We start from the raw sequence: 144,179 nt of genomic DNA on the forward strand, positions 1-144,179 counted from the left end.
TGTAGGGTGCCGGTCCACCTGTAAGGCATGGAAGGGAGAAATGTGCTCAATGTCTGTGCACTGTACAACAATTCCAAAGACAAATACTATGTGTAAGAGTACATCAGAAAGTAAAGGCTCTCAGACATGATGATACTGTATCCTACATAGCACGGCTAACATGTGCATACCCTGAGTCTCCAGTGAGTGATACACACATATCTGCACACATGCATGGCCCTAACTATCATGTGTTGGCAAACATGCTCCTTCATTAGTGAGCAGACAAAATCATGGAGTGTATTGGTCTTATCATGTGTATCCATGAGAGACATCCAAAGCCACTTTCCGTGAGGACTGCATTACCAGTCAACCAGCCATTGTGACTATGACAAATTTATGACACACAGGTACAATGTACAAAAGGCCAGGGACAGTTGTTAGCCCTCATTTTGTTACAGTTTCTTCATTTGATGTGGCACAGCTATGATGAATTGCACCAACCATATAGATATGAACCCATGTGCATACCTTTGGCCAGCCATCCCTAATCGAAATGTGGCACTACAAACTCCAAATACCAGTCTAAGATGTTAGCTGAGCGCAGATAGAACTTGTTACCTAAATGTCCAAATCCAGATCAGACATGTATCGAAATGAAGGAGGGGCTCAATAATCCCTAAGATTTTTGGAATTTCCATGATCAGTTTCCTTACACACTCACCAGATACACATGAGACATATGCTCAGGCCACATTGCTATCATCAATTGACTTGAAGCCTGCATTCATTTTCAGCCTCATGTTATGTTTAGAAAGTCAGTCTAGCTGTTGCGTCAACAAATGATGGTAATGATTTAGAAATTTCTATACCTCACAGTCAACTGTGGCCTATATCTATACATAATTGGATCCTGATTTGTGTTGCTGTTTGACACAAAGGCGGCACTAACTTACATAATGTAAATGTATTCAGTATGTTTGCGGAGCTCTTGCTTCCTAACAGCTAGCAATTGTGGTCCTTAAACAAAGTAGATATGTGACCCTGTATGTTTCAGTAGCATTCCACACACTTAACAACATTGCCGGCAGATATTTTAAAAATCAGCTGTTGTCACAACAGAGCATTTAAATGTGCACATTAACATGATTTGTACTCACCAACAGGGCCACCAATCACAATCCCCAGGTGGTCCAGCAGATCTTGCTCCCTGGAGACAAGGTCAGCCCAGTGGTGCTTCAGCTGGTGCTCGTTTCTGGGTGTCTTATAAATCCGTTGCAGATGATGCAACACCTTTGCCCACCGGAGCCTCCGTGCCTCAGTGTGATACCCCTGTATCACACGCCCACCTGTCTCAATGATTAGGGGTAGGAAATGGCACACCAGCCATATGAATCCACCCAGCTCCTCCTCTCCCATCCTGCCAAGATGAGGCCTTCCCAAAATATTTGTAGCAAAAGAGAAATAGGGGATAAATGGGAACAAAGGAGAATAGGGGGAAAGTAGAACAGGAAAAATTCAAATAAACAACTAACACAGCCCGACTATACCCAAACTTACACTACCCACAACAGACTCCCAACAAAACAAAAATAATACTTTACAACACAAATGAGCACAAAAAACACAGGAGACAAATTCACTAAATATACAGAGACAAATTGAGACACAGCCACACAGTCAGGAAATATAACAGACTGCAAAGTGAAAGTGAAAGTACACCCACTGTACATATTCTGTAAACAGGATATCCTATTACATCACTTCCTGCCTAAAATGGCAGGAGTTTTTATCGTCATGCGTCAAAATATTTTGTCACATAGTCTGTGCATCATTTTTTTCGATGCACAGGAGTAGATTTGAGCCCACATCCATATGTTTGGAAATAGTTTTACACTTAACCAATTTTGTGATGTACAGTGTGGAAAATACAGCTCAGGGGCATTGGTTATTTCAGGGCATTATGCATCGTTTTTCAGCCATAAGCGTCATTTTTTTACGCATGTGTGTAATTTTTTGACGCGTATGCGGCAAAATTTCAGCAATTAAGTGGGTTTGGGTCATTTTACCATTTTAATGTAATATTACAGTTGTGACAATACTGAGATAGGCTGATTGCACCCACTTTGGTCATGACGGTGTATGGGCACATGTGACACATCATACTACTGCGGACCATGATCTGCTACTTCATGTACAGGATTTTCACTCTTGACTGACGCAATAGCTGGCCAAGCGTGTGGCCTACATATATGTATTGCACAAATTGGGCATGTTTGGCGTCAGGAGAGGATAGCAAGGTGACGCACATAAGTACAATATCTCAATGCCTATGGCTCAATGTGTGTGCATTGGCTACTAATATTGTTGTTGACCCACTGTGTGAGCATCACAAGATGCATTATTGCAAATATGCTTGCATGAATGTGGAGTCAATGTGTCCAACCCTCAGATGCAAGTCAGTGTGGAAATGAGAGAGATCATGTGTTAGTCATACATCTAGCAACAACTGCTGTGTGCACTTTCTAGTTTTGGGGTAACGTAAACACCACAAATGGCAAAGCATGCACCGGATAGATAGCAGACGCTTGTTCATGTCAATGGTCCAAAACTTGGCCATCACGTGTTTTGGAATTTTGGATACTGCTTCCTAGGCACTTGTTGGTGAACCCACCATGAGTCAGGCACATGTACAGACTAAGTGGGAACCATGTTATTGACACAGAGAGCCAAAGGTGAACCACATTTGTAATATCACGCCACAGTTGTGGTCATATGACAGAGCCACAACTCTCCTGTGGCAGTGGCGGACCAAATGACCAAGCAGCACGTGGCCACATATTTCCAGTGATCAATTGCACAGAGGTGTCTGGTTCATATATGTGGGCCAATGTTAATCCTGTATATTTTTAGGGATCTATGTTGTCACAGTTACATCCAGGTCTAGTCATGAGTCAGTGGTGGCTATTCCTATATCTACTGAGTATCCTTCTATCAATGGAAGTAAAGCCAATGAGGATTTGAGAACCCACATGGGGATGGTCCCACCCTGTCACTGCAGACGTGTTATGAGACTGTCAACAGGGCAACCTTGGTGTGCTGAGTAAGATTATATCTCAGGAGTCTTGTCCTGTCATTACAACATTTGTACACAGGTTGGCATGTAAAGTTCCCACTGCATCCAGGAACATCATAGCCTCTGTGTTGATTCATCTCGCAGCTATTCACCATGCACGGCCCATCAATATGTTGTGAGCAATGTGAATCAGCGTGTGAACTGTCAGGGTCCTAACATGTGTGGACTTTTCATGCACATTATCTGACATTGCTGGTTCTGCTGGAGGCACGATACCCAATCCCTGCATACGGCCATGGTGCACTGTCACACTTTGTCGCTCATGCATAGATGAGACCCAGACAATGGATATTTGGAGACAAGTTCTCAATTATGGTGTGATAAATAAGCAGATTATGCTATATAACTTTTTTGAGTATGCATTGAAGAACCACCTGACAAAATACCCCCGGAGGAATGTGAGGGTTGGGAAAGCAAGTATGATACATATGTAGCCACAAGGAACCGTTAGGGTAACGCAAAGACATGTGCCAGTCAGGCTTACAGGATGCAGGGTCAATCATGATCCAGCAATTTCAAAAGGTACATACTCAGTGGTCTAACTAAGACTGGTCGGAGGAAGAACAAGACAGTTGACATGGAAAACTGTGTTTGTCCTGTGTTTTGGAAGGTGACACATAAACCCAAGGGCTGTGTTACACAGCTTATTTTTCTGGCAATGCATAACAGTGTAATCGAAAAAATTGTAGCTTCTATGCTGTTCCAAGCATCTGCAAGGGCAGTGCATGTTCAAATGGCTGGTCTGCATGGAGGTGCTCACAGGTGTGTGCTGCATCAGTTTCTCACAAGTCCTGTAGGTGAGATTTGAGTTCAAATGCCCAACAGTACCTTTCACATGGGAAGCAAACTACAGGTGAGAACTGGGTTTAGAGTCTACAAGCCGGTGCATTATTTAACCTGACGTCCATGCAGACAGATGTACAATGACTATGGCATACCATACTAAAGGGTGAAGCAAACTAATATTGTTAGTCTGTGTGTTTGTAGAGGAGGGAATATCTGGGTAATTCCAGGGACCTCTTAAGACGGGTGGGGTGAGACCGGGAACATGGGTGTGTCAGGACTTAGGACATGGGCTGGCATGTACATGGAATGTCATGTGCGCAATGCTTGTGATAGGTGTGGCACTTGTGCTCTCTGTGTTCTGCTTATTTGGAATTCTAGTCACACATGGTCCTTGCAAAGATAGGTGATGTAACAGTTCCTGCTGTCAAGGGTGTGGCCATACATTAATGTTACTGTTGCAATTGCACATCCCCTGCCTCATGTATGATGCATTTTGCTCCTTCATTGACTGATGGTGTCCTAGTTGTGTGCCATATGCTGCAATGAATCATGTTGCCAACATGTATGTGTGAAATAGGTGTGGCCCTCTGCGATTGCCCTTCAAAGGTGAAATATACAGGATATGTGTCATTTACAGTGTGTGTGAATGTGACTGTTGAATAATACGCATCACAATTGCTTTGGAAATTTCTGTGTCCTGATCGGTAGATCAGCAATGCTCCATGAGGCTACACTATTATTCTGATAGTTAGAGATATAGGTGAGCAAACATGATTTACCAGACCATGACGTGGTGATTATTATAGTTGTTTATTTACATATGTTGATACAGTGGTAATGGTGAGTTGATTCAAAAGAAATTGTTGACAATATGTTGGCACCTACGCAATCCTGCAGCTGGGTTTGGTTGGTCCCCCTCATGTTGATGGCCAGCATCCTCCTCTTCCTCCTCTTCAGGCATTTGTGGCTCTGGTTCTAATAGGGGAAAGTTCCTTTGTACACAAATGTTGTGCATGATGGTACAGGTTAAAATGATCTTGCAGACCATTTCTGGTGAGTATAGGAGACTGCCACCAGTGATGTTGAGGCACCTGAATCTCAACTTCAGGATGCCAAAGGTCCTCTCGACTATGGTGTGTGTCCTCCTATGTGCCTCATTGTATGCCCGCTCTGCTGCAGTGCTAGGGTTGCCAAATGGTGTCATAATTCATGGTTGGCTCCCATACCCCTGATCAGCTGAAAGATAAAATGACTGAGATCATGTTGATGTAGCTGGCCCCATTAATATCACCTTGCATGGCAGTAGTTGTCTTGTGTTTTCTGTGACTCTTTTGTGTTATTGTGTTGATTCCTAGGCTTCTAGGATGTACCATCAGCATTGGGTTATTTCCTTGGCTGAACGAGTGTTTGGCTGCTGACCAGTTGTCAGCAGTATATTTTGGGAGTTGCAGTACATTGTGTACTCCTTAGCATTGTGACTTGTGATACAGGTGTCCCTGTGTCTTAACTGTGGGTGAGATGATAGTTCCATACACAGAATCAATTTCACAGTGGTGGTAACACTTTTGAATCTGTGTACCCTGGACATCCAATACCTTTACACATATGCAATGGATTAATTTAAACATAAGTGAGACACTTACATTTTGCAAGGGGACAATTAGCCAAACTTCTCCATACGTTGTGATGATTGATGTCTTAACATTTGACTGTACACTAATTTCACATGTGTGACAAGTTCACTGCAGACCTATTTCTCTGCCCTTGGGAAGTTGACTCAGGTTGTAACGATTAACTAGACTACTGTGCATGGCCTAGTTCAGCTGGCTAACTTGGTTGTGAGGTTGTCGGTTTGAGTTTCAGAAGGTCCGTATGGCAGTACGTCTGTTGTGTGTGTGTTAATTTGTCACAATACGTATGTCTAGGAATGTGCACCTTCCATATAGTAGCATCAAGATGTGTTGTTCGCACAGTCCACTTGCCTCTTGGTAGTGGGCAACGTGAGAGCAGGAGTGATGTGAGATATTGGATTGGCCTCAATGATTGCATGTGACCTTTATTGTAGTCATCATAATGCTATGTGAGTCACGGTGTTTGACCTGCAGCATATTACATTCCACATCCCTTACACAGAACGTATTGGCTGGAAGGGTGTTTGTTTGGGTGTTATTGATGTGTTATTGGAGTTTTATCTTCACAGATGTCATGCCAGCTGGCACCATGTGTTTGTCATTGTGTTGTCTTACATTTTCCCCTTGTGCCTGTGGAGTGGCATCAATTGTTATTTGGAACGGTACTTTGTCCCTAGGTGTGTCTCCCATTGGGTCAGGATATCAAACATGCCTAGCAGTGTCACAACCTCAGTGTGTTCCTTTTCACATGTCGCTGTTGTGGTGTATGTGTTGTTTGCCCTAGAGGGTTGCTGTGCAGTGTGTATGTAAGTAAGTTTCCTTACTTACCAACAAGAAGTCCATTGCCATATCGTCCATCCTGGAAGTGTTGATTGATGGTACAGTGACGGAAGATGAATGAATCATGTACACTCCCAGGATACTTTGCCACGATGTTGGTGATCAATCACTGGTGATCCACAATGGCCTGCACATTGATAGAGTGTATGTGCTTCCTGTTGCGGTATAGATGTTCAGTTGCAGCAGGTGGCACAAGGCGTACATGTGTGCAGTCAATGGCACCAAGGACGTGTGGAAATCCATTAATGAGGTAAAACCCCTGTTTGGTCTCCTGCTGCTTCTGCTGTGTGTTTGGGAAGCAGATGTGGCGGGGTGTGAGTGTGATGATGGCATCGAGTACCTTGGGCAGGAAGGCGGAGAATGATGGCTGTGAGATCCAAGCAACCAGGGCGCCAGTGGCTTGAAAGGAGCCACTTGCAAACATGTGTAGTAGCTAGCAGCCTGGTTTCTGGTGGGATGGTGCAGGGTGTCTGCAAGCTGGGTGCCAACTGTGGCTCAATGTTGCGCAGCAGCTGCTGAATGGCTTGCCAGTTCAACCTGTACCTCTGGATGATGTCATGTTCCCTGAGACCATGAAGGGTTGTCCTGGTGCGGAATATCCTCTCCTGCCTTCTGCGTTGCCTTTGGGGTCCCTGCTGGTGTTGTGGAAGCTGCTGTTGTTGTTGCTGTGCTCTGCATCTGCGTGCACGCTGGATGAGAAGCACCTCCATGTCTTCCTTTTGCTGCTCTGCTGTTGCTTCTGTGTGGTTTCATTAAATACAGGTGTGTTTGCCCCATTTTAACGCCTGCCCTGACCGAGGCATTATTTTTTTATGCAAATCAGGCTGTGCGTCATTTTACGACTCCGCCACCCGGCCGTGTGGGATTTTTGCATGGTAGCATAAATACGGCGCACAGGTGTTTGTGTCATTTTTTGGATGGGAACTCCTACCTTGCATATCATTAAAGCAAGGCGGTTTCCCGCATCCAGAAAATGACGCACACAGCGGGATTTTGACATCCGCGGGCGTCAAAGTTCATATATGGGGCAAGGTTTGCGCCGAATGTGCGTCAAAATTTTTGCCGCACATTCGGTGCAGGCGGAGTATAAATATGCCCCTAAGTGCACAGTGTGATAACATTCCAGCTATCATGGTATCGGCGTGGAGGGGTCAGGCTCACCTGCAACTTTAGGAACACCTTTTACCATGCATAGGATAGTGAAAACATGAAGCACCGTCTTGAGGTAAATTTTTATTGTTGTTATTGGTACTGTTGAATAGCTTCTGTGTAGTGCCCATTCTGCCATTAGCAAGGCATCACAGTGCCTTTTGTTAGTCTAGGGTATAACTTTACAACTATTTCAATTGCTGGCTGTTTCGTGATTCAGTTTTGTCAAGATGTGAGGTCAGGATAATGACTGTCATTTTTAACGAGTTGTACATTTTTAGGTTGAGCGCGCAAGCGCTTTGACCTGTTTCAAGTATTGTGGGCTTTTAACTATGCCCATTACACGCCCATCCCTTTCACTCGTCCGTGGGCTTTCCTTTTAAAAATCACTTGATGTCATTGGTAAATGCTTTACGTTTGTCTCGCATTGAGGCTATTTTTGTCACGCCTTGCAGACTTACCCCTGTTACATGGATTATTGCACAATTGCTGAATTACTTCAGCGTGGGCAAACTATTTTTTTCTTTTGTCTCTCCCCTTCGTGCTGCATGGTCGCCATGGGTCTCACCGCGCAAACAGGCACAACAGCATGAACTCAATCGGCGGTATTAGGGCGCAGCTCACATTGTTCACAATTGTAAAAGTCATTTCTTGTGACGCTCCCCTTAAAACACTTGAAACTGGTAAATGCTTTATGTAAAACAGAAATCCTCAAAGCGAAAGCGGCTCTCCCAGCACAGCGGGAGAGCCGATACTACAATATTCATTGCACTTCGGAATCTCACCACATGATGCTGTGCAGGGCATTACTTTTACAAAATAGTTTTGGTCAAAACTCAGCCTGTGGTGTTCCTAAGGCACTGGGACCACCATCAAAACGTTCAGCATGACACTGAGAGAGCGTAGTATAAATATCATATATTATAGACGTGAAACACTTACATTTGGCAAAGCAATATCAATAAATAATAATTAAAATGCATTAATAAACGTGAAGATTTACTCATTTATGAACACTAATGTTGAATAATAATAATAATCTTTCAGTTATACGCATTATTACAATCAAAACTGTATTCATTAAAACGTGTATGTCTTAAGTTAGCATGAGTTGCGAACTAGTCGTGTAACTCTCATTTAAAGCTTATTTTTCCTGCTTTTTCTGTGTGCGGACTCGCAAATGACTATGACCCAGCTATTGTTCTTTCTGTATTAATTTGAAACATGAAGAAATCTTCCCATCCGCATGCTAGCAGTTTTTTGTATAAAAAATATGTGCTTCGAAACAGTAATGGACACTCTCAAGGACGATGAGATGAGGGGAAAAGAACTTCTGACCCGAGACGTGTGCCAAGATGGTGAAGTAACCTCCGACGTACCACCTACGAAAAATGCTGATTATGAAGACCAATTGAAAGACAATTCAATATCAAGAAATAACAAATGCATTACTTAATGAATAATTTGATTGGTTACCAATGATGGGGTGTAGTTAATAACCAATAGAATTTTAGGGGAATGTATTATGGAAAAAGGGATAAAAACTCATGACACAAGAGACGAAGTTCAGTTAGGAAGGGATGACATCAATTGCATCCAGAAACTCTGTCACTTTATTTGGTGATTTGAGACTTAGACAAAATTATCATAGCCCATAACCCGCCCTATTATACTTTCCTCCATATGAGGAGAGTGTCCCTTGATTCCATTTAGATAGATTGACGGTGAACCATCTGATGTCCTGAAGACGAAGACTGATCTTGAATGCTGACTTAACTCGAGGAGGGTAATTATAAATGCTAACAGAATCTATATGCCTTTCTTTCTAGGTACCAACTGCTGTATGTTTAATTAGGTATCTTAGTTAGATGTTTTCCAAATTGATGTTCTAAATTGTTTTGCATGAAGCCCAACATGCTAATGCTAATCTGAGGTTAGATGAGGTATTCAATTGACGGACGGAACTGACGTGACTGACATGTAGCTATGCTGAACTGATATTCTGTTGTTTATTATGCACTATGTTCTATTCTCTTCTAACATATCTATTCTATGATTCTGATCATCGCATTGTTAAAAGTTCATCATGATTGCCACTTTGTGATTATGCTTTTATGCTTCTTGGTTTTAAGAATAATCCGTTTATTATTAGATTGTAATCAATAGGGAATAAATTCACAAATTCTTCTTCCGAGGTGTGGTTATTTGAGTCAGAAAACAAATGAATGCGTTGAAGATTCTTTAATGGTTTTTGTGAAATATATGTTGATGGTTGGTAATTTCGTCTTACGGAGACTCACCACTGGGTCAAAAGGTTCATCGACCTAAAACGAGTCCTGATGTGTATAATTTAACATAGACGGACGCGTTAGCAGTTCTGGTAGCAGAGCGACGGTTTGGCCCTTGGGGGCCCTAGGACGGAGTTTTCATTGTTAATTTTGTTTTCTGTGATAATGAAATTTGGCAAAACGATGAGTGGCTAGGTTCACCATGGGCTTTCCTGGGATCTCGGAGCCTGCCTAAGATGAGTTGGGAATGTTCTCGGCGCCATAGTATGTGTGGTTAGGGTTTTTGCGCTTGCTCAAAGCTTTTGCCTCTTGCAGGAGATTGTGAAGAGTGTGTGTATTTAGGCTGAAATAAGTGTCGTTTAGCAGGAGTGGACGTACTCCACAGTATGAGAGTAGGGAAGTCGGCGAACTTCATGTGAATACAGCGCTTATTGTTCAAAATTATCCACGTGGTTGGTAAAGGTATAGGCCTGTTGAGGTCTAAGACTCCGGAGTAGGATGAAAAATATGGTTTATGTTGTAATCTGTACGATTTAATAGGTCAATCGGGTGTGGTTGACAAGTCAAGTTTGAGTCACAACGTATGTATGAAACCTTCGATGGAGATTTGACAAGTTCTAAAGTGCACTAGAAGGAGTCATTGACAAGTTGAGAGTAGGATTTGCGGTTCGAATTCTGCTTGCGTATGAGGGAATTGAGAAGGAGAGAGTAGCGGCCGAGGCTTCAAGTGAAATCTCTGTAAAGTTCTGAAGCAAATGTGTTACCCTTCCTGTAGTAAATTGGCAGATTTGTATTGTCATTTAAGGTGTCTGTAATAAATCGCATTAGTTTGTATGAGTTATAAGAAGTTAGTGAGGTATGGAGAACCCGCAAGACTTTGTCAGCTGCAGTGTGTATGAGTGTGACGTCAGTGGTGCCGCGCTGGGATAGGTCAGATGTTGAGAGGGGTCGCGCACGGATTGGCTGCCGTTCGTGAGAGGCAATAGGGTGAGCAAAGGGCAGGTGAAGAGTGTCCTGGGAACTAAGCCGTTTCCTGATTAAATCTAAAATAAAATGAATTTTGTTAAGGCATTCAAAAGCGCTTTGAGGGGAGATGTGTACATCGTTGCAACAGATGGGGAATCTACACCACCCGAGGGTACTCCAGCTTATACAGTTATGGAGGAAAAAGGTGTTGCACCTTGTTTGTGGTTAAAACAATGGCGCAAGTTGACAGAAAAAGAAGGGTGTCTAGCGTTTCCGGAACATGGGACGTTCAATTAAAAGGTATTAGAAAACTTTAGGTGGATGTTAAGTACACAGAAACCACCTCCGAGACCGGCTCAATACGAGGCTCTAGCGATCTGGGATCTGATGGCTCTTAAACATAGGCAGGAAAGGTTTCACAGGAGATTGACAAGAGCAGAGAAATCGTATGCAGAAGCAAGATGGGATAACGAGAATAAGATGTGGAGACGGGGAATCGTAGATGGGTTAAAGCTGTTTCCAGCAATAACACAGGGAGAAGAGACACACGGAAAGAAAGCTTCTTGCAAAACTAACAAAGACTCAGACAAAGTTAAAGAACAAAAAAGGACCTGGGAAGAAGAGGATGATTCAGAGGATGAGGAGTTTATGGATAGGTTACTGCATGACCGACCACCACCTTATGCGGTGAGTGACAATGTTCCGAGCACTAGCTTGGATCCTGGGAACCAGACACAGGAGAAGGGAGTTACTGATACGGTACAGACTAGCGATACAGCTTTGATACAGAATGGTGACAGTGTACCTACTGCACCAGACGTACCGATACAGTTACAGCCTCCACCACAGATAAAAAGAATTTATCCCGATGTTCCAGTACTCGAGACTACTACGAACTTGGTGGTGCTGCCAGACCCGATATACACAAAACCAAGATTGGTTCAGATCGAGTCAACCCCACAGTTAGTGTCACAACCACCACAACTGATACCGGGGTATAACCCAGTAGTGGGTCCTTTGAAAGAACCTGCACCAGGATTATTAGAGCAGACCTATGGTGTTGAAGCTCGTAGAAGCCTGGGATCAGGTCAGACACCTGCCGCAATATCACTACCTATCACTGTTGGTCCCCAGTACCGTTATATGCCCAAGAGAGAACAAGGACATGTGAACAGGGAGTCATGACCCATGAAGCCATAAGAGGAGGGTCTATTAGAACTCCACAAATAATGGCCCAGGGAGGTCAGGTTTCTGAGCGATCAAGACCCTTAATGGACCTCAGTCCAATAGGGGCACCTCTTGAGGCAATGCGACAAGCAGGTCTGGGAGTCTTGACTCCTCAAACCATGAGTACAAACACCTCATCTACTCCAATGATACATACAGGGAACATTTCACTGCAGGGTTTTACAGTACAACAGTTAAATGAGTGGTTAGAGAAAACTTGTACATCACAAAAGGCTACAGCAACTACAGTAACCGAAGTCAATTCTGAAAAAGAAAAACAAGATGAATACCTGAATCTGGTACGGCTAAGTGCAGAAGCTGCTGAGTTGGTGGAAGGAACAATGGGGGTGAACAGGTTAGAATCTTACACTGAGGCAGAACTGTGATACTTATGCCCCAAGATTACCAAAGAAGTGGGAAAAATACACCAGAGATTAACGAATCTGGCAGACAAATACAACATCGATATTGGGAACACGAAACATTTGAAACGAAGCTACAGATTAAACTTCGACACAAAAGATTTTGAACACATGAGATCCGCAGGCATGAAGACACACCTAAAAGAATTGCTGCAGAGTGCGCAAATCTGGGGAGCATTAGAGAAATGGGAAAACCGATGGGCAAAGAAAAAAGACAAAGGGAAGAGGGATAGCCCAGGGTCTATTGAAACAGCGACCACACCCAATCTGGATTCAGTAAAAATCCTGCCCATGAGAGAAACAGCTGGTGGTGTTTTAGTCCATGTGCCATGGTCCAGGGGAGATATTTTGTCCTTTACAAACGATTACCCGAGGTTGAGAGAAAAACCGATTGAGTGGTATCAGCAGACAGATAGATTTGTGAAGCTCGCAAAATGTCTTTGGGAGGACTTGAATACTTTATTTGAGATTATTGTTCCACCAGATTTGTGGCTTGAGTGCAAAAGAGGGGTGGATTGGCCCACAAAGGAACCGGCAAGGGATAAGGCGACAGGAGCACCTTCTGAAGAGGTGATGAAATATTATCATAAAGTGATTGAGTTTTTGAAACAAAAGGTGTCACCAAAGGTGACCGATTGGCAGAAAATCGACCGGACTTCGCAAGAGGTTAAGGAGTCAATACATGCCTATTATGAGAGATTGTTAAAAGCATTTAAACATTACAGTGGTACTGAAACGATCGAGCCGAAGGACATGAATCATCTTGTGTTCAGATTTGTTGAAGGGCTGAGACCAGAGGTTGGTCAGATGATTAAGAACCATTTGATTTGTTGGCAAGCTAAACCGATTGACGAGGTGTTGCAGTATGCGAAATACTGTAGTGATGAAATTGAGTTAAAACAGAAAAAGCTGAAAGAAAAGGTGATGGTGATGCAGATAAGAGCTGCACAGGCTGGAATTCAGGGAAATGGTGTTCAGCAAATGATGCATCAGCAACCGCAAATGAACAGTGGGTTTCAGGTACAGCCGAGAGGTAGAGGTCGAGGCTTTGTGAATCGTAATTTAGACATGAATAATGTTGCCATTCAAAATGATGGGCAAGTAGTGAAGAGGATGTCACCATGTCACGCGTGCGGGGGCATGGGACATTGGAAGCGGGATTGTCCAAATATGGTGCATGATGGTACAGTTCAGCAGAGCATGAATGTTGGGGCACAACAGAATCCACGAGGTCTAAGAATGAGACAACAAAATCAGAATTATCAAAATAATTTGACGCAGATGTCAGGGGTACAACCCATGCAGCAAATGCAGACGCCACGGTTCCAAACTGTGTCAATACAACCAATGCAACAGCAGATTCCTATGGTGCCTAGACAGCAAATGCAGCTACCTCTAGCCCCGATGGGTCAGCAACAGGTGATGCTTCCTCAGCAGGTCACAGGTCAGGTGTCGAGTCAAAACAACACTGTACAGCAATTCCCATTGCGAGGTGAAAATGAGACGAATGACGAATGGTCAGATGACAGTTCAGACAGTGAAGAGTGTAGGCTCGCAGCCTCATTAGAAGTAGATCAGAGAGGCCCATATGTAGAAGGAAAAGTAATGGGCTATAAGGTTTCATTCTTGGTTGACACTGGAGCTACACGCTCTACAGTCCGCAGTGTGGAAGTACCAAGGTTACCTTTATCAGGACGCACAATACGAGTGGTTGATGTGGCTAATCAGTATTTGACAAATCCAATTACCGATCCAGTACAGGTTGAAATTGGAAATTTCCAAGGCCTGCATAGGTTTGTCATATGCGACTCAAGTCCAGTATCCCTGCTGGGAAGGGACTTACTATGTAAAACTAAATGTTCAATTACCTGTTCCAACGATGGAATAGAAGTTCAGACAAACAGTGATGATGAAGGTGATGAGGACCAGCTCATAGGAGGAGGAGAGACGAGCGAAGATTACCCTCTAATTACCTTATTCCCAGTGTTCACACTAATCGACTTACCTGCTGACCTACAAGGGTCCGTAACAGAGAGAGTGTGGGATTTGACAGGAAAGGAGGTTGGATTAATTAAAGGAGTTAAACCAGTCAAGGTGCAGATAAAACCAAATGCAGAATTCCCACAAGTACCACAATATCACATGACTCAAGACGTACTCATCGAAGTGACACAGATTATTGCAGATTTTCTCAGGCAAGGAGTTTTGAAAGAAGTTTTGAGCAGTCCATGTAACTCACCTATTATGGGTTTGAAAAAGCCCTGTGGGAAAATTCGGATTGTGCAGGATTTGAGAAAAATAAATGAAATTGTGATAAAATGCTGCCCTGTGGTTCCTAACCCAGCGGTAATAATGTTCCAAGTTTCTTGCGATGCTGAATGGTTTACCGTAGTAGACCTATCACAAGCATTTTTCTCAATACCACTGCATGAGGAAAGCCAATTTTTGTTCAGTTTCAAATTCCTAGATAAGGTGTACAGTTGGTGCAGAATCCCTCAAGGGTTTTCTGAATCGCCATCTATCTTTAATCAGATCTTAAAGAAGGATTTGGAACCTCTTGTACTACCTTTTAATTCAACTCTTGTGCAGTACATTGATGACTTGTTGATTGCATCCAAAACCAGAGACAGTTGCAAATATGATACCATTGCATTATTGAACCATTTGGGAAGAAACGGGCATAAAGTGTCACCTAAGAAGCTGCAGTACTGTCAGAAAGAAGTAAAATATTTGGGGCATCTAATTGAGAAAGGATCCCGAAGAATATCAAAGGAGAGAATAACAGCTGTCATACAAATGAATCCCCCAACAACAAAAAGAGATGTCAGGATGTTTTTGGGAATGGTGGGTTATTGCCGCCAATGGATACCCAATTTCTCAATCATTGCAAAACCTGCTGACCTACAAGGGTCCGTAACAGAGAGAGTGCGGGATTTGACAGGAAAGGAGGTTGGATTAATTAAAGGAGTTAAACCAGTCAAGGTGCAGATAAAACCAAATGCAGAATTCCCACAAGTACCACAATATCACATGACTCAAGACGTACTGATCGAAGTGACACAGATTATTGCAGATTTTCTCAGGCAAGGAGTTTTGAAAGAAGTTTTGAGCAGTCCATGTAACTCACCTATTATGGGTTTGAAAAAGCCCTGTGGGAAAATTCGGATTGTGCAGGATTTGAGAAAAATAAATGAAATTGTGATAAAATGCTGCCCTGTGGTTCCTAACCCAGCGGTAATAATGTTCCAAGTTCCTTGCGATGCTGAATGGTTTACCGTAGTAGACCTATCACAAGCATTTTTCTCAATACCACTGCATGAGGAAAGCCAATTTTTGTTCAGTTTCAAATTCCTAGATAAGGTGCAGAATCCCTCAAGGGTTTTCTGAATCGCCATCTATCTTTAATCAGATCGTAAAGAAGGATTTGGAACCTCTTGTACTACCTTTTAATTCCCCTCTTGTGCAGTACATTGATGACTTGTTGATTGCATCCAAAACCAGAGACAGTTGCAAATATGATACCATTGCATTATTGAACCATTTGGGAAGAAACAGGCATAAAGTGTCACCTAAGAAGCTGCAGTACTGTCAGAAAGAAGTAAAATATTTGGGGCATCTAATTGAGAAAGGATCCCGAAGAATATCAAAGGAGAGAATAACAGCTGTCATACAAATGAATCCCCCAACAACAAAAAGAGATGTCAGGATGTTTTTGGGAATGGTGGGTTATTGCCGCCAATGGATACCCAATTTCTCAATCATTGCAAAACCCTTAATAAAACTGACAGGAAAAGATGTCAAAGATGAGCCATATACAATCACTTTGACAAAAGAAGAACTTGAGTCATTCCTTGAGCTGAAAGAATGCATGTGCAGGGCCCCAGTATTAGGGATGCCTGATTATGAAAAACCTTTTCTGTTGTTTTGTCATGAACGTGATGCTTGTTCTTTGTCTGTTTTAACACAGGTCCACGGAGATGCAAACCGCCCTGTAGCATATTTTTCAGCTACTTTGGACCCTGTCGCAGCAGCCCTACCGGGTTGTTTGCAAGCAGTTGCAGCAGTTGGTCAAAGCCTTTCCCAATGTGGGGGCATAGTAATGGGATACCCTTTGACAGTTTTGGTTCCACATTCTGTTGAAATCTTGTTGACAAGAACGAAAACACAGCACATGACAAATGCACGACTTACCAAATATGAGACGATTATTTTGGGATCACCAAATGTTACACTGAAAAGATGCACAGTACTGAACCCGGCAACTCTGCTTCCCAATGAAAATACAGAAATCAAAGAGGGGGAAGAATTTGAGCATGATTGTCTCGAGGTGACTGACCTCTGTACCAAACCTCGCCCTGACATACAGGACACCCAATTAAAAGAAAATGATTGCATTATGTTCGTGGATGGGTCCTGTTTAAGAGATTCAACTGGAACATTAAGAGCTGGCTATGCAGTGTGTACAATGTCTGGCATAGTCGAAGCCTCCTGGCTTGAAAAGGTATTTTCAGCACAAGTGGCAGAATTAATAGCTCTTACAAAGGCCTGCCATGCTGCTGTAAATTTGAAAGTTACAATTTATACTGACAGTAGGTATGGATTTGGAATTGTACATGATTTTGGTCAGATCTGGTCACAAAGGGGTTTCATGACCTCTTCCGGATCACCTGTGAAAAATGGAGAACAGATAAGAGATTTGTTACATGCAATTCAGTTACCTCTTGAAGTTGGCGTGGTAAAGTGCAGTGCTCACACCAGATCACAAGACTTTGTGTCAATGGGGAATGATTATGCAGATCAGGTAGCAAGATTTTGTGCATTCAATTGTATATCATTCAAAGAACAGTGGGAATTGCTACCTCAGCCTGAAAATGACACAACTTTGAATCTAGCATTACAAGTGGTTGATACTTTAGATGAGTTAAAGACACTACAAAACCGTGCTAACAAAGAAGAAAAACGCTCCTGGCAGAAAATGCAATGTACACAAAGAGCAGATGATATATGGGTCTCAGATGATGGAAAATTGGTCTTACCTAATAGTCTACTGTCACAATTTGCCCGAATATATCATGGGCAAGCACATTTAGGAAGAGACGCCATGATCAGATCTTTTAAAGTTGATTGGTTTAATCCAAAATTCAGACATGCCGCAGAAATTACTTGTCACAGGTGCATTATCTGTCAACAGATGAATGCTGGAAAAGGAACAGTGGTAAATTTGAGCCACATTGGAAGAGCTGGAGGTCCATTTAATAGAATACAAATGGATTTCATTGAAATGCCTGTTTGTGGAGGATTGAAGTACGTGTTGGTGATTGTGTGTGTTTTCAGTCATTGGATTGAGGCATATCCTACACGTAGAAATGACAGTCTCACAGTTGCAAAACTATTACTGAGGGAATTAATAACACGATTCGGGTTCCCGGTTTCTATAGAATCAGATAGGGGAAGACACTTCGACAATGAGGTGATCAAGCTTCTGTGTGCAGCACTCAACATCGAGCAGAAGTTACACTGTAGCTATCGCCCTGAAGCATCAGGACTAGTTGAACAGATGAATGGTACCTTAAAATCAAGAATAGCGAAAATGTGTGCAGCAACAAACATGAAGTGGCCAGATGCATTACCGCTAGTACTGATGTCCATGAGAAACACACCAGATAAGGAAACAGGATTGTCCCCCCATGAAATCCTCATGGGTAGAGCAATGAGGCTACCAGTGGTACCTGCAAATGCACTAGTGAATATTACAGATGATATGGTGTTGGACTACTGCAAAAATTTAGCTGACGTGATACGCTCTTTCTCTCACCAGGTAGAAGCTAACACGTTACCATCAATCGGCGAACCAGGACACTCTCTGCAAGCTGGAGATTGGGTGGTTGTCAAGAAACACGTAAGAAAATCGTGTCTTGAGCCGCGTTGGAAAGGGCCATATCAAGTGATATTGACAACCACTACTGCTGTGAAGTGTGCCGGGGTTCCCAACTGGATACATGCCAGCCACACAAAGAAGGTAACGTGTCCTGTTGAAGAGGAACTTGAAAATTCCGGTACAGCAACTTCGAGAGAAGAAGTCTCAGAATCAGAGATCAGTCAAGAAAGATCTGAGACTACAGGAGAGCCCGCTGAGAACAGCCGCGTCCCTCACACTATCAGAGAGTTCGAGAGAGGTGACGGAGTGCCAATCTCAGTGGAGGCAGCAGGAGAACAAAGACAAGGAGCGGTTCTCCCAGAAGCAGACAAATACAATTCAGAACCAGAATACAATATTGGACAAGAAGGAGAGAGAGACGGAATAGTGACAAATCCAAATCAAAACGAATCAGACTCTTCTGATCGAATTCCAAGCCTATCGAGAGAAAACACCATATCACAAGAGGAGGGTGCTGTCCAACGTCCTGAAGGAAATCACCGAAACAAGACACATAGAGGTGATACATGGCCAGAAAAGTCGCCTTTTAGAATAAGAAAATTAACGAACGAGACAATAATAGAAGAAAGCGATACCTCACAGGTGGATGATCTGAGTGAAGGGGAACAGCAAGGTGAACGAAGATTAAAAAGAAAGAGAATAGCAAACCGAAGGTACACAGGTCCTGAATGGGCATATGCTACAACCTCTGAATGGCAACAAGAATTCTTGTCATTCTGTTTTGATCGAGAAGTACCTGGCCAAAACTACGGTACCTGAAGGAAAACAACAGGAAAACTCTGCAGAAAATATATCAAAAGAAAAGAGACTTTATAAACCTACCGGAAAGAGACAATTAAACCTGGATTTGACTTATAAGAAACCTGATTACGACAAGCTGCTAACCTGAATTGACAGAAAGGGTCCTGGAGTGAGAGAAGACGCTGTAAATACGCAGAAAGAGTTTGCCATCTTAAGTTGATTGTTGATCTGCTATTCTGATTCTATACAAACATGGCTTATAGCAACAAGGGAAGTAAAGTGTGTGGTTGGTTAGGACTTATGATAGGTGTTGTATGTGCAATAATGATTGTAGGAGTGATTGTGGGAATGCCGTGGAGAGAGAGTGAAACTATTAATGCAATTTCAAAACCTGAGACTACCACTATAACTAATAAATTATCACCGTGGGAGAAATTCGAACAAGATACTAAACATCTTCATGAGGGAACTAATACGAAGAGGGAACTTTCTACTAATGTCTTCTATCGCTTATTAAATGAGTATGTGGAAACTATGGATACGAGAGATTGTTATGTGTGTACTAAAATTCCTTCATCTGTGCAGGAGGGGGTTACTTATCAAAGTCTCCCTCTTATTTATGGAATTAGCTGCAGCCTGTTACTAACGAGATTCTATAATCAAGAGCATGTACAATACTTCTATTCGAATCTGGATGTTGTGTTTTCTTTTGTGCCTGTAATTGAATTCCTAAATAAGCTAGCTAAAGAGCATGATATAAAAATAGTCAGAGGATTCTTTGAGCCAACACTAACATTTGGAACTGCTTATGCACACCGCAACAATTTAACATGCTTACTGTCTCCTGTAGAGAAGAGCTTTTTAGATCACACAGATGATAGACGCAAAGCACTAAAAGAGAAATTAGAAAAAGGTTTAGAAAAACGTACTTATGCAAATGATTATGCTTTCACTGCCATTAAAACACAAGGCAAGTTAGCTATAGATGCATTACACGTAGGTAGGCTATGTATATACAGACCAAAATCTGATCAAGACAATTTGTTTGTGGGTACGAGTGAATGTAGGCATGTGTTTTTGTTTCAGAGTAAATGGACCTTCATGTTAAATGGACAAGACCCAGCGATTCCTGGAATCTATTACATCTGTGGGTTAAATGCATATTATCGTCTCCCAAAGGGATGGTATGGGACATGTTATTTGGGAATAGTTTTCCCAAAGATATACCAGATTGATGACTTAAAACAGATACCTAAATCTTCTGAAATACAACATTCTAGACAAAAACGAGAATCAGTGGCTGCTGTCATTGGTGACATATTTGGAGCAATATTCCCATCAGTTGGGGTTATCTTAAATTCTATGAAAATTCAAAAGTTGTCTACTATTGTGGATAACATGCTGACAAACTTTACAGGAGCAATATTATTAATGGATACTGAACTCGCTGCAGAAAGAGCTATGACTCTTCAAAATCGGCTTGCTTTAGACATTCTTTTAGCAAAGAATGGAGGTGTGTGCCAAATGCTTAATGAACGTCACTGCTGCTCTTACATACCTGATAATAGTAAGAAAATTAGAAACATGCTTACTAACCTGACTAGAGATAGTACAGATTTGAAGGAACTGAAAGAACCTGGAGTTTGGGAAAAGTTTGGAAAAGGAATTGCCCGGGTAGGAAACTGGTTTACCAATATTTGGAATGGTATTCTTGCAAAAATTATGTTGGGCCTACTAATTGTTTTAATTTGTCTATTAGGATTATGGGGAGCATGCAAAATTAACGACAAAATTAGAATAAACTTGTCAAAAAGAGTCAAACAGAATGAAGAAAATGAAAGAGAGAAAATGTTCAATGAAATATGGGAAAGTTCACATAAAGGGCAAGATGTTGAAATGCGCATTATGCGCAAGGGGAAAAACTGAAAATCAAGAATTGTGTGATGACGTGCGTCATCAGAGGAGGGACTGAGAGAGCGTAGTATAAATATCATGTATTATAAACGTGAAACACTTACATTTGGCAAAGCAATATCAATAAATAATAATTAAAATGCATTAATAAACGTGAAGATTTACTCATTTATGAACACTAATGTTGAATAATAATAATAATCTTTCAGTTATACGCATTATTACAATCAAAACTGTATTCATTAAAACGTGTATGTCTTAAGTTAGCATGAGTTGCGAACTAGTCGTGTAACTCTCATTTAAAGCTTATTTTTCCTGCTTTTTCTGTGTGCGGACTCGCAAATGACTATGACCCAGCTATTGTTCTTTCTGTATTAATTTGAAACATGAAGAAATCTTCCCATCCGCATGCTAGCAGTTTTTTGTATAAAAAATATGTGCTTCGAAACAGTAATGGACACTCTCAAGGACGATGAGACGAGGGGAAAAGAACTTCTGACCCGAGACGTGTGCCAAGATGGTGAAGTAACCTCCGACGTACCACCTACGAAAAATGCTGATTATGAAGACCAATTGAAAGACAATTCAATATCAAGAAATAACAAATGCATTACTTAATGAATAATTTGATTGGTTACCAATGATGGGGTGTAGTTAATAACCAATAGAATTTTAGGGGAATGTATTATGGAAAAAGGGATAAAAACTCATGACACAAGAGACGAAGTTCAGTTAGGAAGGGATGACATCAATTGCATCCAGAAACTCTGTCACTTTATTTGGTGATTTGAGACTTAGACAAAATTATCATAGCCCATAACCCGCCCTATTATACTTTCCTCCATATGAGGAGAGTGTCCCTTGATTCCATTTAGATAGATTGACGGTGAACCATCTGATGTCCTGAAGATGAAGACTGATCTTGAATGCTGACTTAACTCGAGGAGGGTAATTATAAATGCTAACAGAATCTATATGCCTTTCTTTCTAGGTACCAACTGCTGTATGTTTAATTAGGTATCTTAGTTAGATGTTTTCCAAATTGATGTTCTAAATTGTTTTGCATGAAGCCCAACATGCTAATGCTAATCTGAGGTTAGATGAGGTATTCAATTGACGGACGGAACTGACGTGACTGACATGTAGCTATGCTGAACTGATATTCTGTTGTTTATTATGCACTATGGTCTATTCTCTTCTAACATATCTATTCTATGATTCTGATCATCGCATTGTTAAAAGTTCATCATGATTGCCACTTTGTGATTATGCTTTTATGCTTCTTGGTTTTAAGAATAATCCGTTTATTATTAGATTGTAATCAATAGGGAATAAATTCACAAATTCTTCTTCTGAGGTGTGGTTATTTGAGTCAGAAAACAAATGAATGCGTTGAAGATTCTTTAATGGTTTTTGTGAAATATATGTTGATGGTTGGTAATTTCGTTTTACGGAGACTCACCACTGGGTCAAAAGCTTCTTTGACCTAAAACGAGTCCTGATGTGTATAATTTAACATAGACGGACGCGTTAACAACACACTCTTTCTGTCTAGGTCATCTCTGGGTTCCCACAGTAGGTTAATGAGTAGCCCAAAAAATAACCTCTCCCACCAGTCAGTGTCTTTTTAAGTTCTCATGCCTGGAACTTTTATTTTATATCTGGGAATAGCTTGTGTTTTAAGGGCCTTGTTTGTAATATCATTACAGTAGGCCTGCTACTCCTGCAAATGTATAATGTACTAGGTCCTTTACAAACTAAATATATAGTTACAGTGCATTACTTTCTGTCATTGTCTTTTTGTGTGGTTCTGCTCTTTAGGGGCTAACTATATAGTTACATGACCATGTTTCTTTCAAATTTTATTTTCATTGTGGTGTCCTCTAGGGGCTTGTTCTAAGCATTACAGTAATAGCAACATACTAAAATATTTGTGGAACGGAAACTTGCCCAAAAATGCTTTGCATGGCATTACTTTTACAAAACATGTTTGCTCCTACCTCAGCCTGTGGTGCTCCTAGGACAATAGGACCACCTTCAAAACATTGACCACAATGTGATCTTTCTGTCTACATCATCTCTGTGTCCCCACACTATGTTAGTGGGAACTCTAAACAATAACACTTACCACCATTTGTTATCTTTTTAAATTCTCTAGTGGCTGGAACTTTTGTTTTATAGCTGGGAGAAGTTCTGTTTTATGGGTCTTGTTTGTGATATCATTGTAATAGGCCTGCTATCCTTGAACACGTGTAATGCACTATGCTCTTTAGAGACTACATATATGGTAACATTGCATTACTTTCTCCTATTCTTCTTTAATGTGGTTATGCTCCTTGAGGGCTGTTTGTATGGTTACATGACCATGTTTCTTCCAAATGTTGTTTTTATTGTGGTGTTCTCTAGGGGCTGTTCTGGGCATTGTAGTCAACATACTATAATATTTGCGGCACAAAAACTTGCTCCATAATCCTTTGCAGAGCATTACTTTTATAAAACATCTTTGCTCATAACTCATCCTATGGTGATCCTGGGGCAATGGGACCACCTTCAACACCCTCTTTCTGTCTACATCATCTCTGGGTCCCCAAACTAGGTTAGTGAGGACCTGAAAATAATAACCCTCTCCCATAATTCAGTGTCTTTAAAGCTTTCTCGTGGCTAAAACTTTTGTTTTGCTGCTGGCAGAAGTTTTGTTTTAAAGGCCTTGTTTGTAATATCATTGCAACAGGTTTGCTAGCCCTAAAATGCCCTCTTGGGGTCAAGTATATGTTTACTCTACATTACTTTCTCCTGCTTTTTCCATGGGGTTATGTCCTTTAGGGGCTAACAACATGGTTACATGACCATGTTTATGACAAATTATATTTTTGTTATGGTTCCCTCTAAGGGCTGTTTTGAGCATTACAGTCTAATGCCAAAACTATTTCTGATAAGTTTTATTTGATAATTGTATATGTTTTAATAATATTTCCTTATTACGGTTATGACCATGATTCAGATCAACTTAACGTCCTTAATACACTATGACTGTATTAACACCTTTGATATGTTTGGGTGCCCATTCTAGTTCATTTCTCCTCTGTGGCTGTTTTATGTCTTTTTTTTGGGGGGGGGGGATTATTTTAGCCAGCCAGCAACTCTGATGGTGGAGTGGTCAAAGTGGTATTCTTTTGGAATTAGCTTGGCAGATTTAAATTAGGATACTAAATGGCAACATTTTAGTAAATGGAAGTACTTTATTTATATGCTGGGCTACTGGAATTATGTGGCAGGGAAAGACTAAATTATGAGGCAAGGTTGACCAATTTATGTGGCAAGAAAAGTCCACTTATGAATTTACAATGCCAATAGCTCTAACTCAATCAAATGCGAGTACTGGTGCATTGCAAATGCTTGTTTTTATTGGAAGAGTTCACACACCGTACAAATGATAAAATCATTTTAAAAAGGCATAGAAAAAGCTAACAGCATCATAACATTAAACAATATACTTTCAACTGACACAAATATTGCACACAGCCGTCAGTCTCAGATAATATACAGTTCTACCACCTAAGGTCATTAATAATCTGCCAATATATTCCCTAACTCAGAGTTTCCCATAAACCATAAAATTCCGTAAGAGATCCTGATCTAAGTGCATAGTGATGCTCTAATTCTTGAATTTTTAAGATTTTAGATCACAATTGTGAAAATGTTGGAACCAGTCCAGATCACGAATTTTGGAGAATTATCGATCTGGCTACAAGTGCACACAGAAACAGTCTTTTTTGCAACAAAGGTGTGATATTAATATCAGGAGAGTGCCCCACAGCTGCTATCTAACCCTAAAGTGTGTGAACAGTGCATCTGAATCCCTGCCCAAAAGGAGGTTATTTGAGGGCATCCCCAAATATGAGTCCAATTGGCTTCTCCATCTGCTGAGCACCTAAAACACATATCAGGGACCTGGCGATTGATTCTGTGCACAAAGGTCGGAGTTATGTAAAGTAACCACCTTCTATAAAACTGCATTCTGCAAAAATGTCCTCCTTTTATTAAAGAGAAATTAATCATATTTATTCTGTTCTAAATCTCTTCTGTAATTAGGAGACCTTCCTTAGACTGCCACATATGCCGAGCCTTCACGTGTAACATATTGTCCTTCTGCTATCGAAGGATACCAGCCCTACTGCTAATAGAACTTCGATTAGCGGATCCTATCCAATCTTCAACCAAATCTAGGCTACCCAAATTCAACTGACATTTAAGCTGCTTAGTACTGTTTTATACAAACAAAGGACCCTGGCATCATTATCTTAAAGCACCAAATAGAGTGCTTTATTTCAGACCAGTTCTTCCAATTGGTTAAATTTTAAAAAAATCAGAGACCTCACTATATCCATTAGATGCCCATCTGGCAATGATGCTCTTGTCAAATAATGGACGATTCCCAAAGTGAATATCTGCCAGGCTGGTTGCGCCATTAATGACTGCAATATTATACTGTTTGTACAGTTGTTCTTTGCATTTAAGAAATCATCGTAACATTTCATATCTGACTTTTTTTTGTTTTTGTTTTTGTGAGGCACAGAAAATCAGCAATCTCGTACTTGTAGAAAATCAAATTAATAAAGAAATTATCGACACTCATCCGACCTGAAACATTTTTTTAGAAAACGATTGTGAGCTGTGTGCAAAACTAGCAAAGTAATATAATTTTAAATCAGGTGGAGCGAGGCCCCCTCCTTTTACTGGCCTATAATCAATGCATCAAGTGCATCAATGGCCAGTCTAGGTGTCTTATTTGCCTATATGAAAGTAGAAAAGATGCACTTCAAAAAACTTCATTTGAAGAGTACACGGGATAGTTGAAAATAAAAAGTACACAAAGGTAAGACTGAATTCTAATCAAAGCAACGTGGCCCATTATTGAGAGAGGTAAATTGGTTCACTTAGCGAAAAGTGCCTTCATTTTACGGACCAGAGGAGATTAATTCAGTGCAAATAGGTCACCCACGTTTTCCATAATATATATCTCTAAACATCTTCTAGGTTGGGGGTTGACTAAGGGGTGGAATTCTGTAGGTAAAGTGTTCAATGCACAATTATTTAATAACATTTCTATTTTCAAGTTGTTGATCTTATACCCGCCCAGCGCTTGAAATTCTTGTAAAATTTAAGATTATGGGATGTGGTTTTAAAGATAGCGCTCTATTATCAGCATATAATTTGATGCAAATCATACTGTTTATGGGGGGCAAAATGTTCATATCTCTGGGTATTTCTATTACTAAGGGCTCTAATAATAGCGCAAAAGAATAAGCGACGGGCCATTCTTGCCACGTGCTTCAAGCAATGGGACAAGTCCTAATATTGTGGAGTTCATAGCTATTTGAGCTGTGGCCCCTCGATACAAATGTGATATACTCTGAATTAAATCTCTGGGAACCAGAACTCTCACAAAATGAAAAAAAACTGGCCCAGGATACAAAATCAAAGACCTTCTCTGCATTGAATAAAAGACCTTGGGCTGGGATTCAGTTTTGTGAAAAATAGTTTAAATACTACTTGTGGGCCTGCTGCGCATATTGCACCACCCACAGAAGTAGTCTTTCAAACCTGTCTCAGGGCTGCCACTGCAGTGCCTTTATGCACAGTTTACTGCCACATTGACTTGGCATTGCAAACTACTTGTCAAGGCCTAAACTCCCCTTTTAGAACACCTAAATCACCCCTAAGGTAGGCCCTAGGGAGCCCATTGGGCAGGGTGCTGTGTATGTAAAAGGTGGGGCATGTACTCATATGTTTTAAAGGTCCTAGAATGGAATGTTAGTGAGAAATCCTACTTGTTGATGTAGTTGAATTTTATATTACTTCTAGAAAGTGGCCATTTCTCTGTGTTCATAACTCTAGTGTTTTGCAGTCTGACTCCAATCCATGTCTAGGGCAGAATGACAGCTACACTTTGTGAATATATTCCAGACAACCACGCCATAGGGGCTGCCAGTGACAAGAATGGCATCTGCACCCATCTGCATACTGATAATCTTCCTGGGCTGGGAGAGAGAGAGGCAGGGCACCCTTTCAATTGTATAGGCTGTGCCCTGCCCTCACACAAAGGGCTGATTCACCCGCTACTGATGTCTGGAGCCAGGGCTGTCAGGAGTCGGGTTCTTTGGTGCTGTCTTGTCTTGTTTTCTTCCAGATGAATCACATTTTTTGGTCTAGGGGAGCCCACTAACTGCTGAATTTTGTGGGCATTTCAGGGGGAACCTGGTAGAGTTCAATGGGGACTGCTACCCTTGTGTGGCTACACCCACTACAGTGACCACCTCCTGTGGGAAGGATCACTTCCCTAAAACTCATTAGCTAGTTTCTTACCATCCAACATGAAGGAAAATTAAATGGAGGGTCTACTTTGCCTCACGCCTCTAGGGGTGGTGCAGGCTCATGGAGGCCACTCCTCCCTCCTTTTATTTAGTTTCCTGCCTTTGCTCCCACCAAAAGTGGGGTTTTGCAAAGGAGGAAGCCATCTGCTGCTAGTAGCAGGCCTGGAGGCTCGAGATTCCTTTGAGGTCACCCTTCCTTTTGGAGTATATGTACAGGGGCTCTGACGTCACGTTATAGAGCACTGTTAGAACAGGGACTGAACCACTGTCAGAAGGACTGTTGCACTGCATTGAGGACTCATCTGGACTTCTCTTCTGTTTTTTCCATGCTACCTACTATTTGCTGGATGGCATAAAAGATTCACTGGATTGCTTTTCTGCTTGTTGTCCTGCTAACAGCTGCTCCCTGACTATGTTCTCCAAGGACAATGATGCACAGCCTGGAGTGACCACCATCAGGACTGCTGGACAGGTTGTGCTGGTCTACCTGCCTACTGCTGCCTTCATTGTGCTTCCCCCACCCAATGTTTTTCCAAGAAGCCCAGTGTGTGGTGGATGCTGGTTGTGCTCATGGTCCCTACAAGTACAGCGCCTGAAGAGTGTTTCAGTTTCCCCTACTTTGACACCCAGCCAAGGAGAGCACCTAATTTTTCCTTTCTGGCCCACAGTGCATGGTGAGCACATTGCATTTTCCGTGGTGCATGAGGAGTAGTTAATTTGCTTCTAGTGCATGTGGAGTATTTTCTCTGTAACAACCCTTGTTTTCTGGCTTTTGGGGGAAATCAGCACATGGCCTGAGGAGTTACACAGACCAACGCGCTAATTTTGACCAAGCGGCCAGTTGGGGGGAAGAATGAAGGCTGCTCCCATCATCAACGCTCTCCTGGTGGTTCCCTGTCTTGTGAATCGCCGGCACAGTGTGTAGACTCTGAGACACGGTGCCCTACAACGAAGAGGTCCATGCTGAAGTCAGTGTGGTTACATCCTCCTACCAAGGAGTTGCCTGCACTTTCTGAGGCGGGGCCCATTCTGGAAGCTGCTGACGTTTTCAGGAACCGAAAGTAGTATTGCCCCATGTGGCCGCTGGACTCCCTGCTCTACAGGCCACAAAAATGCTGACCTCAGACCCACGCGGTCCCACTGAACCCGTCCCGCCTTCCTTAGCGGGAGGCCCTGTTCCCACTCGGAGTTACACAGCCTCCTCATTGTTGAGGTATGATGGACACAGCCTTTTGGAGTCTTGCCTCCATCGCACTCTGGAGGGAGACCTTCTTAGAGACATGAGACTGTTCCATAAGACATGCTATAACTATAAGGAAATCTTATTGTTTCAGTGTGCACCACATAGGATCATACAATGCCTAATAGGGACACAGGTGCTCCTGCGTCTTTCCTGGGATCCTTAATTTACCGTACAATACACAATAGAAGCACATGTGTGCTACACCCTAAGGTCGTATAGGGCCATTTTTTTATTCCTGCATTTATGGTGACGTGTTGTTTTCAGCCTATGTCACTTTGTTTAATGTGGTATATGTATAATACCCAAGAGTATTTTTTTAATAATCCTGTGTGGATTATCTTTTGTGGTGTATTTATTGTGTCACCTAGTCTGTGGCGCAAATGCTTTACACATGCTCTCCGGGGATAAGCCTGACTGCTCTGCACCAGGCTACAAGAGGGTGAGCACAGATTATACTTGGTGTGTGATTTATTTGCCCTGATCAGAGTGGCGGGTCCTGCCTGATTTAGGTGCATGCCCTAGTCAACCAGAACCCCCATTTCTAACACACCTTTATCGCTTTACCATTAATTACTCTACCTGTAAGCTTGTACCTTTAAGCCTATTTATACCTCATTGAGCTTTCCCTTCCTACACAGACACTTCTTCCCCTGACTTAAACTGAGTACCTCTACAATAACCTACCGTCTCGTACCACTACCCTTATATATGTCCTAGTACTTTAATGCCTATCTTTATCTTATTAGCGTTTCGCTTTCCCATTTCCAGTAGTTGCACCACTTTTTCCCCTTACTTGTGTCATTTTCATGCCCTTCCCTTTCATCTTTCTTTTGTTGAATGGCTTCCAATTGTTTAAGCAACTAGGTGTTCCTTATTTTCCATATTCATTAAAATGGAGTTGCATCACTATGAGGTAGGTGAGCTTCTGTTTCTTTGTTTTAGACTACATAGAAATGATGTATAGCTGAGAAGACATCTAGGCCCAGATTTACTAACATTTGACATTAAAGGTGTGCTACTTCTTTTGGTCCATTACCTTGTGTTACTTTACATCGAGGTGGCATTATGTGGGTGCATTCCTGTGCATCCACTCGTATATTTTGAGGCAAACCCAGATTTCTGTAAAGCTGGGTCTGCGCCAAAATTGTGCACCTACCCGAGGCTAGTGTAATGAAGATAAATCTCTTTATTTTTCCTTGTTACTTCCTATTTGCTTATGCACTACATTCAACACAAATACAAAGAAAAATAACCATATAACAATAATTTGTGTGCAGGAAGTGATTCCTCTACAGACAAAAATTATTCTGGCCACAACAAAGGCACCCTTTCATCATTGCGCAAGAGTGCTTGTGTTGGTGCTAGAGTCCCACAAGTATGCCAGCACAAGGTGAGTGCAGAAGTGCACCATATCTTAGTAAATATCATGAATTTCTGCTTTCTCCCTTTCATGCAATGCAGCAAGTCTCATTGCTTTAGTCCGTTTCATGAAAGTTTAGTAAATGTAGGCCCTGGTTTAGCTACGATATGCCTGTAAAGCATCAACCAAAGCCGTTTTATGAAGACAACCGTCTCTTGGACCACGGCACATGATATGTCTTCTAAATTTCTCTGCATGAAAGCTTCTTTATTACATAACTGATTTAGGCAGAACAATTCTTGTTAAGATGGCTGAGATTTTCAATCACTTTACAAATTAACAGATCAGGTTGATGTGATGGGAGGACAATTTCATCCATTTTCCCACAAGTTGTTGTCATATTGCCACGTTGTCAGGAAACACCCACATCATAATAATCATTCACTGCTTTGACTATGCATGCACTTTCATTACTATCACCCATGGCAACATAGTAAAATAAAAAAAGTTGGAACATCATACAAATTCAAAACCCACGCTGTGTATGGAGAAGACTTCCCTTTATTTCGCTTTTCTCTTTCAGTGGGTGTTCATACGACGAGTTCTTTCATAAAAATGAAAAATAATTTTGGGACTTAATAGGCATATATATGTAAGCTGTAATGAGTGTTCATATGGTACAAGGTACACACGCCAACTCGCTGATGATAGCACGCAGAAGATAATTTTACCATTTGCACGTGAAAAATGTGACAGCAAATAACAGCACATGCAAGTGCACATGCTTAGGTTTGTGCTCTCTCCTCCCCACGTCCTGTTTTGTTTTTATCGTTTTGTTTGTAACGCGTTTGCTGTTTTAAGATTCTCTGTTCTATGCTGATTACTGGCTCTTATTTCCTCCGTTGCATACCGAACTTAGCTGTCAAGTGATACTCTTTTCGTCCTGGTGGAAACTCATGGGAAGATTTTTCAATTTTTTCCATCCACTCACTCCTGTTGTTGGACTATTTACATTATTACTGTTTTGTAATATTTTATTCCTGAGCTCCGGACGATACCTCACTTTGTCATTTTATGCTTTTGTCCATAATTTATGTTGGTAAAAAAAATTCAATAAAATCGTTGGAACAAAAACATGTAACTGGTTTTAAAAGTCTTGCTTTGTGCACTGGCAGAAACGGACTACATTTGTTTCAATTAGTTTTTGTGCTCATATACTAGCTTGATAAGGTTTGTTAGAAAACATCTACAAGCTTAACATTTTTTTTGCATCAGTTAAATGTATTTAACTTCAATGGAATGTTGCTTTTAGATTACTAATACTGCTAACATGAGCTTTGTGGGTTGTCATATTACCTGCCTAAACGTTATCATTAAGCAAAAACATCTAATCCATTTCCCTAGTGGAACTCCTTGGGTCAGAGACGGTCTGCGAAATAATAATTAGGAGTGTGTGAAATTACGCCTCAGACATTTAAGATGCCTACATGGGTCGTGCAAAATGTGTAATGTCAACTTCACTGGTGACATTTTGCACTTAAACTGACTAAACAAAACATGCAATTTTCTTCAGGTGAATCTGCGTTCTGCATTACCGGCTGCCCTGGAACATCCAGTAAGGCCTCATTTCAAACTTCAAGACCTGTCAGAACTCCAGGAGACTGGGTACATTATCATTAATGCCCCTCTCATCACTCAATGTGAATGGATTACAAGAATGAGGAGCTCCAATTGGCCCTAAATCAGAATGCCCCCTCCTCCATCCTGTGCGTTAGTCATTGATGCTTGTTTCAGGTTCAGGGAGAACCTGGCTTGGCAGTTCGGGCTGGACTGTTCCCATGGGGAACAGGGTCAAGAGTGATTTGCATATGGCTGGGTCCAAACTGGAATGGCATGGCAATAAAAAAACTGATGGATTAAACCCGATCTGTGACTGGGGGTGAATGCTTGATTTTCTATGCATTTCGTCCATCATCTGTTGTTTTTTGCATTTGTTGCCCCAAGTGGGAAGGGTATGCCCGGACGTGGGTCCTGTGCTTGCTATACCACCAGATTAAAGCTAGCCTGGTTAATGAAGGGTAATACTCTGAAACTGGTCCTGGAATGCTTGTTTCTGGTTCAGGGAGAATCTGGCCTGGCAGTTCAGGCTGGTCTGTTCCCATGGGGAACAAGGTCAAGACTGATTTATATATGGCTGGGTGCAAACTGGAATGGCATGGCAAGCAAAAAACTGATGGATTAAACCCCGATTGGTGACTGAGGCTGAATGTTTGATTTGCTCTGCATTCCATCCATCATCTGTTGTTTTTGCATTTGTTGACTCAAGTAGGAAGGGTATGCCCAGATGTGGGTCCCGTGCTTGCTATGCTACCAGATTCAAGCTTGCCTGGCTGATGAAGGATGATTCCCTGAAACCAGTCCCAGGATGCCTGTTTCTGGTCCAGGGAGGACCTGGCCTGGCAGTTCGGTCTGGACTTTTCCCATAGGGAACAGGGTCAAGACTGATTTGCATATGGCTGGGTCTAAACTGGAATGGCAAGGCAAGCAAAAAAACTGATGGATTAAACCCAGATCTGTGATTGGGGGTGAATGTTTGATTTGCTCTGCATTCCGTCCATCATCTGTTGTTTTTGCATTTGTTGCCCCAAGTGGTAAGGATATGCCCCGACGTGGGTCCTGTGCTTGCTATGCCACCAGATTCAAGCTAGTTTGGCTAATGAAGGATGATACCCTGAACTGGTCCCAGGATGCTAGTTTCTGGTCCAGGGAGGACCTGGCCTGGCATTTCAAGCTGGACTGTTCCCATGGGGAACAGGGTCAAGACTGATTTGCATATGGCTGGGTGCAAACTGGAATGGCATGGCAAGCAAAAAACGGATGGATTAAACCCAGATTGGTGACTGGGGGTGAATGTTTGTTTTGCTCTGCATTCAGTCCATCATCTGTTGTTTTTGCATTGGGAACCTGGTTAGCAGAGGCCCGGGGCACTACTAACTTCTAGGACACATCAACATCAAGAAAAAAGTGAGGACTAACCATGCAAAAAGAGGCCTCCTCCCACAAAGCACAGATGACCGAGCTGCCCTGTAAGTCACAATGAGGGCTCATTTGATTGTTCAAGCCCAGCCATGACTCTAAGAGGCCAGATATGTTTTCTCAAATGTCACCCTCTGTCACTTGGTGTGCACGGATTACAAGAAAGGCAGGTAGCCTTCCTCGAGATTACTAGAAACAAAGTACTAGGGACTTGTTGTCAGGTTGTTTTCTCAGAGTGGTGAGAGGGGCCAGGTCCAACCTGCCTTCCAGCCTTTTCCAATGCATCTTTCCCAAGAGCCTGCCTTCCTGGAGGGCAAGCAGAGTTGTGAAGCTGCCATCCCCATGCAGGCAGGCTTGCTCATTGACAGCCCAGCATGCACCATACGCTGATGGATTTTCCATAGTTGGTCCATTTAAGGCAGTGGTGTACTGCAAAATGGGAGGTCTCCCTTCAGAATATGATAAAGTTCCCCAAGTATCTCTTATTGCACAAACATGCTTTGGCCTGAGGCTGAGTGGGACCCCCTTGAAGATTTAGGGGACCACTGAAGGGTTGGAGGTGCCTCTGCACCTCAGGCGCTGCAGGGGCCTGTATTGCACCCTTGATTTAGGGATGAATTGCTTGGGAAGCTTTGGCTGTTGTTTCAAGCAAAGAGCTTCCACTCTGCCTGAGACCATCTGACTCAAGATTCTGCTCACCCAGCATAGCAAAGCTTACGCACCCTGTCAGCTTGCTCCTCCTAGTGGTCTGACCAGCTTTATAGGTTTGTGTGGCGCTGGGTACAAATGCTGTCTAGTTGCTCTTGCAAGTCACGCTATCACCTTTCTCCACCTTGTGCATTTCTGCAACAGCTCTTTCCCCGTCAATTAGCACAGCAAGGTGACTTACTGCACTGAATGACTTCTTCATAATGAGGCCCTGTTAGTTCACAAACGTACTTCTGGTGTGAGAGGGTTGTAAAAATTACATAGGTATTTATTTGGCAAGGATGTGAAATATAAAATATGTGGAGCTTGCTATGGTAGACTTGCTATTTGTTAACTTTATTTTCTAAATGTTGCATTCATGTTCTGCGCTATTAAACATTGTGCATAATTAAACAAAACAATTTAAAAAACTAGTTTTGATTTTGTGGGGTTTTACATTCAGAAGACTAAAACTGCCACATATGTGTTCATACTATACTACATATAGGATAGCACCACTAATTCATGTGTTTCGTGACTAGGAGGTGTCTTAAGGATGGTTAAGTATACAAAAACAGAACTCATAATCAGGAGTCTTGGGAGCTTAATTGGTCTTAGAATCTTATACTTCACTTATCTTGTCAGAGCTGCTATGCAGTACACAAATTATTTAAAATTAATTGAACTATGGATATGAAGACGCCACTTTGAAAGAATGAGAAATTGAACACCGGGGGCAGGCATTTCAAGAGGAGGCCATTGGCAGAACCAGATCAAGGGACATAAAAGATGTATGGCGATATTCCCAACTCAAATGCTGCATAAAATCAGTCTTGGAGAGTTTCCCATGACACCTTCTTATCCCCAATTAAGATGTTCATGGATATGGAGCGTTTTTCTGCATTCAATGGAACAATAATAGGTCCACTGTTCTAAATGCCTACATGGCACATCTTTGACACTATTGGCTGGGGACAATGGAGCATGAATACATGGAAAAACAATGGGATACCCTAAAAGACATGGGCAATAACTGAGAGGAGCCAGAATGAAGTTCAGTATTTTATAGCAACATGCGGACAGCTCTGGACCATGCAGCGTATGCATTAGGTTAATTTGTGCCTCATATCTACCTGCTTAAGGTGTTGTAGAAGAAAAGTGCATTTGACAAATTCTGTGGGCTTGCCCACAAATAGCACAATACTGAGTTAGTTAAAATTGGAAATAGAAATAGTTTAGAGTAGAGTCTTCCCATACTGGCACACATGGTTAGCCTGCATGATACGTGTAGTGTACATGATCCTGGATGAAGTATACACTGTAATAAATGAGTGGTAAAAAATATTACCAGAGCCAGAAAGTTTAATTTGCAAGATCATTTAATGGAAAAGGACCCACAACTGCATCAGTAATCAATCCAGTCCAGAGCAGGCAGGCAGGCAACTGACAACAGCCCAAAGCTCTAGAACTTGGCCGGTATCTTATGTCAGTATGTTTCCAAAGAGAAACACTGGAAACAGACACCAGACAAAAGTGAAACAAATATGATATTAATATGAGAAGTTGACATATTACATCATCTCCTTTTCTTAAATACCAAAGCAGCTTTTATATATGCTTTTATAAACGCTTAACAGAGTTTTAACTCTGTTAAGTATATATTAAAGCTATATGTTTAACAGAGTTAAAACGGTACATGAACCTTGTGGAAAACAAAAATTAATGAGATAAGGACAAAATTTAATCCTCAAATGTCGCAGGTAATTTGACAGTGAGACTACTGAATGTGCACAGTGGTTCCATACTGACTTGTCTATGACAAACTCATCTGAGACACAATCATCAACATTATGATCAATATATGACTACCAGAAGGCCTGGAAATCAATCTACCCTCCTTGTCATCAACCACATGGTCCGTGGAATCCAATTAGTTTCTGTCATAGGTTCCACATACAGTAAGACTGTGTGAAACATTGTTTATTGATTTGATCATCATTTCTATCAATCACATCCTAAGATAGCATTGTGCTAGCATAAGGACCAACATCCTTTCAGGGTATACACTACTGAAGATGTCAGCTTGTAAGGGAGAAGTTGGAAGAACACTGTTCCAGTTCCACCACCCTTTCTCTTCCAACAACACAGAAGCTTTGGTAGCTATTAACACTTTCATAGTCATCAAAAATGTGGATTTTCTTTTGAAACTCTACATGGTTTCTTAATCAACACCAAATATTGGACCTGTATGTCCTTAACATGTTTTCTGCTGTCATAGTTGATTGTTTGTGATAGTTGTTTCTCTAATGCTACCTGGTGTAAAGCTGTCATATCAGTATAAAGATGTATCTTAGGTTTCAATGCTAAGATGTGAGATATCCACAATGGTATAAGTTTGGTCCTGCCATCTCTACCCCTTAGAACTGTAGATGGAGATACCTCAGTAGTAGAATGAGGTGAAGTAAAATATGCCCATATTTCCTCTTGAAGGAAAAGGGAAACATATTTGTTAACTGCTATCGCAGTTTAAATACCATCCTTTAGTATGTGTTTGGCACTTTCCACCAAACCATTGGATGCAGGGCTATACAAAGCTACTTGATAATGTTCAATATCACATTTTCTCACAAAATCAGTCATTGTCTTAGACACAAAATGTACTTCATTGTCAGAGACAATATTAGAAGAGGAACCTTCTCTTTGGAACAGATTCTCAAGGAAAGATGTTACAGAGTCAGAGTTGGCACTTTCAACAAATGATTAATATATCCATTTGGTAAAACAGTCTATTGTGACTATCCAATACCTTTTGTCCCAAACCTTGTCTGAGAAAGGAATAGTGCACAAACCTTTTGTGGCTGCCCTTCAATGTTTGTCAGAAACTATGCAACGTAAACATTTTTCTACACAGGCAGAAACTTGTTTGTCTAAACCACGGCAGCCATAAATTTGGTTTATTTTGCAAGTGACAGAAAGCCCATGTATCCTTCATCTACAATCTTAATGATTGTGTGTCTTAGCTCAGCAGGTAGAACAAAAACCCCTACTCTCATGCAAATGTCATTTTCACATGACAATTCCATAGCTATTTACCTGAAGCTTCTAAGATCTTCTGTGAGATTTTTCACAAAAGGCCAACCAGTCTTATTCAATTGAAACACTTGCAATAAAACTTCAACTTTAGTCATGGCTACTCTCCAGTCATCCTCAGTGATGATGCCTTCACAAACCAAAATGTAAGTGCCACATGTACAAAGCTTTTTTCTCGTCGAATCGAGCCGTTGGCGACCAGAAAAAATCATTTTGCAATGCACAAACCCAATTTTGAGATTTAGTAATCTCTTTAACGAATCGCAAAAAGGGTTTGCGAGTTGCAATAAGGAAGGGGCGTTCCCTTCCTAATTGCGAGTCGCAGTGCGATGTATGACTGTGAATGTGGTCACAAAACAATTGCAGTTAGCACCAATTTCAAATTGATGCTAACTAATTTGCAAACAGGATGGGGTCCCCATGAGACCCCGTCCCCTTTGTGAATGGATAAGAACATATTTTTTCAGAGCAGGCAGTGGCCCCACAGACCACTGCCTGCTCTGAAAAAATGAAGAGAAAACTTTTTTTTTTTTTTAAATGCATCCCATTTTCCTTTAAAAAACACTGTTTCACTTAAAAGCAGTCACAGACATGTTGGTCTGCTGTCCCCAGCAGGCCACCATCCCTGTGATTGCAGCCATTCCCAATGGGGTCGCAAATTGCAACCTACCTCATGAATATTTATGAGGTAGGTCATTTTCGACCCCATTGGGAATCTCAAACAGGGTCATTGACACTGTTGTACATCAGGTTTTGCGACTTGCAGGATTCTTCTCCTAGCCTCCTCTCCTCTGATGACCTCAACATGGATTGGGCCCCGGCTGAGTCCAAGGCACACATGAGAGACGAGGAAATAGGAAAGTTCCTGAAAGCCTTTGAATTATGGAAGGAAAGGAAGAGGCTGAGCCTGTCATTTTCATGGAAGTTGGCTCAGAAGACACCAACATTACCCTTCCTATTCAACCTGCTCTAAGGGATGTGGCACTGGTACCACCACCACTACCGCTAGCCTCCATATTTGTAAGACCCCGCTAAGACATGCATCCACCACTACCTCAGTCAAAGCATGCACTGCAGAGAGGCAATCTTTGACACACAGTGGCACCAGTTTACTGCTAAAATGTTTTCCTCTCCAGTTTGATACTTCTTTACAATTAGAAACCAGGAGGATAACATTGCAATATACTCCATCTGCCACACAAGTGTTTGTCAAGGTAATCCTGGCTCACACTGTGGTACTGTAGGCCAAAAGACCCATATGAAAAAACATCACACAATCCGAAGGGTGTAGCACAATGTGCTGCAATTGGTCAGACAAGTTTTTGCAGCAGAGTACTGTTCACTATTATTCACTTGACAACATACATGTGGACCAGTTGTTAAATTACTGAGTACATGTGTATCACTGGACACTGATCTCTTTTGCGGGGTTAGGCAACAGCTATCTACAGGTCTCAGAGCTGAAGAAACTTTAAGGGCGTTCAGGGGTATATAACAGTAGTTATACTTGCTTTGAGGAAATCCCATACATCTGCAAACATCTTAGAAAACTTTAAAAGCAAAGAGATTGAATGGCTGTAATCCAATGGTTTTACGATTGGAATTATTGTCATGTAGAATGGCAGTAATATAACTAAGGCTATGGCAGATGATGGTTATGTGAGGGTCCAGTGCTTGGTGCATTGCATCAACCTGGTTGTGCAGGACTTTCTCAAAGAAGAAGACATAGGTGGTCTTTACGAGTGTGGTGGTCATGGTCCCACCGCCAACAGGCTGGCGGTGCGACCGCCACATTATGAGCGTGATGTCGGACCACCCACACCGCCAGTCTGCTACAAGCCTGCAGCCTGGTGGTCCCAGTGGTTTCACGTCCTCCAGGGCAGCGCTGCTCGCAGCGCTGCCCTGGGGATTAGGAGTCCTCATCAGACAGCCTTTCCATGGCAGTTCACAATGCCATGTAAAGGCTGGCAGAATGGAAGACTCAGGGGGCCCCATGCACAGTCCCATCGTGCATTCCACTGCCGAATTATGGGCAGTAGAATGCGCGATGAGTTCTGCTGCACCCACTGCACTGCCACATTCGAGCCAGCTCCATTTTGAGACTGTGTCAATGTTAAGGCCCTGTTCACCGCAGGGCAGGTGGGCGGAAACACAATTTCCACCCGCCAGCCCTGCGGTGAAGTCATATTAGGTCCGGCGGGGTTCAGGTCACACAAGCGGTCTGAGGGCAGGAAGAGTTTGGCGGGCGGCCTCCACCACCCGCCAAACTCTTAATGAGGGCCATAGTCAGCAACATACTGACTATCTGCACTCATTTCAATCCAGAAAGCAGTTGAGGATCATTCAGTGTGCTACTAGAGTGCCATTTATAGCCCACTTGCAGGAGTGCTATACATGTTGGACCTTGACCTATTACATAACGTAACATCTGTTTGAGCAGTACAGACCACTCAATGACTATGTAATTCAAAGAGGAGAGGATGCAACTGAGAAAACCATGACGGTGTATGAGGGCAAATGGGGCCTAGTCAAACAGATGCCACGTCTTTTTAAGGTTTTCACAAGAAAGTCAACAAGGATGACAGTATGATGACCCAAGCTACCCCTTAGTTGCATCTGCTACAGGACCAGCTAAAGGCTTTAGCAAAGGTTCTGCAGTGTGAAGAGCAACCAAGAAGCACATGAGTTGGTTGAGAGCATAATCCTTTGCTTGGTTGATAATCCAAGGCTACAATGAGAGATTGTGTCCTCCAAAGAGTACATCCATGCCACAATACTGATCCACAGTACAAGGAAATACTGGCCAATTTCATTCCTTTTTCAGATGGGGATGTTTCACTATACAAGACGTGGATTGTTGAGAAAGTGAGAGAACTGGAAGAAGAACGTCTGTAAGTTAGAGGACCAAGCAATAGTTCTTGCATGCAGCCTTCAACCTCCAGAGAGGGCAGTTCTGTTGTCTCATAGCAGCCAATACCAGCAAAAAGAACACTGACAACAACAGGAATGGAAGAATTGGACCAAACCTCTGTAATTACTTTGTTTCAAGTGGCAGGGCTTAAGTCAAGTGCAGAGGTGAAAGTAAAAGGGGATGAGCAAGTGGCAGCAGTAATGACCATTCAGAGGATGTTCCAGGTTTATCTAGATGACCCAAAAGAGATGTACGTGGATCAAACCCCATTGGTCTATTGAAATGGAAAGATGTGCCAATGGCCAGAGCTCAGCATGCTGGCAACAAAGTATCTGGCTGCCAGTATGTCTGCTGAGGATGTTTTCAATGCAGCTGGGGCAATTGTCACCATCAAAGGGACAAGTCTCTCACCTCAAAACCTAGGGAGAATGACCATGATTAAAATGAACCAGTCCTTCATTCCACACATTTCCCCTGTTCCTTAAACACCATAGTAGGAGGAGGAAGCTGAGAATGGTCAATCCGACACAAGTGTGTTACCTGTCCCACTTCTGGGTAAACCCCCTGAGTCTGATGATAACCTCTACTTCCCTAAGAAGACCACCATAGAACTTTCAGAATACCGACTAAGAAGGCCACCATAGAACTTTCAGAATACCATTGAACTGGTTTGCACAATAAATGCATATAGTTAGAAGAGCCAGATATATTTTGCTTGTGTCTGACTTATGCAGGACCATCATTTTAAGGCACATGTATGGCCAGATTGAAGTTGGACCATTGTGCAGGGAAGAAGCCTCCCCATTTCCTTTAAGGACACTGGAGGCAATGTCTGCCTCTACCCCATGTCTATCCTTCTTTTTTCAAACCATAGCAGGGCTGCCCCAATAAAGATAATTTGATTTACAAGACTGTCAAATTCCAATGTGTTGCTTGTTTGCATCAAAGTGGAGCTACAATGATGTATCTCCGTGCATGAATTGGAACAGGTAAGTATTGCAAAAGCAATGAGTAACAAATTATTGAGTGATTGTAAGTAATGATTGATGATTCATGCCAGTGCAGACAGTGAGCGTGGGTGTTCAACTCATTTGTGAACTTGATTTTGATGATTTGCAATGCTTTGCGCTTGAAGAGTGATCATTTTTCCTGAAGGTGATTGGCCCTTTCACATTTTGTGAGATCTACTTTCAGAGTCTACTCCTTTTTTCTGGTTCTTCAGAGACCAGGCACCCTGAAATCTTTCTCAACAGACCCTCAACCACGTATTCTACCCTCAACAGTGAATGTTACCACTGTGGGTGATTTCCTGGGTAGCATCATCATGGGGGACTCCATTCACTTCAGTATCGTGTTATCCACATGAACTGAAGTATATCTCAGTGAGAAGGTTAGTGAAAGAATGTGAGTTAAAATGACCTCATATCCTAAATTCCTATTTATTAGTGTCCATAAAAAGGATAAGGTTAAGATTAGGAACAGTGAAGTTGTGAGAATCAGCAATGAATCCATTACAACTAAAGTTAAGGTCGACCCAGTTCCCCTAACACCAATGTTACAATGTTTAGGGGAGAAGTACATGCACTTTAGCACTGGTTAGAGGTGGTAATGGAATTAGAGTCCTAAGGCCAACAAGAAGATACCGCGAAAAACAGGAGATGAAAGGCAACAATTCTGGGTTAAGACCACCATAAGGATGCCAGATCTAACAGGGACACTTGCCCAGAGCCCCAAAACCAACAAAGCAAGATCAGAAAATGAGGAGGAGGAAGCAAAAGATTGTGGAATGACCCTGAAGAAAGGGCAATTTCCAACACAACCCCCTCTAGCCTAAACTAGGGTAGACTAATTAATACTGTGATGGCTTTCCCTGCTTAGGACGATAAAACATGGACAATAGCCCACTACTGCAGAGGCACTTATCCGTTCTATGCCTCTCTGAACCCATTTGGATCCCTCTGTCTATACTTTCATGGCTCATTGAACTACCCATAGGGAAGCCATTTCCTCATCCGTGGACCCCATCTGAGCAGCACCTAACCTCAGCTTGCTCTCAGATGCATCCCAGTAGACAGACAGTTCCACCATGGCTAATAAAGTGATGTGGCTCATTCCACCCCTTGGGTCTGATATCTGTCCCCATCCCAGGGAAATCTCTGTCCACAAGGACAACAACCAACAGAGGCCATTAACAGCCAATAATATCAACAGCCAGGCCCCAGGCCATCCAGGAGTCTCTGACCTCTGTGGTTCTCTCAGATTGGAGGTCAGTTGACCCAGGTGCCTTGCATCCCTCTTCTAGTCTACCTTTCACCAGTTCAGGGGTGGTATCGTAAAACTGGCCACCCAGCCTAGGGTCTGTACTCTGAGGCTGAACAGAAGATGGGGATGGGCTTTCCCACTCTCTGCACCTCCCTCCGTGATTCTGTACCTTCCACTTCGGAATGGTACCCTCAGAAAAATGATCTGTTAGGGTGATTGTGGCAGCCGCCACACCCAGTTCCCCTGACAGCGGGGACAACTCATTTCCCACCAAGCACCCTATGGGCATCTGTGGACTCACGATGACCTTGTTCTGGGTCACCTCCCCTCCCCGCTCTAGGGATACCAGGGCCATAGGGAGGAATAAGTCCTGCCCATGGGCTGGTGTCACTCTGTACACCCAGCCAGTGTATTGCTTTGGGGAAACTAGCATTTTCACTAAAATAGTCTGGCTAGCCCTGCTGTCGCTCAGAGCAGTGACTGGGACCTGTTCACTTTCACCTGGTGGAAGTGATGACTATTAACCATCAGGGATCACCAACTCACCCTCTGAGTCCCCCTCCCTACTAAGGAAGATCACTTCATGGTCTATGGCCTGCCCTTAGGACAACTTACCTACTTCTAGTTCTCTGAATTCACCTGTGTCAGTGGCACCAGAAAAGAAAAAAATGCAGGCTACTATTACAGGCATGTTTAGACAGGAGGGGCCCTACAAATGCAACCAACCAACAGTACATTTGCACAGTTGGAAGTTTGCTAAAATGTTATTTCTGGACCTCCTCCTTTTTTGTTTAGTGGAAGGAGTGGGAGTTTTAGAAATTGTGGCAGGCACTTTGACTGAAATGTAAGGTTGCCAGTTAGACCTATTTGCCAGAGTTGCTGGTTCCAGCGCTCCATCACAATATGCTGCAATTGGTTGGACAAGCTTTGCAGCAGAGTGATGTTCACATGATCCACCTGACAACAGCCATGTGGACCAGTTGTCAAACAACTGATTACATGTGCTTCCCTGTACACTGAATCTCTTTTGCGGGGGTTAAGCAACCGTTATCTACAGGAGTGCAGAAGAAACTTTTAAGGGCATTCGGCGACAATCAACAGTAGCTATGTTCGCATTGGAGAATTCCCATACATCTGCAAGCACCTTGGAATATTTTAACAGCAAGTTGTTCTACTGGCTGTAACCCAGAAGTCTTACAATTGGATTTGTTGCCACATACAATGACAGCAATATAGGTAAGGCCATGGCAGAAGGTGGTTATATTAGGGTCCTGTGCTGGGCGCATTGCATCAGCCTGGTTGTGTAGGAGTTTCTCAAAAAAGAACACATAACAACATACTGACCATCTGCACTAATTTCAGCCATTCTCTTAAAGCCCAGAAGCAGTTGAGGATCATTCAGCGTGCTAATAGAGTGAAAGTTAAAGCCCTCCTACAGGAGGTGCCAAATATAGGAACTTGACCTAATACATATTTTAACACCTGTTTGAGCAGTACACACCAATCAATGACTATGCTGTTCAAAGAAGAGGGGATACAACTGGGAAAAGCATGACCATGGATGAGGAAAAATAGGTCCTAGTCGTGTACCTGAATCAGATGCTACTGCCTTTTGAGATTTTCCCACAGGAACAAGGAAGACAGTATGATGAGCCAAGCTATCCCGCTGTTGCATCTGCTACAGGACCAGTTAAGATAGGTGCTGCAAAAGTTCTCCAGTGTGTGAGAGGCAGCCAATGAGTTGTTTGAGAGCCTAATTCTTCACTTGGCTGATAATCCAAGGCTGCAAAAAGAGATTGTGTCCTCCAAAGAGTACATATGACACAATACTTAATCTGCAGTACAAAGAAATACCTGCCACTTTCATTCCTTTTTGCAGAATGGAATGCTTCACTATATGACATGGATTGCTGAGCATGCAAGAGACCTGAAAGAAGAACGGCTGGAAGTGAAAGGCCTGGGCAGAAGTTATTGCATGTCACTTTCAAACTCCACAGAAGGCAGTGTTGTTGTCTCACAGCAGCCAATACCAGCAGCAAGAACACTGCCAATAAGAACACTGCCAACAAGAACACTACCAACAACAGGAACAGAAGAAGTGAACCCAACCTCTGCAATGGTTTAGTTTCAAGTGGCACAGCTTAAGTCAAGTGCAGAAGTGAAGACAAAAAAGGGTGAGTACGTGGCAGCACCGATGACCATCCAGAGGATGTTACAGGAATATCTAGATGACCCAAAAGAGGTCTATGTTGATCAGACCCATTGGTCTATTAGTATAGAAAGATGCACCAATATCCAGAGCTCAGCAGGCTGGCATCAAAGTATCTGGCTTGTCCAGTAGCCAGTGTGTCTGTTGAGTATATTTTCAATGCAGCTGGGGCAGTTGTCATTGTCAGAAGAACAGTCTCTCACCTCAAAATGTAGAGAGATTGGCCATGATTAAAATGAGGCAACACTTCATACCATGCTATTACCCAGTTCCGGAACACCACAGAATGAGGAAGATGAGGGTGGATCGTCAGACACAAGTGGGTAAATCTGTTATGGAAGCCATGAAATATATGTACATAAATGACGTGGCAAGAAAAATGTGGCCCATGCCATTTCTTTTTCTTTTTTTTTTTGGTAGGATGGGAGAGAACTTAGGAAAGAGTAAACATGCCATGTACTAGGAGGTGACAGAATGGGCAATGGGAGGGAAACACACCTTGATTTTTAGTGTGCAATCTTTGAAAACTTTGTAAATGCTGCATTAACTGAAGCAGACGCACATTTCACTGCCAACACTGCAGTGCCCAATTGCACCATACTGCAGTTGGGTCATGGGTGGTGAAGTGCCATGGACAGGAGGTGATGAATAATGATGGGTGGGATGCACATCTGCCTTACTTAACAAATACAATGACTATATACTAATACGTTTTGTCAATGAGCAGGTAATGTGACCTACCACCCCCATGCCTGCCATCACTGGTAATCCCCCTTCAACCGCCTCTGCTGCCGCATCTGCTGCACTGGCACTGGCACTGCCACTGGCCTCATCACTGGTGGTCTGTGCAGGTAGAAAAAAAACACATTTTAGATGCCAGATACACGTCCTCCTTATTATTTTTAACGAAATACAACTGCAGTACATCACTACAGTTTGGCTAACAGTATCTTATGTCAAGAATATCACTTTGGGCATTTGTTGGGTAACAATTTTTAAAAAGCCAGGTAGTCTACCCAACCAAGAGCTTTTTGTTATGGAGGCACAGAGTTAATGACTGTGAGTCATTGAAGCGCAATGAAGGGGTGAAATAAATTGGTCAATGAATGACATGGTCTTGGTTGACAAATGCAATGGGATCTCATACTATGTTCCTGTCATGCTACACTCTCATGGAAACTGCCAGTATGAAACCAATGATAACACAACACAACATGGGGGAGGGCTCCATCATGACCAGGGCCACTTTAATTTTACTGTTTGAGCCTAAGCAAGAAAACAAAAGCGTTCTTAACAGACATGCATAAGGAAAAATAGCTTACTGGGCCTGCAATCTTTATAGTAGAGTACCTAAAATCTGTTTTCTTACAGTACCAGTTAACAAGATATTTAGTGAAGAGGGGAAGCTTAGCAATCAAGTAGAAGAAAGCTACAGACTAGCACAGACAGGAGGAAGTCAGTTACTGAAATATAGAAAAAAGGCATAATGCAGGGAAAACATGAATTTAACAAACATTGGATAGAAGAGGAGATGAAAAAAAGGACAGTTAAAAAAAACAAGGCAAAATTATTCTACAAGGGGAGATAAAAGTTAGGGAAATGAATAATAACAGGACTTACTGGGGTCAGCAAATTCATTGGTCGTGGCTGCAGTGCTAATAGCGGTTGTGGAGCTTCCACCCACCATGGCACTGGTGGTAACAGCCCCTTCCCCCTGACTACCTTTGATGGTGCCCTCTTCTTGCTCTTTAGTAATGATGTAAGTAGTAAAGAAGATTACAAAACTAGATTAGTGGTACAGCCAGTCTCCCAAAAATATTTTGACAGGCAAAAACAAACGCAGTAAAATTGTACTTTTCCAAATCAGATCACCTATTGCTCCATAATTGAGTTGGTTTATTCCCCTAATTTCCTACACCTTAGCCCTATTCCTAATTTCCTAAATCAAAACTACATTTGAAACTACTAATGCATTGCAACAAATGATCTTTTCATCTTACCCCTTTCAAGGGACATACCAATCTCCCTTTTCAATGTAAAGATGCATACTACGTATCACTGGGAGATTGGGACTGTGTGAGCTACATAAAGAAAGGCACAGAAAACTATATAACTCAATCATACCACTTACTCCCACTATCTTAGTGACAGAAGGACAGAGGACGGATAACTGCTTAACTACTCAGCCCTAACAAGCACTGATGAGTTTGATTAGGTAATACTCAGCACCTGGCTAGCACAAGCTGGATCTCATAATATTTGTAACGTCATTCAAACGTAACTCACCTCTGAGTGTGAGCAGATTGCTATTTGAAAAATATATATTGGGGTTTTAGAAAACAAACAATAAATAATTACTCACCAAGTCCCACAATATTGATGCCTAGCAAATCTAGCAGCTCCTGTTCTTGATCGAGTATGGCGCCCAGAAGTGCATCAGCTGGTGCAGAGTACGCAGAACCCCAGTGCTGGCACACACAATGGTGTACTCTCCCCCACAGCGGCTGACTCTCCCACAGGGTGTACCCCTCCAAGGCTTGTCACCTGCTGACAGAAAGGAGGGGAGGTGGCACTGCACATAAAAAAATACTTGCAGCCATCTCCTCTTCTGAAAAAACTGGGGCAGGGTTTTTGGCCTTGTGGGCACCAGCGACCGCAAGGTGTGCGGCTAACAGCCACACTGATGCCACCACTTCCTGCCTGGTGCTGCTCCTCTAGAAAAAGAAGTACTGTCATGGAAAAAGAACAAAGAGAAAAAACGAAAATAACACAAACACACAGACGCACACTGATAAAAAAAGTTGAGTGAGAGTTGGATGACAATGCTATGGGGAGGGTTGAAATGGGATCCAAAAATCAGGCCCAGCACCATGCAGGATATAGGCATGTAAATCAAAATGGCCGCACCCATGAGGACTACATGATGCCATTTGTGCAAATTTTTCAGCTTGGAATCGCGGACCACACTACTTCCCTGCAGAAAAGCAGCACAAATGGGCAGATGAGCACTTCTGCCCACTCGCAAAGTTCCACACAGTCCTGGTCTCCGCAGTCAAGTGGAATCTTTCCAATGAGAGTTCTCATTGCAGGGATTCAGTCCGAGTGCGGAGACTCCCCCGTGACTGCAGGGCCTCTGCCACTAGTGCTGCGGACCTTTGTGAATCAGGTCCAGAGATTTTACTTTTTAGTAACACAGAAACAATTGTCCCTTCTGGTTTGAATTTAAAGTGTAACCAGGATCTTAATTAAGATGTTTCCGTATTTGGGGATAAATGGTTCTTAACTTTAAGATGAGTTAAACTATCCTCATTTATTAAATAATATTAATGATAAGCTGACAATATGCACTTAACAATAATAGGCCAAACTGTCCTTAACAAAATGTTCACATTACTGTTGTTTTGGTCAGTTTTTAATACAATTGAAGGTGGTTTTATCAGTTTAATTTGGGAAAATTGACTCCCCAGATTGTGTGACTGCCAGGATTATGGGTCTCATTGGAAGTGTGGGAATCCAAGAACCACCACACGTTCATTGACGGTGTGACCGCTGCACTCCGGGCAGTCAGACCGCCCAAATACGACTGTCCCCCTATTGGGATCTGTGATCCTGGTGGGCGTATGGCACCACTCAGCACCACCTGGCTGATTACAAACCCACTTTCTACCAGCCTTTTCATGGCAGGGACCCTGGCATGAGCAGTGCAGTGGCCCACCTGCCCTGCACCATCAGAATGTGCACATTCAGAGGGTGCTGGAGTGCTAGGATATTGACCTTGAATCTCTTAAAGGAGCCAAGGCTAACATTCTAGCACTGTTCCTGCCAGTCAGCACAGTAGAGCACGTATTGTAATGTTCACACTGGTCAGGCCAGCGGGTACATTGTAATATGCGTGAAGGGATGCCACAGCCATCGCACTGGTGTCCTCGCTGAGGCTTTAGCAGGCCCTAAGTTTATATAGACTTAAAAAGCTAACTTTAGAGACAAGTGTGGGATTTCTCAATCTAGAAATACAGCACGTTCTCTTTCTTGCTGCATTTTCCACAGTTTATGAACCCTGGTAGCTAACTTCTAAGTGATTTGATAACAAACTAGTTAAGGAAATTATAAAACAACTTTCAGTTCCAAATCATTCTTGTTTTATTTGAATTCAAACATCCCCAATCACAGTATGATCAATGTTTGATAAATGCAACTAAGCAATGTTGGATTCACACCTAGGGCACTGATATAATTTTCACAATATCTCTCTAAAAAGTATAATCAAATTTGGAAAGTGTTAGACCTGACATGCCTTAGGGTGGTCACTCCTAACTTTTTGCCTGCCTCCCTCCACTTTCTGGACTCTGTTTGTGCTGGCTTCTAGACTCTGCACACTTTACCACAGCTTTCTTTTACCCTTCTTCCTGTCTGGGACATTTCTATACCGCCATTTTGTTAGGTTGACGGTATAGTCTTTTTCTCTCCCCTAAGCTGGCTCAGGCTGCCTCTGGTCAGTATTTAATGACAGAGGGTAGCCGTCCGCGCCCGTCCGCGCCCTGGAGCGTCCTGAGCATTCTGAGCCCAGAGATGCTGTTCTTTTTTCCCCAATGAGGTTAGTCTACTCTTCTTCGCAGCTATTGGCTTGTAGGACCTCTAATTCCTGTCTCACCCATTCAAGCGACCTTCATTTCCCCTTCCTCCTTTCCTGCCCACGCTGTGGTTGGACCGCCCTGCCCTCCACGTCCTCTGAAATTCCTTCTCCCCACCCAGCAAGAATGATGCTGCTTAACTGCCGATCCCTCCCCGCTCATTCTCTACACATCTATAATCTCCTTGAAGATCTTTTGCCTGATGTACTGTTTCTTACTGAAACCTGGCTCGATGAAGATTCTACAGGACACATCTGTAACTCTCTGCCCTCCATTTATTCCATGATTCATCTAGATAGGCCCTCCACCAGAGGTGGTGGAATAGCTATCATTCATAAAACTACTATTAAATGCACCACCTTACCCTTAGATATTCCTGATTGTGAGAGCCTAATGTTCTCACTATGTTTGTCCCCCACTTTCACCTTTTCAGGAATTCTGCTCTATCGACCACCTGGACCTGTGCTACGTTTCCTGGATTCTCTTCCGGAGGTTGCAGCCAGTCATATCTGCAATCTCTCCAACTTAACTATTTTAGGAGATTTTAATATTCATCTCGACAACTCCGACTGCCCTTCGGCTAAATTACTGGCAACCTCTCTCGCAGCACTCCAACTAATTCAGCATGTATCTGGCCCTACCCACCAGAAGGGTCACACGTTGGATCTTATATTCAGCAATATTGCCAACTTGCTGACGGCCCCTTCCCTGCCATTACTCTTGACCGATCACTCCCTTCTCACTTTCACTTTCCCGTATGATGCCACCCAAGGGCACCTCCACAGCACCACCACATCTGGACGCATTTGATCAAAACTGGACCCGGAAGAATGGCGTAAGGCCCTCTTGACTTATGGCAAAACCGGTCACTCATCTGCCCCAGAAACTGCAGACTCTTTTGATAAATGGATCTCATCCTCCTTGGATGTTGTTCTACCCATCAGAACCAGAGTGGTTCCCTCACCCCACAAATCTAAACCCTGGTTCTCCCCTTACCTGCTTGAACTCAAAAAGAACTGTAAAAAACTTGAGAGACTGTGGCGTAAAAACTACAGTCTCTCTAACAGAGAGATCTACAAGCAATCAGTCAGAACCTATCACCACAATATTAAAACTGCCCAGTCTACCTTTTATGGTGGAAAAATAGAATGTTCTTCATGTCCTCAGAAAGAAATTTTTCACATTTTTAGAGACCTTACCTCCCCTCCCATTTCTACCCCTATGAGGGAAGCCTCCGTCTCCCACAGTGATCGACTGGCATCCTTTTTTCAGGACAAAGTCATCAGTATATACTCTGGGTTTCAAGTCTATATGAATGATCCCTCTATTTGTAATTACACTGACTCCCTTCCTGTAGGAGTCTCTCTAACCTCCTTCCCCCCTCTCACCGAGGAGGTGACCATTAATTTCCTGTCCAAAATTAAATCCGGCTCCCCTCTGGACCCCGCCCCTCCCTCTGCTCTCTTGCAGGTAGCAGGCACCATTGCTCCTCCTCTCACTAAAATGCTTAACAGCTCCTTATCCTCGGGCTCCCTTCTCCAGTCATTTAAACATGCTGTGGTTAAGCCCCTTCTGAAGAAACCCAAACTTGACCCCACTTTATTGGAAAATTTCAGACCTATTGCCCTCCTCCCTATCTCCGCAAAAATCCTTGAGAAACATGTCAACACTGAACTAACCAACTATCTCGAAAGCAATGAACTTCTTCATCCCACCCAAATGGGCTTTAGAGCCTTGCACAGTACTGAGTCAGCTCTCCTTTCAGTAAATGAGACGGCCCGCCAGCTCTTAGACCTAGGGTCTCACGTAGCCATCATCCTGCTTGACCTAAGTGCAGCTTTCGACAATGTCGACCATGATCTTCTCTGTCGGAGACTATCGGATGTAGGAGTCGGAGGTTCCGCCCTCTCTTGGTTTTCCTCCTTCCTTAGAGACAGATCTTTCCAAGTCTTGGACCGTACCTTCTTTTCTGGCCTTTTCCCCTTGGCATGTGGAGTCCCCCAGGGCTCGTCCCTTAGTCCCACTCTTTTTAACGTTTACTTATCACCTTTAGCTAGAGTAATTGCCCCTCATAATCTGTCCTTGGTCACCTATGCAGATGACACCCAGTTAGTAGTATCCCTCTCCAGCTCTGGAGACTCGCCGGTGACCAATCTCTCCCGCTGTATGAGTGACATCGCCAAATGGATGACCAAGTCCAAACTCAAATTTAACAATGGAAAATCGAAAGACCTGGTTTTGGGCAACGGTCCCCCCCCCTCTTCCCCTTCCCTCGCTCTCAGATGCCTTCAGTACTCTTCCTCCCCCCAAATCTCAGGTTAAAACTCTAGGTGTGATGCTTGACCCCAGGCTTACTATGGACTCTCAAGCCAGTAAAGTTTCTTCTACCTGCTTTGGTCTTATGCGCATGTTCAGAAAGATTCTCTCTCTTCTTCCTCCTACAGCCAGAAGAATTCTCATCCAAGCCTTAATTCTTTCCCGTCTGGATTACGGAAACTCTCTGTTCCTTAGTTCCCCTTTTTATGTTATAAAGAAGCTGCAAAGAGTGCAAAATGCAGCTGCCAGGCTTCTTACTCACTCCTCAAAATACTCATCCGCCAAATTGGCTATCTCCACCCTCCACTGGCTCCCCATCAAAGAACGGATCTATTTTAAATCTCTCTGCATTGTCCATAGGGCCCTACATGGTAAAGGTCCCATCTCTCTAAGGAAACGGATCTCCCTGCATACTCCTTCTAGGAACTTACGTTCCTCCTCTCTTAGGTATGCACACATTTCTCGATCTAAGAGAGCCTGGGGCAACAATTCTTTTTCCAGTAAGGCCTCCCACCTTTGGAATACCCTTCCTTTGGAGCTCCGTAATGAATCCTCCGAGCACCTCTTTAGGAAAAAGCTCAAAACTTTTTTATTCTGTAATTAGCATTGATCCCCCCTCCTATTTGTGCGTTGCTGCTTTTAGCGCTGGGATGCCTTCGGGTCGCCATGCGCTTTACAAATCTTATAAACTAAACTAAACTGCTAACCAGTGCTAAAGTGCATATGCTCTCTCCCTTTAAACATGGTAACTTTGGATCATACCCAATTGGACTATTTAATGTACTTATAAGTCCCTAGTAATGTGCACTGTATGTGCCTAGGGCCTGTAGATTAAATGCTACTAGTGGGCCTGCAGCACTGTACCACCCACTCAAGTAGCCCCTTTACCTTGTCCCAGGCCTGACATGGCAAGGCCTGTGTGTGCAGTTTCACTGCAACTTCGACTTGGCATTTAAAAGTACTTGCCAAGCCTAAAGCTCCCCTTTGTCTACACATAAGTCACCTCTAATGTGTGCCCTAGGTAACCCCTAGAGCATGGTGTTGTGTGGGTAAGAGGCAGGACATGTGCCTGTGCAGTGTACATGTCCTGGTAGTGTAAAACTCCTACATTCGTTTTTATACTACTGTGAGGTCTGCTCCCTTCATAGGCTAACATTGGGGCTGCCCTCATACATTGTTGAAGTGGCAGCTGCTGATCTGAAGGGAGTAGGAAGGTCATATTTAGTATGGCCAGAATGGTAATACAAAATCCTGCTGACTAGCGAAGTTGGATTTAATATTACTATTTTTAGAAATGCCACTTTTAGAAGGTGAGCATTTCTCTGCACTTAAATCTTTCTGTGCCTTACAATCCACGTCTGGCTAGGTTTAGTTGACAGCTCCTTGTGCATTCACTCAGACACACCCCAAACACAGGGTACTCAGCCTCACTTGCATACATCTGCATTTTGAATGGGTCCTGGGCTGGGAGGGTGGAGGGCCTGCTCTGACACAAAGGACTGCCACACCACCTACTGGGACCCTGGCAGACAGGATTGAACTTAAAGGGGACCTGGTGCACTTCTAAGCCACTCTTTGAAGTCTCCACCACTTCAAAGGCACATTTGGCCATAAAACAGGGCCTCTGCCCTACCACCTCAGACACTTGCTGGAGAAGAAACCTGAACTAGAACCTGCATCCTGCCAAGAAGATCTGCCTGGCTGCTCAAAGGACTCACCTGTCTGCTTTCTACAAAGGACTGCTGCCTTGCTGTTGGCCTGCTGCTTTGCTGAACTGTTGTCTGGCTGCAAAAGTGCTCTCCAAGGGCTTGGATAGAGCTTGCCTCCTGTTCCTTGAAGTCTCAGGACCAAAACGACTTCTCTTTTTCATTTGGACTCCTCGTGCGCCGAAGAATTTGATGCACAGCTTGCTACGTGGTGAGAAAATCACCACACGCCAACGCTGCTCGACGCGACGCCTACGGTGCGACCGGAACTTCGACGAACGGCCTCGTATGGACAACGCCGCCCGACTTCCAGGAGGAAATCGACGCAAAGCCTGCCGTGAGAAAGAAAATTCCACGCACAGCCTTCCGGAACGACGCGTAACCAGATAACAAGCCGAGGAATCCACGCACAGACCCTGGGACATCTGGTAATCCCGCGAACTATAGAAGGAGTCGGCAACGCAAATCCATGTGTGAAGGGGCGAAACCGACACGCACACCATTTTTCCACGCATCTCCTCCTCTGCTGCCCTCTGCAGAGATTTTCCACTTCAAACCAGGTACTTTGTGCTTGAAAGAGACTTTGTTTGCTTTTTAAAGACTTAAGACACTTTGGGCCATATTTATACTTTTTGACACAAAACTGTGCTAACGCAGTTTTGCGTCAAAAGAATTGGCGCCTGCTAACGCCATTCTGAAGCACCATGCGGGCGCCGTATTTAATCAATGACGTTAGCCGGCGTTAGCCGCCGGCGCTGCCTGGTGTGCGTGGAAAAAAACGACGTACACCAGGCAGCGCCGGCGTAGGGGGATATGGAGCTTGGGCGCCAAAAAATGGGGCAAGTCAGGCTGAGGCAAATTTTTCGCCTCAATCCGATTTGCGCCATTTTTTCCGACTCCCAACCCCCATAGAAATGACTCCTGTCTTAGCAAAGACAGGAGTCATGCCCCCTTGCCCAATGACCATGCCCAGGGGACTTCTGTCCACTGGGCATGGTCATTGGGCATAGTGGCATGTAGGGGGGGCACAAATTAGGCCCCCCTATGCCACAAAAAAATAATAATAATACTTACCGGAACTTACCTTAATGTCCCTGGGATGGGTTCCTCCAGCCTTGGGTGTCCTCCTGGGGTGGGCAAGGGTGACAGGGGGTGTCCCTGGGGGCATGGGAGGGCACCTCTGGGCTCCTTCAGAGCCCACAGGTCCCTTAACGCCTGCCTTGTCCAGGCGCTAAAAAACGGCACAAAAGCGGCCGTACGTCATTTTTTTTGACCCGCCCACTCCCGGGCGTGAATTTTGCCCGGGAGTGTAAATACGGCGCCCATGCCTCGGAGTCAATTTTTTTGACGGGAACGCCTACTGTGGTTCTAAAAATTCTGGACCCATGTAATTTACTTTGCCACAGCAGTACGATTTTAGTATCAAAAGACCGATAATGACTAGTACACTAAGCATGAGCATTTTCGCTCAATTCCAGCAGCGTTTTCACCTCGAAATCGCCATTTTCGTCCTGCACTCGTGGCTCCCATTTTATACACGGCAGCCATTTTTAAAAGTTGCCCTCACATAGGCTTATAATACAGTCAGATTTGATTCCAAGGACACGTACACCTTGATTGACTTTTCTCTGACCTGGGCAAGCTGGAACCATTGCCTCAGGCCAAACCTGTTTGGTCAGTCCCTCTCCCAGTGGCCGAATCAGATAGCATCAAGGCACACCATGCCATAAAACCCTTATTATCGCTCACACACCCTGCCTAATCTTGCTCACACCTGCACCTGCTCTTTTCTTCTTCTTACTTTACGAGGGGGAGGTGCCTGTTTTTATTGGGGGTCCACACTTATCTGATGTAAAATACTAGGCCTTACCGGGTAATTTATTATCGGTTGGATGACATGAAATATGAGGTTTCATCATGACACTGTTTTTTCCTTTGTAGTGAAAACATGTGAATGACCAACCAAAATGTCAAGAATGTTTGCCTGAAGCTTAAAAAACTGTATATAAGGAAACCTGACTTTGCATTGAAACACAGTCTCCTGAGAACATACAAACCGTGCTGTTGTACTTCTAGGACGCTTGTTACTTGGCTGCAGCCTATAAATTCGATCTTTGACTTCACCTAGAAGACTCTGAGTTTCTGTGGTCTGAATCAGGAAAGTACCCGAGGTCTTTGGGTGTACCCTGGCACCGCTGGGTTACCGGATCAGTACCAGTTCTGAAAAACCCAGTACCTCAGTTGGCACCCAACGTGGGGCGATACCAGTGGTACTGGTCCAAGCCTGAGGTCCGTGGGGAGCTTCGTGTGAAAATTCTGGAGGAAGGCCGCCACTTCATCGACCCCTGCATGTCGACGTGGTCCGAAAGTCTTTGCTGCGAGGTTCCCCGCTTCCCGACAGCTACGAAGGACTGCTGCCCTGGCTATCGCCCTGATTTGGACCCTTGATGTTTGGTAGAGCGAAACGATAAGACGAGTCTTCTGGTGACGTCATCGATATTTTCAGTTAAGTATAAGTGGAGCGTCTCCCAGTCCTTAGTTGGACACTTGGTTTGGTCCTTAGTTGGACATTTGGTTTGGTATCCCTTCGGGATCACTTTGATTTGGAACTTGCAAGTACCAAAGCCGAAGGACTCGTGTATTCACGAGACTATCGTAAACGATAATCCTTTGAAGTTTGAAGCTAGACTAGTGAGCGAAGATGCCTGGTCTTAGCAGACTTGGAAATTTGTTTTGTCTTGGTTGTAAAAGGGACTCCCGGTTGGAGGACTCATGTCCGGTTCCTCCGATTGGAACTCCAACCTATGAACTATATGTGAAGCACGGAGTAGGCCCCATCACGTTTAATAAAGTATGGGTCCGCTATTCTTGGAAATAATTGAGAAAAGCTTTCTTTTTTTCTTGTAAATATGACTTACAACTAGGATCTGCAAACGGTTCTGTAAGTAAATTGCGACGGCGCTATTTATGAAAAATGGCTAAAGCGCGCTGTATTGTGTGTACTGAGTGTTTTCTGTTTATATCTGAAATGAGCTCAATGTGTGTTTGTGGGTCTTCTTGATGTTTACAGTTTGTTAAGTAAAATGTTGGTTAATTAATATTAAGTAGAAACTTAGAAAAAATCCAGAAATGAACCATGTGATGTGCTAACATAGCTATATGTTGCTCTTTAATTTATAGAATGAGCAATTGTGCACATATACAAAACTGCCGTTAAATGCTTAATAAATTAGAAAACACATTCAATAGATATAAATAGGGCCCCAAAATAAAAACGAAATTATCTATTTTTGCAACAAAAAAAAAAAAAATACATTTACAGCATTTTTCTTAGATGCATTGTATTAGATGTTCACAGGTAAACTTTTCAGCTACAGTATATTTGATAGGAATGTTCAATTCAGCCAGCACTTTCCCAGTTAAACATGGGTGGAATTTTGCAAAACCTTCAGTTTAAATGAAAGTGGCGCAAAAATGTGACGCTTTAGCCATTTTTCATGTGACGCATTTCAAGTTAGGCTTATGCGCTTAGGCTTGTGAGTTAATGTATCCCAAATAATAGGCAAGGGATGCAGCTTGCTTTTATATGTGGAATTATCACAAAAAAAAGAATAATTTTTTTTTTTTTTTTTTTTAAGAAAATTATTAATTATGGAAAAATTATAAAAAAAATAAGTGCCTTTCAAAATCGTTTTTTAATATTTATAAAGCTTAATACCTATACTAGGACCTCCTAACATTAAAATTTAATTTAAGTTATGTTGCACCGCTAAAATGACATTTGTATGTGCAATTTTCCCTTGGCGCAGGAGCAAACAAGCTCATTTCTATAAAGTATAAGTTAATATTTTCAATGGCTGACTCATGGGTAGTGTAATAGACATGCTGGTAATGCATATTATGCAAGAAAATTGTAGGATATTGATTTTTTAATGCCTAAAATATCAAAGTCGATTTTGGGCAAAAGCACTGTTTAAACTGCATTTTCTATCATTCAGAGTACTTTTTAAAGTGTCTCAGGCTTCAGTAAATGCATACATTTAGGTTTGATATATATTTGCAGGTTGTGCCTTCTTATGATTCAATGAGTCAATGTGCCAGTACAAAGGCTTGTTTTAATATCAAGGTTGAAGGTTCTAACTTCAGCTGGGCCTACTGAGACGTTCATTCATTCGAGGTTGATGAGATATGTACCATTGCATGGGATTGCAACAAGCATTTATTCTAACAACTGGTATGTGTGTTATTAAGGTTTGTGAATTATTCACAGTAAATGTAGTTTAATAATCTGGAAATAGAGATAAAAAAATTTTAGCGCCTAAAAAGGAAAAAATATGTTTTTTTTAAATAGAGTGAATTATTGCAGGTTAGAAGGAAAATAGGAAGGCCTATTGTCTTTGACAGATTCAGAGTGGCAGAAGCTAGGAGAGCTACAGAGGCTGGCTCAAGTCACAATGCTATCTTTAGTTTTCCCATAAACAATGGAGGAGGCTGTCATGTTGACACTTGTGACCTTTTAAATTAGGGCCTTGTCTCTGTGAAATGCAGAATGACCCTACGGGCCTCTAAAAGTGGGATTTCTGGTTTCTCCAGAAGAACATCAATACAATTAAAGAACTAAATTCCAAAGGGAAAATATAAAAAAAAGGGGTTTCTTCCAAAGTCCCAACATCATGTTAAATGCTCTGCAGAACTGATACATTTGTGTCTCTGCTCTAAAAAAATAAAATGATACCTGCTAGTTGCTTTTATTTGACAGAAAACGAAGTGTTGCATTAAGTCTTAAACAGAAAATAAGATGCAGCCCTTTTCTAAAATTTTGATGGCTACATGCCTTAATGAGAACGATTTGCCAATTAAGACTTATTTTTCACAGTGGAAATTGTAGGTGCCAAATTAATATGGAGTGTCAGTGTAACAATTTTTACTTTTAGAAAGGTAAAACTAAGGTGGCTTGATGTTGCGAAGTAACTGACAAGAGGGTAACAGTTAAGTAATGGAAATTTATTTTCATGTATTTGGTCCTATCATGAATTGTTCTTGCTGGTCCTGTATGTTAGAAGAGAAACAGTAAAGTTATATTTGACAGCAGATTTCCATTGCCTGGTGATCTACTGTCAAAAGGAGGGTAAGGATTTTAAACCTGACAAATTAAACAGGCCCAAATATTGGGTTTTGGGCTGCAGGTTTACAGTGCATAAAGTACATGACATGGTGTTGTGTGTCACCGCTTATTCACACATGCTATTGTTTTGTCTATGCTTTTTGTGCTTGATACACAGCAAGTATATCTGATGGCTTGACGTTTTGTACGTTTTTATTATTTTTTATTTGTTTTTTGCATGTTTGTTGCTGCTTTTCATACTATTACAAGCTCCCCTGTGTTGTGAGGGGATGGTCATGACGATGCCCATCGCTACGCAACAGTTGGTTGAACTTGTTCTGGTTACTAAATTCCACAGATAATGATATTTCATGCTGTGAACATAAAAGACAACACTTCACCAGTGCATGTCTATTTGGCTATAATGGTATTGAAGGAAAATAAAAAGAGATATACAGGATCAAAGTGTGTCACCTGCAGTTAGTCACGTTACTGCCCCTTCCCTTAAAGGAACAGGCAGCCCTACATTTATGTAGCCTTGATTGGACCTAGGGATGAAATTATAGATCTGTGACTCAAGGTGGCCTAATTTCTATATTACATTAGTTAATGATGTTCTGTTTCCTAAGTAGCATATGGCTTTTGTTCCTTAAAAGAAAACCAGGTTTTCATTTTTTCCTGAAGAAGGAACTGAAACATTAGCTAGGAGTACCGTATATGGTGTAGTCACCAACGGTAGAGTTAAAATTTGTGTAACTTTAGCCTTTGTGTATCACCCGTACTCTTGGTGTTGTGTCACATGCCTGACTATCACCCAAATAATTATTTTTGTTCTTCCTATAGATTTTTTCTTTTGTTACTTCCCCTGACCAATGTCGCATCATGCTTAGTTATTGAGATTTTAGCTATGTCCTAGTCCCATTTCTCTTTTTCGAATTCCTTTCACCAGTCAGCCCTTTTATTATTATTGATGTATTGTTCAGGTTCACATTTCCAGACTGCAGTGATGTACCAGGGACCCCCATGTTATGTATAATTCCCTTTGGTATGACCAGACTGGTTTTCAAGAATTTGCCTTAGGCCTGCTTCAATGTTTTCCAGCCTGACTGTCAGGGTAGCGATAGACTGGTTAACTGACTCAATATTATAGTAAGACAAGTTTTCCATTTCAACAGGAGATATCTTATATTTACCTTTTTGAACATGACGAATTTTCAATGTCTATTTTAATTTGGTTTTCGGTTCCCTTCTGTTCCTGCTACTTTCATTTTTGGTGGTATCAGATGTGTCCTAATCATGCAAATATCAGGACCCTCTAGTTCTTGTCTTTTTGTTTGCACATTTGACTATTAGCCTGTGTATTGCATAGTGCACCTGATGCACAGTTTTTAAAGGAAGGTTTCTACATGTCTCTGATAATCGGTATCATGTGATTTCTCTATTGAGATTTTCTAAGGTAAGGAGGAACACCTAGACTTAATCATTGAGGAAAATATGTGTTTACCCCATTAGACAATGCCACTGTGTGAGGAAATCCATTCAGATAGAATTCTCATGTAGCTATAGATGGCAGAGAATAATGGAGAGAACCCAATTAAAGATGCTAGAGACCCTGTTTTGCCCTTCTGCCTTTGTCTTTGTATTTTATGCCCATGGTGTAAGGCTACTCCTTTGAAGATTGCAGACCACCTGCTTGCAGTCCCCTTGTTAAAAACCATGAACTGTTTTTTTACTAAATTGAAGGAAACTAACAAGTGTGGCACATCTCCTACGTCACTAGATTCTGCGGGTATCAAGTCATAATAACCTGCAGGACATTGATTTAAGCCTAATTCCCATCAGTGACAGCTACAGATGAAAGACGGACGTCTTGGCCCTACAGTCTCAGCACCCAGAAAGTAGCAAAGCTGGACAGCGATCGCCAGCGCATGGTATCGTACTTGCTCCATCAGACGGCGTTGGACATCGCAGAGCCAAAGTTTCAGTGTAAAGGAGCTAAAGAGAAGGATTCCTGTTGTTGATGGAAGAGCTGTTTTGAGGTTTCATTTCTCTACCTGTCATGTGCTGGTAACCTCTGACAGTGTGCAATCCCTTGAGCCCCTTGGCCTGAGTTTTGGCCACACACCCCCTTTTCTTTACTCCACCGGAAGAAGGGCAGTGCACCGGAGATTTCAAGTTTGGAAAAAGGCACTATATTGTGGTGCCCATGAAAGAGCAGCTTGAGCGTCCTCTGACACTAAATAATGAGTGTTGGAGTCTGAAAGTGCTGCTGAGCTTGAGCTATTTCCCAATTAATGGTGCTTGGGTCTGCACGAGATGATTTGTGCCCTTGATCAATGAAGAGCACATTGTTTGTAGTGTCTGCCACAGAGGAGAGACACTGGTGCATTGCTTTAAGACATTGAGACTTTCGAGTGAGCTGTGGGTGTTTGCCAGGAGGGCACTTCAACTAAGCAGTACTTTTCTCACAAAGAGGCCTGAATTGAGAGGCCCATGCGAAAGAAAACAACAAAAGAAAATTTGATGGACAATACAAGCCTGCCAGAGAGGCTTTTTGAACGGACTCTGGGCATAGTTGGTTTCACAAGAGGTTTCCGTGTGATTGTATAGACTAGGTGTTAGGAGACTGATTGTTTTGATGGCATTGTTTTAAAGTACTATTCTGTTTAGTAAAAGCAGAATAAAGTCCATTTTCTGTGGAAAGAGTACCCCCTTTTCACCTTAGAGCATTGATGAGAGTCACCACTGTTCCACCTGAACATACAAAAATTACTGAAATGCTGAGGAGCCCTAAAAATGTTACTAGATAATTTTAGGATTTGCTTTTTGGTTAGGGTTGTGAAAAATTATTATTTCATTTGTAATAGTGGTCACTACTTTCTCCCGTTGTCTATATGTTCTTAATAACGTGTTTTCTAGTGTCTTTTAAACATGACGTTGTCATTTATGGGTGGGATTGTTTTTCTCTACTCAATTGACTTCTGCACCCACTTCCCAACCTATGTCTTTTCCTACTATTGTTTCTTTGCACTCTTTTCACCCTTTTCCTGAACATGAGCAGGTTAGAAGATCAGAATTCATAAGCAATTCTTTTGTACAGCTTCTGCATCAACACTAGTTAGTAGTGAACATCACTAATTGTTGGGTGTGTGATCTTATGCCACCTACTGCAGATAGAGGTAGGCCTTATTTTGTCCTGCCATATGTGGCCTTTTGTGCTACTTCATGTTCGAGGAGACCTGTCCAGAGAGAGTTACCAAGTACTAGAATTTTGCTCCAGCAACATCTCCATGGCCTTATAAACATAGACCAGGACTCAGATTAGCATGAGAATAGGTTTATTGCCTATGAAAGGGCAAAAGGAGGGTTTGTGGTTCTAAAAATTCTGGACCCATGTAATTTACTTTGCCACAGCAGTACGATTTTAGTATCAAAAGACCGATAATGACTAGTACACTAAGCATGAGCATTTTCGCTCAATTCCAGCAGCGTTTTCACCTCGAAATCGCCATTTTCGTCCTGCACTCGTGGCTCCCATTTTATACACGGCAGCCATTTTTAAAAGTTGCCCTCACATAGGCTTATAATACAGTCAGATTTGATTCCAAGGACACGTACACCTTGATTGACTTTTCTCTGACCTGGGCAAGCTGGAACCATTGCCTCAGGCCAAACCTGTTTGGTCAGTCCCTCTCCCAGTGGCCGAATCAGATAGCATCAAGGCACACCATGCCATAAAACCCTTATTATCGCTCACACACCCTGCCTAATCTTGCTCACACCTGCACCTGCTCTTTTCTTCTTCTTACTTTACGAGGGGGAGGTGCCCGTTTTTATTGGGGGTCCACACTTATCTGATGTAAAATACTAGGCCTTACCGGGTAATTTATTATGGGTTGGATGACATGAAATATGAGGTTTCATCATGACACTGTTTTTTCCTTTGTAGTGAAAACATGTGAATGACCAACCAAAATGTCAAGAATGTTTGCCTGAAGCTTAAAAAACTGTATATAAGGAAACCTGACTTTGCATTGAAACACAGTCTCCTGAGAACATACAAACTGTGCTGTTGTACTTCTAGGACGCTTGTTACTTGGCTGCAGCCAATAAATTCGATCTTTGACTTCACCTAGAAGACTCTGAGTTTCTGTGGTCTGAATCAGGAAAGTACCCGAGGTCTTTGGGTGTACCCTGGCACCGCTGGGTTACCGGATCAGTACCGGTTCTGAAAAACCCAGTACCTCACTACCTTGCATATCATTAACGCAAATTAGGTGTCCACGCTAAAAAATGACGCAAACTCCATGGACTTTGGCGCTAGACGCGTCTAACGCCAAAGTATAAATATGGAGTTAGTTTTGCGTAGGAATTACGTTAAAAAAAACGACGCAATTCCGGCGCAAACAGAGTATAAATATGCCCCTTTATATCACTTTTCAGTGATATTTCTACAAATTCTTATTGCATCTTTTATTGTGTTGATCTACAAATATCCAGAGAAATATTCTATATTTTTCTAAACACTGTGTGGTGTATTTTTGTGGTGCTATATGGTGTTATTGTATGATTTATTGTACAAATACTTTACACATTGCCTTCTAAGTTAAGCCTGACTGCTCGGGCCAAGCTACCAGAGGGTGGGCACAGGATAATTTGGATTGTGTGTGACTTACCATGACTAGAGTGAGGGTTCTTGCTTGGACAGAGGGTAACCTGACTGCCAACCAAAAAACCAATTTCTAACAGAAAGTGTGTCATGTTTTAACTCTGCAAGGAAAGCAGTATATTTCCTAGAAGTTAGAAATTATTAATTTGCATGATGCTAATAAAGATTGTTACTAAAATATCTCTGAGGATTCATAAAGTATTATTCTAATTTTTCTTCTCCTCAGTAATGTATTATGGTCCTTCACATAAAACACTGTTGGGCCACATGAAGTAATACAAATGGAAGGCATTCCATACAACAGTGTCAGGAAATTACAGAATACTGCTATCCTGAAGGTGGAGCCTGTACCATGTTCAAAAGATATGTTTTATTTTCACAAATGAACCTGTATGCAATAGCCATCCTGTGTGTGTGCACAGTGCTATAATGCCAAGTCCTTCATAGTCTCTTGAGAACATTGAAGCCAACATATGTTTGTGTAGTGGGTGTGTAAACAGTGTACTGACAATATTGCAAAAGTCAAAAGTGGGTTTAGAAATGAAGAACATCCATGGAATCAAGAGCATTATTACTCTGAAGGTCAAGCCAGAAAAATTGCAGTTTTCAAGAAGGCTATGTAAACCTTCAAGAGAAACTGTTGACATAACATACTTTTGTGAACTCCCCATGTGTGAAATGGGTGGCTTTTGTTTGTGGTGCTTTTGTTTCTTTTGCCATAAGTGGACTTGAGAACGTAGTACCAAATGCCAGTTTTGTGTTTATGTAATTTCAATTACAATAGAGGTAGAGTAATTCAGGTCGTAAATCAAAAATTATAATCGCTGAGACAACCAATATACTAAACACCTGCTGGTGAAAGGTCTACTGCAGTTATTGCAGATTTATTTGAATTTAGAAAAGGTCCCGTCATGCAAATACCTGCGGAGGAGGACAAAGCGGTATCTTCCAAACAACCACTGCACAATACTGAACTATCAGACTCTATATGGGGGCCATAGAGCAGACAAAAGCTGTTGAGTCACAACTGTGGTAGTGGAAGTTGATCACCTCTGGTGTCCTGGAATCCCTGTTACTATTGCTGTGCAAACAAGCCTTCTTACACTTTATTCTCAAAGTACACTAGAGATAGTTTTGGGAGAAGAAATGCAGAGCTCAAAAATCCAAACAAGCAAAACAATAATTTAAGGTTCAGCCCCATGTAAGTCTTAGTAATAAGAAAGTACTTGTATGTCAAAGCAAAATGTCATTCTACATACATTAATGCTGCTTCAGCCACAGAATTCCCTATCACCTACAGGCTTTAGTCAAGCTCCACACCATCTATAGGGACCTGTCCCAAATCTTGGGGCATGGTATGGTGATGAATAGTTTGAAGTGTGCTTTCAGGCCCTATTTTTAGATGGTAATTGTCGGGAGGGTGGAGTTGCTAGTTGCACTCTAACCATGAAGCCATAAAAGTGCATTCAGGTGATAGTAGGCAAAGCTCAACATGTGGGACTACCCCTTCAGCAAGAATTGATCAAGACCCTTTAGCCCTCACCACGTTCAGCTACCCTGGTGCTTCTGCTCCTTTGGCCATCTGCAGCGTGGATGGAGTTCTAGTGGTTTGATGCATAGAATCAGTAAGTGTATTATTTTGCAGAAGCAACATATTTCATTGAAGAATCAAGAGATACCAAGCATCAGGGCTGTGGAAGGTTGGCTGGAACAGGTAACAGAAACATAAGCATTTGCATAGGTGACATTACTTATGCCATTGGGACATCAGATTATGTTCTTCTGTTATCAATGCCACTTATTCAATAACACAAGAGTGTCTGGTCTTTGTGGAAAAATGCAGATAATAGGTCCTTAATCTTCCTCATCCCTGCCATCTATCTGTCACTAGTTTGATACTGCTGAGGCAACCCATAAAAGAGGAAGGGCATGTCTTCATAGCTGAAGTGATGAAATGACAATAGTGATTAGGCCAATTTTTTTAATACTATTTTCACTAGATCATCTGATCACTGTCACCAACAATAATAGCAAGAAATACGGTTAGAGACAAGAAGCATCAAGCAGTAGATTCCAAACATAATCTGAATAGTACGAATCCTAGGGCTCCACAAAATGGTGGTCACTCATACAAGGCTAGCAAAGAAGGGGTCATAGAGAATGCAAGAAATTGGAAAATTAGTTGATGGGGTTAACACCCACCTTTTTCATAGTGAGCTCATAAAGTAACTAAAATAATCTGAGCTCAAACCTTTGTAGCTATGGCACACAGCAGAAAGACTTACCTTAGAGATCATGTGTATTTAGACAGTAAGAAACAGTAATAATGTCAAAATACAGCAAAATAAATATCCAAAACCAATTTCGAAACAGAGAATATTTTAAAAAACAAAATGGTTCCAAAATGACAAAATTCCAATGAGGGAAACTGGAGTTATGAGTTTTAAAGTTTAAATATGAAAATAGTGGCAAAAAGTGTCCAGCACCAAACCACGTGCTCTGGTTGCACTTGACTGGAACCTAGGCACAGTTAAAGCCGACCACAATGGAGCATGGAGCATGGATCAGATACAGAAACCAGGTTTGACCTGGTCTGAAGTTTTATCTACAGACTGAGGGCCAGTTTCACAAAGGTAAGCTTATACATTTGGTCTAAACTTAGACTAAGATTCTAAGTTTACATCTTTGGGAAATCGCAAAGGGCATTTACAAGTCCTACTTTTCGGTCCGCACTCGGGGCAGATCTCTAAGTTTAGACCAAACATCTAAGTTTACCTTTGTGAATTGGGGCCACAGTTTTTGAAATGGCAGTAAGACATCCTCAACTCTTGCTGACTATCTACTTTTTGCACCTTTGCTAGGTGAACATTTCTAACTTTGGATGTCAGCACTTTTTTGGAGCTGAAATTCTTTCAGTGGGGGAAAGCTGCAGGCTGTAGATACAGAAGGTTCCACAAGGTCAGATACTTTCTCCACAAGGTCCACCTGAATCAGATTTGTGGCTGTGGAAAAGCTGTGAGTAGGAGCAACCTAAATCTTTGCTCCAGTGAGAGTGCACCTTCATCAGATGGGCTTGGCAGTGTTGCTAAGTACCAGGGTTCAGGAAAAGTTATGAGGAGTACACCATGATACTGGCTAAGGTCCAAGAGTTGGAGACAACACCTGAGGGGCAAGCCTCACTCTAGAATGGTTAGCAGTAGGAGTTAGGTCAAGCCCAGTAAGAACTGGTCAGTTGGGAAGTTGCAGAAAAGGACTCTTGTAGATTGTTGGGGTCAAGTAGTCTTATGATCCCTGAAGGCTACTTCTTTGTCCTGGGTACAAGAGGGAGAGCAGACCCAGTTATCTAGGATCTCCTCAAGTCACAGACACAGGCCCAGTCCTCCTCTGTCCCACCACTGGTCCAGAAAGTATTCTGAGGAGGGTATTGCAGGAACCATAATTATGCCTGTCAAGAACATGTGAGTCCCTAAACAATAAGATAAAAGTTACCAGTGGCAACCCTACCCACTATTGCAGCACCTCCTGGGTGCCCTACTTCAAACAATCCCACAGTGATCATCTGTTCCTAAATCTAAGATGTGCAGAGCCTGTGTGCTCTCCCCAGAGGTGTGGCCAGGGAAATGAGCACTCCCTCCTGTGTGGTCACTTTAAACCAGTTTTGGGGGCAGATCCTCTCCCACTGGGATTAGAGCTTGCCTGTCTCGGGGATAAACAAGTACCCTGCCCAGGTGTCAGTTAACATTAATTTATGATAGGGTAGGCCTCTTCAAAGTCAACTAAGTTCCTGGACATAGTCCTGATGGATATCTGCCAGGGAACCAAAACAGTTCTCCATACCCAAGGTCTTTGTCTCAGTTCACACCTCATCGAGGGAGCTATTCAGTGGCCAGCTGACATCTGGACTCATACTATTGCGTCTCAAGAGGCTTTAAGCAGGGAAAATATCACTTTCTAAGTGAAAAGATCACTTTCTAAAAGTAGTTTTTCCAAAGTATATATTACCAATTCAACATCAATAGTAATTGAGGCTTGTAAAAAACATTTCTGAAAAACAAAGAATGAAATTCGTAGGTGTTTCTTAGCTGGAGATAACATTGTTTATTTCAATAATGTGTACCAATGCTTTCCAAAGGAGCTGCTATCCCTACTAGGCTTAAAATAGCCTTAAGGGCATTTCACTGAAAGGACAGCCTTAACATTAAGCTTTTACATGTCCTACTTTTAAATACCATGCACCTCACTATATGGACAGGAAGGCCTATTTAGGGGTTACATATTGATATTCAAAAGGGAGGTTTAAGCCTGTCAGAAGGGATTATGTATACAGCTCAAATCTGCAGTTTTAAAACTGCACAAACAGGCTACAGAGGGTATGCCTGCAGTAATGTTTTACACTGCCACTGTAATGGGTGGCACAATGGGTGCTGCAGTCCACTTGTGACATTTAACTTACAATCCCTGGATGTACTTTATACTATATACTAGGAACATATAGCTACATTTATTATGCCATTAGGGGTATGCTGATTTCATCATGTTGAAAGAAGGAACACAGATATCTGGCAAGGGCAAAGTACAAGTTCTAGAATGAGCAAAAACAGTCAAGGAAAGATCTGAGGTCTCTCTCACACACACACACACACATACACACACACACGTTATTATGATGGTCAGCCACATGGCCAGCAAAAGAAGGAGCCATGACAAATAAAGATAACATGGCTTCCCTACCTTGACTGAATCCCTCTCCTCCAATAAAAACGTACAAGTTTGAAGAGTAAAGTTAGCACAAATATACACCCAAATGTGACCGTGTCTATCTATGGGCCTTTGGTACACCACCAGTAAAGCAGCAGCAATCATTTGAAAGAAGATTCCACCAAGATATAAAAATATAATAACAGCTGAGCAAAATGCAAACAGTGAAAAACATTTAAAATAAACTTCCACAAATACAAACACCTCAAGACAACAATTACCACTGCAAAATAATTTTGAAAGTTGAAGAAACACAATTAATCAACCACTTCACACAAACACATAAACTGGTGGGCAAGCACATGGGGAAACACAAAGGAAAATGCTACAGGGTCCTGGACTCCTTGAGACACCTGAACCTCAGCCACCAACAGGCCAAGTAGCCAAAAACATAACCTGAATTTGGTAAGATTAAAAGGTTATCCACAAGCCCCTAAAATATTTTTTTAAAACATTTAGCATGGGGGTAGTGAGAATGTGAAGAATACATTAAAATATATGAAAGGCCCACAGCAGACTAGACTGGGTCCTAAAATCTAATATGTACCACAGTATGAAAAATCAAGGAAAATTAGGAAATACTGTTAACCCCAGGCCTTCTCCAGAAAAACATCCATTATCCCTTAATCATACAAGGGCCTTTTTGCCCCTTCCTACTCCCACCTTTAGGCCATCAGCTGCAAAAAAAAAAAAAAAATAGGATCCCAAATAGTAAGGTTTGCCAACACAAACATTTTGCGAAGAACTGCATTGTACATAATAGACTTTCTAAAAAAAAGTTAAAGTTTCCCATCCAACATCCAAACGATCAAGGGCTGGACAAAGCACAGGAAGGAGTCTTCAGGTCAGGAAGAGGAAGTTGACATCACATACAGTAGCCCCACTCTCTATGGAGCTTCCTCTGAAGAATACAAAAATGCACTTTATGCTCATCTAGAGCAAAAAAGAGAGAGTGAAATGGCTTTGCAAGATTCTTTATGCGGTGTTCATTAAAGATATGCTGCTCATGATCCAGTCAATTTTGTTGTTCCGGTGCATCAATCATGTTTTTCCTGTGGTAATATTATGGGAATTTTCACCCAGTGGACACTTCTTTTACACAGGTTGGCATAATGGCATAATATTGAGCATTCCATATAATTTTCACAATGTAAAATTCCCGAGATGACATCAAATTATGCCTGTGTAGAGAAAATTATACCTGGGTCTAACTTGTATATGGCTGGTTCCTGTGTAGAGTGCCATAGTGAATAGAAGAACAATAGATTTGAAATGACACCCAAGTAGAAGGATTAATTCAAGCCTCACTTTTGTAGATCTGATCACAAGAGAGCATTATACCTCTTGTGAGCCTCAAGTAATTAAAAAAACATAAATAAAATATTACTTTCTAGAGACTATTTTTGTCAGCCCCTTCATCCATATGTCTGTTGTTGAACTATCCTTCATATTTTGCTTCTGCTCATCATAGCACACAGCATGAAGCAATGTCAGCCAACTTCAGCAATTGTTTGTTTACACTGAGTTACAGCATGTTGCCAATCACATGTGCACATCCACCTAAAGAGAAGTGCACTGTAGTGTATAGACTCATGGACCAATAATCTGCCAGTGTTTTTCTTCTTTCTATTCATTATTGTTATTTATATGTTTTGTTATCTCTGAGGATTTACATTATGCCTTCAGTTTACAGCAATTCAAAGCCAATAGTGCATTTTCTTGCACCAATATTTTCGAACTATGACCGAAATTTACAAAACTGTCATGGAATGCAATGTATCAGCCAAAAATGCTGTGCTGCATTGTGTGACTGGGGGAGAGCAGGAGAGCACCATATCCACAGAGAATTTTACTGGTGAGCACCATGCACACACCTTTGAACCATAGTGCAAGGCTGTGTGTGTGAATCTGGCATAGGTTTTTCCTGGAAGGGTTCCCTTCTAGTACAAATACTATCTTTAGACTTAATTTAAAACGTTTCCTACTTTTTATGTGTGCTGCACAATGCAGCAAACATGCAAAGTGGGAAAAGAAAGGAGAAATAAAAACAAATTCCGCTTTTGATGCCTCCCTTCAAATTGCATTAATTGTTGGCACAAAAACAGAGTCTACTATTGTTAGTGGATGGGGTTTAACGTCAAAATGCATGGGTGGCTGCATGGCAAATTCCATGTATTGCCTATGTACCACCCATGTAATGCCTCCTTGATGCTAAGGAATGCAAAGAATATGTTTTGCACTGCAAAGTAAATTAGAACAAAAATGTTTTATGCTGGTTTGTTTTGTGACACAAACCAGGTCCAAAATTTTTGTAAATCTACCCCTATGTACATTAACCTTAAATATGGCTCATATAGTCATTCTATGCTCATCTGCCTTTTATGATCCGTATTCACTGATATATCACATTTATATGTGGTGATCATGTGTTTGTAATTGTACATAAAAGTTATAAAGTAACCACATTTAGGTGACTGTATTTTCTTTGTTTTCCTTCTTTTTATTCCAGTGGGATGAGGCAGGATGTTGTTACCCAAGACAGTTCCAGGAGTTGGATACCCCCTTGGAAAAGAACTACTCAACAGGATTGGTGGCTTTGGAGATGAATGTAGTATGAGCAGCCGTAAATTCAGGCAGACCAGGGATCAGCGGGTTGGTCCCAGTCTTCACTTGGTTCTCAGAGCTGTTTTAAGTAAAAAAATTCCAAGTTTTAGGTTTTGGATAACTAGACACTTTTAGCACCATAACCAAGAATGCAGAACTAGTGGGACACCACAAGTGGGTTTAGGACTCACTCAGATTTGAGCCAGGTGTGGGTTTCAAGATGGTGGGAACCTTTTATGTCCCTATGGCTTTGTACAAGAGCCAATCAAACTAACCCCTGGAGTCACTCTGATAGTCTGTGTTCAGAAAAAGATTCAGGGCTCAAACATCAGGAAGGACTGGCATCTGAGCGTTCTAGATGCTGCAAATCCGCCTTGCAGAGTACACAGCAGGTCACAGAAACAGACAGTTGACTGTGAGTTCTTCCACAGGTCCAGAAAGTGAACTAAAGAGTGGGTCTGAGTGCTGTATTTTTATGGCCAGTGTTGCCTTCAAAGTTGGGAGAGGTTTTTGCAGGTTTCTCTTTGAAGTACCTGGAATTTGCAGACTCTCCTCCAAGTTGGCTGCAGTGACAAGATGGAAGTGACAAGTCCTTTGTGAGAAGGCATAGCACAGCCTATTCAATTGTAAGTGAGGTTGTGCCCAGCTCTGCCGCCCATTTCTTTTAGCAGATGATCCCTTCAGGCACTCCTAATCTCTCTATTGTGTGATTGTCTGGGAGGAATTCACAAACTCTAATCATCAGTTACACCCAGTCATGAGACTCTGGTGAGGCTGCAAGCACCAAATGACTAAGGTCATGAAAATGCTAACTTTCTAAAAGTGACATTTTCATAACTGTAATTTAAACCTTTCCCATCAAAAAGGGTTCTAATTACAATTTCATTGATGCCAACCATGATATGCTATCTGTCCTCCATCAAAGGTTAGCTCTTATTAAATATAATAAGGCAACACAATGTTATCCTATGGGACAGGTAGACCTTACAGTAGTGAAAAACAAATGTAGGGGTTTTTCATTACCAGGAAATGTAAAACGTAGATGTACATGTCTAACCTTTTAATTACAATGCACCCTGTCCTATGGGCTACCTAGAGCCTGCCAACAAGTTTGGGGGTGACCCTGCAGAGAGTTCAAAGTCCAACACATATGCTTGTAATAAGAATAAAAAATATTTAACAATTACACCACTCAATGCTTTTTTCTAAGCTATTGTGCCTTGCCAAACAAACCTACATTTGCAACTTTTTGACCTGTTTCTTTTGTGTTTTGAGTCCAATTTTCGTGTGTTTTCTCTGAGGTACTTTCTGATCCGATTTCAATGGTCATGAGAATCATTCTGTCCTTGTGCCTCCTGCCCATTTTACTTGTTTTCCCTACCTCACCAGAGTTGCTATCTCTGAGGCATGTAGTTTCCGTTTATAGAATTTGTGAGAATTAAGTATTGTAAATACTATGTGGTGGAGGCTAGGTTCAGCAAGTCTAGAGTCAGACGATATCACGGACACAAATATGCCAGCCCAATAAAAAAGATTAGTGTACATAGAACTGTAGAGAGCTATCTATAAGGGTCACACCATGCTGTCTGACATGACAATATTGTATTTACATATTTCTAAAACAGTGCTCTTTAAAGGTTTAGTTTTACAAAATGCTGCATATTTTGTGTATTCTCGTACATAATTGCAGAATGCGTTATTACAAGAATCATATTTAACTGGCCTTGCCTGCAGTAACTTACAAATGTAGCAATTAAAAATTAAAGCACTCAACGTTTGATAAATTTCAAAAGCCCACTTGAAAATGTTTCTTCAGTGCAACAGTGCCATCTACTGATCATTTAAATAATCACATGCACAGAAGAAGAACGTGAGAATTGCTTAGTATGAGAAGACCTTTCCCTGATATTGTTAAAGAAAACAAACGATCAGTACCATAGCTGCAATGATGACCCTTTGCGTGCGCTTTGGTATCTGATTTTTCGGGCATTTCATACCCTCAATTTGTAGATATTTACAAAAGAACGCTAGAACTACTATTAACAAGGTCCCTCTTGACTCTTAAAAGGAATGAACTGCAATACTATGCATTGATTGTTAATTCAGTAGCTGAAAGTAATGTAGCCGGCAAAAGACAGCTGCTCACCTGAGAACATGGGCCTTCGTTTGTCGGGAAATAATTTCTATCAGCATTAGTTACTCGAGATGTACACATTGATCAGGTATTGATGAAAACGAAACTTTGCCCTGTACTAAGGCTATACTGCATCGAATTTGATGGCGATTACAAAACTTAAAAATATTCAGGGCCAGACTTACAAACATTTTACACTGGGGATCACGTCACAAAAGTGATGCACACCTGTGCAAAATGCATTTTGTTGGATATACTTTCTTGCACAACAATTGTTTTGCGCTGTGAAGTTGCCTGATTTCATGGAGAAGTGTGGCACAATGGTTACATTGGCAGACCCTGATGCAAAGATCAGGGTTCAATTCCCTTGGGACAGATAATTCTCGCCTTGGTGCCTAATCTAATTAATGGGTCCTACTCTGGCCAATAGCTTGCTTAATCTCCACAACTGCCCAGGAGTGGGCACCTCACAGGGAAAAGCCAGGAGGGGTTCCACAGTGGTATGCGTACAGCACCTTGAAACCCTAACAGGTGAGTAGTGTGCTATACAAGTGTGAAGTTTCCATTTTATGATAGTAGCGCAAAGCAATAAAATGTAACAACTTTGAAGCAGGCGTTAAAAAGGAAAAATTATTTCATTTCTCCTAACCTTTCACACTGTGCTTGTGCTGCAATGTACAGCACACATTCGAAGTGGGACAAGTTTTAAAGTTTGTCTAAGCATAGTTTTTAGGGTCGAGCCTGCATCGCATGCGCTTGGCTTGCGAGACCTCTAGGAGTTAGAAAAGGGCTCGGAGCCCCGTCTATGTCACGTCAGTGTCTTTCATTGGTTCGTGGGCTTGCCTGTTAAAATCTGCTTTCTTTCATTAGTGGAAGGCACGCATACGTCATGCCTTTTCCAGTGGTTAGCCCTCCTCAAGTGCAGCAACCAAGTACTGAAAACATGTGAGGCTCGCTGTTTCCCGTCAGGTTTGTGGACTACTTTTTATCTTTTGTTTGCAGCACGATCTCACTTGGCAGAAGTCGAGCCCTTTGCATAACATCGACCCTGTTACATAGTTAATTGCACTTTTCCCGGTTACGTAGATAATTGCACTTTTGCCGATAGGTTTCACTACGAGTGAACTGTAGCAGCGCAATCATGCCGTTTTTCCATTCAATGTGACAAGAAAAATCTGTCTGGGAGTTTACAACTGCTAATAGCTGTAACTCGGAGAAATGCGAGACCCTATTGCATTGCCAACGCTTGTTTGTACTGGAAGGGTACTCTTCCAGAAAATCCTATGCTAGCCTGACACAGATAATACAGACACCTTAAAGAGCAAACTTATATGTGTGGTCCTGGCAGCCTGATTGTGCACCAGCACTAAGAGGATAGCAGAATAGGGCTATATATCTGTGCATGTGGCATTTTCCTGCACTCCCTCTTACACAACACATCAAAGCAACTTTGGTTGCAGTGCTGCATTGTGTGATAGTTTGGTACATCTAGGCAGAAGTCTATTAAATTAACCATTTGAGCCCTCATTATGACGTTGGTGGTCTTTCTTCAAGACCGCCAAAGCCACGGGTGCCAGGAGACCACCAGTGCTGACGATCTTCCGCCCGCTCGTGCTGGCGAGCGGAGGTGCTGGTGCAGTCCCACCACCGGCCCAGCACGCCCCACCAAAAGGACTCCACCAGCCATATTACGACCTGTAATACAGCCTGGCAGTGTCCTGATGGTGGGGTGCTTCCAGAGGTGGTAGCGCCCTTTCCCGTTCCCTAACAGACGACCTCCTCCCCAGACCAGGTAAGTCGATTGTCTGATAGGGGAAAGGGTGGAGTATGTTGTGTGTGCATGTGTGAGTGGGTGTTGCCTGCGTGTGTGAATGTAAGTGTGTATGCGTGTGTGTAAGCGTGTGTGAATGTGTGTGTGTGTGTGTGCGTGTGTATACGAGTATGAGTGTTGTGGTGAAAGCGAGTATGAGTGTTGTGGTGAATGCGAGTATGAGTGTTGTGGTGAATGCAAGTATGTATGTTGATGTGAATGCGTGTATGCATGGATGTGAGTGAATGCATGTATGTCAGTGTTGGTGAATGAGTGTATGCGGGCTGCGTGTGGGTGTCTGTGTGCGTATGCATGTAGGTGGGGTGGGAGGTGCTGTAACTGGAAGGAGGGAGGGAGACGCTGTGCCTGGAGAGGGGTGGGGGTGTATTGTGCTTGCTGTGGAGGGGCAATTGTCTGCTGGTGATGCGGAAGAAATTCCCTGTACCCTGTAGCCTTTCCACCAGAGATTTTGTGGCTGTGCTACCACCGGTGATCTGCTGTGGCCCGCCCGGTCGGAGATGCTCATCTCCGGCCCAGTGGGTCCTACCACCCTGGTGGTAAGATAGCAGATGTGGTGGGTTGGCAAAGCCAACCAACCACACTCATAATGTGGCAGTCTTCACCACAAGCCTGTTGGCGGTGAAACCACCACCGTGGCCCTGGCAGTCAGTAGACCGCCAGGGTCCGCAAGGTCCTAATGAGGGCCTTGGTCTTGGAATTGAATAATGCAAATTTAACAACAATTTCACCAATAACTTCTTGCCTAATATTTTAAAGAAGTTGTCTTATCTCTCTGTTGTTATATGGAGGTCAGACAGCAATAAGCGATTGGCATATATCACTATGGGGGTCATTATGACCCTGGCGGTAGGTGATAATGTGGCAGTAGTACCACCAACAGGCTGCCGGTACATTAGGACATTGGCCGCCAATTTACCATTCCTACCGCCATGGCGGTACCCACCGCTGGGCCGGAGATAACAATCTCCAGCCCTACGGCCGCTATAGTACCACCAGCGGCATTTTGAGCCAGCCTACAGCCATGGTTTTCGTGGTGTTAGCAACGAAACAGAAACCATGGTGGTAGGCCCTACCAGTGACAGGGAATTCCTTCCCTGTCACTGGTAGGATGCTCACCCACCCCCCCAAACACTCCCCAGATGCCCCGCCTCCCCCTCCATCCATAATCCCCCCTTCCAATCCCTCACTCCCCATACATGCACACACCTGCAGACATGCACCATGCATACACCCACTCACTCACACTGGCATACACACATTCGTACACGCATACATCCAGTCATGCTCGCATACATCCGTACACACATTCACACTGACATGCATACAAGCATTCACATTTCCATACTAACACGCATTCACACACATGCATACACCCACGCAAACAACATTGCACACACAGACGCATTTCCGCACACACTCAAACATTCATGCACACAACCCCACACACACAACACCCATCTCCCCTTTCAGAAGCCCAACTTACCTTCATCCAGCTGGTCTTCCGTCATGTAACAGGATGGGGCGCTGCTACCGCCAGCAGTGCCTTCCAGGAGAACACCGCCAGGCTGTATCAGATGTCATGATATGGCTGGCGGCGGTCTACTTGCATGGTGGTGCTGGTGGTAACAGCACCACCATACCACCATCTGCCAGTATGGCCACGGCCGGATTTCCGCCCTTCTTGTGGCAGAAGTCCGGCTGTGGTCATAATCTGGCGGAAGGATGGTAGCCGCGGTAACGGCCTTTTGGCAGATGTCACCGCGGCGGTAGGCGGTTTATACCACCAATGTCATAGTGTGGGACTATGTGCCTTATATGATCCTTACAGATGTTTAGGAGGTTGCTGATATTTTGCATTGTAGGAAATTGCACTTTTGTTGTGGAGGGAGAAGATCCTTGTCAAGAAATAGCCACATTCCCTGTCAGGTTGAACCACCAGAGTCACTAAATAAACCGGTGCTTATCATTCTGGGAGCATGGCAAAAAAGCAGTCAGGCTTAAATCTGAGGCAATGTGTTAAGCATATATGCAACACACACACAGTTATAAAGTAAAAGCACAACACAAGAAAAATCACACACTAATTTAGAAAAATACATTTTAATAGATAAAATAATACCAGAATGACAAAAGTTCAGTCAGAAGAACCGGAGATATGCAGTATATTATAGTTTTATAGAAGTATAATGCTAAAAAGCTCAAATCAAAAACTCATGGTCATCTAGCCTTGCTACACCGGGGGAAAGTCACAAGTTCATGCCAACCGAGATTGGGAGGAGGGCTAGATACAGAGCTCAGGTTAGTCCCTCTGAAATAGTTAACTTCTCAAAGTCAGAAGTGAAGAGTCCAGTTTAGTGTGGAGAAGGATGTGGGGAGCAGGGAGAGCGTCACACAGTATCGCCACTGTAGTGCAAAGAGGAGGCCTGGCCACCCATAAGGTCGTTGCTGCAGCACGAAGATCTGGTCTGGACGGTCATTGCTGGAGCTTCGTGTTGGTGGTCACTGTGAGCTGCCAATGCTGTAGCACAAAGTGAAGATCTTGTTTTGCTGTTCATCACTGGTAGTCACTGAAGCACAAAGAGTTGGGTTCACCATAGCTTAGCACAGATGGCTGTTGCAGGGGCAGAGTCTTGTTATGAACAGACCAGTTTGGGGTTGCAGAAATCCCAAAACCTCAGAATTTAACTTTTTGTGGCAGAGGAGTGCAATCAAATAACAATCACAAGCCAAAGCTCTGGGAGGCACACTTTAGCAGACACCAGCAGGTCCAGGCAGGTCCAGTTGCAGATGGTCAGCAAGGAGGCCTCTGAAGTTTTTTATGTCCCTGTAGAAATCCCATGAGGTTGGGTAGTTGCTCCTCACTTTCAGCTGGGGGGGGGCACGTGTTAGACATTTCATCCTTGGTGTGGTCTCCCTTAACTTTTTGCCTCTGTTTCCCAGGATGCGGACGTGTGCTGGACTCTGCTTTTACTGTTTTTGTTACTCCGGGCACTTTACCCCTGCTAACCAGTGCTAAAATGCAAGTACTCCTATACAAAATGTGTATGTAATTAGTTTATCCATGATTGGCATATTTGATTTACTAGTAAGTCCCTAGTAAAGTGCACTAGAGGTGCCAAGGGCCTGCAAACCAAATGCTACTAGTGGGCCTGCAGCACTTGTTGTGTCACCCACCTAAGTAGCTCTATAATCATGTCTCAGACCAGCCACTGCAGTGTCTGTGTGTGCAGTTTTTAACTGTAAATTCGACTTGGCAAGTGTACCCACTTGCCAGGCTTAAACCTTCCCTTTTCTTACATATAAGAGGTAGCCCCACGGGCCGGGTGCAGTGTATAGTTAAGGTAGGACATATAGTAATGTGTTTCATATGTTCACTCCTGCTCCCTTTGTGTCACTGTCCAGTAACAGGTGCAACCAGCCCAACTGTCAAACTGACCCGGCCAGGGAATCCACAAACAGGCAGAGTCACAGAAATGGTTTAAACAAGAAAATGCTCACTTTCTAAAAGTGGCATTTTCAAACACACAATCTTAAAATTTTACTAAACTAAGTATTTTTAAATTGTGAGCTCAGAGACCCCAAACTCCAAATGTCTATCTGCTCCCAAAGGGAATCTACACTTTAATCATATTTAAAGGTAGCCACCATGTTAACCTATGAAAGGGATTGGCCTTGCAACAGTGAAAAACAAATTTAGAAATAGTTCACTGTCAGGCCATATGAAACACATTACTATGGCCCTCATTACAACCTTGGCAGTCGGTGTTAAAGCAGCGGTAAAACCGCCAACAGGCCGGCAGTAAAAAAAATGGAACATAGATAGCCACTTTAACACTCCGACTGCCACGGCGGTACAAACAAACAGCATGGCGGTCACCGCCAGCAGACAGGCGGAAGACAATGTACCACCCACAGTATCATGAGAGGCCAATCCGCCACCTTTTCCGGGGCGGATTCACCGCAAACAAAAACACGGCGGAAACAGGACTTGGAAGGGGAAACGCTCACCTCTACACACCCCACGAGGACCCAGGACGCCATGGAGTCGGAACTCCATATTCTACCTGCCATTGTCTTTCTGCTCCTCTATCAGGAGCACGAACGCAGGCGGCGAAGACCACGGTGAGTACTGCTCCTACGACACAGAGGAGGGGGAAGGAAAAAGAGAGTGACACACACTCGCAACAGGCAAAACTCCCACCCCCACCCTCACCCACTACAACACACACAAGTACATGTTGATATACGTAACATTTACGCCCCCCAAACTCCCTCTGGAAGAATGCAAGTACAAAAGGAAATTAGTTTAACGATTGTAATCAATAAAAATCCATTACTCAAAAATATATATACACTATTAACAAATATATACACCAAGAATTCAAGTCCATGTACTGCACATACATAGTTCGTGGACCACTGGGCCCAAAATGCATGGGCAAGGCCCACACTCAATACCCAATCAAAACGGAGTGAACACTGCAGGGGCATCAGATCGTAATAAAACAGGTACCTCAGGGGGAAGGGAAGGGGGGCACCTCAGCCGGATGAGTGCACAACGCCAGATCCACGAGGGGGCTCCATGCCCATTGATGTATCCTGGAGAGTGCAAAGCCACAGTCTCACAAGTCTTTCCAGTGGGTGGTTTGCCCACTGCTGCATCCTGGGGAGTGCAAAGCCACAGTCTCACAAGTCCTTCCAGTGGTTGGTTTGCCCACTGCTGCATCCTGGGGAGTGCAAAGCCACAGTCTCACAAGTCTTTCCAGTGGGTGATTTGCCCACTGCTGCATCCTGGGGAGTGCAAACCCACAGTCTCACAAGTGGATAACAGTCTCCACTGGTTCTGGAGGGGGCTTTGTGCCCAGTGTGCTTCATCCTGCCAAGGACTGAGGTTGTGGATGCCTTTTTCCACTGGTTCTGGAGGGGGCTTTGTGCCCAGTGTGTTTCATCCTGTCAAGGACTGAGGTAGTGTATGGGATACTCCACTGGTTCTGGAGGGGGCTTTGTGCCCAGAGTGCTTCATCCTGCCAAGGACTGAGGTAGTGGATGCCTTTCTCCACTGGTTCTGGAGGGGGCTTTGTGCCCAGTGTGCTTCACCCTGCCAAGGACTGAGGTAGTGGATGGGATACTCCATGGGTTCTGGAGGGGGCATTGTGCCCAGAGTGCTTCATCCTGCCAAGGACTGAGGTAGTGGATGCCTTTCTCCACTGGTTCTGGAGGGGGCCTGGTGCCCAGAGTGCTTCATCCTGCCAAGGACTGAGGTAGTGGATGCCTTTCTCCACTGGTTCTGGAGGGGGCTTTGTGCCCAGAGTGCTACATCCTGCCAAGGACTCAGGTAGTGGATGTCTTTCTCCACTGACGGTGGGCCTACATGGAAGCTGTCCAGGCCCCTGAAACTGACCACCAGCTTCGTATGACTGACCACTGGGAATGGCAGCCATGTCTGCGGTGGTGCCACTGGCACATGATGTGGCGCGGCCGCTGGCGGTGCTTGCTGCAGCCTCAGTAGCGGCGGTGCTTGCGGCGCTCATTGGCCTGCAGTGCTGGTGGGTGGCTCAGTGAGCGTCCTGGTGGCGGCAGTGTCCTGGGAAGCGGTGCTGGTGGCGGTGGTGTCCTTTGCAGCAGTTCTGGTGGCGGCGGTGTCCTGGGAAGTGGTGCTGGTGGCGGCAGTATCCTGGGAAGCGGTGCTGGTGGCGGCCGTGTCCTGGGAAGCAGTGCTGGTGGTGGCGGTGTCCTTGGCAGCGGTGCTGGTGGTGGCGGTGTCCTTGGCAGCAGTGCTGGTGGCGGTCTTGTCCACCGTGCAGGTTGGCGGCGACTTCCCTTTCTTTCTCTGCCCCTTCCCCACCTTGGATGGTAGCGCAGCTGTCTTGCCACTCCCAACTGTAGTCCTGGGAGAGCCCTTGGTGGCAGGTGTTTTGCCCTTCTCCCTCCGGGCTGTGGCCAACTTCTTATATTTCTGAGGTGGGGGGACTGTCCGTGGTCTGGCTCCTTGGCACACTGGCTGCCATGCTGCTTGGCACACTCCGGAAGCTGGTTACTACTGGCACCACTGGTCCCGGTGATGTGGTGGCTGTGGTGCTGGGTTGGAACCTTGAAAGGCGTGCCCTAGGAGACGGAAGGGGTGGGGGAGGTGCAGGGAAAAGGTCAACATTTAAGAGGAAAAGTTTTTTAAACACACTGGGACGGGTAGATGGAGGGCGTTTGGGAGTGGAGGAAGAGGTAGTGGTTGTAGGAGGTGTACGTTTGCTGACTTTGGGTGAAGGTGCATGGGCTGGAGGCTGTTGTGAGGTGGATGGCTGTTGGGTGGGTGTGTGACTGCGTTTGTGTACTTTGGGAGGTGAGCTCACAGACACACTGGGAGAGGACACAGAGGATGTGTGAATGGTAGTGGGATGGTGAGTGTACCTGAACAGTGTGTGGTGATGGGCTTGCTGGTGATGGACGTAGTGGCTGAAGATGTAGTGCATGCAGGTGTGAGTGGAGACGTGATAGGGAGGGAAGAGGGAGACGAGGAGGAGGGGGACACAGTGGAGGCAGTGGAACTTGGTATGTGTGCATGGGCATGATGCTTGTGTGAGTCCCTGTGGGATGTGTGGTGCTTATGTTTGACTTGACAACAAAATACACTGTTCCAAAAAGGAAGTAGGAAGGAGAAGTCCTAATTCTAGGAGCAAGAGTCCTCACACACCCAAATGGGTGTCATGCTTCATCATCGGAATTGCTCCTCGTCAGACTGGCGCTGCAATGTCTGACGGGCACCCCCCGTAGGGAGGCTCTTTGCCGGAGATCTTTACTCGATGATGCCAAAACCCCACAAGTGAGCTTGGAAAGAGGAGAAAAAGAAAGAGAGTGACAGTAAGGATTTAAAATTGGCTCAGGACCCAACACCTAGGGATAACAATTTTATTCAACCATGGAGGGTAAAGGCCAAGACTAAAAATAATGAGGAGAGTGAAATTAGTGTAATGGTCAAAACACTCTCAACCACATATGGTGGAGAAAGGGACGTGTGGAATTACCAGACCGTCCCTGAAACAAGGGTCAACATGTTTTGCGTCTTTAATGGTCCAAATGGATCCAGCTACGCTTCTTCAGGACCCGATGGGAATATACTTCTCCTTCTATACAACTGAACAAACTCCTATACTCTAAGACTGTCAGTTGACAATACTCCAGTCACTTACACTGCTCGTGTGTAGCTAGAACGTCCTATTCCTAACTGTCGCCCCTCCCATTAGAGAAACGAGCTTCATGGGACAGCGGCAGCCCAATGTCCGGGTGTCAACTATTCGAGATGCTCCGTCACCAAAACAGGGAACCTACCCCTGGCCGCGCTCCTATTTGCCAGAGCTACCCTTGCGTGTTGGGGTGTGTGAATGCTAGTCTGATGGTGTGCTTGGGATAGGCTGAGGGACAGGGTATTAGGGCTGGGTGGAGGAAGTTGGAGGGGGGAGGCTGGACACAGGGACAATGGCTGCCATCAGTGCTGAGGTCAGAGTCTGAAAAGCTTGCTGTTGGGCTGCCTGACCAGAATGAATGCCCTCCAGGTATGCATTAGTCTGTTGCAACTGCCTCTCTACACCCTGGATGGCATTCAGAATGGTAGACTGCCCAACAGAGAGGGATCTGAGGAGGTCAATGGCCTCCTCACTGAGGGCAGCAGGGCTGACAGGGGCAGGGGCTGAGGTGCCTGGGGCGAAGCAGATGCCTACCCTCCTGGGTGAGCGGCCACGGGGCACACGCTGAGGGGCTGCTGGGAGGGCGGTGCTGGTAGGGGGGCTCGTGGCTGTAACTGTAAATGCTGGGGGCAGAGAGGGGCCTGCCAACGCAAGGGAGCTCCCATCAGAGGAGGAGTCCGTGTCGCTGGTCCCAGCTCCTGTCCCGCCATGGAGCTCCCCTCGCCCTCCTTCCCACTGGTGAATTCGGAGTCCATAGTCTCACCCTCCAGGGCCATGTGGGATGCATCTCCATCCTGCTCCGGTGCCACTGCTCCTCCGCCTGATGATGCTATTGCACACAAGAACAGGGAGACCACATAAAGGGGGGGAGACAGAAGAAAGACATATTCAGTGCATGCAATGCTGCTACCGTTGGTGGACACTACAGACACAGCAGCCCTCTGCACTACGCCATGCACTTAGAGTTCCCTAATTAATCACAGGGCCATGGGGTACAAGCCTATGCCCGATTGCTGCACACATGGAAGTCACAGGAGCATGACTATGTGTAGTTGTCTCCTAACACTGGTGGGATGGGGTGCCACATGGCCTGCCTTACGAAGGGACCATGCCTATAAAACTCGCCCTGGCCTAGGGGTACCCACAGCCCAACCTCCCCAACCCAGACACCTCCAATGTGCGCTGATTCAGCTGAATGAGAGTGTACTCACCCACTTGTGGCTGCTGTGATGCTCTCAAGCGCCCATCCAACTCCGGGTACGCCACCGCCAGGATCCAGAACATCAGGGGGGTCATGGTGCGACGGGCACCCCTCCCACGTTGGGAGGCCATCCCCAGCTGGGCCTCTGCCGTCTTCTTGCTCCAGCGGCGAATGTCCTCCCATCTTTTCCGGCAGTGGGTGCTCTGTCTGTGGTGGACCCCCAGGGTCCGGACTTCCTTGGTGATGGCACACCAAGTATCCTTCTTCTGGTGGGCGCTGACCTACAGGAATAGTACAGGGGAAAAGGAGAAGCTATAACCGTCCAGACTGTCACAGTCATTGGCCCGCGTTCCAACCCTTGCCATGACGCACATACACTCACGGTCGTTTCATGCACGCCTCATTATCCCCCTGTATCTAACATCCACACCACTCCACACAGGCATTGCCCATACAGCATGCGCACAGTGTACTTACCTGTTTGTCTGGAGGACCGTAGAGTAGCGTGTACTGGGGGAGGACCCCATCCACTAGTTTGTCCAACTCCCCTGTGGTGAAGGCAGGGGCCCTTTCCCCAGACACATGAGCCATTGTCGATTCCAGACTGAGATCACAGCAGCACTTGCAGTGTAGGTCCTCTCCTGTCGAAGATTCAGGTATCAAGTGAGTGAACGGATAGAAAATGGCGGTCACGTCCACAGCGGTGCGTAACGTCACCGCCGGCGTACATCGTCATTGGCTTCTGGGACCCATAGGGCCCAATGTTAACCAATGCAGGATTGCTCCGCGGTCTTCGACCGCCTACCGCGACGGTGTCCAATGCCAGCGCAGTTACCTCATATCCCATTGTCCCACCTTACAGGTTAGGCAGCCGCCATTTCAGGGGGCCACATGGCATTATTTTTAAATGCGTCACACATATCTAGGCCTTGCATACACACTAAGACAAGCCAATAGCGGATTGAAAGATGTGTGCAATAAAGTTGTGTTTTCGTACCTCAGTGTTGGCTGACCCTCTGCTCGCTGTTCTCCTCCGTAGAGCACGTCCGCTGGGACAGGTGAGGAGATGGCGGCATCCTCCGGTGTACAGACTGCTGGTGGACCTGTCAACAATGGAAGAGCGACATGTAATTGTGACCTACAGACTGGACCGTGCCACAATCCATGAACTGTGTGCCCAGTTGGAGCCGGACCTGATGTCAGCTATCTGCCATCCCACAGGGATACCCCCTTTAGTGCAGGTCCTGTCAGTACTCCATTTCCTGGCAAGTGGGTCTTTTCAGACGACAGTGGCCATAGCATCAGGGATGTCCCAGCCTATGTTCTCCAACGTGTTGTCCAGAGTGTTGTCTGCCCTGCTGAAACACATGCACAGCTACATTGTGTTCCCTCAGGTGGAGGATTTGCCTACAGTGAAAGGTGACTTCTATGTTTTGGGACAGATCCACAACATCATAGGTGCCATTGATGGGAAACCTGTGGCCTTGGTCCCCCCCCCCCCGAAGGAGTGAACAGGTGTACAGAAACTGGAAGAGTTACCATTCTATGAATGTGCAGATGGTGTGTATGGCTGACCAGTACATCTCCAATGTGAATGCCAAACTTCGTGGCTCAGTGCATGACGCTTACATTCTGAGGAATAGCAGCATTCCTTATGTGATGGGGCAACTCCAGAGGCACCGTGTGTGGCTATTAGGTGAGGACATGGACCCTATACAGTGTGAATAGTTGTCTGGGTCTGGGGTTGTCCCTAAGGGTTAGTGTGTGTCTAACAGTTGTCCCTCAACATTTGCAGGTGACTCTGGCTACCCCAACCTGTCATGGCTACTGATCCCAGTGAGGAATCCCAGGACAAGGGCAGAGGAACGCTACAATGAGGCACATGGGCGAACTAGGAGGGTTATAGAGAGGACCTTCGGCCTCCTGAAGGCCAGGTTCAGGTGCCTCCATATGAAGGGTGGTTCCCTATTCTACTCACCAAAGAAGGTGTGCCAGATCATCGTGGCCTGCTGTATGCTGCACAACTTGGCTTTGAGACGACAGGTGCCTTTTCTGCAGGAGGATGGTCCTGAAGGTTGTGCTGTGGCAGCTGTGGAGCCTGTGGACAGTGAAGAAGAGGAAGCAGAAGAAGAGGATATCGACAACAGAAACACTGTGATTCATCAATACTTCCAGTGAGACACAGGTAAGAAGACATCACTGCCTGCTACATCTGATACACTTGTTCTACCTCTCATTTGTCTGTCACTTTCACTCAGTGTATGGACCCTGACTTGTCACTTTCCCTTTCGATTTCACAGATGTGGGTCCCACTGTGTGACCTCTGCTATGTTTCCTCATGGACTAGAGCTGTGTGACATAGGTATGTTGACAATACAATGGATATTGCTATTTTCCTCAGTTATTGCAAATACACATTTGTGAAAGCACAGACTGACTCCTGATAATTTTGTGATTTAAGGGTGTTTATTTAAGTGCTAAATAGTGGAGGGGGTTGTAAAACTGGCAGGGGTGATGGTGGAGGAATGTCCATGACAGAGTCCAGTCTATTTGTTTCACAGGTGCATTGTCCAAAGGGGCATAGGAAGTGGAGCTGGTGCAGTTGATGGATGGATAGGGTGACAAAGTGGGACAGAAGGATGACAATCAGGGTGGTCTCATTTCTTGGCGGGGGTCTTGGCATTGTTCTCTGTCTCTGTCCTGTATCTCAGGGACCGCTTGCGGGGTGGTTCTCCATCTGCAGGGGGTGGGGTGCTGGTGTCGTGGTCCTGTGGCGGTGCCTCCTGTCCACTAGCGCCGGCGGAGGTGGTGGGCAGTTCATCATCCAGGCTACTGTCAGGGGCCCCTTGTTGTGCCACAGTGTCCCTCCTGGTGTTCACGAGTTCCTTCAGCACCCCTACAGTGGTGCCCTGGGTGGTATTGATGGATTTGAGTTCCTCCCTGAACACCAAATACTGTTCCCCCTGCAGCCGCTGAGCCTCCTGAAACTTGGCCAGTACTGTTGCCATCGTCTCCTGGGAATGGCAGTAGGCTCCCATGATGTTGGAGTGGGCCTCGTGGAGAGTGGGTTCCCTGGGCCTGCCCTCCCCCTGTCGCATAGCAGCCCTTCCAGTTCCCCTGTGTTCCTGGGCCTCTGTCTTCTGAACTGTGTGCCCACTGCCACTTCCCCCAGGTCCCTGCTGTTCTTGGAGTGGTGGGTTACCCTGGGTTCCCTTTAGTGGTGGACACACTGCTGATTGACGTTTCCTGGGGACAGAGGTAGGGGCCTGCTGGGTGCGTGCTGTGCTGGTATTTCCAGAGGGGGGAGGCTCTGTTGTAGCTTGTGCCAGTGTGAGGGGAACCGACTGTCCCGAGGTCCCAGATGGTCCGGGCTGGTCATCTATATCCAGTTGGACAGAGCCGCTGTCATCACTGTGGGCCTCTTCTGTGGGGGGAGTGGACATGTCTGGAACCTCCTGTCCGGTGATGTTGGGTAGGAGTCCTGCAGGGGTGTAAAGGCATAGTTTTAGTATCTGTGTGTGCCATGGTGTACAATGGGGGGATGACCCTGTACCCCAGTGCTTGCATTCCTGTTTAGGACCTTGTGCGCTAATTGTTTAGGGGTCTGTGTGGGTATGTGCAGTGGAAATGCATTGGTGATGGGTGTCCATGCTTTGTTGTTGCATGCAGGGCTTGGTGTTGGGATGTGTGGTTTGTGATAGTGGGACATATGTGAGGAGTTGGAGTGATGGGGGTGAGGGTCGGGTATGTGATAGCATGCAGGTAGGGTGGGGGATATGATAGTTAAGATTTGGCTTACCAGAGTTCATTCCTCCAGCTACTCCTGCAAGGCCCTCAGGATGCAGTATAGTCGAGACCTGCTCCTCCCATGTTGTTTGTTGTGGGGGAGGAGGTGGGGGTCCGCCGCCAGTCCTCTGAACTGCGATGTGGTGTCTTGAGACCACGGAACGCACCTTCCCCTGTAGGTCATTCCACCTCTAGTAAGCAGTAAGCGGGATTTACCGCCAATGTTGCAATTAGGGCCTACATGTCCTACCTTAACTATACACTGCACCCGGCCCTTGGGGCTACCTAGGGCCTACCTTAGAGGTGCCTTACATGTAAGAAAAGGGAAGGTTTAGACCTGGCAAGTGGGTCCACTTGCCAAGTCAAATTTACAGTTAAAACTGCACACACAGACATGGCAGAGGCTGGTCTGAGACATCATTACAGAGCTACTTAGGTGGGTGGCACAACTAGTGTTGCAGGCCCACTAGTAGCATTTGTTTTACAGGCCCTTGGCACCTCTAGTGCACTTTACTAGGGACATACTCATAAATCAAATATGCCAATCATAGATAAACCAATTACATACACATTTTGTATGGGGGCACTTGCACTTTAGCACTGGTTAGCAGTGATAAAGTGCCCAGACTAACAAAAACAGCAAAAACAGAGTTCAGCACACATCAATAACCTGGGAAACAGAGGCAAAATTTAAGGGAGACCACACCAAGGATGAAAAGTCTAATTCCCAGGATTCTGGAAGCAGAAACCAAATGGTTGGAGCAAGCAAATGTCAACATTCCTAAAGCAGAATTTTCAGAATTGTAACTTAAAGTCTCATTTTACCATTAGAGAGGATTTTAAATTACAATTTATTTGAGTCCAAACATGATATTTCTACCTGTTCCCAATCAAACATTTTCACATATTAAATGTAATAGTGTAACCCAATGTTATCCAATGAGATAGATAGGCCTTACAGTAGTGAAAAATGAATGTAGAGGTTTTTCACTACCAGGACTTGTAAAACTTATTAACAAATGTCTTACTTTTAAAATACAATGAACCTTGCCCTATGGGCTATTCAGGGTCTATGCTAGGGGTGACTTAAATGTATTAAAAAGGAAGCCTTAGGCTTGGCAAAAGGTTTAGTATGCCAGGTTGAATTGGCTGTTTACAACAGTACTACAGGCTCCACTGGTGGGCCTGATACCTGTTTTAAGTAGAGAGCACAATACTTCAGCACTGGTTAACAGTGTAAAGTGCACAGAGTCCTAATGCCATCATAAATGAAATTCAGAAAACAGGAAGGGTGAAGGCAAAAGGTTTGGGGGAAGACTACACCAAGGATGACAGGTCTAACAATTATGTTTCACTTCATTGTGCACAATGGTTTATTCAACAGGGGTGGAGATGTTTCCCACTGAAGATAGTAAATACAATACAAGTTAACTAAAACTAATAATGTTGTTAACAAGACAATTAAAGCAATACCTTTACAACATTTGTTGAACTCCATCTTCTACTAAGACTTAAATTGAGTGCTAGGCTAACAATTCAAAAGGTAACAAGCATTTTCTTTCAAACTTTAATAGATTTCTTCTTTTCTCATTTCTTATAAAACAATAATCAAAATAAGATTTCAAAATATTCTTCTTTTTTTCCAAATGTCTTTCAGTTCGTGCTCTCAACAAGTTTTCTTTCATGTAATTTACCTGAAAAATGCAATCTTTACCGTTTTAAAAACCTTCTAAATCAGTTCTTGTTATTATTCACTTTCACTTTCAAACTTTCAATTTACTGGGCAACATGTCCCTGACTCTTTCTTCTTTCTCTGATACTGTAGCTAGATATGCCCATTCAGGTTATGCATACTTTTTGTTAGACCTGACAGACTTAGGGTGGTCAGTACTTGCTAAGCCTTAAACTCCCCTTTCCCTACATATAAGTCACCCCTAAGGTAGGCCCTAAGTAACCCCTAGAGCAGTGTGCTATGTAGGTAAAAGGCAGGACTTATACCTGTGTAGTTTATATGTCCTGGTAGTGTAGAATCCTAAATTCGTTTTACACTGCTGTGAGGCCTGCTCCTTTCGTAGGCTGACATTAGGGCTACCTCATGTACTGTTTGAATGGTGGATTCTGATCTGAAATGAGTAACAAGGTCATATTTAGTATGACCAGAATGGTAATACAAAATCCTGCTGACTGGTGAAGTTGGGTTTAATATTACTATTTTAGAAATGCCACTTTCAGAAAGTGAGCATTTCTCTGCACTTAAATCCTTCTGTGCCTTAAAATACACATCTGACTAGGTTACTTGACAGCTCCCTTGTTCATTTCACTCAGACAACACCAAACACAGAATGCTCAGTCACACCTGAACACATCTTCATACTGAATGGGTCTTCCTGGGATGGGAGGGTGGAGGGCCTGACACTTACATTTGAAAGGACAGTGGCCTTCCCTTACATGACCGGAACATCGATGCACGGCTCACTGGATCTATGCATAGCCGAGCCAGAAAGAAGTGACACTGCGCCTGCCGTGGGACAGAAGTTTCTCCGCATTGCCCACCGAATTGACACAGCTCCTGTGACTTTGTCTTGCACACCCAGGATTTCTCCGCATTGTCCCTGGGGCGTCTGAGTACCCCGCAACCCATAGAGGATAAAAGTCACTGGGGTATAGCCTGTATAACCTGATGGGCCATCTGGGCTGAGGGGAGGGGAGAAGTGGTCACTTACACCTGGAAGGGATGTGCCTGCCCTCACATAATGCAGTCTCCAACCCCCGGTGTGTGTCTGGGGCCTAGCATGGGCAAGGCAGGATCTTGAAAACAACACTTCTCTTTGAAGTAGGCTTGGTTCAAAGGCAGAAAGAGGTATAAGAGGAGCACCCAAAACCCCTGAAAATTAGATTACTTCTGGAACAAAGAGGAACCTCTGCCAAGGAGAAGAGCTGGAAGCTGGAGGAGTAGTACTGCCCCTTTGCCAGTGACTGTGCTTTTCTGGGTTGGCCTGCAGTAGCTGCTTCTACCTGAGAGAGGACAAAGAATGACATTTGTGTGACTTCCAACTGGTGAAGAATCTCCATGGGCTTGAACTGAGCTTGCCTCCTGTTGCTGAAGTCTCAGGGATATCAAAGACATCTCCCTGCCAGCACTTGGGCTTCCTGTTGAGATGCCTGCCTTTGAAGTGTTGACCCAACCTGTCGCTGGGCCTTTGAAAGGTACAGCTGGTGGAAAAGGAGAGAAACTTGTGATGCACCACCTGCCTCACAGCTGATAAACGATGTGCCGCAGGCCTCTTGGCTAAAATCGATGCTGCGTCTGCATCGTAGATGGAGATCGATGCAACACAGCTGTAGAAACGACGTACAACACCCACAGGCGCTGCTGTTAATGATGCAAGCTCCTATGTATCGTGGTTTCTTGACATTGTGCGACCGGATTTCGACACAACATCTCTGGGCGTGGAAAATCAATGTAAAGCCAGCCCAGACCTGAGGTGCCCACCTGGATCGATGCATCGCTCTCTTGCGGGAGAGAAGAAACGACTCATGTCGACCTGACCAGTGGAGGAACGACGCATGCTCTCACTTGCGAATGAGAAATTGACGCATCGCTGGCCTTTGCAGGTGCACACTTATCTGTGCAGCTTTATTTTGATGCTACCCAGATATGTTTGTGGGCTAACAGTGTTCTCACTGTTTTCTAAGGATTAAGGGGGTTATTCTAACTTTGGAGGAGGTGTTAATCCGTCCCAAAAGTGACGGAAAAGTGACGGATTTACCACCAGCCGTATTACGAGTCCATTATATCCTATGGAACTCATAATACGGCTGGTGGTATATCCGTCACTTTACCGTCACTTTTGGGACGGATTAACACTCCTCCAAAGTTAGAATAACCCCCTAAGACTCTTATTATTTTTAAAATTCACATCTTAACTTGAATATGTTGGATTTTTTCATGTTGGCCTTGTTTTGTTTAGATGAATGTTACCTATTCTTCTAAACCTGTGTTGTTTCATTTTGTAGTGTTTTCACTGGTTTACTGTGTGTTGGCACAAATATTTTACACTTTGCTTCTGAAGTTAAGCCTGCCTGATCATGCCAAGCTACCAAGGGGATGGGTTGGAGTTAACTGGGGGTGATTCTCTTTTTCCCTGACTTGAGTGAGGGTCCTTGCTTGGACAGGGGGTAACCTGACTGCCAACCAAAGACTCAATTTTAACACACTTCAATTACTTCACAACTTTAAACAATTGGCTTCAGTCTTTCTTGTTTCTCTAGCTGACAATGCTCTAGTTTGCATGTTCTTTTCAATTACTTGTTTCCTTCTCTTCCTTCTGTTCTCTCTTTTTCGCTTGTTTCTTCATTGAGTGATTGTTAGAAACTGAGTTACAGGTTTACTAGGATGTAAGCCCTGGACAAGAAGCAACCACAGTCCTACTCAGGGTAATGCACAAGCAAATCCCAAATTAACCTGTGCTCAACCCCCTGCTAGCTTGACACAGAGCAGTCAGAATTAACGTAGTATTTGTGGAACACTTCAAATACTAAAAGAGTGAAAACACCACACAAAAAGATCCCACACCTGGTTAGACAGATAGAGTTTAATTTAATAAATATAACACCACCAAAATGATACATTTCCAATCAGTAGAACAGGAGTTATAATTTTTTAAAGCATAAACTGTCAAATAGCTCCTAAAAGCATAACGTGCCAACTGGGGATATCAAGTCACACTGGATGGGGTCAAAGCCAAATGTTCAGGTCGACCGCAGTGCATATAGTCTCGAATTAATCCTGCTGAAGGTTTACCTTCTCAAGTTCTGTGCCCAGAGTCCCACTTGCATTGGAGAGGGACTCAGAGAGTAAACGGAGTGTTGTTGGTCTGTGTGGTGAAAGGAGAAGGCCTGGCATTGTGGACAGGTGGACTGAAGCCTTTCATTGGGGCTCCTCTTTGGCAACTAATGCTGGCCCTACAAAGAGAAGAGCTGGTGGCAGCTCAGCCTGATTTTCGGTGTGTGTGGTGCCATTCTGATGTGAACGGGCCTGTTTGTGGTTGTGAAGAACCCAAAATCTTGATTTCAAGAGCTCGAGAGACACACCAAAGGGCAAGCATGTGAGGAGCACCACTTGGGGGTCACAAACGCACTGAAGACAGGTCCAGGACCTGTTGGGAAGCCTTTATTTCCCTGAGGCTCAGATCAGGAGGCCAACAGACTAGCCCCTTGAGCCTTTACGTCCTTGAGACTCAGATCAGGTAGCTAACAGACTAGACCCTTGAGTCACTGTGGGTTCTTGGGTTCAAAATGGGTTGCACTACCAGTTCTTCCACCCCAGGCAAGAGGGCAGCAGGTCAGCATAGCATAGTAGAGCAATAGCTCCTTCAGAGTAACACTCTAGCAGAGTGGCAGTCCTTTCAGCAGAACAGCAGTCCTTCTTTTTGGCAGAATGTCCACAGGTACAGAAGTGTAATGAATAGGTCCTTCTTTTATACACAGTTGTGTCTTTGAAGTGGGGAAAAGCTTCTAGCGGCATGTTTTTGAAGTGCATAAAATGCCCATCCCAGCCCTGGTTCCAGACTGACTACACGGGGATATGCAGATCTTTGTGTGGAGACAAGACACAGCCTATTCTGGTGTATGTGAGGCTAGCCCCAGCTCCTTCCTCCCATCTTGCCAATGATGGCCCATCCAGTTACAACTAAGATCTCGTTATGTGTGGAAAATGCCAACTTTCTAAAAGTGGCATTTTTAGAATTAGACTTTTAAATCTGACTTCACCAAAAGTTAGGATTTTAAATTAGGATTCCAGAGACACCAAACATAAACCAGGTATTTCCTTCTATTTAGAAATAACACTTACAAAATATAATAATGCAACTCCAATGTTATCCTATGGGAGAGATGGGCTTTTCAGTAGTGAAAAACAAATGTAAGAATTCTTCACTGTGCAAAAGATAAAAATACATGTCCAACATTTTAATTACAATTCACCATGCCCTTGGAGCTGTCAAGGGCCTACCTTGGGGGTAGCCCATATGTATTAAAAATAGGGGGGGGGGCAGAACTAGCATACTTTTACTCCACGGAATTCCACAGATTTACATAAAAACTCTGCAAGATTCCACGGAGTTCCGCCCACACCTATTATCATTAGGCTCTGCTGGAAATTAACCTGTAGCAATATAATATGGCACCTCACAGCCTCCCATATCATTTCATTCCTTCCCCCCTCTAAAACCTCCTGAGTAGCGGGGGTAGTTTGCTCCCTTCCCATGGAACCCGTTTTCCTGATGTAATGTTAATTTTGTATTACCTCCCCTGTGGCATGGTGAAATGAGAGCAAAAGTGCCTCTCTGTTAGGGAGTAAATAAAATCTTAGCTCACATTAAAAGGCCAGAAATTAAATTGATGGAAAATTCTTGACAGCATTTGCAAGTTCATCCTGAATGTTATTTACTAATTTCTGGTAATGTGTGTGGCAAGGTACATTAGCATCATATAACCGAAGGATAATTCAGAAAGATTTCCTCATTAGCTCAGCACTGCTCACAGCCAGTCCTTTCTCTCTATTTTCTATGTGGTGCTGTTACTGCTGGTGCATGTTTAAGGGGGGAGCTTCAGTGACCAGACATGCGTTGTTAGAAATTGGGATTCTAGTTAGCAGAGGTATACTCCCTTGTCCAAATTATCCTGTGCTCGTCCTCTGATAGCTTGTCACAGAGCAGGCAGGCTTAATTTAAAAGACAATGTGTATTCAGGTGTAGATCTAGAACTCATTCAGTATGCAGATGAATGCAGATGTGACTGAGTGTCCTATGTTTATGGCTGTCTGGGTGGAATGCACAAGGGGAGCTATAAACAAGCACAGACAAGATGTGAATTGGAGACAGGCTGTAAGGCACAGATGGCAGTTAGTGCAGAGAAATGCCCACTTTCTAAAAGTGGCATTTCTAAAACAGTAATATTAAATCCAACTTCACCAGAAAGCAGGATTTCTATTACCATTCTGGTCATACTAAACCTGACAGGGCTACTCCTTTCAGATCAGACTCTACCACTTAAAAGTATATAAGGCAGTTCTAATGCTGGCCTATAGGGGAACAGGCCTCACAGTAGTGAGAAACAGATTTGTGAAGTTTTCACTATCAGAACATGTAAAACACATAAGTACAGTTCCTGCCTTTTACTTACATAGCACCCTGCCCTATGGGTTACCAGGGGCTTCCTTAGGGGTGAGTTATATGTAGAAAAGGTGGAGGATAAGGCTTTGCAAGCAGTTTTAAATGCCAAGTCAAAGCGACAGTGAAACTGCACACAAAGGCCTTGCAATGGTAGCCTGAGACATGGTTAAGGGGCTACTTATGTGGGTGGCACAATCAGTTATGAAGACCCACCAGTAGCATTTAATTTACAGGTCCTGAGCACCTCTATTGCACTTTACTAGGGTAAATTAATTATGCCAATTGAGAAGAAGCCAATGTTTCCATATTTAGGGAACAACGCATATGTACTTTTGCACTGGTTAGCAGTGGTAAAGTGTGCAGAGTCCTAAAACTAGCAGAAACAGTGTCATAAAAATGGAGGGAAGCAGGCAAAATGTTGGGGGATGACCATCCTAAAGCTGTCAGGTCAAACAGGTGTGTTAAGAGTGGGCACTGGTAAACTCAGTCACATGACAGCTGGTGGAGTTTTTGCTGAACTCTGCACTCCAAGCAGAGAGTGGAGTGCAAAACTCCACAAATTCCTCCATCAGAGCAGAGTTTACCACCAACCCCTGACTAAAAAGTATAGTTTGGGCCTGGCAAAAGGTTTATTTTGGCAGGTCGACATGGTACATTAAAACTGAACACAAAGACTCTGCAATGGCAGGCCCGAGACATGTTTAAAGGGCTACACAAGTGGGTGGCACAACAAGTGCTGCAGATCTACTAGTAGCATTTCATTTACATACCCTTGTTACATGTAGTGCACTTTAGTAGGGACATATGAGTACATTAACTATGCTGACTGAGTATAAGCCAGTGTTTCAATGTTTTATGTAAAGAGCACAAGTAGTTTAGCACTGGTTAGCAGTCATAAAGTGTGCAGGGTCCTAAAGGAGCAAAAACAAAGTCAGTAAAAACAGGAATTCTGAAGGCAAATAATTAGCGGGAAACCATACGAAGGTTGACAAGTCTAACACTGATGTAGATGACTTTTGGCCAATTTCAACTACACAACTCACTGTGAAATCTTTCCTCCCCCTGGGGGTTCTTATAACTTGAATTTCCAGCTAGTCTTTCAATGTTTGGATCAGAGACTACTTTGTCTTGCTGCCGCCCATTGACATTATCATTGGAACAGCTCTTCACTCTGATCCCTGCTTTGAAACTGGACAGCAACACCACTGGAAGAGGTACCAAGTTATTCACCAGACCTTTCACTTTCACTGATCTGAACTTTTATGACTTCAGTAGTCTTCTTCAGTTTCATAATTTTCACCCATGTCTGGAACCACGCTGTGAACCTGAACTTGACTCGATGAATTAGTGGATGATTTCACCACTCCTCATCTGTTGCTTTAACTTTTTTCATGTGAACAGCGTGGATCAAAGAGGAGACTCCTTCACACCACACCACAGAGTTGGTTATTAGGATCACCTGACATGGTCCACGTTAACGTGCCTCTAAACAATTCTTTCTCATTTGTTTTTGGACTAAATATCTGGTCCTGGTTTTGTACACGACTCAGTAACTGCAACACAACCATGTTCACTTCCATTACCTTCATCCTCATTGGTATATTGGCCCTTTAGCATGTTATCTTCCTCTGCTACCAAGATTTGTGGGTGCAAAACCATACCCCAAAATGTAGGCACCCCAAAATTTACCTGATTCAGTTCTCCCACAATTTACTCTATTGGAGATGGTGCCAAACCTCAATTTTATGAGGCAATGTGCCCTTGTAATAAGGCAACTTCCCAAACACCAATTAGCAGAGTAAAAATAGTTAATTAAATAATGGGGTCCACTCAAGTATTGAGTTCTAGATCAGGAAAAATGTAAAGTGTCTTGCCACAAAAAATCAAAATAAGCAGTGCCATGAAGGCTCTAAAATGTCAATTTAAATAGCGTATGTATATCATAAAATATTCTAAGTCTCAATAAAAAGCAAAATCCTAACAAATGGGGCAGCACCCTTAGCTAAATAGGAAAGTGTTCTATAAAATATGGCTCATTCCCAGAATCAAGTGGTTCTTATACACAGTTATTGCATAGTAAATTAGAATAGCTGCAGAATTATTGTGGTGTGACCAAAAAAATAATTTCTTAGCACATCAGACACGAATAGTATAAGTCATTACTTTAACATATATTAACCATCCCATTTCTAAAAAGCATATTCAAGACCCTCTATACTGTCCATCTGAGATGCTCAAACAAATATGAAACATTTAGATAATAGGACCCTCTCATAGTGAATGGACTCAGTGAAGATACCAGTGAGACAGATACATGTTACAAGTTCATTTCTAGCAAGCCAACTACTGCATTGAAATAAATAATTATGCCTTCAGCTTACTGTTTCCTGCTATGCCGGTGGGGTTAGGATGTGTGGGGGGGTAGGAGAAAACAGGAGTGAGTGACAGAGATGGCATTCACTGTGTTAAACATTGGAATGGAGATGTATGCAGACATATGGCTTAACTAAACCACATTAACAGCCACTTCTATACATGAAATTAAATTTGCTTCAATTGCAACTATATTAAATCTGTTTATGCAGAAATCATATGTATGATTGCATGTCAAACGTTATTATCGGTACACAAAAATAAAAGCTTAAAACAATCCCAGAAAGTTATGCTGTGTTGTCGCGTAGGCTCTCATTATTCTAATGAGACTACTGGATTTGAGTGGCAGAATCACATGTGGTGCGGGGGACTGAGTCTAACCCACTACAGGTGACACCTGTCGGCGTAATCCGTGTTTTTTGCTCTGGCTAACTAGCAGTGCCTCATCTCTACCCAAGAGCAGAGATGATTGGGCCAAGAAGCGCATGACACAATTGACTCCTCAGGGAAATCGTGATCACTCAGATCACATCCGTTTCTCTAAGTTACATTAGTCTCACATATACAAGGACAATCAGAGGCAGTATATGTTTCAATAAGGTTTTAATAAAGGAACTGCATCTCAGATAATAAAGCATGTACTGCAATAACTACGACGGTAAGGCATGACAGGATTAAAATTGTGACAAGGCTAGTAAAGCATCAAAATAATGCTACCATATTGTCACTAGAGTCAATAGATTAATTCCTACCTAGGCTATATTTGGCTGGAATCTCCCTCTAACATGTATGGGACAGAGAAGTGTTTTTATCATAAAACAGCTGATGTTCTGAAAAAATGTCCCTACGTAAGGATGTGTATGGTTCTATGAATACCAGAGACAAAATGGTACCACATTTATCAGCAACCTATCTTGCTGCAGCCTTGAGAGAAGCATTGAATGAAAGAAATGTCTTGTTTAGGAACGCAGGCAAAGAACAGCTAGCTAGAGAGAAATAAAACAAGACCGCAAATGTGGCTATTGTTAAAAGAATAAATGAAGCTGAATAAAATACATCTAGGTTAAAGTGCACAACTGCAGGCCTGGTTTTGCTAAAATAAGATGCATGGAGCTATAACTAAAATAGCTACAGAACAGTGTCATAAGTAAGTGTTGAACAGTGGAAAGAGGAAGAGCTGATTCTTTTAATTGTCAGACAGGTTCCTTTTGGTGTGACCAGATTCAGGCTGTTGGTCTAAGTCCATTCGTTCATTATGAACAGATGTATATGATGAGTATTCTGTTGAAAATGATGTTGGACCGAGTGACAACTCTAAGTTCTTTTGTTAGTGGCAATAGTTTCTGGAATGTGTAACACCATTCTCAATTTAAATTCACGAAAACCGAAGCAGTGAGTAGATTGTCCTTAATTTTTTGCTATGCAGACATGTGAGGGGGTTTCTGGAAAATATCTTTGTGGTGGTGCTCTTTAGCCACGTTGATAATGTAGTTCTTGGGAAGATGATCCTTATGGTCTGCCTATTTTCTCCATATTGGGGTGTTGTCAGAGTTTACAGTAAAAGGATTGTGCTTGAACCTCGTAATAGAAATAAAAAGTCCCTTTCAAGCACTATTGCATATCAAAAATGTTTTTTCTTTTAGTAGGCATATATCTTTTGACAATACAAAAAATCATAATCCATATTGTCAAAAAAGTAGTGCGAAAAATAGTCATGGAAATTAAAACTTCGTAAAAAGATTAAACTTTCAAAAAATAGCTTCAGCATTACCATTGACTTAAAAAGTAGATTTCATTTCTTTTTTCCAAGTGGTTCTTTATTCTTGTTGCATAAGAAAAGGTAACGGAGCATGTATCATGTATACGCAATACGATAGTGTCACTTACATTTCGTATATTCTCACGTGCATGGGTACATGATCAGTATTATCCTTTGGCAAGCTGCCTGGTGGGCATTCGTCCACTTTTACACAGGAAATCAGTACACTGTGCAGTTCATTTTCGCCCACTAGTAGGGTGTATTACAGTTGACTTAAAACTATGTTAATCTTACAAAGACTAATAAGTGGCGCTGTAGCGTGATTTTCATTATCTCAGTTAGGCACTGGCATGACTACTGACCTTGCTTACGATATATACATTGTTGATAATAAATTCAACTCTAACCACTGTGCTACATTCTGAATCTTGAGTTTATGCTTCCCCAGACCCCACATCTTATAATCCTCTTTGTCAGCATTTTCTATACACTGATTCATACACATCTGAATCATTATCTATGTATGTGTGGGTGGTGTGACGTGCTCCAACAACCTACACTGGTAATAGAGGTGCTATAAAATGAAATACATATGAGAGAGGGGCTATGGAGAGAGAAGATGTACTGTTAAAGGGTGATGTTGAGGGAATCATTGAAGAGCCCCAACAAAGATTGCTGTACCCTGGTGCACTATAAGGTCATCATTTACTATGCTTTAAAGACTAATACAATTGGGGAGTCACGCGAGCACACATATCAACATTGCAACCTAGAGCGGAATATCTGCTGTGCTTGTCCTTATTCTATGATATTTTGGCAAACTGAGGCTAGTTTTACCTGTTTGATCCTGCGGTGCAGGGAGGCATAAATAGCGCTTTTGATGCGTGTTGCTGCTGAGGCTTTGGGCTAAAGTTGATGGTAACTTCCTCTATTGAGACTCAGACCGGTCTTTCACTGAAAGTACTGCAGTGTTTCCTGTCAGGATGGTGGAGTTATTCTCAAGAAAGGACGTGGCTGAGACCTAAGCCACCCCCCACAACTGGTTATAGCTACTGCAAAGAGTTGTTCTGTATAGCCTTTTATTCTCACTTGTCTAAATCGTTCATTAATCTCAATATAACTTTTTTTATGGCCATGGAAAGAAAAAATATTCATATTGTCAACGAGCATAAGCAAACTACGTCTCCCCCTCCAGTGAAATAAAAAATAGTAAACTCTACTGAGCCTTCTTTAGCTACACTTCTTGAAGAAATACAAGTAGTTTGCTCCAATACAGATAAAACTACATCAGAAATAAAAAACCTTCCACAAAGAAATGTCTACTTTTTCTATGAAAATATCTGACAATGCAATACATTTTAAAGATAAAGAGACAAAAATTGACAGCCTCCTACTTCTTACAGCAAAATTTGTTCCAATGAGTAACTTACTACTCATCTTAGAAAATTGTAATCAGCAATACAACCTGTGAATATTTAATTTGCCAGAAGATATGGAGGGTAACAACTGCAGGCTGTATTTGGAAAATCCTTTACCTCGTCTTTTACATTTAAAATTCCCAGAGAAATTTGAGATTGACAAAGCACACAGAATTCTGTCCAAATCAGATCAAACATCACCAAATAATATTTAAAGTTTTGCTTCATTATTACATTGTGATGATAAGGAAGGCAGCAAGAGAGATTCCTTCTTTATTGGTTAATGGGAATACATTTTTTATTCATCAAGACGTTTCCAAGGAGACTGTTAAAACCCACAAAGAATTTACTGAACTTCGACCAAGTCTGAGAAGATGTGGTTTTAAATATGGCCTTTTTGGTTTGTTAACTATGCAAATTTAAAAAGATGGCTTCCCACAGTCCTTTCAATCCCCACTGGATCTTCAAATCTTCTTAGATCAACATTCACAGCTTTTCATGGAAACAAATGAAACTGATACTTGTGTACTATGCTTTAAATTGTGTTTTAACTAGCACATTTGGAAAATATCCATTTAAGGGCACTCATGGTTCAGTCATGGCTTTCATGATTGTGAGTGATTCAAATGCATTATTTGTGTTTATATATTGTCTTTTTTATTTTTGTCTGCCTCTTTCCTTTGCCCCTGTACTTTTAATGTTATCACTACTTTTTACTCTTTCAATTTATCTGGTAATTTTTTCCTGTCTTTACTCTTTTATATCAATGAATAGTTTTAAAGGCGTTACAATTGTTTCTTTCAACGTTAAAGGTTTACACCACCCTATTAAACGTACTAAGGTTTTAGACTATTTAGCTGTATAAAGAGCATGATATATGTTTCCTTCACAAGACTCATATAGAGGATTAAGTTCTATCATACTTGAAAAAAAAATGGATAGGCAATATTGTTTCTTCTCCTGCACTTAACTAGAAAAAGTGAGTTGGTATTCTCTTTGCAAAACAATTGCATCTTTAAATTCCAAACATGTTTGGATTCAGAAGGTCGTTACATCATAGTTAAAGTAAAAATTGACAATGCTATTTTTCATTTGATTAATGTGCAGGGCCCTACAAATGATGACCCTCATTTTTGGTCTCATTTTACATCGGAAGTGGTAAAATTGGGTAAGGTTCCACCTATTATTGCAGGGGACTCTAATCCTACATGTGATCCTTTATTGGATAGAATATTTCAAGCCAATTATCACCCTACAAATGGTTACTTTACTCTCATATCCTTTTTCAGATCTACCAAATTAATAGATATATGGTGTCAACATTATTCAACAGAAAAACAATGTACTTTCTTTTCCTATCCGCATAATTCCTATTCTGGAATTTATTATTTATTAATATCCTGTCAATTAATCCATTCAATTTTTTATCCTGATTCAGAATATTGACATTTCTGAGCATGCACTCATTTCATGCATTCTATAACCTAGCTCCTCTCAACAATCACTAGGTTGATGACTTATGAATACTAGTTTCATCCTCAATGAGGAAAATAAACCAAAACTGTTGTCAACCATGCATCATGTTTTTAAATTTAATCTGGAAGGCTCTACTTCAATTGTTAATCGATGGGATACTTTTAAGGCATATAATTTAGAGTGACGACAATACTTATTATGCCACATAAAACAAGACATTTAATTCTAAAATTAAAGAATTAGATAAACACATAGCAAAATATGAAGATCTTTTTATCACATCTAATGACATTAAATATAAGCTACAACTGTAACAAATGTGTTATGAATTAAACTACATATTAGGCACAAGAGCTGGTATTCATATTTCTGACAATAAAGATACATTTTGTTTCAGTGCTAATTGATCTGGAAGACTTTTGTCAAATTATCTTCACATTAAAGAAGATAAAAATCTAATCAATGCCATTCTTAATTTTCATGGTCATATTGCTTTATCCTCTCAAGAAATTGCAAATAAATGTGTGACTTATTATTAAAATGTCTATAATAAACCTCCCTCTACTGATAAATTACATATATATATATTTTTTTTTAAATGTGGTCTGCCAAAAACTTCTCAATCAGTTAGAGATAAATTGGATTTACCAATCTCTTTCAAGGAAGTCCAATCAACTGTTAAATCCCTCAAATTACCTAAATCTCCTGGTCCAGATGGGATACCCGAAGAATTTGATAAAGAATGCTATCCTCTTCTCTTACCTCACTTATTCAAACTACTCACTTACTTTAGTACAACAGGTTCACCTTCGGGGTCATTCACAGAAATTTTAATTATAGTTTTCTCCCCAAACATAACAAAGATTCCACTATTATTTCAAATTATCACCCAATCTCTGTAATCAATCAAGACTGTAAAAATGATGCTAAGATTTTTGCAACTAGAATGGTCTCTGTTGTCAGGAAAACTATTGTCAGTGTTGTTAAGTTCTTCCATCAGCAAAAAAATATTCCCCTTTTCCTTGTACCCACGTTGGTTGCAGTGGCGTCCTCACTCCCCGTGGCTCTTGTGGAGGCTGTTCTTAGAATTAGCTTCTTCAGGTTTAACTGCTACTCAAATGGTGGCCGCAAATCTTTGTGAGGTCAGCGATCTAGTGTTTCTACCTTAGTCTTGTGCTTTAACTTCCCTCCAACTGTTTCTCTCTGGGAGCTATGCACTTCAACTGTCATCCTGAGTAGAATGAGCAGTGTTCCTGAGGCGCTTAATTTCATAGAGAATTCTTTCCAGTTTTCAGAAATTCATTCTTTTTTTTCTTGTGGTGTCCACACCAGCTACTTTTTCCCTTCTGGAGAAGCTTTCTTCCAACAAATGGCTATCAGCTTTCTGAGGAGAATTTATTTTGGCTTAACAGAACTTCAAGCAACTGCAGTAAGGAATCCTTTTGTATGATTTCCAGACTTACCAATATACATATGTAGATATATGTTCAAAAACTCTTTGCCCTGCAGACTTGCCAGTCTTAGAGACAAACCTCAGTACTCAGACTAATTCCTAGAGACTGTGATTGAGAAAACTGAACCATGAGAAGGAGTTTTTGGTTCCTGTTAAAGACATTAGTAGATTGTATATTTGTGAACTGTTTTTAGAGAACCTTGGATACCTCAGACTTCTGGGGAAAAGAAGATATTAAGTTAACATTGTTCTCTTAGAGAGAGGCTAGTCTCTCAAAAGATCCAGGTTAGGAGCACAATAGAATTGGGTGAATGGAAATGGCTGAACAGTGGAATGCACAGTAGAAATGTACTTATCTATGCTCTTATCACCAGACTGCAGGTCCTTCCTTTAAAGAAATCCCAATAAGAAGAAAGGTTCACTCTGAATATCCTATCTTCAAGTGGGAAACACAGGCCGGAACTGGATCTGGAGGTGGTCTCGCTTTTTCTATTCCCATTCCCCTTTCCCCCTAGCGGTTGCAGGGTTCAGATAATCAGTCTGAGCATGCATCTGTTAGAGAGGGCTGGGTAAAAGGCATCTGCTCCTGTGGAAGTTTGATTTAATGGGTAATCTCCTGACATCTATGCTTGCTAATAATGTGCATATTGATCAATCAGAATTTATGAGAAATAGACATTCAGTAAGTAACTTACGCTTATTATTTCTTGCAATTGAATGTGGTCCATCACTGCCTCTGCCAGCTGGTGTTTTGACTCTAGATGCGGAAAAGGCTTTTGATAAAGTCCATTGGCAGTATCGTTTCCGTACTTTATGTGCATTTTACTTTGGCAGTTTGTTTTTTCGTTTGATTTCTGCTCTCTATTCTGCTCCATCTGCTCAACTATTCATTAATGGTCATGCTCAAATATATTATTTCTTAATCAAGGTACTAGACAAGGTTGTCCTTTGTTGCCTTTACTTTTTTCTTTTGGCCAATGAACCTTTACTAATTACTATTAGAAATTAGACTGATCTTTAAGAACACATTATAAACAGTATTCCTCTCAAAACTCCAGCTTATGCTGATGATACACTTCTATATATTCATAATCCTGAAACTTCCTTTCCTCCATTACTAAATGTTATTCACTCCTATTAAAAAATGTCAGGATATACTTTAAACACTAACAATCATATTTTTTTACTCTAAATGTTCATTGGACTCCAATATGCTTCCAAACAAAGGAATAATGTGGCACAAAGATAAACTTAACTATCTTGGTATATTATTTTCTCACACCCTAAAACAATAAACTGCTTTCAATTGTGATTATATTTTTGCTCATATTAAAGACAAATTTCAGAAATGCTCTGCCTTACATGAAACGTGGTTGGGGAAAATTGATGCTCTTAAATTGGTCATTGCCCCAAAAATATTCTACCTCCTTTTTTCATATCTATTCAATTTCCTCTTAAATGCTGTAAAATTATTGACAAATACCTTTCTAAATGTATTTGGAAAAACAAATCTATTGGTATAAGTTATAAAAAACTTAAAATTGGCTATGAACAATGGTGGTTTCGGTTTACCGAATTTCCACAGTTGTGATGAAGCATTTGTTTTTAAGCACATTTCCTTATGGTTTCATCATAGTGAGCTTCCTAATCAACCTTCATGGTTTGGTATTGAACAAAGTTTATGATCACTATTTCCTCTATCTGTTTTTTTCACCATGTCTAACTCTTCAGCCTTATTAAGAAAATCTGTTATATTAATATCTCAAAAATTAATATTACAAGATTTAGACTCAGTTTTCCAATCCCGTATATCATATACTTCATGCATATCATTATCGTATAATCCTTCATTAAATCTAGTTTATCATATCAAATTTTTGAAATCCTGGGTTAAAGCTGTTTTTTTTTTATTTGAGAGATATTTCATGACAATACTTTTTAACTTTTCATGATTTACAAGAGATTTAAGTTACAACCATCAGATATTTACAAACAAGAACTTTTATGTAACTCCATTCCTGATTAATTTCCAAACAATTTTCCGCTAAATACTACTCCTAATTTACAATTACATATTAAAATAATTGCTTTGTCATCCCTATGTTGTGAAATTGAATAACTGCAATGGAGATGAAATAAATAGGATCTCTTCCTTTTGGAACAAAGAACTAGATTGATCATTATCTCTGGATACTTGGAGAAAGATTTGGCTGAATGGTATCTGTTAGAAATGGGGTCTTTGGTTGACAGTCAGGTTACCCCCTGTTCAAGCAAGGACCCTCACTCTAGTCATGGTAAAAGAGAATCACCCTCAGCTAACCCCTGCTTACCCCCTTGGTAGCTTGGCAGAGCAGTAGGCTTGACTTCAGAGCGCTAGGTGTAAAGTATGTGTACCAACACACACAGTAACTTAATGAAAACACTACAAAATGACACAACACCGATTTAGAAAAATAGGAAATATTTATCTAAACAAAACAAGACCAAAACGACAAAAATCCGACATACACAAGTCAAGTTATGAATTTTTAAAGATTAAAATCGAAAATAGCGCTTAGAAACAAAAATGCTTCGATGAGATGTTAACACGGCATCGTGACGGAGTTGTTCCCAACAAGCTGACACCAGCGGCGCCGGACACGGAGTCGTGTAGACCCCCAAGTACAGTACCTTTGGTGAAGAGAGAAAACAAGCCGATGCGCGAAGTCGGGGATCGCGGCGTCTGTGCGAAACGTTGAATCCGTGCACTTCGAGCGGCGTCGGTCACGACGTGGTGCGGCGACATCCACGGAGTCGCGGACTTCAGCGGGGCTGCTGCGGCGTCGGGCCTGCGAAGAGCGTCGTGTTCCAGCGAAGGTCACGGCGTCAGGTGCAGGCGGCGTTACCGGATTCAGCAGCGGCGTCGGCCCGGAGTCGTCCGAAGTCGATTTCCTTGGATTTCCACCAGCTTTCCTTTCAAGGGCCCAGGGACTGGATAGGGCACCACTTGTCAGAGCAGGAGTCTCTCCAGAGACTCCAGGTGCTGGCAGAGAGAAGTCTTTGCTGTCCCTGAGACTTCAAACAACAGGAGGCAAGCTCTAACTCAAGCCCTTGGAGATTTCTTCACAAGATGGAAGGCACACAAAGTCCAGTCTTTGTCCTCTTACTCTGGCAGAAGCAGCATTGCAGGAAAGCTCCACAAAGCACAGTCACAGGCAGGGCAGCACTTCTTCCTCAGCTATCAGCTCTTCTCCAGGCAGAGGTTCCTCTTGGTTCCAGAAGTGTTTCTAAAGTCTGTAGATTTGAGTGCCCTTCTTATACCCATTTTAGTCTTTGAAGTCACCTTTCTTCAAAGGGGACTCACACCTACTTGTGAAATCCTGCCTTGCCCAGGCAAGTCCTCAGACACACAGCAGGGGGTTGGAGCTGGCATTGTCAGAGGCAGGCACAGTCCTTTCAGATGAGAGGGACGACTCCACCCCTCACTCCTAGCAGAGATGGCTAATCAGGAAATACAGGTAACACCCCAGCCCCCTTTGTGTCACTGTCTAGTGCGAGGTGAAAAAACAACCCAACTGTCAAACTGACCCAGACAGGGAATCCACAAACAAGGCAGAGTCACAGAATGGTTTAAGCAAGAAAATGCTCACTTTCTAAAAGTTTTCAAACGCACAATCTTAAAATCAACTTTACTAAAAGATGTATTTTTTAATTGTGAGTTCAGGGACCCCAAACTCCACATGTCCATCTACTCTCTAGGGGAATCTACACTTTAATCATATTTAAAGGTAGCCCCCATATTATCCTATGAGAGAGACAGGCCTTGCAACAGTGAAAAACGAAGTTGGCAGTATTTCACTGTCAGGACATATAAATCACATTACCATATGTCCTACCTTATCCATACACTGCACCCTGCCCTTGGGGTTTCCTAGGGCCTACCTTAGGGGTGCCTTACATGTAAGAAAAGGGAAGGTTTAGGCCTGGCAAGTGGGTACACTTGCCAAGTCAAATTTACAGTGTAAAAATACACACCCAGACACTGCAGTGGCAGGTCTGAGACATGATTACAGAGCTACTTCTGTGGGCGGCAAATCCAGTCCTGCAGGCCCACTAGTAGCATTTGATTTACAGGCCCTGGCACCTCTAGTGCACCTTACTAGGGACTTACTAGTAAATCAAATATGCCAATCATGGATAAACCAATTACATACAATTTACACGGAGAGCATATGCACTTTAGCACTGGTTAGCAGTGGGAAAGTGCTCAGAGTTCAAAAGCCAACAGCGACAGGTCCGAAAAAAATAGGAGGCAGGAGGCAAAAAGATTCAGGATGACCCTGCATAAGCAAAAGTCCAACAGTATCACTGTATGGTTTCTTTATACCAAACAAATCCCTTCATAATATTCAATTGCTAATGGACTCCCTTAACGTTATTTAATGCAAAACTCTTACAGTCTCCTAAGTGTTGGAATTGTACATTGGATACTACTCTTAAATTAATTACTGCCTTTTGGAAGAATGCTGCATTATTATCAATTAATGCCTGATGGTTTTGGATAATTTTAACAAGAAAAGGTGCCAGTTTGTCTACATCAGGTATCATTCATAATACTCCTAATTATCACCTATTTTGGGAGCTAATAGATGGTTATATTTCTTTACATCTTTCATATAGTAATTAGATAAATTGTTAATTTTTTGTAGGTATAGAATAGTCTGGAATTCTTTCACTTTCACTTAAAATTAAATCAACATATTTTGAATGTAAAACTGAATATAACTGAAGATGTAATGAAAAATGTGTTGAAGAATGCACTGTTATTGCCATTATGCACCCTATGGGGGCTGTTCTGATAACATTTGTCAGCGTTGCTGTGGGTTCTCAGTCTGGCCCTCTGTAAATCCACAGGAGCTGACCCCCTTTATGGGTACCATGTGTTCCGGGCCATTTGTCACTTATAGTGTCTTTTTTCTTGCCCATTGCAGAAGTATGGGGCCCCTACAGGGGCCCATGACAGGGGAGGAATGAGCCAGTCCCAAAGCACTGTAACCCATTTCCATGTCTCGCCTTCTGTATGCCTTTACAATAGGAAGGAATGTTTATGGCCTAGACAGAAGGGGTCACTGTGGTCTCACATCCATTTTTTGCTTTCAATACTCTTGTGCACTTGTCCCAGGCACCTTCTGGGGGCCACTTTCCTCCTCCTGCTGCCAGGGATATCCACAGGTCGACCTCCACTGTGACCCATTTATGGAGGTCCTGGAGCCAGGTCCTCAACGGGGGAGCTGCAGGGAATTTCCAGGCCATTACTATCCATCTTATGACATCGTTAGGACATGTGCTAGGTTTATACATTTTGTAACATATTTATTTTCTTTTTAGAACTTGACATTTCACCTTACAAGCAAGGTTTACCTCTTATTTTCCCTCTCAGTGCTACTGTTTTAGCCCTGAACCTCGCAGTTTCTAGGCAGGATTAGACCATGCTGTAGAGGCTGGCCTCAGGGTATATGCACGGTGGGCATTTGGGATTTATCTCTGGAAACATGCAGTGAAGCATTCTGGGTGTGAGGTCATTCTGGTGTATGGAACTGAAATGAGTATATTGGAGTCAAGAGTTCTAGACACCTTGCTAACCCATTCTAGTGAGTTGTGCCGTTGCCTGTTCATCAACTCCTGTCTAATTGAAGTTGCCTACCTCTCCCGGAGTACTGAAAATTCAGTAGTATGTGCCTGAGTAGTACCATTTACAACAGTGTGACTGCTCCCCAGTCAGTCCTGTAACTAAGGAGTAGGTGCAATGTGACGGTTGTTCCCTGTGATCCAGATCCTATTGCCACTATAGCTTCTGTTAAAGCATTGTAGGTCAGGAATCCCCGAACCATGTTGAATTGGGTCTCTATATCATGTCGCCCATATCATTGAACATGACTCCATACATGCCCTACTATTGTAGTAATCTGTTTTTGCATGCAGAAGTTTGTGGGCTCCCATATTTGGAGACTTGGGGATTACGATGTGGCACCCCCCCCATGTTGCACACACTTATGTCAACAGTGCTTGGCAACCTTGGCTAACTTGCTGCCTGGGTATTCGCTCTGTTTGGGAGGTCCCATTAACCAGTTAATAATCTCACACCCCCCAGTGCCCTCATTACACATGCCCCGTTTGGGCAAGGAGCCTGTAATAACTACCTCATTGGCTATTTCAGCTTTGCTATCCTATATTATAATTTGTAGTGTGGGGCACAAAGGCTTAAGATTTCCATATGGTTGTATGATTTACATAGAGCCACTCTTGGAATTCATTGGTGAAGAAAGAAGACACTACAAAATGGTTAGCAGACATCTGAATTACTGGCCAGCTAGACATGTTTCTGACCATGTGAGTTGCGGTCTTCAAGGCAGAAGTAGAAGCAACATTTGGGGAGGAAAACACATTTTGAAGGTAGAAACACTAGAAATAAGTGGACTGGGTCGATGGAAGCAGTATAAAAGGTCAGCCGGTTGGGGAGACTGGATCGATATGAGGTGTGCCCTGCTTATGTAATGAGGAACAGTGACATGACAGGAGCAAGGCACAAACAATGCCTCGGATGGTCAGACATTCATAAAAACATAGAAGAGTAAAATTGGAAAGGGGATGTCTTAGTCATACCAGAAGCAAGAGGCAACCTGGATGGGAAAAACAGATAGAAAAATTTGGGGAAGGGGAGTGAAAGAAGGTTCAAGAAGCAGAGTGATATATTACATAAAATCATTGCCAGAAGCTTTGACAGTGGTGTCTTAAATGGACAGGAGCATCTTGGGAATTTGGAGTGTGTAGACACCTGAAAGAGGGTGGAATGGCGGTATAGGGACACTAGAGAGGCAATTCATATTTGCTGAATGTATTTTGTGATCACTGACCTGTTCAATAGCTAGTGCATTAGCAAATGCTTGGTTGCCCACTTGGTGGGGTCAAGTGCTAACAGCAACATGGTGTCACCAGGAAATTATCGAATCAAAATATAAGAAAGGAAGAGTGAAGGACTATTTCATATCAAACATGTTTTTTTTCTTTTATTACACATACATCTTTTCATAATACAAAGGTTAGTAATAAATTGTCGATCTAATACTCAGACACTTCACTTCATAATTCAAACTAAAGATCTACTTTTTAAAGCCTCCTGTGTTTCTTTTCAATAGCTATGTGATCACAATAATTATTCTTTCATCATCTCAATGTCTTGGAGTGCAGTTTGGTCAACTTCTTGTCAACGAAGGTTTTCTGCTACAGACATTATTTTCCAATAGTCCCTGTCTGGCCCACACATCTATTACGACAATAATACTGTCTACGGAATATCCATGGCTCCAACACTGTAAATCTGCTTCTTCAATATTTCAATCAGGCAGGGGTGCTACCTTGTTTTCATAACATTTCCCCTCTTGTCTTTGGCAGATCAAAAGCTTCATACTGATATGGTTATCTTGTTCATAGTATATGGTAAACCCTTTTGGCTTAAACTTTACTCCAGGAACTTATTGCCCATTATTCCCCAATGGACAAAGATATCATGCAGCTTGTCATTCGCAACTTTATTTTCAAAGGATTAACCCCTTCGATGCCAGGCCTTTTCCCCCTCCTGTGCCGAGCCTTTTTTTGGCTATTTGGAGCAGTTCGCGCTTAGGCCCTCATAACTTTTTGTTCACATAAGCTACCTACGCCAAATTTGCGTCCTTTTTTTCCAACATCCTAGGGATTCTAGAGGTACCCAGACTTTGTGGGTCCCCAGAAGGAGGCCAAGAAATTAGCCAAAATACAGTGAACATTTCGTTTGTTTTTTTAAAAATGGGAAAAAGGGGCTGCAGAAGAAGGCTTGTGGTTTTTTCCCTGAAAAGGGCATCAACAAAAGGTTTACGGTAAAATCACCAGCTTCCCAGCTTTCAGGAACAGGCAGACTTGAATCAGAAAACCCAATTTTTCAACACAATTTTGGCATTTTACTGGGACATACCCAATTTTTACGATTTTTTGTGCTTTCAGCCTCGTTCCATTCAGTGACAGAAATGGGCATGAAACCAATGCTGGATCCCAGAAACCGCAACATTTCTGAAAAGTAGACAAAATTCTGAATTCAGCAAGGGGTAATTTGTGTAGATCCTACAAGGGTTTCCTACAGAAAATAACAACTGAAAAAGAAAAATATTGAAATTGAGGTGAAAAAAACATACATTTTTCTCTACGTTTTACTCTGTAACTTTTTCCTGCAATGTCAGATTTTCGAAAGCAATATACCGTTACGTCTGCTGGACGCTTCTGGTTGCGGGGATATATAGGGCTTGTAGGTTCATCAAGAACTCTAGGAACCCAGAGCCAATAAATGACCTGCACCCTGCAGTGGGATTTCATTGTATGCCGGGTATACAGCAATTCATTTGCTGAAATATAAAGAGTAAAAAATAGCTATCAAGAAAACCTTTGTATTTCCAAAATGGGCACAAGATAAGGTGTTGAGAAGCAGTGGTTATTTTCACATCTCTGAATTCCGGGGTGCCCATACTAGCATGTGAATTACAGGGCATTTCTCAAATAGACGTATTTTTTACACACTGTCTTACATTTGGAAGGGAAAAATCTAGAGAAAGACAAGGGGCAATAACACTTGTTTTGCTATTCTATGTTCCCCCAAGTCTCCCTATAAAAATGATACCTCACTTGTGTGGGTAAGCTTAGCGCCCGCGACAGGATATGCCCCAAAACACAACGTGGACACATCACAGAAAACAGAGCTGTTTTTAGCAAAGTGCCTACCTGTAGATTTTGGCCTCTAGCTCAGCCGGCACCTAGGGAAACCTACCATACCTGTGCATTTTTGAAAACTAGAGACCTAGGGGAATCCAAGATGGGGTGACGTGTGGGGCTCTGACCAGGTTCTGTTACCCAGAATCCTTTGCAAACCTCAATTTTTGGCTAACAAAACACATTTTCCTCACATTTCGGTGACAGAAAGTTCTGGAATCTGAGCGGAGCCACAAATTTCCTTCCACCCAGCGCTCCCCCAAGTCTCCCGATAAAAATGGTACCTCACTTGTGTGGGTTGGCCTAGCATCCGCGACAGGATATGCCCCAAAAAACAACGTGGACACATCACAGAAAACAGAGGTGTTTTTTGCAAAGTGCCTACCTGTAGATTTTGGCCTCTAGCTCAGCCAGCACGTAGGGAAACCTACCAAACCTGTGCATTTCTGAAAACTAGAGACCTAGGGGAATCCAAGATGGGGTAATTTGTGTGGCTCGGACCAGGTTCTGTTACCCAGAATCCTTTGCAAATCTCAAAATTTGGCTAAAAAAACACATGTTCCTCACATTTCTGTGGCAGAAAGTTCTGGAATCTGAGAGGAGTCACAAATTTCCTTCCACCCAGCGTTCCCCCAAGTCTCCCGATAAAAATTATACCTCACTTGTGTGGGTAGGCCTAGCGCCCGCGACAGGAAACGTCCCAAAGCGCAACGTGGACACATCCACATTTTTGAAAGAAAACAGAGGTGTTTTTTGCAAAGTGCCTACCTGTAGATTTTGGCCTCTAGCTCAGCCAGCACCTAGGGAAACCTACCAAACCTGTGCATTTCTGAAAACTAGAGACCTAGGGGAATCCAAGATGGGGTGACTTGTGTGGCTCGGACCAGGTTCTGTTACCCAGAATCCTTTGCAAACCTCAAAATTTGGCTAAAAAAACACATGTTCCTCACATTTCTGTCGCAGAAAGTTCTGGAATCTGAGAGAAGCCACAAATGTCCTTCCACCCAGCGTTCCCCCAAGTCTCCCGATACAAAAATGATACCTCACTTGTGTGGGTAGGCCTAGCGCCCGCGACAGGAAACACCCCAAAGCGCAACGTGGACACATCCAATTTTTTTAAAGAAAACAGAGGTGTTTTTTGCAAAGAGCCTACCTGTAGATTTTGGCCTCTAGCTCAGCCGGCACCTAAGGAAACCTACCAAACCTGTGCATTTCTGAAAACTAGAGACCTAGGGGAATCCAGGATGGGGTGACTTGTATGGCTCGGACCAGGTTCTGTTACCCAGAATCCTTTGCAAACCTCAAAATGTGGCTAAAAAAAACACATGTTCCTCATATTTCTGTGGCAGAAAGTTCTGGAATCTGAGAGGAGCCACAAATTTCCTTCCACCCAGCGTTCCCCCAAGTCTCCCGATAAAAATCATACCTCACTTGTGTGGGTAGGCCTAGCGACTGCGACAGGAAACGCCCCAAAGCGCAACGTGGACACATCCACATTTTTTAAAGAAAACAGAGGTGTTTTTTGCAAAGTGCCTACCTGGAGATTTTCGCCTCTAGCTCAGCCGGCACCTAGGGAAACCTACCAAACCTGTGCATTTCTGAAAACTAGAGACCTAGGGGACTCCAAGATGGGGTGACTTGTGTGGCTCGGACCAAGTTCTGTTACCCAGAATCCTTTGCAAACCTAAAAATTTGGCTAAAAAAACACATGTTCCTCACATTTCTGTGGCAGAAAGTTCTGGAATCTGAGAGGAGCCACAAATTTCCTTCCACCCAGCGTTCCCCCAAGTCTCCAGATAAAAATGATACCTCACTTGTGTGGGTAGGCCTAGCGGCCGCGACAGGGCACGCCCCAAAACACAACATGGACATATCCCATTTTTGGAAAGAAAACAGAGCTGTTTTTTGCAAAGGGCCTACCTGTAGATTTTGGCCTTTAGGTCAGCCGGCACCTAGGGAAACCTACCAAACCTGTGCATTTCTGAAAACTAGAGACCTAGGGGAATCCAAGATGGGGTGACTTGTGTGGCTCGGACCAGGTTCTGTTACCCAGAATCCTTTGCAAACCTCAAAATTTGGCTAAAAAAACACATGTTCCTCACATTTCTGTGGCAGAAAGTTCTGGAATCGGAGAGGAGCCACAAATTTCCTTCCACCCAGCGTTCCCCCATGTCTCCCGATAAAAATGATACCTCACTTGTGTGGGTAGGCCTAGCGCCCGCGACAGGAAACGCCCCAAAGCGCAACGTGGACACATCCAAATTTTTGAAAGAAAACAGAGGTGTTTTTTGCAAAGTGCCTACCTGTAGATTTTGGACTCTAGCTCAGCCGGCACCTAGGGAAACCTACCAAACCTGTGCATTTCTGAAAACTAGAGACTTAGGGGAATCCAAGATGGGGTGACTTGTGTGGCTCGGACCAGGTTCTGTTACCCAGAATCCTTTGCAAACCTCACAATTTGGCTAAAAAAACACATGTTCCTCACATTTCTGTGGCAGAAAGTTCTGGAATCTCAAAGGAGCCACAAATTTCCTTCCACCCAGCGTTCCCCCAAGTCTCCCGATAAAAATTATACCTCACTTGTGTGGGTAGGCCTAGCGCCCGCGACAGGAAACGCCCCAAAGCGCAACGTGGACACATCTACATTTTTTAAAGAAAACAGAGCTGTTTTTTGCAAAGTGCCTACCTGGAGATTTTCGCCTCTAGCTCAGCCGGCACCTAGGGAAACCTACCAAACCTGTGCATTTCTGAAAACTAGAGACCTAGGGGACTCCAAGATGGGGTGACTTGTGTGGCTCGGACCAAGTTCTGTTACCCAGAATCCTTTGCAAACCTAAAAATTTGGCAAAAAAAACACATGTTCCTCACATTTCTGTGGCAGAAAGTTCTGGAATCTGAGAGGAGCCACAAATTTCCTTCCACCCAGCGTTCCCCCAAGTCTCCAGATAAAAATGATACCTCACTTGTGTGGGTAGGCCTAGCGGCCGCGACAGGGCACGCCCCAAAACACAACATGGACATATCCCATTTTTGGAAAGAAAACAGAGCTGTTTTTTGCAAAGGGCCTACCTGTAGATTTTGGCCTTTAGGTCAGCCGGCACCTAGGGAAACCTACCAAACCTGTGCATTTCTGAAAACTAGAGACCTAGGGGAATCCAAGATGGGGTGACTTGTGTGGCTCGGACCAGGTTCTGTTACCCAGAATCCTTTGCAAACCTCAAAATTTGGCTAAAAAAACACATGTTCCTCACATTTCTGTGGCAGAAAGTTCTGGAATCGGAGAGGAGCCACAAATTTCCTTCCACCCAGCGTTCCCCCATGTCTCCCGATAAAAATGATACCTCACTTGTGTGGGTAGGCCTAGCGCCCGCGACAGGAAACGCCCCAAAGCGCAACGTGGACACATCCAAATTTTTGAAAGAAAACAGAGGTGTTTTTTGCAAAGTGCCTACCTGTAGATTTTGGACTCTAGCTCAGCCGGCACCTAGGGAAACCTACCAAACCTGTGCATTTCTGAAAACTAGAGACTTAGGGGAATCCAAGATGGGGTGACTTGTGTGGCTCGGACCAGGTTCTGTTACCCAGAATCCTTTGCAAACCTCACAATTTGGCTAAAAAAACACATGTTCCTCACATTTCTGTGGCAGAAAGTTCTGGAATCTCAAAGGAGCCACAAATTTCCTTCCACCCAGCGTTCCCCCAAGTCTCCCGATAAAAATTATACCTCACTTGTGTGGGTAGGCCTAGCGCCCGCGACAGGAAACGCCCCAAAGCGCAACGTGGACACATCTACATTTTTTAAAGAAAACAGAGGTGTTTTTTGCAAAGTGCCTACCTGTAGATTTTGGCCTCTAGCTCAGCCGGCACCTAGGAAACCTACCAAACCTGTGCATTTCTGAAAACTAGAGACCTAGGGGAATCCAAGATGGGGTGACTTGTGTGGCTCGGACCAGGTTCTGTTACCCAGAATCCTTTGCAAACCTCAAAATTTGGCTAAAAAAACACATGTTCCTCACATTTCTGTGGCAGAAAGTTCTGGAATCGGAGAGGAGCCACAAATTTCCTTCCACCCAGCGTTCCCCCATGTCTCCCGATAAAAATGATACCTCACTTGTGTGGGTAGGCCTAGCGCCCGCGACAGGAAACGCCCCAAAGCGCAACGTGGACACATCCAAATTTTTGAAAGAAAACAGAGGTGTTTTTTGCAAAGTGCCTACCTGTAGATTTTGGACTCTAGCTCAGCCGGCACCTAGGGAAACCTACCAAACCTGTGCATTTCTGAAAACTAGAGACTTAGGGGAATCCAAGATGGGGTGACTTGTGTGGCTCGGACCAGGTTCTGTTACCCAGAATCCTTTGCAAACCTCACAATTTGGCTAAAAAAACACATGTTCCTCACATTTCTGTGGCAGAAAGTTCTGGAATCTCAAAGGAGCCACAAATTTCCTTCCACCCAGCGTTCCCCCAAGTCTCCCGATAAAAATTATACCTCACTTGTGTGGGTAGGCCTAGCGCCCGCGACAGGAAACGCCCCAAAGCGCAACGTGGACACATCTACATTTTTTAAAGAAAACAGAGGTGTTTTTTGCAAAGTGCCTACCTGTAGATTTTGGCCTCTAGCTCAGCCGGCACCTAGGAAACCTACCAAACCTGTGCATTTCTGAAAACTAGAGACCTAGGGGAATCCAAGATGGGGTGACTTGTGTGGCTCGGACCAGGTTCTGTTACCCAGAATCCTTTGCAAACCTCAAAATTTGGCTTAAAAAAAACATGTTCCTCACATTTCTGTGGCAGAAAGTTCTGGAATCTGAGAGGAGCCACAAATTTCCTTCCACCCAGCGTTCCCCCAAGTCTCCCGATAAAAATGATACCTCACTTGCGTGGGTAGGCCTAGCGCCCGCGACAGGAAACACCCCAAAGCGCAACGTGGACACATCCAAATTTTTGAAAGAAAACAGAGGTGTTTTTTGCAAAGAGCCTACCTGTAGATTTTGGCCTCTAGCTTAGCCGGCACCTAGGGAAACCTACCAAACCTGTGCATTTCTGAAAACTAGAGACCTAGGGGAATCCAAGATGGGGTGACTTGTGTGGCTCGGACCTGGTTCTGTTACCCAGAATCCTTTGCAAACCTCAAAATTTGGCTTAAAAAACACATGTTCCTCACATTTCTGTGGCAGAAAGTTCTGGAATCTGAGAGGAGCCACAACTTTCCTTCCACCCAGCGTTCCCCCAAGTCTCCCGATAAAAATGATACCTCACTTGCGTGGGTAGGCCTAGCGCCCGCGACAGGAAACGCCCCAAAGCGCAACGTGGACACATCCAAATTTTTGAAAGAAAACAGAGGTGTTTTTTGCAAAGTGCCTACCTGTAGATTTTGGACTCTAGCTCAGCCGGCACCTAGGGAAACCTACCAAACCTGTGCATTTCTGAAAACTAGAGACTTAGGGGAATCCAAGATGGGGTGACTTGTGTGGCTCGGACCAGGTTCTGTTACCCAGAATCCTTTGCAAACCTCACAATTTGGCTAAAAAAACACATGTTCCTCACATTTCTGTGGCAGAAAGTTCTGGAATCTCAAAGGAGCCACAAATTTCCTTCCACCCAGCGTTCCTCCAAGTCTCCCGATAAAAATTATACCTCACTTGTGTGGGTAGGCCTAGCGCCCGCGACAGGAAACGCCCCAAAGCGCAACGTGGACACATCTACATTTTTTAAAGAAAACAGAGGTGTTTTTTGCAAAGTGCCTACCTGTAGATTTTGGCCTCTAGCTCAGCCGGCACCTAGGAAACCTACCAAACCTGTGCATTTCTGAAAACTAGAGACCTAGGGGAATCCAAGATGGGGTGACTTGTGTGGCTCGGACCAGGTTCTGTTACCCAGAATCCTTTGCAAACCTCAAAATTTGGCTTAAAAAAAACATGTTCCTCACATTTCTGTGGCAGAAAGTTCTGGAATCTGAGAGGAGCCACAAATTTCCTTCCACCCAGCGTTCCCCCAAGTCTCCCGATAAAAATGATACCTCACTTGCGTGGGTAGGCCTAGCGCCCGCGACAGGAAACACCCCAAAGCGCAACGTGGACACATCCAAATTTTTGAAAGAAAACAGAGGTGTTTTTTGCAAAGAGCCTACCTGTAGATTTTGGCCTCTAGCTTAGCCGGCACCTAGGGAAACCTACCAAACCTGTGCATTTCTGAAAACTAGAGACCTAGGGGAATCCAAGATGGGGTGACTTGTGTGGCTCGGACCTGGTTCTGTTACCCAGAATCCTTTGCAAACCTCAAAATTTGGCTTAAAAAACACATGTTCCTCACATTTCTGTGGCAGAAAGTTCTGGAATCTGAGAGGAGCCACAACTTTCCTTCCACCCAGCGTTCCCCCAAGTCTCCCGATAAAAATGATACCTCACTTGCGTGGGTAGGCCTAGCGCCCGCGACAGGAAACACCCCAAAGCGCAACGTGGACACATCCAAATTTTTGAAAGAAAACAGAGGTGTTTTTTGCAAAGAGCCTACCTGTAGATTTTGGCCTCTAGCTTAGCCGGCACCTAGGGAAACCTACCAAACCTGTGCATTTCTGAAAACTAGAGACCTAGGGGAATCCAAGATGGGGTGACTTGTGTGGCTCGGACCTGGTTCTGTTACCCAGAATCCTTTGCAAACCTCAAAATTTGGCTTAAAAAACACATGTTCCTCACATTTCTGTGGCAGAAAGTTCTGGAATCTGAGAGGAGCCACAACTTTCCTTCCACCCAGCGTTCCCCCAAGTCTCCCGATAAAAATGATACCTCACTTGCGTGGGTAGGCCTAGCGCCCGCGACAGGAAACGCCCCAAAGCGCAACGTGGACACATCCAAATTTTTTAATGAAAACAGAGGTGTTTTTTGCAAAGTGCCTACCTGTAGATTTTGGCCTCTAGCTCAGCCGGCACCTAGGGAAACCTACCAAACCTGTGCATTTCTGAAAACTAGAGACCCAGGGGAATCCAAGATGGGGTGACTTGTGGGGCTCTGACCAGGTTATGTTACCCAGAATCCTTTGCAAACATCAAAATCTGGCCCAAAAACACTTTTGCTTCACATTTCTGTGGCAGAAAGTTCTGGAATCTGAGAGGAGCCACAAATCTCCTTCCACCCAGCGTTCCCCTAAGTCTCTCGATGAAATGGTACCTCACTTGTGTGGGTAGGCCTAGCGCCCACGAAAGGAAATGGCCCAAAACACAGCGTGGACACAACATATTTTTTCACAGAAAACAGAGGTGTTTTTTGCAAAGTGCCTACCTGTGGATTTTGGCCTCTAGCTCAGCCGGCCCCGGGGGGGGGGGCAGAAATGCCCTAAAATAAATTTGACCCTTCACCCCTCTCCAAACCCCCCCTGCCCGGGAGCGACCCTTGCCTATGGGGTCGCTCCCCCTGCGTGACATTGGCGCCAGAAAACAAATCACCGGTGCCTAGTGGTTTCAGGGGAGCAACCCTTGTCTGACGGGTCGCTCCCCATCTCTAAAAAAACAAACAAACAAAAAAAAAAACACAAAAAAAAAATTGCCCTGGCGCCTAGAGGTTTCTGCCCCTCCCTGGTTGCAGATCGGCCTAATAATAGGCTCATGGGGGGCAGAAATGGCCTAAAATAAATTTGCCCCCCCAACCCGCACCCCCCCCCCACCGGGAGCGACCCTTGCCTACGGGGTCACTCCCCCTGTGTGACATTGGCGCCAAAAAACAAATCCCCGGTGCCTAGTGGTTTCTGCCCCCTTGGGGGCAGATTGACCTAAAATCGACCAATCTGCCCCTAAGGGGGCAGAAATGGTCTAAATACAATTTGCCCCCCAGAGGAGCGACCCTTGCCTGATGGGTCGCTCCCCATCTCTAAAAAAAGAAACGAAACAAAACAAATCCCAAAAAAAAATTTGCCCTGGCGCCTAGAGGTTTCTGCCCCCCCTGGTGGCAGATCGGCCTAATAATAGGCCGATCTGTCCCCAGGTGGGGCAGAAATGGCCTAAAATAAATTTGCACCCCCACCCTCCCACCAGGAGCGACCCTTGCCTACGGGGTCGCTCCCCCTGCGTGACATTGGCGCCAAAAAACAAATCCCCGGTGCCTAGTGGTTTCTGCCCCCTTGGGAGCAGATTGACCTAAAATCGACCAATCTGCCCCCAATGGGGGCAGAAAGGGTCTAAATACAATTTGCCCCCCAGGAGAGCGACCCTTGCCTGATGGGTCGCTCCCCATCTCTAAAAAAACAAACAAACAAAAAAAAAACACAAACAATTTTTTTGCCCTGGCGCCTAGAGGTTTCTGCCCCCCCTGGTGGCAGATCGGCCTAATAATAGGCCGATCTGTCCCCAGGTGGGGCGGAAATGGCCTAAAATAAATTTGCATCCCCAGCCCCCCCCCCCGGAGCGACCCTTGCCTACGGGGTTGCTCCCCCTGCGTGACATTGGCGCCAAAAAACAAATCCCCGGTGCCTAGTGGTTTCTGCCCCTTTGGGGACAGATTGACATAAAATCGACCAATCTGCCCCCAATGGGGGCAGAAAGGGTCTAAATACAATTTGCCCCCCAGGGGAGCGACCCTTGCCTGATGGGTCGCTCCCCATCTCTAAAAAAACAAACAAACAAACAAAAAAACACCAAAAAAAAAATTGCCCTGGCGCCTAGAGGTTTCTGCCCCCCCTGGGGGCAGATCGGCCTAATACCAATAGGCCGATCTGCCCCCAGGGTGGGCAGAGATGGCCTAAAATAAATTTGCCCCCCCACCCCACACCAGGGAGCAACCCTTGCCTACAAGGTCGCTCCCCCTGGTGCCTAGTGGTTTCTGACCCCTTTGGGGGCAGGTTGACCTAAAATCGGCCGATCTGCCCCCAAAGCGTGCAGAAATGGCCTAAATACAATTTGACCCCCTTGTTCAAGGGGTCGCTCCCCATCTGTAAAACAAAAACAAAAATAAAATCCCTGGTGCCTAGTGGTTTCTGCCCCCCTTGGGGGCAGATCAGCCTAATCAAAATAAGCTGATCTACCCCCCAGGGGGGCAGACATGGCCTAAAATAACCCCCCAGGGAGTGACCCTTGCCTAAGGGGTCGCTCCCCTTGTGTGAAATTCACGCAAAAAAACAAACTCCCTTGTGTCTAATGGTTTCTGCCCCCCTTGAGGGCAGATTGGCCTCATCAAAATAGGCCATGCTGCCCCCATGGGGGGCAGAAATGGCCTAAATATTATTTGCCCCCTAGGGGAGCGACCCTTGCCTAAGGGCCTCTCCCCACCTAAAAAAAAAAGAAAACATAAAAACAATTAAAAAAAATAAAATGATCCCTGGTGCCTAGAGGTTTCTGCCCCCCCCCCGGGGGCAGATCGGCCTAATAAGAGGCCGATCTACCCCCAGGAGGGGGGGCAGAAAAGGCCTTCCCAAAAAAATGCCCCCCCTGGGAGCGACCCTTGCCCAAGGGGTCGCTCCCGTTGCGTGAAATTCACGCAAAAAAAAAACAACTCCCTGGTGTCTAATGGTTTCTGCCCCCCTTGGGGGCAGATTGGCCCCATCAAAATAGGCCAATCTGCCCTCAAGGTGGGCTGAAATGGCCTAAATATACATTGCCCCCTAGGGGAGCGACCCTTGCCTAAGGGGTCGCTCCCCACCTAAAAAAAAAGAAAACATTACAAAAAGAAAAAAAAAAAAATCCCTTGTGCCTGGAGGTTTCTGCCCCCCCTGGGGGCAGATCGGCCTAATAATAGCCCGATCTGCCCCCAGGGGGGGCAGAAAAGGCCTTCCCAAAAAAATGCCCCCCCTGGGAGCGACCCTTGCCCAAGGGGTCGCTCCCTTTTGACAGTTTAAGTAAAAAAAAAAAATCCCTGGTGTCTAGTGGGGTTTCAAAAGCCGGATTGCAAGCAATCCGGCTTTTGAAACCCTGTGAGAGACTTCAAAGGGAAGGAAATACATTTCCTTCCCTTTGAAGCCCCTCCGGGCCTCCCCCATGGGATTGAAAGAGAAATGCTTTGCATTTCTCTTTCAATCGCGCTGGAAGCAGAGCTTCCAGCGCGATGGGGGAGACCCTGTGACTAATCAGCGTGCGCTCGTGCGCTGATGTCACAGGGGGGTTGGGGGGGTCAGGGGTGGGAGGGGAAGGGCTTCCCCTTCCATCCCTGACTTGGGGGGGAACCCCACAGAGGGAGCGCTAGCGCTCCCTCTGGGCTCTGTGCACAGGACGTAATGGTTATGTCCTGGGCACAGCAGCACTGTGCCTCAGGACGTAACCATTACGTCCTGGGCACAGAACGGGTTAAAGAATCTTCTCATGCAACTGAGACAGCTGCATCTCTCTCAAAAGATTTCCACCAAGAAGTGTAGTTATAGGATCATATTTGTGACAGAGGTTAATGATAGGCAGCAAGGTTTGTGCTAGAGCCCTTGTAACGAGGAAGAAGGTCCATGGATGTGCCGGATGGGGATTGCAGTACAATAGCAGGTCACAAAAGATGTATGTATTTATATATTTTATTTTTTTTATTTACTTTGCGATTACTAGCTAATTGTGGAAAGACAGGATCAATGAATTGGCTTTTGGGCTGAGGCTACTTAAGTGTCTGCCAATATAAGCTTTGACCGTAGCTCTAGCTGAGCTGGTGTCTAGACACCTGCATAATATTTTTAGAGCCTGATTTAAGAAAAGCGGTTATACAAGTTTTTCTTGAGGCCCCTTGAGCCCCCTACTGCCACCATGAGTGTGCCATATTTAAAATACAGCGCACCATGGCGCAGGGTAGGGGGCAATAGGGTCAGAATTTCTGAGACTATTGATGTACTGTTCAGGGTTAGTGCCAAAATTATGGCGCTAAACCTGAACAGTACATAGGGGCGCATTGAAAATGATGGCATACCCCTTTTAATGCATAAAAAATGCGAAAAAAGACACAAAGGAATATCTTAGATTTCTTTGCACCATTCTTGTGCCCCCCCCCAAAAGCGGAACGCCCCCTCCCCTTGCATACATTATGCCTGGCGCAGGCATAATGTGGTGCAAGGGGTTGCAAAGTGGTGTAATGCATGCATTGTGCCACTTTGTAAATATGGCGTGATGTTTTTGGCCATCTAACGCCACTTTAGCATAACAAATGACACTAATGTGTCGTTAGATGACGTTAGGCCCTCTTAAATCAGAGCCTTAGTATGGAAAAAGATCTCACCAAGATCCCAAATTATTTTGTTATTGGTAGTTTTTTTAATTTCAAATTTTCTTTATGTGCACCCTGCCCACTTAGTTATCTTTTTGTGGGAGAGGTGAGTTAAGCAGAAATACCTTGTGCGAACTATGATACAGAATGTATTCACCCCATGACTTACAGATACCATACAGCGGACAGCCATGAGAAAAAGATCCATTACATCCTGGTTCCTTTGGCAGAGCCATATCCTGGATGGTTGTGGTGAGCAGAGTTTCCAGTAAAGTGGTTGCAACAGCCTGCCTGCCCAAGACAACACTGAACTGACAGGACACCGCAACACTGCTCTGAAGCTATAGCTGAGGAGTTAAAGCTTGTTCATACTGTGAATAAGCTACCAGGTGTTTTCCCCTGCAGGACACGAGTGTTGGCAATGGCCCTTCCTAGGGTATTTCCATGGATTTTTTTTACTTTTTCCTCCTGGTCTTTTGTTGCCTCACTTTGCATGGCCCTAGGACTCTGGGCACTTTCCCTTTGTACTGCAGTGGGAAAGGGTGCAAGCCCTGCCTACATATGCTAGGAGGGGGTGCTTACATGCTTAGTTCAAGTGCAGTACCCCAGAGCACCCTGTAAAAAGATAAGTGGTGTGGCTGGGGCAGGTACAGCCCTGGTTACTAGTGGGACATTGCAATGAGTGTGCCACCCACTAGTGTTGTACAAAATGTAAAAATTAAACACAATGTAGAGAATATGAAACATGAAAATATGGTGCAACATCAGTCCCAAGCAGAAACAACACAGGTGTTCATAGTTATAAACTAGTTTAGGCCCAACTCACATTGACATGAAGAAGGTGAAAGGTTCACATATTAATGTAGAGCAATAGGAAACTTGAACCGATTTTCAGTTAAAGGCCAACTCATGTCTAACTGACCCAAAAGCATTTACATCAGCACCTAAGTCCCCAGGCACACACTCTATGCCTTCAAACAGATTTTGATTAGACAATAGGTTCATAATTGAATTAGCCCAGAGCACACAGGTGGTTCATTAAACAATGGGTGAGGGAAGAAACTAAGGCCCAAATTTAAGAAATTATATGCAGCATCACTTTTCTTGCACTGCTTAGCGCCCACCCCAACCACCAACATGCGTGCACCGTATAAAACATACAGAGCACCATGGCGTAGGTTAGGGACAATAAAGTCATAATTTTTATGCTATTGTAGTACATTTCAGGAGGAGCGCCAAAAATGTTGGCGCTAATCCTGCAAGGTACATAGGGGCCCATTAAGAAAAATGGTATGCCCTATTTAACGCCTGTTTTGTGCAAGCGTTAAAAGTAGCCACTAAAAATGGCGCAGTGGAATCTCTTAGCTTCAACTGTGCCATTTGTGCAGTCCCCCCGGAGGGGAAACACCCCCCTTGCATATAATATGCCTGCTACATGTATAGTGTGGCACAAGGGGTTACAAAGTGTTGCAATGCATGCATTATGGCACTTTGTAAATCTGCCATGGCAAATTTGGCCTTGCTGAGCCAAATTAGCATCATAAAAAATTATGCTAACGGGGGGCAGAGGGGCACTAGAGCTTCTTAAATCTGGGCCTACGTTCTGAGCACATGTAGGCCTCAGGCACACAAAGAAGCCAACACACACTCTAAGGAAATTGCATCTAACATGAAACACACACGCATTCTTAACCCAAAGAATGCCCTGCCATAAAGCACTGTCAAAAGCTTGATGACGAATGTGTAATGGTTTAGTTCAGGAATTCAGGGTTATGGGGTCATATGTCTTTAAGTGTTTTTCCATCTTAAATCTGTAACTTGCAAAGTACCTATTATTTACTATGTGTACTAAATCATTCTATTGATTTGTATAAAAAGGCCTACCGGCAAACAGGCATTTCAGAAATAATGCAGAGGTACTTGAGAAGGGCTGAGGTGCATTCCTTAGTGATTCTCTCCCTCTTGCTACAGTTAGTAAATACTGTCTTTGGATTACCAAGAGGAATCTGCATAATTATTTGACTTGCAAGGGTTTGTCTACCCCGTAACTATTCGTGAGCCAGATTCCAGGAAATTCCTTTGCACCCGACCTGACAGCTGGCACCGGAAGACCACCTAACCACAGCTGCAGAGAGACATTTTGATGAGGTAGGGAGAAGCTGGGTACAAGCTGAAGTTTTGCTGTACAGGGGGGTTAGGAAGGATCATGGGAGTATTGTATTTTTAAGGTGAGGAGAGAGCAGATCACAACCCATGTTTATGAATTAATGTGTTCTTCTTGGCAATGTTAAATGCAAATGTAAAATAATGTAAGATTTACGGTATTAAGAGACAGAAGGGTACCACATGCAATCTTATGTTATTTGAGGATTGTGTGAATGTATTGCACGATCAACAAGGAACTACACAACTAGTTAACCTGTGGTTCCCCATAACGGGTTGGAAGTGGCCTACATGGTAACATTAAAACCGGAAGGTGCTGATATATGTTGCATTTGACACAGAGGGATAGGTGAAAAGCTGGTGTCACTAAACTTTACCTCCAGTTAAAATCTGAACACTCAAATTCCCAATCCTGGACCTAATGTCTGGCAGTCTTTCTGTGGTTTCAAAAACAAATGGTCTAAAAAGAATCTCCTCTGGGAATGGAGGAAGGTGGCCAAGGGATGCTAGTTGCATTTACCAAAAAGTAGATCAGAGATGTGATTATTGCTCTAGAAGAGAATTTTGTGTTGTATTTTTTGTGTGACTGAAGGTGAGCGTGTGCCTAATTGAATGAAAGGTGGCCACAGTGTGATGTTATTGTGTAGTTTTGTATAATGCAGAAACTGTCTTTCTGGATATACGTTGCATGAAATGAAAAGTTTATACTGTAATGTGACCCGTAGAATTTGTAAAGGCAAAATTAAAAGTTTAGTGTATATTTTGAAATGATAAGTAGAAAGGTTTACAAAATACTACCATGATATGATTAGCAAAAATATTATTTCTCTGATAGCAGAATAGATAAATGTTAAAGTATTAAATACGCCTAATTGTGGAGATCCCTTAGAGCATATGCACAAGGTATTCCCCAGTGAAAAGAAGAAATTACAGAAGTATAACCTGGAGTAGTATAAAGCCACCCTAAAGCATATGTATCTTTGGCCAAAAGAAGGAACGTTCAATGATAGAATAATTGAGAATTTTGTCACATAGCTCTGAAGTAAATATGCAGGAGCTAACTTAAAGAAAAGGGAAGCCACCTTAGCCTTATGTAGAATATTTTGGGAGAAATCAAAGGACTCCTCACAAGGAGATACCCTAATACCCTGTCTGTTCCCCCACCTCCATATAACTCTATGTGCACCACGCCCCCATTGCCAAGCATCTACTCACTAGTGCAGCTGCAAGAAGCTGAAGTAGGGTTTGAGAACCCTGAATTGGAACCCAGCCACACTTCCCGACAGTGACGTCAAAGATACACCCACAAATATGGAAGCAGAAAACTATGTTAGAGGACCTGAATTTTCAGGGCAGTTAAAGACGAAGTTCGTATTGCATCTAGATAAAGTCTTCCCCCACCAGGGTAAAAGCAAAGAACAGAGGTCAAGGGATAGTGATGACTAATCACACATTTCATCAGCAACATTGTGGTTGCTTCATAAAAGAGATACTACAAGTAGAGTAGAGAACAAGTGGTCACCCCACAGCAAAGGGACATAGGGAATGCATGGTGGAGTGACATTGTGCATAGGACTGTAGATACGACACAAGAGCCAATATCTCAAAGAAAGGAGCATAGAAAGACTGAAGTTAGTCCGCCCCCTTGTCAGAAGGAGAAGGGGACATTGTAGTCTCACCAGAGAGTGTGCAAGCCTGGATATCATACAGTGAAAGCAGGATAGAGACAAGTGAAGTAAGGAGAGAACAGTATGACAATGACTTTAAAGGACAAAATGAGAGAAGCTTTGGGAATTTAGCTGACAGGTTAGGATCCGTACACCAGTGTGTGGAGAGCATGGGTCACCTGCTTCGAGACCAAGAAGTAAGTAATCTTACTAATGATATTGAAGAGAGTCCACTCATTACCTTAGACTAAACAAGGAGCACGTGGAGATTGCCTAAACCAACTGATGCAAAGGAAAGGGGAAAAGAGTGAGATGTGTTCCCTACAAGTAGAAAATGCCGAGCTACAAAGCATGTAGCTCTGTAGCCAGTCAGACCCCAGATTGGGATCCAGCGAGGTTAGCGATGGGTGAATGGGTGACACTTCACAACAGACCAGAACAGCAAATGAGTGCACAAGCAAATTCATGCAGTGAAAACCTCACTCCCAGTGAGACCGTTGCTAAAGGAGAAAATATCTGGCACATTGTTGTACCTTTTGTAGATAATTTAGCAGACTGGACTGAGGTGTTAGCTCCACAGATGAACCCATGGCCACAAGATGGCTCCTTTGACGCACGTGGCATGGTGAATGCTGAAGATTGCATTTTGTATGGTGAAGCTGTTCCAGATTTCAGACTACCCTTACATGAGGCAATGCCTGTGTATATGGCAGGCATTTGCCAGACAGCACCATTCCCAGTGTGCCACCACCCCTTTGCATTAAATGCCACTGATACTTAAGGGATCTAGGGCACCACATTATGGCCCTCATTACAACCCTGGCGGTCGGTGATAAAGCAGCGGTAATACCGCTAACAGGCCAGCGGTAACAAAAGTGGAATTATGACCACAGCGGAAACCGCTAAGACAGACAGCCACTTTAACACACCGACCGCCACGGCGGTATGAACAGGCACCACAGCGGTAACCACCAACAGCCAGGAGAAAGACAATGTACAGCCCACTGTATTACGAAAGGCCTATCCGATCCCTTTTTCGGGGCAGTACTAACTACATCAAAAGCACGGCAGAAACAGAACACAGAAGTCAAAGGACTCACCTCTGGAGACTCAGGGAACAACCACGACACCATGGAGCCTGAGTTGCACATATTTCCAATGCTCGTCTACTTTTTCCTGCATTATGAGCAGCAACGCCGGCGAAGACAACCACAATGAGTACTGCCGCCCAGCACACAAGGGAGGGGGGAGGAAAAAGAGAGTGACACACGCACGCAACACCCCCAACCTCAACACCATACACACAATCAGATGCACAAAAATTACATATCCACTCCGTACCCCTCAGGAATAATGCAAGGACAAAATGATTGGAAAAAAAGTGAGTGTAATACGATAAAATAACATGAATAAGTGCATCAAAATACAAACGTATATACATATTTACAAATGGAGAGACACTACCCAGTCCTCAAAGTCCGTGGGCCACAGGGCCACATCACATAGGCCAAGGCCCCACCTCACTCCTGCAACAACACGGAAATAACACTGCAGGGGCATCAGGTCAAAAATACACAGGCACCTCAGGGGGACGGGGAATGGGGGGCACGTCAACCGGAAGATGGTGCAATGCCACTGGTCCTGGATGGGGCTACATGCCCACTGCTTGGACCTGGGGAGTGAAAGGCCACAGTCTCTCAAGTCGGTGGTTTGCCCACTGCTTGGTCCTGGGGAATGCAAGGCCACAGTCTCTCAAGTGTGTGGTTTGCTCACTGCTTGTTCCTAGGCAGTCCAAGGCAACAGTCTCTCAAGTGGGTGGTTTGCCCACTGCTTGGTCCTAGGGAGTGCAAGGCCACAGTCTCTCAAGTGGGTGGTTTGCCTACTATTTGGTCCTGGGGAGTGCAAGGCCACAGTCTCTCTAGTGGATGGCTTCATCCACCGGTTCTGGAGGGGGGATTGTGCCCAGTGTGCTTCATTCTAGGAAGGATGAGGTGAGTGGATGGCTTCTCCACTGGTTCTGGAGGGGGCATTGTACCCTGTGATGCAGATCTTGGGGAGTGCAAGTTCACAGTCTCTCACCAGGGTGTCAGACCCACAGGATTTGCAGGGGCCAGGCCACACAACAGCCCATGGACACAGGACAGACACTGTCAGCCGGTGGTGATGGCTGCTCAGTGGTGGCAGTGGTGGTGCTGGTGTCAGGGCTGGCAGTGGTGGGGGGAGGCTCCAGCCCATCCGCTGCAGCCTCGGGAGACTGCCCACTGGGGCTTCTGCTGCTGGAAGTGGTGCTGGTGGTGGTGCTGGTGGCGGTGCTGGCAGTGGTGGGGGGAGGCTTCAGCCCTTCCCCTGCAGCCTTGGATGGCTGAACCACCATGGTTGGTGGTGGGGGGTCCGAATGAGTCCCAGCTCCAGGCCTCCTGTCATTCCAGCCTGCTGGTGGAGGCCCCTTGCCCTTCCTGTCAGAAGCGGTGATTGTCCCTTGCCCTTCCCTCCTGCAGCTGGTGGGGCCTCCTTGCCCTTCCTAGACCCTGCTGATGGTGCCTCCTTGCCCTTCCTTGATGCACCTAGTGCAGGCACCCTGTCAGTGTTGCTGCCTGGTGCCCGGGATCCTCTCCCACCTGCAATAAATGTCAACACTACTGTGGCCGTGGACTGGGTGGCTGAGGTGCTCGCCTGGGTTCTTACCACCCTGGCCTGACATAAAGGAATGGGGGAAGTGGTAGGGAAGAGGCCAAGGATGGAGAGGAAAAGCTTCTTAGGGACATTGGGGTGGGAAGAGGGTGAAGTTTTGGGAGTGGAGGAAGAGGAAGTGGTTGTAGGAGGTGTCTGTCTGCTGTGTTTGGGTGCATGGGCTGGATGCTGTTGTGAGGTGGATGGCTGCTTGCTGTCTGAGCGCTTGCGTTTGTGTACTTTGGGAAGAGGGGGGACAGACACAGTGGGAGAGGGCATGGGGGACGTATGCATGGATGTGGGGGTGGTGACTTCCAGTGAGGGGCGTGTAGTGATAGGCGTGATGGTGGTAGTGGATGAGGATGTAGTGCATGCAGGTGTGAGTGTAGACGCAAATGGGAGGGAGGTAGACGAGGAGGAGGAGGGGGACACAGTGGAGGCAGTGGATGTTGGTATGTCTGCATCTGGATGATGTCTGTGTGAGTGCCTTTGGAATGATGTGTGGTGCTAGTGTTTGCCTGTGCCACTCTTGTGTGTTGTCCTGGGTGCATGCTGGTCTGCCTGTGTGCTTGGGATAGGTTGGGGTTGAGGGGAAAGGGATTGGGTAGAGGAAGTTGGAGGGGGGAGGCTAGAAACAGGGACAATGGCTGCCATCAGGGAGGAGGCCAGAGCATGGATTGATCTCTGTTGGGCTGCCATGCCAGAGTGAATGCCCTCCAGGAATGCATTTGTTTGTTGCAAATGGGCTGCCAGCCCCTGGATGGCATTCACAATGGTTGAATTCCCAACAGAGATGGACTGCAGGAGGTCAATAGCCTCCTCACTAAGGGCAGCAGGGCTAACTTGGGCAGGGCCTGAGGTGCCTGGGACAAGGAGATGCCCACCCTGGGAGGGTGGTGCTGGTACAGGGGGTGGCGGCTGTACCTGTAGTTGGGGTGGGTACAGAGGTGTCCGCCACCACCAGGGAGCTTCCATCAGAGGAGGTATCACTGTCCGAACTGTCCTCTCCAGTCTCCGCCATGGTGCTCCCCTCGCCCTCCGTCCCACTGTGGATTTTGCCTCCTGGGCCCTCTGGGATGCATCTCTTCCCGTCACCGGTGCCTCTGCTCCTCCGCCAAATGATGCTAATGCACATAAGGACAGGGTGACAAAACAAAAAGGCGTGGGAGAGACAAAGGATACCCTTGGTCAATGGTGGCAAAAACACCACTGTTGGCGTACACGACACACACACACAGGGAACAGCCCTACACACTAGGCAATGCAGTAACTGTCACAATGCTAGTCACCAGTCCATGAACAGGGATTCCTAATGCCAATTGCAACATACCTGAGACCCACAGGCACCTGCCCAGTAGTGGATGCCTACTAGCTTGGTTGGAGGAGATGTACATCAGACCCTGCCCAACATGGGCCCTACCCTGCAATGTCTGGCCTGGCCTAGGGGCACCCACAGGCCCACATCCCCCAAACGGATGCCACCCCACCACACGCAAGTAGTATACTGGGGCACTGTACTCATCCCCTTGTGGCTACTGTCATACCTGAAAGCGCCCATCCAGCTCAGGATAGGCCACTGCCAGTATGTGGGCCATCAGGGGGTCAGGGATCGACGTGCACCCCTTCCTCGTTGGGAGACCATCCCCAGCTGGGCCTCAGCCGTGTTCCATGCCCAGAGTCTCAGGTCCTCCCACTGTTTGCGACAGTGGGTGCTCCACCTGCCGTAGACCTCCAGTGTCCACACGTCCTTGGCAATGGCACACCACATACCCTTTTTTTAGTGGGTGCTGACCTGCAGAGAAATACACCTAGGAAAAGGAATCAGTCAGACCGTCCTGCCTGGTACACAAATGGCTCACCATAGCCCTCACATTCCCTTACACACAGACATTGCCCACCATACATGCAGCATGCTGCCCAGGGCTCTTCCACCAACCCCCCCGAGGCCCTCACACATAGGAATTCATGCATTCATGCCCCATGCATCGTGCTCACAGTGTACTCACCTGTTGGTCTGAAGGCCCATACAGCATTCAGTACTGGGGTAGTACCCCATCCACCAGTCTCTCCAACTCTGCAACAGAAAAGGCAAGGGCCCTTTCCCCAGTGACACAAGCCATGGTCGGATCCAGACACAGGTAACATCAGCACTTGCAGTGTAGGTCCTCTCCTGTTGAAGGTCAGGTAGCAAGTGAGTGAACAGATAGAAAATGCCGGTCACATCCGCGGCGGTGTGTACCATCACCACCGGCGTACATCACTATTGGCCACTGTAATCCATAGGGCCCAATGGTATCCAAAGAGGAATTGCACGGCGGTTCTCTACCACCTCCCACAACGGCGCACAATGTCAGTGGAATTACCTCATTGCCACATGTCCCTCCATACAGGACAGGCGGACGCCATTTTGGGGGGGGCAGGCCATGGCACCTAACTGTGTCACAGTACACGTAGCCACCATTTGGGCCTATACACAATATATTGTTACAGTCACAACATGCAATGCAGTGTAGTGTTTGGAAATATGGAATACTGACCAGCTGCCCACCATTTGCCCCCTAGATTGCAACTGCTGCGGATGAATAGGAGATGGAGGCATCCCCCGTGTACAGGCCCATGGTGGACTTGGCAACAGTGGAGGACAGGCACATTATCCTCATCTACAGTCTGGACAGCACCGCAATAACAGAGCTGTGCACCCAATTGGAGCCTGACCTAATATCTGCTATCCATCACCCCACCAGGACCCCCCCTCTTGTGCAAGTGCTATCAGTGCTCCATTTCGTGGTGACTGGCTCCTTCCAAGTGACAGTGGGCTTGGCAGAAAGAATGTCTCAGCCAATGTTCTTAATAGTGCTGGCCAGAGTGTTGTCTGCCCTGATTAAACACATGCGCAGCTACATCATTTTCCCCCTGGTGGAGGATTTACTCACAGTGAAAGCTGACTTTCATGCAATGGGACAGATCATCAACATAATTTGGGCAATAGATGGTACACAAATAGCATTTGTTCCCCCCTGCTGAGAAATGAACAGGCATTCAGAAATCAAAAGAGCTTTCACTCTATGAATGTGCAGATAGTGTGCCTGGCAGACCAGTACATCTCCCACGTCAATGCAAAGTATCCTGGGTCTGTGTATGATGCCTTTGTCCTGAGGAATAGCAGCATACCATATGTGATGGCTTAATTCCAGAGGGACCTGGTGTGGCTAATAGGTGAGCCCTGGCTCCCACTCAGTAGGAGTTGGTGTATGGGTATGGTGTGGGCCCTAAGGGTTAGTGTGTGTCTAACAGTTGTCCCTCAAAATTTGCAGGTGACTCTGATTACCGCAACCTCTCATGGCTACTGACTCCTGTGAGGAATCACAGGGCAAGGACAGAGGAACGTTACAATGAGGCACATGGGCGAACAAGAAGAATAATTGAAAGGACATTCGGACTCCTGAAGGCCAGGTTTCATTGCCTCCATCTAACAGGTGGATCCCTGTACTACTCACCCAAGAAGATCTGCCAGATCACCGTGGCATGCTGTATGTTGCACAACCTTGCCTTAATTCGCCAGGTGAATTTCTGTAGGAGGATGATGCTGGAGATGGGCGTGTGGCAGCAGTGGACCCTGTGGACAGTGAAGATGAGGAGGCAGAGGATGAGAACAACAGAAGTGCTATAATACGACAATACTTCCAATGACACACAGGTAAGACACTGTAATTTCACTTTACATTGACAGTTTTATGTTTGACATTGTCACAGGCAGGCTGATTTTCCCACTTCTATGGCTACTTACTGTCCCCTTTGGCATCTCTATTTGCAGATATTTGTGCCCCACTATCGCTCCTGGTGTGTTGACTGCAGCCAACTACAGGTCATTCCTATGTATACATTACTGTACAGTTGTATTGCAGTGTTTAAAGCCTGTTAAACAAATACATATTTCAATCATTTGACAGACTCCATACTTGTTTTTATTCAAATTGTGTTTATTTAAGTGCTAACAAGTAGAGGGGAATGTGCAATGGGCTTGGGTGATGGTGGAGGAATGTCCAGGATAGAGTCCAGTCTATTTGTATCACAGGTGCATTGTCCAGGGGGCATAGGAACTGGAGCAATGGCAGTTCAAGGTGGACAGGGTGACAGAGTGGGACATAAGGGTGACAATCAGGAGAGTCTTATTTCCTGGCGGTGCCTTGGCAATAGTCTCTGGCTTCTGCCTGGATCGCAGGGGCCTCCTGTCCACTAGCGGCAGCAGAAGTGGAAGGCTGTTCATCGATTTAGCTAGTGTCAGGGGCCCCGTGGTGTGCCACTGCCTCCCTCATGGTGTTGGCCATGACTGCCAGCACCCCTGCAATGGTGACCAGGGTGGTATTGATGTCCTTCAAGTCCTCCCTGATCCTTAGGTACTGTCCCTCCTGCAGCCGCTGGGTCTCCTGCAACTTGTCCAATATCTGGCCCATCGTCTCCTGGGAGTTTGGTATGCGCCCAGGATCTTGGTGAGTGCCTCCTGGAGAGTCGGTTCCCTGGGCCTGTCCTCCCCGTGTCGCACAGCAGTCCTCCCAGCTTCCCTGTTGTCCTTTGCTTCTGTCCCCTGAACTGTGTGCCCCCTCCACTGACCCCAGTTCCCTGATCATCCTGTGTTTGTGGGGTGGCCTGGGGTCCCTGTAGTGGTGGACACACTGCTGATTGATGTGTCCTGGGCACAGAGGTATGGGCCCGCTGGGTGGGTACTGTGCTAGTGTTTCCTGAGGGGGGAGGCTCTGTGGTGGTATGGGACTGTGACTGGGTTACTGACTGTCCGAAGATCCCTGATGGGCCAGGTTGGTCATCCAGATCCAGGCGACCAGAGCTGCTGTCATCACTGTGGGCCTTCTCTGGGGGGGAATGGATGTTACTGGCACCTCCTCTTTGGTGACGTTGGGTGGGGGACCTGTGGGGATGTAAATGCAGTATTAATATTTCAGTGTGTGTCATCTTGTGCATTTGTGTGTTGCCCTCTATGGTTGTATTTGCCCTGTTAGCTTTGCCTTGTGTGAGTAGTTATTTTGTGGGCTAGGTGATTTTCTCTAATGTGCATGCTTTAGTGATGGGTGTCCATGCAGGTCTGTTATGGGGTCCGTGCATTGGTGTTAAATGCAGGGCTTGGTATTGGGAGGGGTGGGTTGTGATGGTGGTGTGTGTGTGAGGTGGTGGAGCGATGGGGGTGAGGGTAAAGGTAGGGGTCTGTGATGGCATTCAGGTAGGGGGGTGAATGCAATAGAGAGTTGACTTACCAGAGTCCAGTCCTCCTCATACTCCTGCCTGGCCCTCAGGATGCGTGATTGCCAAGACTTGCTCCTCCCATGTTGTTAGCTGTGGGGGAGGAGGTGGGGGTTCACAGACAATCCTCTATACAGCTATTTGGTCTCTTGCTGCTGTGGAACGTACTTTCCACTGTAGGTCATTCCAACTCTTCCTGATGTCATCCCTTGTTCTGGTTGTGTTGTTCCACGGCGTTGACCCTGTCCACGATTCTCTGCCATAGCTTCATCTTCCTTGCAATGGATGTTTGCTGCACCTGTTATCCGAATCGCTGTGTCTCTAACTGGATGATTTCCTCCACCATGACCCTTAGCTCTTCCTCTGAGAACCTGAGGTGTTTTTGTGGTGCCATTGGTGTAGTGTGAGTGGTGAGGGTGTGTGGGGTGATGTTTTGGGGTGTGTGATGTAAGGTGCGTGGATGGTGTATAGGTGATGGTGGTGTGTTGATGTGGTCTTGTCTGTGGTCTTGCTATCATCCTTGTGGCAATTGTTTTTAGTCATAAAGGGGTTTTGGGTTAATGTGGGTGTGTGTTTTATAGTAGTGTGTGTGTGGTGTGTGTATGGGTTTCAGGTGTGTTGTTCAAATTGTCCAATGTAGTGTTGTTTTGTATGTGTGTGTGTATTTTGAGCGGGGCAGTATGCAGCGCCATTGGTTTACCACCATTGAATGTCCGCTGCGGTGATTCGTGGGTCATAATGCTGTGGGCGTCGTTCTGTTGGCGTAACTGTGTGGAATTTGCTACCGCCAGTGTTTCACTGACCTTTGGGCTGACAGACTTGTGAGTGTGGCTGTATAGTGACAGATTGCTATGTGTGGTTCATAATATGGATGGCAGTAATCCACTGCGGTGGCGGTATGTTGGCGGCAGTCAGCATGGTGGTTAGCAGCACTTACCGCCAATGTCATAATGAGGGCCTATGTTCCTTGGCCACAAATGGACAAGGAAGATCTCAGAAAACAGTTGCTGCTGCTTACAGAGGGAACAATGTAATGGATCAGGGCATTTGAAAAACAAACTGAAGGTATCATCCAGGTAGCAGGGGATGTAAAAAGCCTGCTTATTTCCCTCATAGAAGAAAGAGACACAGGCCCTCATTCTGACCTTGGCGGGCGGCGGAGGCCGCCCGCCAAAGTCCCGCCGTCAGGTTACCGTTCCGCGGTTGAAAGACCGCGGCGGTAATTCTGACTTTCCCGCTGGGCTGGCGGGCGGCCGCCTTCAGGCCGCCCGCCAGCCCAGCGGGAAAGAGGCTTCCACGATGAAGCCGGCTCGGAATCGAGCCGGCGGAGTGGAAGCTGTGCGACGGGTGCAGTTGCACCCGTCGCGTATTCGCAGACAGTGAAATACATTTAGGGGCCCTCTTACGGGGGCCCCTGCAGTGCCCATGCCAGTGGCATGGGCACTGCAGGGGCCCCCAGGGGCCCCGCGACCCCCCCTACCGCCATCCGGTAGGGGGGGTCGGAATCCCCTCGGCGGCGCAGCTAGCTGCACCGCCTTGGAGGATTCCAATGGGCGGCGGTACACTGGCGGGAGACCGCCAGTGCTGCCGGTCCGACCGCGGCTTTCCCGCCGCGTTCGGAATGCCCATTGGAGCACCGCCGGCCTGTCGGCGGTGCTCCCGCGGTCCTCCAACCCGGCGGTCATGGACCGCCAGGGTTGGAATGACCACCACAGTATTCTAAAAGGCCGAAAATAAAAATGTGACCCTCACTGATACCAGGTGTGATGGGTCTCCATTTAATCTTATCAGATCTGTGTTGTGGGATCAGCTGAAGAAAATGTACACTGATAGACTGGATCCCTCATGGCTCAATCTATGCAACCAAAGAAGGATCCTACAAAATACATCAACAAGATGAAAGAAAATGGACCCAGGTAGGAGATTAGGGCTGAGAAGGGACAAGAGGTAATGCTGTACTGTTGTATAATGTAGTGAAGAAAAGGTTGCCCCCCTAACATACAGGACAGCTTAGATAACCACTGGGGGCCAAGCCGTGGACCGAAATTTAAGCACACATAATCCATTTTTGAAAGAAAAAGTAAGAGAAAGAAAACAAGAATTAACAGAGAAAACAGCACTCAAGTTGGTACAGCAAAAGTTAGCAAAGAAAGGAGCAATGGAAGGTGTTGTAGTGGCATTGATCACTCAGTTGTCTGCGGGAACAGTCCAAGGGGCCTCCCGAATGACAGTATCAACAACCGCAGAAGGATGTAAAGACACAGAGAACCAGTAGGGGAGGATAAGGAGGAGTAGAAAGAGAAAGGATGGGTCCTCTGAGAAGGAATCAGGCATGTTATTATTGTCAGAGGTATGGGCATCTTCTTAAAAACTGCAATATAAAGAGATGGGACAAGAAAAATGGAAGAATGAGAATTTATGATCAATCAGGAAATATGAAAGTACAGCCACAGCAAAGTCCACAAATAATATATGTGTCCCAGACACCCTCACAAAATGTGCAGTTGACAGAAATGCCCCAAGCGTAGCAAAGAGTGCCCCCAACAGAATTACCAAGCACCCCTATAAAGATTCCACTCCAAAGTGGACAAGGAGGTGTAGTTATGAGAGGAGGAAATCCTTTTTAGGTGAACCCTGTGGGAGAATATATACAATGAGGATACCCACAGAGTATTTCTATATGTCCAGTCTTGTCAGTAATGCACAGGCTATATGAGGAACCCACTTTGATGGTAGCCATTAATGATAAGAGGTATGCATTCATCATAAATGCAGGAACAACAAATTCTTCCAGCAGAGACCAAATTAGAGCATGACACACTGATAGGGAGGCATTTACTACTGCGCTATACACCATCATAGCAGAAACACCAGAGTTAGTGGGAAAGGAGGTTCAATTGTCCAAGGATTTCCTTTTTAGACAAGAGAGACAGGAATCTGGGCTGTCAGATACTGAGGTGATATTACTGATAGAGGCTTTGGCATTAACACTGATCTATGCTAATCTAAGAGCCAGAGACCATAATCATGTTTGTGGGGCATGTTTCATCTTCCTTGAGCCAGGAAAGATGGTTAACAAGATACTGGATGACGAAATATTTGATAATGACCCCAAGAAAAGAGTTGTACGTTTTCAGGAAGACATATCACTAAGGACTGTGTTAGAACTCAGAACACCCACACCATGCAGAGTGTTTGATTTAGTAAAAGAAGCAGATCTGTCACTAGTACTAGACACCTTGTGGACGAAGGGTCCCCACAATGTTGGCCTTATCCCCTCTGCCGCACCATTCCGGATTACATTGAAGGAAGGTTTCCTCTTACCCAGAGTGAAGTAATATCCCCTGTCCAAGGAGGCAGATGAGGGCATCGCACCTACTATACAGGCATTGCTGGAATAGGGAGTAATTTACCCTGGTGTGTCTCCTTGCAACACCCCTAATTACCCAGTCAAGAAAGCTAAGGGAAATGCTTGGTACATGGTTCAAGACCTGCATCCTTTGAACAACATAGTATTGCCAGAATTCCCAATTGATCCTTCAACCACCATGACGAATATTCCTCAGCATGCCAAGTATTTCTCAGTTATTGATCCTTAGAACACCTTCTTCGGCAACCCCCTCTATTCAGACAGCCACTATCTGACAGAGTTCTGATAATGCAGGATTCAGTTCTTGTACTCTTGTTTGCCCCAAGGGTATGGTGAGTCCCCCAGCATATTCAACAGAGCAATAAAGAATGATCTGTCAAATTTTCAAAGGAACAGCACTCTGGTGCAATATGTCGATTACGTATTGGTTTGTAGTACTAATGAAAAACAGTGCAGAAAAGAAACTATGGCCCTCATTACAACTTTGGCGTGCGGCAACCGTCGCCTACCAAGCTGTGACCGCTGCGCGGCCGCCAATGCACCCGCACTTCTGCGGTGGTCATTTCAACATCCCCGCTGGGAGTTTCCACCCGCCAGCCCAGGGGGGATGCCGGCCGCAACACGGGAGCCGGTGGTGTTGCAGCGGTGCAAGGGGTGCAGTTGCACCCATTGCGCTTTTCACTGTCTGCTAAGCAGACAGTGAAAAGCTCCATGGGGCCGTGGCAGGGGGCCCCCGACTCTCCTTTCCGGCAGCCTTTTCATGGCAGTTCCTACCGCCATGAAAAGGCTGGCGGGAGGGGGACTCGTAATCCCCTGGGCAGTGCTGCAAGCAGCGTTGCCCTGGAGGATTACAACCGCTGGGACCAACGTGGCGGTAAACCGCTGGTCCTGGCGGTGCGACCGTGGTGCTTCCGCCACAGTCGTAATTCCATGGATTGCACTGCCAGCCTGTTGGCGGTGCATCAGACGAAACAGCCCTGGCGGTTTTTGACCGCCAGAGTTGTAATGAGGGCCTATATCCCTTCTGCCCAAAGAGGATACAAAGTTGAGAGGGAGAAAATTCAGTATTGCCAGGAAGAAAGGGCAGCCTCTATCTGACAAATGACAGAGCTAGAAACTGTCAAAGGAATGCTTAAGTTTCTTAGTCTCTGTAACTGAGACAGAGGGTGTATGACTATAGCATGCTAATAGCCCATTGTTAGCTGCTATCAAACATGCAAAAGACGGAGAAGAATGGATAATATGGATACCAGAGATGAAGGAAACTTTTCAGAAGTTGAAAAGTAAATTAAATAGTCCGGAACATGGGAACTCCAGATTACACCAAGGAGTTCTATTTATTCTGCCATTGAATCAGTCAGGTGATGACAGCTGTCCTCACATAGAAGTATCCACTAGGGCACAAACTGATTGCATATTTCAGTGGGCTGTTGGTCGTGAAAGGGCATTACCCCTTTGAGCAGGCTCTGGCCACTGCAGCCTTTGCAGTACAGAAGAGCACCCCCATTGTTATGGGGGCCCCCTTGACGCTCTATGCAGATCATTCAGTTTTTGCTATTATTCAGAATGCCACAACCACTCTCTCTACTACCAGAATGTCAGGAAATGAGGTGATACTGCCACTACCATCTTTGAAGGTTAGGAAGTGTCATACAGTGAATCCTGCAACGTTCTTTGCCCACCCAATATTAAACTCGAGGAGGATGCACAACACAGAGGCCCAACAATTGGAGTCATTGTCTAATTTCTTGATGGTTCCTCCATAGTTCCTCCACGATTGTCCAAGAGACAGAAATTAGACATACAGGGGCAGCAGTAGTCAAGGCTCAGTAGCATGGTCCCTCTGATGCACTGCAGGGCATAGAGCAATTGACATTATCCATACATTATTCAGCCCAGGAGGCATATCTAGTAGCATTAATGGTGGTCTTAAGTTAGGAGAAGTAATTACCATATACTCTAATTCAGCGTATACAAAAACCACTATGCACTAAAGCATCTTGAGATGAGACAGTAGTCCTGTGATGCATAGAAACCTCTCAGATGCACTAATAGAAGCACCTGCGATGCCATAGGCAGTGATGATTCTGAAGTGTGCAGCACACACAAGTGGACAGGATTTTGTGTCCCGGGATAACGCACTAGCAGATCCGGCAGCTAAGGATGCAGATGGGCGCACACCCCAAAGGTACGATCAGGCCCACAATCTGCCCCAGTTCTGGCAGCTCAGACTGCTTCACTAATGGAGTCAGGATCCAAGACTACCACAGACAAGGACACGTCTTATTACACAGAGACAGTGAGATTACACCTGAGAGATCTGAAGGAAGCTGCTTCTTCACACAAAAGCAGTTATGGGAAGATAGAGGTTGCATCCAGTCAGGGGATGACCTATTGTATTGGCAGCTATCTATGGCAAACCAGTAATGCCCCAGGCTTTGCCTGCAAACGCCCTGAATAAGATCCATTTGCCAGCCCACACCTCCAGGTGCTATTTGGCAATACATATACAACATGACTGCTTTGTCTCCAATATTTACAGGACATAACTACTATGTATATGCAGAGCTATATATCTGCCAGCAGTATTCTCCTAATCCCACCTTAAAAGTGGTAAATTCCACCATTCCACGACCACAAGGTCCCTTTAAAACCCTTCATTTAGACTTTGTGGATATGATCAATAAATGCAATAACTATAGATATCCCATCATGGTGGTCTGCCCGTTCTCCCAATGGGTCAAAGCGGGACAATGCGATCATGGTGATGCCAAGACAGTAGCCACATTCCTAGTACAGGAACTGATTTCAGGATGGAAAATCCCAGAAGGGGTAAGATCTGACAATGGCACTAATTTTTACAATGCAATTTTTGAACATATCACAACACTATTAGGGATAAAGCACCAATTGTCCTCTGTGTACCACCCCAACTTAATGGTAGGGTGAAGCACCCAAACAGCCTCTTGAAGAGCAGGATCAGCAATCTATGAGGTACTTTAAACAAAAAGTGGTTATACTGTTTGCCAATAGCACTGTTTACCCTGAGGAATACACCAAGGTTAGATCGTCATTTAATGCCCCATCAAATAGTGACAGGATGGTATATTAGTGTCTAAGGGGGTCATTCTGACCCTGGCAGTCCGAGACCACCAGGGCTATAATGACTGAAAGCACCGCCAACAGGCTGGCGGTGCTTTCTTCCCTATTCTGACCGCGGCGGTAAAGCCGCGGTCGCACCGCTGGGGCCGGCGTTTTCCGCCGTTTCTGCCCCGGCGGTGATAATCCGCCAGGGCAGCGCTGTAAGCAGCGCTGCCCTGGGGATTATGACCCCCTTACCGCCAGCCTGTTTCTGGCAGTTTTCACTGCCAGGAAGAGGCTGGCGGGAAGGGGTGTCCTGGGCCCCTGGGGGCCCCTGCACTGCCCATGCCATTGGCATGGGCAGTTCAGGGGCCCCCTAACAGGGCCCCGGCCAGCTTTTCACTGTCTGCATAGCAGACAGTGATAAGCGCGACAGGTGCAACTGCACCCGTCGCACGGCCGCAACACCGCCGGCTCCATTCGGAGCCGGCTCCTGTGTTGTGGCCTCATTCCCGCTGGGCCGGCGGGCGCAAACTTGGTTTGCGCCCGCCGGCCCAGCGGGAATGTCGGAATAGGGGCTGCATGAGTGCGGCCGCATTGGCGGCCGCATGGCGCCGCCCGCCAAGGTCGGAATGACCCCCTAAGTCATGGCCTCTAGATACAAACTTCAGGGAGAAAGTTTGTCTCAGGAACTAAATGATGCAATGCATATGTACTTGTGTGAATTGATGAAGTATGCAAAGTTTATCTCCAAACAGGTAATCAAAGGAAAAGAAATGTGTGCCAACATCGACCTCCCAGCTGTAAAAGTAGAATATGACATGTTTATACGCAATTGGGTCCGTAAATGGAAGGAGAAATGATTCAAGGGCCCCTACATAGTCACTATGGTCACACCAACTGCCTCAAGGTGGACAGCAGAAAACCATGGATTTTTCACAGCCACGTGCGTCTCTCTCAACCCAGCTTTTCGCCAAAAGTAATGAACAATGCAAAAAGAACATAAAGGGGAAGGAAGATTGTCACCTCAAAAGCACCCCCTTCAAATGTGTTTTTGGACTATTTTTGAACAGACAGCACACAAGATATGTAATTTTGCTTTTATGATTCTCTGTTGTCTCTTAATGCTATAGTTTTTTCTCTTTGTTAGCAAAGTACCCTCTAATTCTAATGTCTGTCATCTCTTGAGAGAGCTCTCTAATAGCAATGTGACCCATAATGCCCTCGCTAAATTGCCAGATAACATGTGGTATCAGCACATGTCATAAATAAGTGAAGAGGCCACAAATGAGTCATGTTTCATGTGCTCCCTTATTCCTCATGCTATTGGGTCAGATAGACTGCACTCCATGAGAGAAGTTCCCCCAAACATAGCTCATTGTTTATTACATCTGTACTTGTGTAGAATTAAGGCCCAAGTGCATCTAACACATGTCAAAGCAGTACCCTTCATAGTTAATGCTGCAAGATATGATGCTTTATCAGAAGTACTATATATACTCAGAGATAGGATTGGCATCAGGGAAAAAAAAAACTTATGAGAAAGACAGGTTGCCCACCACTTTATATTGGACCCAGACGGTCCTAGATATTGGATTTCTAGGAGTAACATGCCCACCAAATGAATGTAACAACTATTTTTTGAACCCTTTATCCCTATATTGCGTCCAAACGTCAGAGTTTAGAGTGACATGGTCAGTCTTTGATTATGGTCAATGGCATCCCAACATTAAATTTTTCCTTTAGGGCTATGTTGTTATGGAGAAACACTGATGTCAGCCAGAATGCAATAGAGAAGTGCACATCCACCTGGTACAAGAATATTCAGCGCTGTACATGGGTAGATAGTACTTTATGTCCTTAGACTGTAATGAAACAAACTTCTGTTTCCTTAAATTTACAGGAGAAATGGCACAATTTACTTAGGTTGAAATATTGGTTGCAAGGTCACAGTCTTCCAATCCGAGATGCAGGGGGCACCTCCGGCCTTATGGATTTCTTCTAGCAGTGTGGAGGACCCCTGTATGCACAATTACCACCCAACTGGGGTGGGATCTATTCCATAGTGATTTTGCAGCTCAGGTTTTGGTGATCCCTGGAATAAACTTATCTGGTTGGCATAAACACCCAATAAGCTGCCAACGACCTTGCTACATCATAATCTAAGGAAGAGAACAGCAGAGTATTATGGCAAAAGCACCTGGAATAAGGTTTCCCAAGAGTATCCCCTGTTCAACAATGCTGAACTTTTCTTTGGGAGCATCTTTCTATTTGTCCAAGCTGAAGCAAAAGTTTGTTGGCTCCAAATCACAAGGTGGGAATTCCACCAGGTCATCAATGCCACCAATGATGGCTTTAATGCCGTAAAAGAGGAACTACATGTCCTAAGAGGAATGGTTCTGCAACACCGTTATGCACTGGATCTTCTGATGGCCATGAAAGGTGGGATGTGCACGTAGATTGGAACTGTGTGCTGCACGTTTATTCCAGCAAATGATGCAGAAAATAGAACTTTGGTAGAAGCAATACAGACAATGCATAATTGACAAACTAAAATGATAGATGAAAGGAAGTACCCCAGATAGGTGATTCAGGGACTGGTTTGTGTCGCTACCATCCTGGGTATTGGGACTGTTGGGGGATTTGTTACCAATTACTTTGGTCTTGCTACTGACGTATTGTGTGAGACAAGTAATTTTACTGACATATTGTATAAGACAAGTAATTTTAGCATGTGTTAAGAGAATAAGCGCTAAGGCAGGAGGGATATTTTCAGTTAAGACACCAACACAGGTAGTAGATTCCTTGGGCAACCTGCATTACCTGGTGCCAAGGGCAGACCAAGATCTAAATGAAGGGATTGAAATATCATCTAGAGGGGGGAATGTTGTAGGAAATGTAAAAATGTAAAAATTAAACACCATGTAGAAAATGCAAAGCACAAAAATATCACTAAACATCAAGCCCAAGCAGAAATCACACAGCTGTTCATAGTTAAAAATCAGTTAATGGCCAACTTCCACACTGACACCAACAGGGTGAAAAGTTCACTTAAGAATGTAGAGGAATAGGAAACTTGAAAGGGCTTTAGTTAAAGGCCAACTCATGTCTAACTGACCCAAAAGCATTTACGACATCAGCACATAAGGCCCCCGTCACACGCTCCATTCCTTTAAACAGATTGAGGCCTGATTAGACAATAGGGTCATAATCGAATTAGCCCAGAAAATACAGGTGCTTGATTAAACAATGGGTGCAGGGCAGAAACTAAAGTCTGAGCAAACAGAGGCCTCAGGTATTCAATGCTGCTAGCACACACTCTAGGAAATTGCATCTAACATGAAACACCCATGCATTCTTAGGCCAAAGACTGCCTTGTCATAAAGCATTGTGAAAAGTATAATGAAGAATGCGTAATGGTTTCATTCTGGAATTCAGGGATATGGGGTCTTTAAGTGTTTTTCCATCTTAAATCTATAACTTGCAAATTACCTATTATTTACTACGTGTAATAAAGTATTGTATTGCTTAGTATAAAAAGGCCTGCCTGCAAGCGGATATTTGAGAAAAAACACAGAAATAGCTTGAGCAGGGCTGAGGTGCAGTACGTAAATGCTGTCTTTGGATTACCAAGAAGAGTCTGCACTGTAATTCAAGTTTGTCTACCCGTAACTCTAGAATAGCAAGTAAAGCATGTATCAGGCCTGCCAATGCAGGTCTGTGGAGGTGCATTTGCTCTTGGGCTTAGGTTGACACTACTAATTTCATTGCCAATACTGAGTGGACCCTCCGCTACCTCTGGAGCACCCCTGAAGAGTGGTGAAGGTGGTAGACAGAAGGCTGGGCGGGTACACATTGGAGCTCTATTCCCAGTAGGGAAGAACCCCCCATGTGGGTTCCCTACCTAGACGGGGTCAGCTCTTCCCATAGGTATTTGCTGATTCCCTACCTGGTGCCTTTAGGGCCCTGGGCCCTTTCCCACTGTCAGCATAGTGAGGAAGTGGATGTGCCTTCCTATCAGATACAAGGAAGCGGTGTTGGCCAGTGTGTGTGTGCATGGCCACTGGCATGCCAAACATGTGCTGAGTCAGTCATAGCAGTGAGCGCATTAGCACCTATGGTATATATGTATATATATATATATATATATATATATATATATATATATATATATATATATATATATATATGTCACGGTTTCAGGTGGGTCTGACCAGGACTCTGGTTGGGACACCACTTGAGGTCACTGAATATCCTAAAGAGGTAGTGTACTGGGGCAGAAG

This window comes from Pleurodeles waltl, chromosome 11 (genome assembly GCF_031143425.1).
Source record: "Pleurodeles waltl isolate 20211129_DDA chromosome 11, aPleWal1.hap1.20221129, whole genome shotgun sequence".
NCBI classification, from domain to species: Eukaryota; Metazoa; Chordata; class Amphibia; order Caudata; family Salamandridae; genus Pleurodeles; species Pleurodeles waltl.